The following is a 144179-nucleotide window of genomic DNA, read 5'->3' as shown; positions in this document are numbered from 1 at the left end:
ATGAGCTGTTTGTGCCAAGGTAGTCCTGAGATGTGAAAAGAGCTGGGGATGTTTCACCCAGTAACTGATGGCTGATGGACAGGATTGCTGTTTACAAGATCACCGGACCAAAACATGGGAAGGAGAAAAACTGTTCAGGCTGGAGATAATATTAGCCTAACAACAAGTGGATATAAACCAGCATGAGTTCAATCTGTTCACCAATACAGGAAGAGTCTTTCAGCAGGAGCAGGACACTGTATTTGCTTAAAACCAGATGCTCATCAGGGTTTGGTAGGCAGCATTTGATGTTTTGGCTGTAGAAAGGAACCAGGCTCACTGACCCAGCAGGTCCATTGTAGCCTGCGCTTCTGGAGCTTTAACGTCAGGGACGCAGCTCAAGACACACAACATGCATCTTTAAACTCCTCAGATTGCATTAGATAGCAGCTCCCCATCCAACATAGGGATGTGTGACCAGACTGAGACCTTGCACTACCAGTCCTTGTAGCCAGAGACATTGAATGTTAAACTTCCCAGAGCCCAAAGCTCAGTCACTCTCCTCTACCAGACCATATGTTTTAATGACACTTTTCCATTTCTGCTTTTTAATGCTGAAAGATCAGAGTGGCACAAACACTGACTTGCTCAATGTATTGTAAAGAAGACTTTAGTTCCTAATGATGATTCAACAAATATCAACACCAAATCTTCCTTGCTTAGAAGAGCTGAGCTCTTTCAGCTGAGCATCAGGTTTGTTAAAAGCTGTAGGTGTTTTAGCTACTTCCCTAAGCAAAAGCCAGCTTCATTTAGGCTTCCACTTAAAGAGAAACTAAAAAAGATTAAATGCTACACAACAGTGTTTCCATACCTTTATTTAGTTAGTGCTTCCCCACCACCCATCCCTGTGTTTGCTTGTTTCTGACAGCTTGGTGGAGAAGAGGGTGTGGGACCAGTAAAGGGAGAGGCCAGAGACAGGTTAATGGTGACTTTCTGAAATCTGTGCTGATTTGAGAGAGGTGAGACTTCAACCCGAGAAGGCTGTTAAAGGTCAGTGTGACAGGGTGTTGCAGACACCTCAGGCAACGCTGGACTGATGCTTTCATGGCTTTCATTTACTGAATCAACCCCAAATAAACACGAACAGCAGGCAGGGAAGAGCAGAACAGCATAAGGAAGATTTCCTCTTGCAGCTTCTGAGTGCTTAAAAGCTCTCAGACTCTGAATCTTGTTTATTCACACTATAAGCTTTAATCCAGTCCCTTTAAGTTCCTTGCATATGTCTGCAAAATCTCCTCCGCAGGATGCTGGATGCGTGGCAAGTTGTGCTAATCACAAATCCAAAATTTGCAGCAGGCGCTTGATTTTGACTCTAGGCTTCCCCTTTAGATAGGCCTGAAGTGAAAACCTGACTGTACTCTTTGTGTAATCCTCCCTGGAGGAATGAAGCACCAGTACAGATGAAGGAAGTACCAAAATTTTGAGGAAAGGATGTTATGAACTCCCCTTTGGGCTGATGCTTGAATAGCTGGACATCCTCTGAAATCCTCTCTCAGAAACTCATACTTCTTGAAAGGAGTCAGTGCTTGGTGCTGAAAACTAGCCTGTCTTTTCCTGCCACTCTGATGGAATTCTACAAGACAACTTGAGCACAGAGGGTTCATCTGTGTGAGGCTGCACTTCCTTTCAAACTGTAAGCATCAGCAAGTGAAAACAGTCGGTTTTGGTTCTGGTCATATACCTTGCAGTTCACCGGGGGCCACTTCTACGTTAAAGAATGAATTTCCCCTCTTGGTAGGGAAGGCTTGTACCTCTGCAGGGCTGGTCTTGATTATCCCCATATGAAGATCCTCTTATTCCAGGAGAAGTATCTTAACTGACTTACTAAGGAGCAAGGCTCTACTCTCTGGAGCCTTCTCCATATACATATGGAGTATACATATACATACGGAGTGTATCTCCATATACCACTATATTCATTGAGCAGGCCAGGAAAGCGTCTGGACATTCAGGCTAGCTGGCAGGAGACAATCTGTATCCATGCTACCAGAGTGGGCTGTCAGCCTCCAAAACAAGGCAATTGCTTATTAAGAATGGTGAGAAGGATGAGATGTTGAAATTGCCTGTGCATGGAGGAGCTGTATATGAGCACAGGGCTCAGGATGCGTGCCAGGACTGCTCTGTAGGAACGGTCTCATCCTGTCTCTGCAGCCCCCAGTGCTGATGGAGAATATAGGCTCTTTGTCTTGGTCCATCCCAGCTGCTTTCCTGACTTACTGGCTTTCCAGTCTGGACATATGACACCTTCCCACATGCCTGTCACCCAAACAGAAGGCAGGTGGCAAACCATGTGAACACACTGTGTTTTCACTGCAGCCTGTTTCATGGGCTCATCAGTGCTTGGCAAAGTTATTTATCAGGTGAGAGGAAGGGTGGAGACCATGGTGAAGAAGCCCTGCTCCCACACCAAATCTGATAAGATGCCAGCAGTGATGTGACACAGCTCTCCAGTGAGGTCAAATTGCAGAGTTGCATCCCTTCTATGCCATTTTTTCAGTGTAATCCTCTTCATAAAACATTCCCATGGAATGGACTCTACCAGGGCTTCTTCAAAGCTTTGAAAACACAAGGCCCCGCTTTGGCACAGCTGTCGTGGTGTGAGCCACTGGATGGCATGAGGACTTGTGAGAATTTTGTAAGTTTGACTTATTATACTTTTTCTAATGCAAACCTCTACAGACTTTTGGTGACCTTCAAGAATGTTGACTGACACTGCGTGAGCAAGACTTGTCTAGACTATAATGGATAAGGCTCTGGATGGGAATGGGGAGAGTTGGGGAAGGCTATAACCAATCCCTTATGTAACTTCTGTATCTCTGAAGAAACGCCATAGGGCAGGATTCTCAAAAACCACCTGTGCGACCCAAGGGCACATGTCCCTGTGAAACAAGAGAAGTTCTGCTCTACAACTTTCAAGTGCATTTGCAAATCCCACTCTTCATCTCCTTGAGTGTCTGCCTTGTAGATTATAAACTATGGGGTAACTGTATGCCCTTCTGTTCAGTGCCTAGATGAAGCCCCTAGAATCACTGGACATTGTTGCATTATAAATAATGTTTTTAAAAAGTATCTCAACCTTTTCTCTGCTATGTTGTTCTGTTTTGAATTTTCCTCTGATTCATCTGAAAAGAGCATGTTTCAGAGATGTTTCTACCCGCAGTGTGTAATATTGATCAATTCCTGCAATTAAATAATTTGCCCAGTGATCTTCCCCATTCTCTCTTCCCACCACCCTAAGCCAGGTGGATGGGAATCTCTCAAGAAACACCTGGTTGCTCCTGAAAGCAGTGAAGTCATGGAGTAGGAGATAATCTAATTTCTGAGTCAGCTTTCATCTCATGTCCCAGCCTGGTGCCAGCAAACATTGCACACTCATTGAAGCTGCAGTCTAAGATGGTTGGTTTTTTCTCCACGCATCGGATGAGATTTTTTAAGGTCATTCTGTGACAGCTGAGCATCCACGTTGCTTCAAATCTTGGTGGGAACTGGGAACCAGACTGCCATGGACACCTTCAAATACCCAACCCATAACCAACATGTAGGATATGTGTAAAGCATAAGAAAGATTTGACACTGCTGTTATCCACTGGGAAAAGTCAGGCTGCACCTTCCCTCTTCAGACACCTCCTGTCCCCCCTTTCCCCCTGTTATTCTAAAACCCTCATTCAGGCCCAAGTCTTGACTTGGTTGAGTCAAGATTCTTTCCTGTGGTCCAAACAGTCATGTCACATCCAGGTCCTGCTTTACTCCATAGCACATCCAAACTTCTTCATTGCCTTCAGCCAGCACAGCCAAAACCCAGCCAGGCTCTCGCCAGCTCATGCTTTCACGACTTCTGGCTCTTCCTTGCTGGTTTGCCCGATGATCCCTTTGTTCTTTCTCAGATATCTTTCAAAATTCAACTTTTGGCGCCATTTTCCAGCACCCACTCGTTCTGAGCAAAATAACTCCCACACCCCATTTGTGAAAATATCTTTAAAACAAACAGAGAAACATGTTCAATCATTTATTTTTTTCCTTCCCACATTGCTGAGGATTTAAATGCTAAAACTTGAACAGCAGCATTGTAACATTATACCTGGAAATGTCAACTTGGCGACTGAGGATTTTGAGTGATGATGCCCTAAGCAAAACCGGTCGAGTTCTGCAGAGCCTTGAAAGACAAGCTGCTGGGTAAGGGAGCAGAGAGAGCAACAGGAGGATGTAACCATCCTCTTCGTAAAGAGGCAAAAAAAAATACAGAAACACTTGGGATACACACAGAAACAGTGTGAATGTCCATCCACCAGCCACCTGGTGCCGTCTGAGGCTGCTCTTTTTTCTTTGCTGAGGCACTTGGAGAAAACTCACAGAATGGCTCATGGAAGTGGTTGTCACTTCTGATTTGAGAAATAGCATCACGACAGGCAAATGTCGGGCTGCAGAGAGGAGCAGTCTGACAGAGGAATGAGCCAGGCAGTGACCATGGCTCCCAGGAATGGAGTGAAGCAACTGCTGATCCCAACATTTAAAATGAGCCCACATGAATGGCAAAAAATCTCATGGAGGCAGGTGGAGGCCTAGTGTTGGGACCCAGCACTGTTCAGTGCCCCAGATGAGCCCCAGGTCCCAAAGCACCCTCACCTGTTTGGTCAGTCCCAAAACCTCCCAGGCCATGGCTTCCAGAAGAGACCAGAGCATCCCCCATCTTCCCCTTATCTGTCAGTCGGCAACCTGGGCACACCAGGGTATGGGTGGAAATCTGCAGCCTCCAACCTGTGCTTCCCACTTCCAGGGTCAATGTCCCAATCCCTAGTCCAGTAGCAGGGAGAGGGGGTCCTATACCAGGTCAACAACAGAGATGGGGTCCAGCCCCTCCACCCTGACCCTTCTGGAGGGAATGGACCAGGAGAGGAGCTGCAAGGACCAACAGGGAAGGATGTGTGTGCCTGGAGCAAATTTAGAGGTTCAGGTTTTGCAGTGGACTCCGGCAAGGGAATGTTTAATTTGATGGTCTTAATGAGGTGACAAATTCCTTGATGTCCAACTGAGGCGTGTCCTACATTTGAAGAAAAGTCCTGTGCAAGTCCATGAGTTAATTTATATTTCCTCTTTCGATCTGGCCTTTCATCCTAGATCATTTAAGGATACAGACCACACACCAAGTTGGACATTATCTTCTGGAGAAGGATTAGAAATCCAAATCTAGCCCCTATTTTTCCAAACACGAAGGTTATCTGGGTAAGATCTGCAGTTGCTGTCAGTTGACACAATTCTATTTACTTCATGTTATATCAGCAGAAGATGATAGTCTTCACCTCATGAGGACAAGAACTCTGTATGTAAGAGCATGGGGCGATCCTCCTGCAGGGCCCAGCCAAACCCACTACAAAGGGGTGACTCTCTCCAGCATGCCTGTAGAAATACAAGGACAAGGAAAACCAAAGCACACCCTGTAAAGGCACAGCACTATCAGCCCTAAGACACAATCCAGGTACCATTTCCCTGCACTTCCAAGGCTTTCAGTGTTTAGCACCCAAAGATTTACACTTACAGGGGGGTGATTCTCCTTCCCTTTCCAGATGCCAAGGTTGCTCTCCTAGGCTTTTAGTAAACCTGACTCCCTTATGAGAAGGGGTTCATCTTGATGGAGGTATAGTGAGGCAATGGGCAGACATGTCTTCACAGCCTGATCAGAGCACTCTGAAGTTTGATAAACACTTTAAGTGTTTCATTTTGCATTCTGCTTTTGGCTCAGCTACTGTGTTGGTAAAGTAATTACTGTATTACCTCACCCTTGGCTCCCAGCCTTGTGTTATCATGCTGAGCAAGTCTTTGGGAACATCTTTAGCAGGCTAACTGTTTATAGCTTTGCTAGAGTCACCAGCTGGAGCAGTCTATGAAAGCCCATTTCTCTACTCTGAGAACATCACCTACTTCTATGCTTGTTGCTGTAGAGCCAGAAAGCTCTTACAGACACTTCTTTGGAGGGAGAGGGAAGAAGGTTCCCACTGGCTACAAACTGAAGAGAAAGAGGCATGAGAAGGATGGATGCAAAAGACAAAGTAGTGCTCAGTTGCCTGTAGAAACATGGGAACCATGCAGATAGATACAGACCAGACAGAAGGAAGGTAGCATGTACATATATAAAAATAATTAAATCATTTTAATTATGTTTACTGCTTTTTAGGACACAGTGTACTGGTTTATAAAATTTGGCTTTCCTTATTTAGATTTCTCACTATCTCTTTGTTCAAAAACAACTCTACAACCTGCCTCCTTGTACTCATTCAAGGAACGCTGCCAGGGTGCCTGTTTGCTTTGACCACTGCTGCCCGTAGGGACCTCAGTGCTGGCTCATTGCTCAGTTAGAAGTGCACCTCCAATAGACAGTAGTGTCCCATGAGCCTGCCAGAGAGGGTTTTGCAATGGAGAATAACTCCTGGCTCTCGATCACTTAATATTCTACCATAGTTTTACTGCTTACCAGCAGTATAACATAACAGTCATCTTTCACTTAAGCAGCAATGAGATCATGCTGTCAAAAACAGACAGGCATCTGTAATCAGTACAAAACACAGCACTCACCCATAAATCAGAGTTGCATACTGACCACACATGAAAGCATGCTCCAGGCTCTTGACTGGCTGCCCGGCTCACGAGAGGATGGTATTTCAAGGTGTGGTTGTTAATCTATAAATCTTGAAATGGCTGGAGAGATGGCATCTCTGCATACCACCCTGCTGCAACTTTGACAAACAAGGGTACGTGAGCAAGCACTACCTTACTACAGACACGTGTGAGACCCTGGCAGATGTTTCCCAGGGAGGAGCCAGGGCAAGTTAAGTTTGGTGTTGACTCTATCCCTTCTCTCAAACAGTCCATGTCTGGGATGTATAGGGCATTTTGCAAAACTTATTTCTTTTTCAAGCTTTTGCCTGTGCCACAGACTCCCTAACCATTGTGATGTCTGTTTCTTTTTCTGCAGGTTTTTATTACAAACAGCTGAAAAACAAAGAAAATAAAATGGTGGGGTTTTTATTGTATGTCAGATAGATAGCCAGAAAACGCATCTGAGTCATTGCAGATATACCACCATATGCAGAATAAGTCCATGGCAATCGATACTCGAGTGTAAGTTGAGCATTTCCTTTTCAGTCGTGCCTTTGTAACTTTATTATCAGTGATAATACCGATATCCTCCTATAAGGATTCATCTGGCCGTGCTCTCAGGGGTTTTGTAACAATAACCCATTACATGGGACTTAAAAAAAGAAGTTGGATCCTAATCTCAGAAGCCCAGATAAACTTTTCTCTAGGCTTTGCTTTGACATTACAGTACAGGTCACAGTCTGGCCCCAGCATTGTTTCTGCAAATAAATCAGCCTATAGGTTCTTCTTCATTGATAAGAGGAAAAAAATGTAGGTTGGAAGGGACCCCTGGAGATCTTCTGGTCCCACCTCCTGCCTGAAGCAGAGCTAGCTTTAGAGTTTAGACAGTACCGTGCTCACATGGCAACCACTGAGATGCTTTAGGTGGACTCCAATGAATAGACCACCAATGTTTAAGAGGAACCCAGGGGAAGACAAAATATTGTATTGAGTTCTTTGGACAGTGAGGAGACAGGCTGATGGGAGGGAGCTGCAACTGGGGATAGGTCTCTGTACTTCATGTACAAGTCATTCAAGGAAATGCCTGTGACACCACTAAAACTTTAAGCATCCAAGTGATGTCCAGAGTTGATATAGTCACCCCAGTATCTGGATGTATATTTGTGTCTCTTCCCTGTACATGGGAGGGAGATGTTAAAGCTGAGCATCTCCAAATGAGTGTTGACACACTGAGCAGGGATTCAGGCAAGCAGCACTGCTGAGAAGTGAGGTGTCTCTGAAATCTCACTTTTCTCTCAGGTTCAGTTTTGTTGGTGAGGCTGAGCCTCTTCATTTCCTACAGTCCCTGTGAGGGCATGGAGACAGGCAACTTTCACAGCATGCCCAGGAAGCAGAAGACATCAATTCTAGGCTGCCTGGAGGCTTTGAACCCACAGCTCCCAAACGCTCTGACTACTGGGGAGAGGCAACCCAGGGTTCTGGGGCCAGACTGGGATTAAATAAGAGGGAACCCAAGACTGTGGACCAACCATGGACTGGAGAGAGGTGGGATTTCCCAGGAGAGGAGAGTCCAGGAACTGCTTCTTAGTCTGTATTAAAGAGCCTGTGCATAAGCACTGTCTGGGAGCTGGATGGAGGAGAGTCATGGTGCTCACCATGCTGGTGCTGCTCTGCCTGCCGTAAGGCTGTCTGCAGAGAGTTCTACTGCTAGGGATAAATGAGCAGCATCTCCTGGCACCGCACTGCCTTCTCGGCAGCCGCTTCACCTTGACTAGAGGTGGTTGGGGGTTTCTGCCACATGCCACCTTCTGCTACATACACACACCCTGCAGACTAGCTCTGCATGGGGTCTCTGGAACATGGTAGACTGCATGTAGATAGTGGGGGCATTTTCAGGACATTACAGTAAATAAAGACAAGTGAAACTTTTATTCTACCCATGAAAACCAAGTAGGTAAGCAGAAAAGGTTTATGTGAGTGCTAATAGGACAACTGTTGAGCAAGTGATGAAACATGCTGACAGATATAGAGAATTTATCTGAAACATCTGTGACGAGAGCATCCCAATCCTAGGGCAAGCTGGGTCACCCTTCATGTTATGTTCACTTTTAATGAGCTGTTACAGGTTTTTTTTTACAAAGACTAGCAGATCAATAGGTTACCTACAGTAATGGCTCACATCTATCTATAATACTATCTGTAATATGTGTAACACATTTAACATATCCATACATGTTTATAACAGACATTAATCATCAGATAAGGCTCTATAAACTACCTGTGCACAGAGCCTTAATATAAAGCATGATGGCAACCTATTCAAGCACAGCCTAACTTGGAGTGCCATGATCAATTTAAGTCATGTTCACACTTCTCACGTGTTTCATCCATACTAGGGATCAGGTCTTCAGGGCTTCAGTCCTCATGAGGCAAAAGAAGTGTCTAATTTTTTGGAGGTTTTAAAGATTATGTAAAGATTCACCTTGGCTTCTCTGCAGAGACTGAATCCCATTATTCCTGAGTCTGTTTTTTATTACCTTTCTTGTACTGTAGGGAGGATCTTACACAAAGACTAATAGATTTTTATAAAATGGCTATGCAGTGAAATACAGGTGCGTTTATTGATAATGTTGTAACCTTGATAGTTTAAGGACAAGACACGTTTTATATGTAGAAGCAATATTTTTTATTGGGTTAACTTCCTGATCTTTGCAACTTTTTGTGTAGATGGAAAAGTGGATTAGTCCTCAGGTAGGCAAGCCCTTCCCCAGGTCCCTGTTTCCATTGCTCCTCTGGGGCAGGACACGTGCCAGGACGTGCTGCCAGGTGCCTGGGTGCACGCTGCAGTTGTGCTTGAGCATGGTGTGGTACAGCACTGCTTTTCATCCATACCTGCTCAGCAGTCTCACAAGGAACTGTCCTCGCATTTTAAAAAAGGCTGTGGCAGAGTGTGCCCACCAAGCTGTACCTCCACAGGTGAGGGCAGGCAAGCTGGGGGCTGAGGGTGGCAGCAAGGGACAGGGCAGTGCCTTTCCCAACATGGCACCATCCTGCAGCACCCAGCCAGAAAAGCAGAACAGGGATGGGGATGGTGACCCGCGTCCAACACATCTGAGCAATGTGTGTCCCCAACTGCATGCTGCTGGTGGAAATACGACCACGACTCCTGTTCCTGGTGCCCTGGCAGCCTTGAGAGCATTAGCCCCTCCTGGACTGGGCCTGCACCAGCTCTGCAGGCTCAGCACATGCCAGCAGGATCCAGCACTGTCCAGAGCCCAAGAGAAGGGCCTTCCATTAATATTATTCTGCAACACAGCAGCAGTAAATGGCTCATCTGTATATATGAGTTACAACACACTAAGAGCAGCATTTCACTTAGGCATATGAAAAGACGTGGTCTGCAGTAGACTTTGCAAATGCTGTTCCACTTCTGGGCTTGGCATTTTTGGCAGCAGAGAGAGGCAGTGGCTATTTACCACCCTGGAGAGAATGGGCAAGTAAAAAATAAGTCTCAAGTGTTGCTTGAAGCATCACCACTGTGCACATGGTGTGGTTAGAGTGGCCTCAGCCCAGACCAGGTGTTATTCCAGTGGGGAACTGAGCATCGTCCCTGAAACACCAAGCAGCAGCCCCAACCAGCATCTCTCAGCTGGGATGGAGGGGCTGTACTGGGCATATCTTGTCCCCTGTAGGCCACAGTTTCCACATAGCTCAGGTCACGGTTATCATCGTGTGGGGATCAAAGTTGAAAAGGCTCCAGAAGCACTTCCAATGGTTTACAGATAAGGCATTCTCAGAGAGGACTCGAGACAATTGTGACTTGTGTTATACAAGCCAGGAGCTGACTTAGTTTGAAAAAGTTTGTCAGTGGGTAACTTCCCATGATAGCGTGCTGCCAGCTCGTGTAATGCTGAGTCTGATCATGCAGAGGTGCCTTGACAGGTCTGTGCAATGTTATTTTTCAACTCATTACTCAATACTGCAGCTGAATCCATCAAAACAAAGGTGATTTTACTGCCTTTTGGATAAGCAAGTCAGTGTTTATTTAAAAGGCAAGCTTTTCAGTATGGCTGCTATCAGCCTGTTCACTGAGTCAGACTCAAAAATTAAATGTTTCTTCTCAGCAAATTGAAAAGAGCAGAGTCAGTATTTCCCCTGAGGACGTAGAACTCAGCTCCAGGAGGTTGCTTCATTATGGTATTGCAAGCAACTTCCAAGGCATGCGTGTCCGTGTGTGTGTGCATGCATGCCTGTATGCCCACACACAGAGAGCAAATTTTGCTTTTATTCTTCTAATACGCTTGATAAACAAAATGAGTATTTAGGGAAAAATTCTTCTATACTTTTTGAAAATTTTAGCCTGGATTTACAAAGCAACCAGCAAGTCAAAGTACCTACCTGTTCTCACCTCTTCATTATATTAAGTGTTAAGGGTTCTCTTTGCCAGGCTGTCAGAAGTAGTACTAATAATAATCTGCTGCCCTGTGGTCTGAGATGAGCACAGGTTTTTGTTATATCTGTTTGTAAGAAAATGCCTTGAACAGTTGATGATCTAAAGAGACAAAATAGGAATGAAAGGTCCCCTATTTTCCAGATGATCAACTGTGGTTTAGATACATGGAAAGTGAAATCCTATCAGCTGTGCGGAAGTCAGCGACAAAGTCTCAGTAGGACTGCAGGTTTTATCCTAGTTGCTTAAACAAAACATTAAAAAATCTTAAGGACCTTTAAACTTACCTCCTGCAAAAAGCTTGAACAAAATCTGCACAGAGGCAGACACTGAACATGTTTCTCAGGTCCCACATTTGTATCTTAAACCCCTGAATACCTTTTAGTTGTTAACTCCCACTGCTAAAAAATATAAAGGGCAAAAAAGACTGTCCATGATATTGTGCTGAGCAGTGAAATGAAAAAAGATCAGTTGCTGGTTCTTTGATAAACTGTTCTAAGCAAGTAACAAATGCATGGTCTTTATGAAGGAGAGGAGCACCTCATGCTGTGCTGTGATGAAACGTTTGCAAGCCCTGTGCTGTTCCACTGCTTTCAATACTCTTTCCTATGAATCCATTGCTTTCAGAGTGCTGAGTCTGGTGCCATCTCTCTCCTGTCTCCAGATAGCTGCAGGATAGATGTTTGCATAGGAGTCAGTCGTTTCAGCTTGCTTGAGAGTTGATGCAGAATGATAGGCACTTCTGAGGCACAGTACATCTCATCCTAAGGTTGACAGCTAAAGTGAAGTGATTGCACGGCAGCAAGCAGGAAGAAGAACATAGGGCTGACAGCTTGAAATGAAATAGAAGTAAAGGAGTGACAGGATGAAGATGAAGGGGAAGGACTTGACTAAACCATGACAAGATGCACAAGACACCAACTGGACCTCTTCCAGCTCCTATTCTTTACTCATGAAGAGAGCTATATAAACTATCCCACACACACTTAATGAATGCTCCTTCATATAAGCCAGCTGCAAATTTCTTGCCTGCGTTTGAATTATTTTTTGAGGGCTGATTTAAAGGAAAGCTGTATGTGAAAGAGGATGATTAGAAATGGTTTGACCTTTCCCCAGAGTTCAGCCCCAACACAGTCTGAAAAGACTGTCATTTGATGGCTGTCTAATTGTTTTCAGGAGATATAATGAGACAAAACATGTCAGCAGTAAAAAAAGAGAAAACCAGAGGTGAAGGTGCTTGCCAGCTGGACTAGGGAGAGGCAGTTGTTGGTTGCAAAATGGCTGCTTTGAGTCTGGAAATGCTTCATCTTGCCAAATTTAGAGAGAAATCAAAGGGCATGCACAGAAAAGAGTCTCATACTTCAAATAATAAAGCAAAAAGCACTCTCTGGTTATGATCTTCTTTTAAAGTGTGTTTTCTGAAACTTTACAACCCAGGTATACTCCTTAGAAGTGGAAAAGTAAAATTAAAGCTTTCTCCTAAATGATTAATTAGTTGCTGACTTTCTGGTTGCATTAGCTTCAAAACTGAAGTTAATGTTGTGGGTTGGTACAGGTAAATCCATCGCAGTCCAGCAAGATTATTATTTACCTCAGATAGGCCTATTCTCAATCAATTTCTTCAGTTTCCCAAACACGAGACTGGACTCCCAGTTTTAAGATCTGTTACAGACTGATACCCTACCTCCTGCAAGTTTAATAAAGCTCCAGATGACTCCAGCAGTTACAGCAACGTTCTCAATTCTAACTTCAAGATAAATACAAAAGTCCCACTAAAAACCCAATCAGCAATTTAATTCCCCAAAATCTTAAAAATCCAGTTCAAGTCCTACTGTAGAATGTGTCAAGGCCCTGAATAATACCTTGTTCACAAAATTAATGCAACAAAAAGAATGATCAAGCACAATCTCATTTTTTCATGTGATACTCACTGCTGGAGAAAATTTTTATCAACAAATCTGTAGTAATCTAAATTCATTTTCACCACTCAAGTCCATAGCTTTTTATTGCATATGACATGCTGACTCAAGGCATCTCACTGTTCAACATAAAGCTTGCTCTGTCTTAATAGCTACCCAGCCCATAGGGAAAGCATTCAGTGTGATGGACACCATGTGGCACAGAAATGTCTCGAATGAACAGAAACATCAGGAGGTGCATTCTTCTGCTCAGAATGAGTCTTAACAACAGCTGTTCACAGTTTCATTATAAACTTCTTACAGTTTTGGGCAATTATAACACACCTTCCCCCTACGCACACACACTGTTACCATGTTGTTATCTGTTGCTGTCTGCTCAGAAGCTGAAAGTAGTGATCTTAACAGTTTGTCTTTAAAATATATCTTTGGTGGGAGCATGTACTGAATTAAAAACAATGTGACCTAGTTATTTTTTTGGGTGGGGGGAGGGGAAAGAAAAAAAGCACTTGGCTTAAATACATCTTCTTATCAGCAGATCAACCACGGTCAACCAAATCAAAATTTGACAGAAGTCAGATTGACTATTTCTTTTGATTTTGGACGGAAAAAAAAATTTAAATTTCTGTGCTATGAAATCTGCATTAGAACTTTCGAATGCTGTGTATTCCAGTAGGAAAGAATTCTTTGCAATGAAGTCTTAGTGAAAGCCTCCACCACCATCAGCTCTTGGACCCTCTATTAACACGCTCAGATAAGGTAGCAGTGGTGAAGGCACTTTTGCTCTGGGGGCTGCTACCTGTTACCCCGTTATACACAAGCCAAAATACACTTGTTGACTCAGTGTAGACTCTAGTGAGAAATGCGCTGGGTTTCTTTGTGGCTCTCCACAATGTTATTAATTCTGCTGTCCTTGCATCAGTTCAGTAATATATATATGGATTTGAGATATATGCACTGAATGTGAAAGGAACATTATTTTCATATGAAGTACAGTAGTGGGGATATTTAAACAAGAACAGGCTGCTCTAAACAGAAAACATACTGAAAGAATCAACTCTAAAACCAATATGAGACAGAAAAGTGTATCTTAATATAAAGAGACATTGTTTATAATTTGCATGGCTAAAAAGAGAATGCAGAGCAACATCTGTGTTCTCTTTGCTAATTTTGTTTTACAAATGCACTCCAGCAGCACACACCACAAAAGGGTCTTACGGAATAAGAACTGGTGCAGATTAAATAAAGAATAAACAAACAGCTTTCTATAATTGCAAGGTAAATGGCTATGTTCTTCCCTATAATTATCCCCAAAGTTTTCTGTCATTTCAACAATGCTATTTATTGTTGATGTACAATATCATGTTATTTACATAAAAAAAAAATCTTGTGACATCAAATATATTTTACAGGGGACAGTAACAGCTGACTTGGATCTTACTAACACTGCTTCAGAGCAGCAGTAGCTCCATTCAAATGTGTGGACAGGCATGACACGGTTCAGAAGCTGTCCCTAGGATGGGCAAGGATCAGGATGATGGCATGGGGCCACCTTGTTCGAGTAGCCTGATGGTGGGGACCCAAGTTGCTTAGTGCTAGTTGGCATAAGACTGTGCTTAATATAGTAATAAAGACACATTCTTGAAGACTCTTAGCAGAGTGGATGGGAGGTTTATCTAGTTGAGCTTCCTGACCTTGAGAGCGCTCAGCAGCAAACAGTGAGGGATGTAGGACACTACAGTAGAACTACAGACAAACAGTAGGACACTGAAAGAGTAAAGGTGACCACTGCCTTGGCCAGGATCTCCCCACTCCCGGCACTCAAACCAGGCATGGCCATGGCAAGAAGGGCTCAGGATTATCTTACTTTCCCAGATGGGAGAGCATCACCAAACAAGCAAGGTGAAACCTTCAGGTAAGGATGTACTGCTGGAAACTAGACAATCTCTCATGGCCCTTTTTTGGTGCTAAACAGCCCCCACAGAGCCACTTACATGGGCAGCTGCTGGCAGAGCCAGTATTATACTGGGGGACTTCGGTTCCCTGTTGGGGTTACCCTGGCTGATCCTACTCCTTCATGAAGGTGGCTTGGCATATTAGCAAGGGATAGACAGAAAGGGAAAATTCAGATGAAATGGGGTGACAGCAGAGTCAAGCTGCCCAGCCCCAGTATCCAATTACCTAATCCTAATCAGACACAACTACCCCACAATTAAACAAAAGATGATTCCCATGTCTGACACCAGCCTTCAATTCAGTGCTGTGATGTTGCATGGTTCAACAGTAAAGCTAAACATGGAGTCCCGCACTGTCCCCAATCCTATTCTTTTCTCCCTTTGTTAACTCCAGTCTTCATTACGATCAGTCTTAGTGCTCTTACAAACCTGAAACAAATACTTGCCAGCCTCTACTTTTTCCTTGTGGATCTTGTAAGAGTAAGTAGCAAACAAACTTTTTTGACCCTTTGTCCCAAACCTTCACCCTAACCTGGTACAGAGGACCAGATCTCAACCACAACAGTCAGAGGCAGTTTTTGTTTACCAGCACAAGCTCATTGAGCCTTGAGGAACCCCACTATAAAGGTGGATCTCCACCCTTCCTCTCCCAAACCCTAGCCCTTCTCCCGGCCTCAGCCACACCACCACCACACCTCAGCAGGACCCTGCAGCCACGGTGGACTCCAATAAACCCACCTCTTCAGCTCTGCCAGTGCCATACCTTTACCCTCACCTGTTGACATACTTCAGAAACAAACATCTCCAGTCACCCTAGTCCAGCAGCTCATCTAACCTTCAAGCTGTAACCTTCAAGACAGAGACCTAGCCCAGCATGAAGCCTGAGCCAGCGACTCTGCCACTGACTCTGCTCGGTGGCCTCAGCTGCGCTGCTCTCCTGAGCTGGGCGATGGACAAGTATTGCAGTCTGCACAGAGAAATCTCCTACACTGACTGCATTGTAGGGAAGTTGAGTGCCATGTCTGCCTGTGTGTGCAAGCTCTGTGAGCACAGAAGGGAGATTTGAACACCATGATCCCCTTTATTGGCTTCTCTTTATATTTAAGACACATTAGTAATGTGCTTAATGAGAAGCCAAAGAACTTCTCCCTCCCTCCTCCCCAATATCAACAAATAGCTCATGGAATTGAAGTTAAACAAAAGCTTTGCGTTTGCTTTCTCTATTATTGCAGTAAATCATGCTGTCACGTTGCCATAGAAACGGCAGCTATCACAAACATCACTACATCATGGCATCAGACCAGCTCCAACAGCCAGGTCTTCTTTTCATTCCAGGGCCAGTCCTCCTTTCTGTCACCCAGCCCTTGTTTCCAATTCTTCTACAACACCCTGCAATTTTTGATGAAAAAAAATAGAAATTAAAGTTCTATTCTTGTGAGTGGAAATTTTATCAAAGAGGACTAATTGTAAAAAACACACTTTTGTTAGCTCTGGAATAGCAAGTCACAGTTGGACAACTTACTGTGGAGAGTTGAGACTTCGGTGGTATAAATTGTTAAGTTTAGTCACATTTGAAAAAAGGCAGTGAAGAGCAAACCAATTAATTACAGGTTGGTTTGAAACAATCTATAAACACTTTTGGCAGAGAGAATAGAGTTTTTTCCTCAAATATTTATGAACCTAAAGATACAGATGGGTAGTGGGTGAGATTTTTAAGAGCCATGCTATGCTAATTTATAGTCACCAATGATTTTGCTTGGAATTTTTCTATAGCAGAATTGGAAATCATTACAACCTGCTATAACATCAGTATTTCCCAAATAAAGGGCATAGGAGCAGTGGTTTAACTAAAATGAGCAGACTGCTCTGCTCTAATGTAATGATGAAGGTCTGATGGAATTGACTTGAAATTTTACCAGTTTTCACTTACAAGAAAGATTTGCAGCCACATCAGCATGTTTCATGCAGTGAGTAGAAAAGTTAATTTTAACTTTTTTTCAGGGGCCAGTAACATGAGTTTTCAAAGATGCTGGGTTTTTACTTATGAAAATGCCTGTCTTTTATTTCATTTATTCTGCTTTTGCTAGCCACATGGTTAAAGTTAGGAAAACAAACAGCAGATACTTTCCAGTGAGGAGTATTTACATTAGGTCTAGCTTATCTGTGCAAAGAATAATCTATGAACTCTCTCTGGCCTTTTGGATAAGCAAACGTAAACCTCATTTCCCTTTATTGTCCAGTCTGCGTAATAACTAGCCTTTGCAAAGGTCTTCACAGAGGTTATTCAGTCCAGGATGGCTCCTGGGGATTTCCTTAAATGACTAAAGGGATCACTGCATGCATTATTGAGTAGTAATATTGGAGCCGTGATGGTCTAAGGGTAAAGCAGGCAAGTTTGTAGGGAGAGGTATTAGCTTGTAGCAGACTAATCGATATAGCTGGAAAAAGAGAAGCCTTCAAGCACGAGTCCTTTCTCACATCTCTGAAGGTAAACTGATATGCTCCATGAGTTCACGCATGCAAACACACAGTCCCATCTCCTTCTTGTGAGCATTCACAGAAACCCTCCATGAGCTAATCCAGCTCGGTAAACTAGTAGCAGACTAATCCAACAAAAAACAGGGGATTTTTTTAGGGTGGGTCAACAAGTTGATTTTGCTCCTTGCAGGGTCACACTCAGTACTACAGATGCCAGGAGCTAGGGAGAAGAATAAAAGGAGAGCCAAGCTGCCCTTTTTGGTGACCATAAGATGTATTACTGGTGCAGTTGTCTCATCTCATGGTGGTTAGGCTCTGATTTGGAGATTTCAAAGGGATTCTTTAACTTTGCTCACATGAAATGCTCCAAAAACCAACAATCAGTCTAACCATCATAAGGGTACACTTAAGCTTCCAATAGCAATCAAGAAGCGGACGATGCTGTTAACAAGGGTTTTCATCAGAGGGCTTTGCAGCACTTCCTGGAACCCTTGCTTTTTTTGACAGGTAGGCACTGAGACTGCAACTTTTTCAAGGCTTTCACGTACCTGGTGCCACCCCTAGGTTGAGTAAGATTCCGTGTTACTGATCATGCCCTTATCTCTATAAAGACATAAACAATGAAAGAGCCTGAGCAACATATGCTTTAAGGACCTCTTCCCTAGCACGCTGGAGTTATTGAAATTGCTTATGCTGATTTCAGTGAGATTTGGATCTAGTCTCACACAGCTTGACAATTCAAAGCATGCTGAGGAATCCTGTCCTGCTGTAGAGAACATAGTATTTAAAAGACAAGGTAAAGCTACCAAGTCTGAGCTGCAGGCTAACACATGGCAAAGGGCTTTATCTGTATAGATTGTCATATAAATCTTCACTGAAGTAACTAGATAATTTCTTTTAAGGAAATATATAATTCTGATGCAAAAAGACAAGGATGAAGAATCTGCCACACTTCTTCATATGCAGTTAGTGACCCAAACTGCAAAAAAATGCAACGTAATTTTTGCTTGAGTTTGTGCAGACTAGTAATATATGTTTTGACAAAGCTTGTTAGTAACCATATGCTTTTAAGCATAAATATCTCTGAAGGAAAGATTAAATGATGAGCTGAGAGACTTAGAGCCTATGTGTAGTTCTAAAGGCTCCTGTTTTTTTCATTCCATAAAACCCCACCATATTTTACAGTCTCCCACATGAACATAATATGTGCATGAGCTGACTGGACTGATGTTGCTGACTGGGTTATGAACATGAAATGTCTCACCCTTATCTCATTTTTTGGCTGCTTTCACCTGCTGCAAACTTCATGGTGGTTCCTTTGAAATCTACCCTTTTCCAGTGACTCACTTGGAAATTATGGGTTTTCATGCTAAGTGCTCTGTTATGAACGAGAGAAAAATAAAGATGCTTCACTGTTGTCTCATTCAAGTAGATTTACACAGTTACTATCAGCAGTTGAGACTGTTTTTCAGTAAAGGCATGACTTCAGGGCTTTACCTTCATCTTTCTCCTTCAGAAATCTTCCAGAGAAATCCTTTCCCTAGGAAATATTTTTTTTGTTGTTGTTGTTCACTCAGGTTTTCCATGTGAGCATTGTACTGCAGAGATTGTGCAAGGCGTGCAAGGCATGATCAATATGCTATGTCTCTTCAAAAGCACAGGTTTATTGCATAAAAATCAGGCCAGCCCTACGAAGTGAACCATGCCTCATACTATAGAGTAAGGCAACTCTTCTCTGCCCAGTCACTGCCAATCTGAGGCGAGAGAACATTTCTGATCCCAAATCATAATATTGGGCAATTAGCTAAATGAGCAAAAGCAAGCACCTGAGATACAGCAAAATACCTGCACTGAAACACTGCACCAAACCATCACCAATCTGCAGGGGAGGAAAACCCTGCTCCCTACTCTTCCTGCAGTCAAATTTTGTAATAGGACAGTGAAAATATTCTCCTTGATCCTGTGAATGATAAAGCAGGGGGTATATATGAATTGTTGGGACCTGAGAACACATTGCTGATCATATCAAAGGATGTACAACATTTGTCCAACTGTGAAGACAACATTTTAAGTATGTTCTTCGCTCGGTGCTAATAGGCACTTAATAGTTTTTCTCAAGGTTTGAGCAGTTGGACCATGAAAGTTAGACTTCTATCATCTTCAGTGGGCTTTTTAAATCTCTTGACCTTACCCTTCCTGCCACCACATAGCTACACTCATGAGTACATACATTTTTTCTCCCAAGACACTTTTTGTTTGGAAGAAAGCTCATGTGTTTCTCATGATAATGATTCCACCTTGGGAAACCACAGCAGAATCACAGAAGCATAGAATTGTTTGCGTTGAAAGAGACCTTTAAAGGTCATCTAGTCCAACCTCTCCTGAAATGAGCAGGGACATTTTCAACTAGATCAGGTTGTTTAGAGCCCTGTCCAACCTGACCTTGAATGTTTCCAGGGATGAGGAGGCATCTACCACCTCTCTGAGCAACTTCTTCCAGTGTTTCACCACCCTCATTGTAAAAAATTTCTTCCTTATATCTAGTCTGAATCTACCCTCTTTTAGTTTAAAACCAATGCCCTTCATCCTACCACAACAGGCCCTACTAAGAAGTCTATCCCCATCTTTCTTATAAGCCCCATTTAAGTATTGAAAGGTCACAAAAAGGTCTCCCAAGAGCCTTCTCTTTGCCAGGTTGAACAACACCAACTTTCTCAGCTTGTCCTCACAGGAGAGGTTTCCATCCCTCTGATTGTTTTTGTGTCCCTCCTCTGGACCAGCTCCACAGGTCCATGTCTTTCCTGGGCTGAAGACTCCAGAGCTGGACACAGTACTCCAGGTGGCGTCTCACCAGAGCAGAGAGGTAGAATCACCTCCCTCGACCTTCTTTTCATGCAGCCCAGTCTTGTTTGTGCCAGCATTCATTCTTCCATTCAGATTTCTATCTTATTTATTGAGCAAACTGCTGAGAAACCTAGTTTAGCTTCCAGGGTTCACATCTCAGATTCAACACTTGTAGGACACCTGCAAGAAACCTGATATCCCAAAGATCCTGGCTTATGCCAGATCCTTGCAGTGCAGCAAAGTGCCTCAAAGTCTTGAACACCTCACTTAGAAGAGGGCTTTCATCCTTTCCACTCTTCAATGAGAAACATCTTTTAATATTCCCTGGGTCTTCTACTATTGCCCTCCACATCAGCAGGTGCCTTGAACAGGCCCTTCAGAAAGAGTTCAGAGCCATATTGATCACTAGGAAAAGAAAATATGTTCTCTGGAGGACTTGATCTGCATGAGGGCAAATCTTCACCATAAATGGCAACAACTGGGATGGAGCCTTACAGATGCCCAGAATCAAACCAGGTTAATCAAGGATGCAAATTGGCTAGCTTGCCTTGGCCCCAACTCATTATCATACTCAGCTTTTCAGAGCTCTCAGGTTTCTTCTGATCCAGCCTGGGAGACTGAACCACGTCATGTCTTGGGAAAGATCTGTGTTGGGTCAATGTTTTAGATAGAGATCATAGCACTAGGGTGCTCTGTGCCTCCTAATGAAAAGTATGCACTTTTCCAACTTCAGTGAATCACCACACCACTCTCTGACACAGGCCTCCCCAGCACTCCTAAATTTGAATATCGAGGAGGTTGAATGTCACCTCAGAGGATCTCACAGAATTAGCGCTCTTGTCTTAGAAAATTTAAAAAAATCTCATTTTCCTAGATTGAATGCTAAATCCTGTACCTTTGCTGAATTTTACTATTTAACCTTCCTTTGCACATCTTTTTCACCATTTCTGAGACTGTAAGCAGCTTAGCTACCTCTGTTGCAAGACCTTTTACACCTAATTTCCTCACATTTTCTACAAAAACATAATTTAAAGAACTTTAGGGGAAAGTGATGTTTTCTAGGTAATAGAAATCCAGTGGTTTGTTTTTTCCCCTACAGATTCCCTTTAGGGTCTGCAGGCACTCATAACACCAAGAGACTCATTGCATTGCCTTTCATAAATCGGCTATCAAGTACTGCCACCACTCCTATCACAGTACTACATATTGCTCTAGGTTACCACCACCATGGAAAGTATCTGCTGGGATTTGGAGACTGTGTCATGATGACAGTTCCTTCTTTTTTTCTCCTACATTTAAGGTTTGCGTTTACTTGCCTTAGCTTTTATGCCCAGGGGATTCCTGTTTCAATCTATTATTCTGGGGGAAATTAATATTCTCAGTGACACTGCACTACTTTTCTTCTATTGATTTCTTGCACTGGGGAGAATATTATCTTAGGATGAGCATTTTGCATATGCCATTCATTTAGAGCATCAGTTGTTGGAGCAAAGATCAATGATGAACAAAAATAACTGTGTTCCTCCGCAGAGCACTGAAACACGTAGTCTGAGCTACAGGAATGGTCCTCGGAACAGCTGTGGCACAAGGCTCTTCACAGGGCCACAGTTAATTCTTGCTTCTCCCCTGTCCCACGACCATAGCAAGTAGCAGCCAGTCCAGACCGAAAGCAATTAGAGACCCATTCATTATCGTAGCTTTGTTCTGTGGGCTGATTCACAGGAGCAAAGGCAGGAAGCATCCCCAAGGCTGCTCATGCGGAAGCAAATTTAGTAGGATTGGGGTCCAAGTTGGGATCCAGCTTTTCACTGAGAGCATGATACTCCCATCAGCTTAGCCCCATAGGTAATCCATGCAAAGGAAAAAAGGGAAATCTCATCTCACTTTCTTCCCCTCTGTAAGTGAGCAGATAAATTTCATTTCTCTCTTTCCCTGCAGTCTCACAGGCTCTCTTCTGATTGAAATATTGGCATTCTAAAAATCTTTGCTGGAACAAAATCTGCACTTTAATACAGCTTGGACTGCAAACTTCTAAATAATGTTAGTTGGATTCTCCTTGGTTACACTGGTTTGGCACTGGCTGTACTGATGTCCATCAAAGAGGAAAAGTCATCTCACTTACTATATTATTGCTCCATTCTTGATTCTTTTTCTCTCCAGTTTATCCCTTTGCAATAATAAAGAGATTTTTCACATGATTACTAGCTAGCATAACTAAGCTGCAGAGCCATTCATCACTTAAATGTCCCTGCTAGGAAATTCCATGCACAAAAGAGAAGGCATAGCAAAAGCTTATTTAGAAAAGCAAATATTCTATGTCGGTGTATTCATTAATGACTGTCTCATAGTCAAATTCCTGGCATATTATCATTGTATTTTTTTCCCAGCAAGACACAGAAATCGCTTGGCAAAGCGTTCATCAAAGCACACAAGCATATGTCTTAAATAGATGCTTTAAGTTAGTCATATGGTCAAGTACTTTGTTAAACTGGGACCTGTATGTTACACAGTGGCTGCTTCCAGAGATCTGGCCCACTAAAAAGTGCAGACAGACAGACAGGGAAGTGTAGGCTTGACAAAAGGAAAAGCAAACTTGAAATTTTATGATGATTACCTCTGTTCCAGATAATACACAGTCTTAGTGACATAATGAAGTGCGGATTTAAATAAAAAATAAAATTATTTTACCAGTCATGACTGACCCACAACCTTGTCATCATCAGCCCGTAAGTGTAGAAGGACATCCATGAAAAATAGGCAGAGGCCACATGGATAGAAAGAGTGTAGGGAAAGGCAAAGGCGATTTTGGGGAGATGAGGACGAATGACATATCAAAGCTGATGCCACTGGCAAACCATAAAGGATGGTTGCAGTAAGAAGGTGAGAGGCATAGATGAAGCAGAAGTACAACACTGGAAGAAGGAGAAGTTTTGACTGACACAATGAAATAGTAAAGACCTAAGAACAGTTAACCACACACAACACTTCTGATTTGACCTGCTATAAGCATGGCTTGGCATAAATATGCTCTCATACTAGCAGTGAATGAGAGAAATCTGTCTCTAGCCAATTCCACAGCTCATCACCTCAATATAATAATTGTTTGTGAAACACCTATGGATAGGCATTTTGTTCCATTTCCATGCACACTTATTATTTTTAAATTCTGATTTTCTATCCATTGTTCAAAACTGATTCTTTAGTCTACCAGCCTAGCCTGAAATGCTATTATCACAACAGGTTTTGAAGTGTTTTCCTAATAAAACATAGGCATCTTAAACGACTTTAAGGCCCTAAAACCTTTAAGTCCTAAAACCACTTTAAAGACTGCAATTCCATGAAACCTGAAGTGTCAAGATAACAGAGCAATAAAGAACTGATTGGAAGATTCTTCCACACCTTCTGAAAGGGAGTTTCAGAAAGAAAGAAATTAGCTGTAAATTAGCTTTTAATGTCAATGTTCTTTTCCAAGGAAACAAACATTGTCTTCCACACAAAATTCAGGGTGTGCAGGTTTGTAGTGGAAGCCAACTATTTATTAACATGCAAATAAAGTACTCAGTAAATATCAGCATCTAATCATGCTATTTTACAGTAACAAAGTTCCTGCTATTATGGCTCCCTTGACAGAGACGTGTTATGAGAAAGAAATAAATGTGAGACAAATTATCACTTCTAAAAAAACATAATAGCAAGAGCGAGGACTGCTTTTGTTCAAATGTGTTTTCGGTTTTGGGATGCATGAGTTATTAATCATCACTGTACAGGGAAGTGACTTCTTCCACTCCAAGAAATGAAGAGTAAAGTTAAAACAAGCTGGGCCCAGATTCTTATCCTAAACACATGAACTTAACAGGAGGGTGTCTCCTCTGCCTTCAACACAGTCTTTCTGGATTTAAACAGGTATAAATGAGATCAGCATATGATAACCTTTCAGATACTTACAAGGAGAATACTCAACTAGCAAAACATAATTTCCAGACAGTTCCAGTAAGTGTATTATGCTAGTAATGTAATGACTAATTGCAAAATCTGTTATCGTGGAGATGAAAAGATTTTGGAAGATTTAAGATCAGATTTAAAGTTCAAGAAAAGCAGGAAACAAAAAAGAACAATAAACTAAATGCTGGAAAACACATGCATGACTCAAAGTCCTGCACTAGAAACCACTGTAAACTTTCATACACATTAATATGATTAAAACCAGTTACAAGATATGCAGGAAAATTTGAGCTCTGTATCGAATGTGAATTAGAAACTTTCAGAGAGCCATTGATAATAAAAGGAAAGGACAAAGAAGCATGAACCTTGCTTTGCCAAAACTGAACAACAAATGACTGAGAGGACTGAGAGGCAAGACAGCAACATCAGGACAAGCCTTAGGAACCACCATCTTTAAAGGCCAACCATTATAATTGCCAGTGGTACAAAGTGTCTGAGGCACTGAAATGTCTAAGGCAACTTAGCAGCATACAACTAATGGAGCAGGGAGAACAACAACTTGGAGAGCAAACTATTATGTTAGACCTGAAAGAGCTTATAAATATTGTTACAGGGACCTGGCTGTGCGAGAGACCAATGGTTACTCAGTGATACGAACCACTAGCTCTCACTGGGTAAATTCACCTCTGTAGAAAAGGCGAGTTTTGAAGACTCAAGTGGGACATAAATAATGCAAAAGCCTTATGATGGCTCCTCTCACTGGACTGAATTTAGCCAGCTGTGCTTACCTTAATGACTAGAAGGAGAAAGAGAATATTGGAGGCAAGAAAAACAGGGCTGAGATAACCAAGGGTTGATATGATTTTTCAAATAACCTTCTAGGCCAGAGGTTTCACGCACATTTTGCTAGGTTTCAGATTATTTTCCCTGTCTTTTATCTCAGTATCTGAAATGAAAATAATCTTCAATTTTCCAGAGTATACATAAGAGCTTCAAGTTCCCAGGAGGCATAGAAACACACAAATCCTTGGCGTTTCTAGGAAAAAGAGAGTCCTGAGAGTAGTCACAGAAATGCTGGAAACTATGAGCCACTAATGGTGTTGGAGTAGCTACAGATAATGTAATCTGATAGCACAAACTCAAAGCATTAATATATAAGAAAAATAAACTCTACACACTTGTATGTGCAAGGAAATGTCAAGTAACTGTTTTGCAAAGAAAGGTAAAAAATGGTGCAAAGGAGAAAAGCAAATGATAAACACTTTAAAGGAAAAAAAAGTTGTGAGATAAACCTGTTAGTGCCTTCATTTTCTTCTGACCTTGTTGACGGGCTTCCAGCCACATACCACTGTAAGACACAAAAACACAGCTTATCCCTTGCAATATATAGCTGTGTTAACTTAAATAATACCAGTGATTTGGAATCAAGAAATCAAGGATGACAGCAGATCAGTTATACAATAGTGATAGGCAAATGACAGTTGCATACCAGCTAATTCAAGAAGATCAGAGAGGACTGGCACAAAGAAAGTACATCTGATCTGAAAGGAAGTTAGCATACCCTTCTCCACCAGGATATGAACAAGATTCCTGAACCACTCTTACTTACACCACCACCAGAGGGTGACAAATTTCAATACCAACATTTACACATACGCAGATGATAAGAACAGGAAGGATCTTCTGCACATGCAAATCTTACCTCTATATAATAGACTCCACATTATGATGTTAGCCATCTGTGTAGTAAACTCTAATCACACAGGGCTCTAAATAAACAAGCAGAAAAAGGTGGGCCAAATATGTCTTTTCAGAACATCAAATTGGAAAAGAGAACCATGGACCCAGTCTCTCAACCATTCAGGTCAACTGGAGCCAGTGTGGAAAACAGCGAGAAGGGCAGGAGTGAGGCTCTAGGACAGATGTGCACTGAGAAATCTGTGTGCAGAAAAAGAGAATGGGGGAACTTCAATACACCTCATTCTTCTGAAGTTGCTGACACATGCTGGAACGCACAAGATTCCTTCTGCTTCATCTCTTCTTTCTACCTCAGCCCCTTTGTAACCATCTGATACCTTCCCCAGCCATGATCTCACCTCTATAGGACCCCTCAACTACTACCCTGCTCTCAGTGGCTTCTTCCCACATCCACCCTTGGCGAGGAAGGGACAGACATCCTCCTCTTACTCTTCACAAGGAAAAGGAGAACATGAAAAAAAGTGTGAGCATCTCTAGTCTAAACAGGCAAGGAAGACAACAGGAGCATGAGAGAAAGTAATCTGAATTCCATCTGTAGAAGGGAAACTAAAAGAAGAGGTGAAGTCCAGAGAAGGCTGGCAGAGGAACCAGAAAAGCAATCCATCTCTCTTAAAATTATTGCATTATCATCAAGCTCAAATCTTCCTTCCATTACTTTAGATTTAATACGAAAGAAAATAAGTATGTGTCTAATATCTAGCATTCAGCAGGTAGTTCAGTTAGGTTTTAAGGTAACAAAAACATCTAAAAGCCCCTCTAATTTCCTACCTTTATCAGCAGCAATTAAGGCTAATCAGTACACTCATAATTTAATCTGAGTTTTGAAAATCCTTTCTTTTCTCCAAATACATTGCAGGTGTTAAATGTCAAAGTTGTAGGTTTTCCCCCATTGTAATGAAAAGAGAACAATGTCAGATATTTACTGATATCTATTTCTTTTCCTTCCTATGCTTCTCAGTCCATGTATCTAGCAAGTCTAAGGACCTGTATTTTACTAAAATTGCTGTATTTACTGATTTTTTTTCCCCAGTATCTTCTGTTCTGTCTACCTTATCCATGTGCTTTTCTAGTCTCACTATGTGAAAGTAAAAACAAGTAAAAACAAGTAAAAACCTAGAGGAGGGTAACCAGAAGCTCCCTCTTGTGTTGTCTTGCATGGCATTCATTCCTCCCTTAATGTCTCTTATTCCCTTAGGATTTCTTTGTCCATTGATAACTTCTCAAAACAGCTCATTATTTTAGCCAGCTGATTATACTGTTGCTTTATAAAAAGCATTTATTCTTTGTCATTTTAAGAATTATTCCTACAGCCTCAGTGTAGAGACAAGATGTTTTGCTCTTGTTCTTTCTGAAAGGCTTATATTTTAATCAAGTCACAACATGATGACAGTGTTTTACATAAATATCAACATAAGATCTGGATCTTAACTACAACATTCTAGTACTTCTGTGTTCCTCATTACTTTTGTGTTTGACCATCTCACATTACTTAATGTATTTTCATAGGGCAGAGATATTTGCCTGGATAGAGAACTGAAGCAAGGATGGAGAGTTTGAAGTATGGTTTCATCAAAAGTATAAACAGATCCAGATTTGCACTACTGATGGAGAGGCTGAGGCTGTCTCCCCACATGGCCAGCTGTGCATGCTCTCAGGTTCCCCTATGCAGGCACCAGTTCTGACACAGCAGTGCAGCAGCAAGGCTCACCAGCCGCAGAATTACACAGCTGCTTTGTTTCTGGGCATCAGGACCACGTACTTCTGCCTGATAAAACCTTTTGTTACATAAAAGAGCTTCTAAAAGACTCTTATGAAGTGGTTGTAATTTGATAGGGAGTAATTTTTGTCCATGGAATTTAATTCAACCTGCACACAGTAGCACACAGTAATATTGCTCCTCTAGAAGTACGCAGGGTGCTCCTGAGGAATCCTGCCAACTCTTTTAGGATATTAACAACAAGCTGGACCTTCCTCACAAAGCCAGGATGTGGATCAAACAGGAACAGCAAGCAGTAATAGACTTCCTCTTTTTCATGAACAGGTACTATAAATCCTTAATCAAGCTACTAAACCTTTTTGCATTATTTGACATAAATTGTGGACTTCACTATTTCTTCTTCTTTTGCTAGAAGTGGGAAAGAAGAATGAGATTACACAGCAGTGATTTCATGGAGTTCTCTCAGGACATCCCAGGACAGCAGTCAGTCCTCTGCAAGCTCAACCCTACCATAACAGGACTGGAAGAGTTTATGCAGCAACATAGACTGAAATGCCAGTAATAGTTCAACAGCACTTGCTCCAAAAGCTTTTATTAGACCATTATAAAATGGCATACATTGGAATAATATGGAAGTGATAAAAAAGTAATTTAGGGGGAAAGGAAGTTCTTTTAAAAAGCTCCATGCTATCAAACTGTGAGGGAGAAAAAAATCCTTAAATCCTTAAGATGGTCTGCAACCTGACACTCTTCACTACTCTGGGATTTCCAAATGGCCGTGATTATGGAAAGAATACCTTGGCTATCAGTATCTGGTTCCTCTTCTGGGATCCTGTCTTGGCTAGAAGTGAGTCAAGTTTCCAAGACATGTTCTCCCTCTCCAAATACAACTAATTGTTAGAAGGCTAACATCATCCCCATTTCATTCCTGTTTCAGGATGAAACTGCCCCCACTTGCAAGTGTTGGTTCAGATCCCAGGAAGCCATCTGTTCAGGAGACATAGGGTTCCCAAAGACACCAACCTGGCATTTAGCTCCATCCCACCATGTCCTGAAGGCTGATATTTGGAGGGCGAGGGGACCAGGGAGAGCGTGTTTCCTCTGCTTCAAGGCCCTGGAGATCACTAACCCAAACAACCTCTCCCTAAGTTAACAGTGACTGCCAAAGAATGTTATGCTCTGGCTAACTGATCAAATGCTGGAGTAGGAGGAGGCAGATTTCTTTGGACAGTAGACTCGTCAATAAACTTGAAAAATCATTCCCAGCAGAAATCTGGGTAGTCATGAACCTCATGCCTTCAGAGGCATGCAAACCCTCCCCACAAACATCTGCTTTGGAAAAAAAAGACTTGTAGACAAGATAACAGCAGACAACCAATTTCGGTTCCAGCTGGTGACGGGAGGGGAGGGTCAAGTACACCTTTGAGCACACCATGATTTTGAGAAGTATTAATCTAGCAGTAGCATGAAGGATCATATAAGGCCTGTATTAAAAATATAGGGGAAGTAAAAAAGTTATTAAATTGTTTTGGTTTAGAGTATTTCTGTGATGTTATTTTGGCTCTACCAATAATAAATTCATTAATTTTTTTTCATACTAGCATGTTTTCATTTATTTGGCAAAACTGATGGCAACAACAAAATTTCTATCAAAATGGCACTGGATCACATGAGAAAAGTAAGTGCTTACAATAATGGTTTGGTTAAATTATCTCCTCTGGCCTCCTTGGAGGTAAATCTGGATTACTGGGCTCTAATGTTGTCAAAAGAGGCTTTGTAGAATACCATACAGCTAAAAACATAATGAGCTTTACTAGAGGGGAGCATAATTCTAAAGTTCAGCAGAAGGTGTATGTTTGTATGCAATGACTAAGCATATGCAAGTAGGAGGCAATTACAGATGGCTGGAAATATGCTACTACTGCAAAACACATATGATGTTTTGTATCCCAGAGCAGAAAGCAGAAATGCTCTAAAGCACACAAGCTCGGCTACTAGCTGATACAGTGATGCTGAATTTGTCTTATTTAGGACCACAGGATTACACGCAAGCAGCTGCAGATCAGCAACAAAATGTTGTTCACTTTTTTTTTTTAATTGAAAAAGTTAACATGATCATGGAGAATTTGCAGAGATAAGAGGAATGTACCAAGTGGAAAACAGTTCAGTAAGTTACATCCAGTAAAAGCTCCATTAAAAACAAAGGTATGAGGTAACTATGAGACAGCGTGCTTGGGGCATATAGGAAATGAAATCTCTTAACTATATTTGCCAGAGTAGTTAGTCTGCCTCCTCTGCTCCATATGGGGTTGCCTTATCTATTTTTTGCTATACTACAGTTCTGAGATTGGTTTGGGCTTAATAAATACTGCTGCTGACTGTAAAATATTAATCTGAGGTGTATTAATTCTCTTGGATATATAATTTACATGTGTATTTTTCACTTTTATGTAAGGAGTTGCCGGTGCATTGAGAGATCAGCCCTCACAGCACTTACCAATTTGCATCTTAACTGGGGATGTGTCCTGGGGGAGGCTTATCAAGGGATTGCTTTGGAAGTGTTAAGTGGGAACTGTCATTAATGTGAGGTTTATTGGAGAGGACAGGGAAATAAACGGTCCCAGTCCCTCCCTGCCTATGGGGAGGAACAGAGACCTTGTGTTGGATGACAGGTTTGTATTTGGAAAAGAAGTATTTACAAAAAAACCCCCAACTTCAAAACCAAACTGCCCTCCACTCCCTACTCCATCTATTTAGGTTTTAAACCAAAGAACAATCCTACTGCTGTTTACTGACGGATCACAGGTGAGCTGAGTGAAATGAGCCACCGTGATTTTAAGAGAAAACAAGTCTATAAAGGATAGAATGCATGAATAGCACACACACTACTGATCCCACCAGGTTTGCACTGGGTGAGAGACAAGACAGGTAACCAGATATTTTATATATACAAAAAACTATATATATATTATATATAATATTAGATTGTACAAAATTATAGTATACTATATATAATTGTGTTTTATATAATTTATACATAAATTATATATAATTTATATAAATTAGAGCTACTCATTGCTTTCTTCTTTCTTTTTTTTTTCCCTCTAAGGTCTGTTCGGCAGCCTTATTGCAGGGTCAGCAGGGCACAGAACTCTGTCTTTAAGTCTGGAAATTGCATCAGTGAGTGCAACTGCATCTTGAAAAGACTGGAAAAATGAAAAGAGATGAGGATTTCCTGCAGGAATACAGGAGGTAATATACATTAGCATACTCTGGCCAGAATTTACATGTGCAGCAAAGCTCTAAGAAATAAGTCAAACAGGCCTCTTTTGGAAAAGTTACTAAGAGAATTCACACTTCCTCTGTTAGAAAATTAAGACCCATATACAGTGATGCAAAACAGGCTTATCCAGAGGACAAATGTGAGAATTCATTTTTTTTACTCTAAATTGCTCACTAGAAGAATCTGGTAACTTGATAGGAATCTTAGACTGACTGTCCTCCTAATCTGGACCGTATGAATGGCCCTAAGAGCGTGCTAGACATGTTTAGTCTATTTTGGTAGAACTGGTCATTGAAAACATCTCAACTTGATCTTAAACTAATTAATGAAGACTTAATTTGAACGAAGTCTGCAGACTCCCTCGGGGGTCTACCATCTGCATTGCCTTTTCCTTCTCCAAGGAGCCTCATACATTTGCTCCCTCAAAGCGCCGGACTGCCCATCAGTAGTGGTGGTTGTTAGGTTGACAGCACACCTTTTAACATCCTTTCAAGGGACAAAGTGACTGAGAGAGAAAATCCTCAGCAGGGTAAGTGCCCAGCAATTCTAACTCCCTATCCCATGCTTAAGAAAACAGAGCTCTTTCTGGAGCAGTACTTCCAAATTGTCTGGATTTTGCAGTGCTGTCAATCATTAAGACTGTACACTCCACTCACTAAAAAATGCATAACTGGAAACATGGCAAAAGGCATTACACTTTTGCAGATTAGCTTCAAACTACTTAATTATGACCATGGGGCTCTAGACCTCACGTCAGGAACCACTGCTGTAGAGCATCTTCTCACCACCAAGTAAGCATGGGGACACCAATCTGTTCACCCCTCCTTCATTGCAGCGGGCCCCCTATCCACCCCCCCCACCCCTCTCTCACGCTCCACCATGAAGTAACGTGGTGGTTTGACGTGTACAACCTCTGCTGGCCTCTTGGAGAATGACTGTAGGTGGACATGGGCTGGACCTCAGCCAGTCCAGTGAGTGGGATGAACTGAAGAACAGAGTTACTCCAGGGAGGGCCAGTACAGCTCTTTCAGTAGCTCCAGCACCCAAAACTGGGCATTTTTACTGTTGGTAAAAAATAGTACTAAAACAAAAGTCAAGAAGATGGAAGTTTATTTTACATTAAGGAGCTGATGGTCCTTTTTTTCATATGCACAGTGACTAACCTATTGACTCCTGGAAGAACAAATCTTAATGTGAAAAGGAAAAGTCAATGGTGCTAATTAGCAACAAAGTAGCTTAATTGAACAAAAACGTTAGGAGAATCTCTGAATATGCTGATCCTGGAGGGCAGAGTTACAGCCTTTAAATTCTAAGCCATTAAATGTATTAACTAACAAAGAACCATTACAAAAATTGTGATAAAATTGATTAATTTATGGAACTTTTTGCCACAAAATGCAACTGAGATGACAATGTTAGTAAGATCTAAGAAACAGAAATTAGGCTACAGAAAAACTTCCAATGGGAAGAAAACTTACCCGTCAAGAGGTCATCTTGTATCAACTACCTAAAAAATTCTTTCATGTTCTACTGAAGTAGCGGAGATATTTTTAGACTAGATAAACTACTGTTTTTATAAGCTGTGATACTATTCTGGTAAATAATATATCAGTATCTGTGTTCCTAACTATAGTCCAAGAAAGAAAAACATGTTGTGTTGCCATTTTGTAAAACATACTCATTTTTTGTTTTTATCAGATAAAAAGTGTTTATCAGCCTATGGCAATCTTGACAGTAGAACCAAGTTTGTAAGTGCACTCTGAATCATCATAAAATTTCTATTTACTGCTTTTCAAAATGACCTGATTAATTCTCTTTTTCCACTATCACCTAGTTTAAACAACTTAAAATGTTAAGTATGACAGCATTATAAATGGATTAAGTGCTATCTGATTTTTGCTATGATTTCTGTTTGCCTGTATTCTCAACTCAGGAGTAATATTTTGTGAGTTGTTGCAAAGATAATTTTCAGGAAAAGAAAGCATTTGTTCATGTCACAGCGACAAAATATAGGGAAAATTATATTCCTCATTTAACAGCAGGACTTTATTCTCCTGACACAAGGAAAGAAGTGAGGAACTGCTCTGTACTTTGAGTTTGCTGTTTTAACTGAATGCATAGACTAAAAATACATAATATAAACATTGTGTGTAAATACATAAACCCCAACAGTTCCAAAATACTGTTTTTCTGACTCACATGACTTATGATTCTGATGCATATGCAAAATAAGTTTAAATTAACATGCAAGACCTGATCCAAAACCTCTTTTAAGAAAACAGAAGTTGTTTTAAAATTACAGTGCTTGGGGCTTTACTGGAAACAGGGGATACACACTGAATGTGATATACAACTCTACTTCAACCATACACGTTTACTAAAAGGTAAGACATATGGCTATGGATAAAGGGAAAACACCACAAAATTATACATACTCTTGATGTCCTACACGCTTCATACCAAACTTATTTAGAGTGCTGTTACTAAACATAAAGAAAATAATCCAAAGGTCTTTAAAGATTTGGACAACAAGATAAGTACCCTTGGGAACTTTACTATTTTCAAACAGACTTTTTCTGATTGTGCATAGTATAAGAATTACATCATGCTGGCAACAGATTAACAGGAAAGAAATAGATGGGAAGTTACTGCTCCCTGCTCTGTTTACTTGAAATTTGCTACCAAAAATAGCTTATAGAAATGCTTCTTCATACAAACGTATTTATTTTACAAGCTCAGCAAACTATCTGATTATTATACAGCAATCATCCACATAATTTAAAATGTTTCACTAATGCAGCACTCTGCCTAACAGGTGAACTGCTATTACAAAACCTGTTGGGTTTTTTTCCTTTTCTATTCAAATGAACTGAACACAGTGAGGAAAAAAATGAAAACATCAAAACATTGCTTACCTATTTTTTCCATAATAAAATACTGTATTTTAACACATGAAGGAAAAGATGTTTGCCCTGGTTAGGTTTCAGAGTCACAGAACGGTTGAGGTTGGAAGGAACCTCTGGAGATCATCTGGTCCAACCCCCCTGCTCAAGCAGGGCCACCTGAAGCCAGCTGCCCAGGACCACATCCAGATGGCATTTGAATGTCGTCAGGAATGGAGACTGCACAACCTCCCTGGGCAACCTATGCCCGTGCTCTGTCACCCTCACAGTAAAAAAAGTGTTTCCTGATGTTCTGAGAGAACCTCCCCTGTTTCAGTTAGTGCCCACTGCCTCTGGTCCTGACACTGGACACCACCAAAATGTGTCTGGCTCTGTCCTCTTTGCACCATCCCTTCAGGTATTTGTATACATTGATAAGATCCCCCTGAGCCTTCTCTTCTCCAGGCTGAACAGTCCCAGCTCTCTCAGCCTCTCCGCACAGGAGAGATGCTCCAGACCCTTCACCATCCTTGTGGCACTCCACTGGACTCTGTTCAGTATGTCCATGTCTCTCTTGTACCAAGAAGCTGACCAGTCTGTAGTTCCCTGGGTCTTCCTCCTTGAGATTGCTCATAAAATATATAAATACAATACACAAAATTGCTACAGAGTATACAAATGAAAACATTTTCCCCCCTCTACTACAACTACAGCTGTCAATCCAAGACTTGTTAAAAACAGCCTGATTTTTTAATGGTGGTGAGAACTCTCTCTTTCACTAGAAAGTCACAAGATTTCAAATACATCTACTAACAGAATCAGACTGGGAAAAACTCTGTATCAGAAGCGCACCAGACTCAAAGAAAGAGGAAAACTCTAAGTCTTAAACCTTATTGTTCCAAGTCAAAAGTGTTTTCTTCTTACCTTTGTATTGCTATCCATACTATGAATAAATCAGTTACATTTAATAATGGTTTCTAAGGTTCAGATGCTAAGTCAGCAAACTAATGCTATAGATTTATTACATATCTATGATGACTAAACAACACACTAACTTATCCATAGCAGTGCCTCCAAAGGGAAAAAGATACTCAATCTCCACATTACTTGGGGAGTCCTGGAGTCTATTTTCAATTCTAACAATGCCTTTTGTGTTACAGCAGTCAAGCTGTATTATTCTGTCAATCAGCCTCCTGACCTATAAAATGGTGATTTTTCTTTCTTAAGGTAAAGAAATTAGAGAAAACACAATATAGTCCCAAATAATATTTCAAAAATATTTAACTATATTAAACATGCTTAGTATCGCTATGCTTAGTTTTCCAAAATACATTTCAAATTTTCTAAAATATATGATAAAGTACAACTATTTCAGTATTTAGGATATTCTCATTTTAGCATCAGTGTTGTATTTGAACAGGGACAGCTATCCACTGTGGATGCCAGATGGTGCACAGAAGGAACTTACAACCATATACTTCTGAGAAACTGTGTGGTTTAAGCAGCATCTAGTGGCTAAACTTATGTAGGCAGCCATTCCTATTTAGCTCTATTTTCACTTAACAAATTTAGCATTTAGGAAGTAAGGGAAGAGGTTCATTCCATCACTTTTGGTAAACAAGATCCAAAGGTGTGTTTGCTTTAAAACAAATCTTTACATATCATTACCTTTAATGCAAAACAAGAGGAAAAAGCACCATGGACTACTAATGACACCCTAAAAACTGGAGCAGATTTATTACAGGAGAAAAACTGAAGTATCTTCAACCAAGGAATGCAGGAATTAAGTTTCAATTGCATCTTGCAAGGCAATTTTGTTTTTTTCACCCAAGATAATCTCATGCCTTTCCAGTAAGAAGAATGGAGTGCTCACTTCACTTTTGTGGATGTTATAAAGGTATCTTGCACTATAGATAACTTTAACGAATGCTGCACCCCAGAGTCAGGTAAGTGACCAGCAAGCAAATTCTTGTAGATCCTGAAGGAATGATTGAAATTAGTGTTCCCAGCTGCATTTGGTAACATGCTGTGCAACTACAGCACTGCAACAGGTTGCGTGAGCGCTACTAGACTGCTTCAGTGCAGTCAGCTAGATTAATGCATTAGCCTTTCAGCAGTGATTTAAGTTATTCCAGCAAATACAGCCTTACAACTCTTCCCCTTTTTGAAAGGTTCTTTATGTTCTAATACATCATTTCTGTAAACACACTAATTTAAGTGGTACAGTTCTCCTCCATAAATGAAGGAAAATGCCTCACTTTACATTCACATCCATCAAAAGGAATAATCTCTACCTGAAAAAGACATTTTTCTGTTACTAAATTGGTTCAATACGTTTTTATTAGTTAATAATAAATTTTTGTAAGTTGAATTCTAATCAATACAGTCACAAAATATTTTCAAGAGCAGACCATGGCTGGACAAAAACATTCCAGGGAATAATCCTATCATTTATGCTGCAGTGGAATTTTGATCATACAAACGTAAGGGGAAATTCACACACATGATTCTGCAAAAAGTAAACCACTATGCAAAGAGTTGTCTAAGAAAGTTTAAAAAGTTTCCCAAGGAACATCTATAAATACAACTGACCTTAAAGATTTCCATAAAATGAAAAGGTATGAGTTGATGTACCTGATGAAGGTTAAATTGTGAATGCACTGGATCTTTTATTGAAATAAAGCAAAACACATTTATCTGTTGATTCAAATAAGGGAAAACATCTTCAGTTTTTCAGCATTCAGTTCAAAATAAATTACAGCATGTTACTAAAAAAAAAGGGGGGGGGATACAACTGGAGGCAATTATCAACTTGGGCTGCAAATTTTAATATCTGCAGAAGCCGTAGTAGGAATACATCACATTCCTGTGACCCAACCTGTAATAAGATCCAAAGCAACTCTCACCTATTTGCCAGTCCAATTTATTTTTGTTTGTCCACAAGCCTTCTGCAATCAAAAAAAGTCACTATAAAAGCAGTCCTCTGCTTATGCCTCTAAGACTGACCTTTTGTATGCAAAGATGACACAGGTTTATCTTCAGCTTTTAGTATTCGTCAGAAGCTGGAATGCCTGTTTTCCAACTGACAATTAAAAATAAATGAACTTAGCCAAGTACTGCAAGAGACAGAAGGCCTTAGCAGAAGGAAAATCTACACTCTACAAGCAAATCTCTACTTTCACCTGGCTTGTTTAGCATATCAATGCATCTGTGATACTTAACCCCACTTCTGTCAAAATGCAAAATTGCCTTTATTCACCAGAAGGAGATATACAGAACAGAAATTGCCAAGAGCAAGGTTGGCTAGAACAGTACCAGCATACTATAATGAACATTTTTAAAGGTAAATGGGCAAATCCAGTCTTGTCTTCTGTTTCGGTTAAAGCAAAGAAAAATGTCAATGATTCATGTGCTGGTGAGTGACATATCTTCAAGGACAATTTCTGTCTAATGTGCAAGAACAGATCAACAGAAAGTTCAAGTCATACGTTGAAACTTGCTGTGGCAATGCTATACAGTACTCTGTTATAGTTTTACCTATTTTTTCTAGGCCTAAACAGCACGACTAACTGCTTATAAGATGGATTTTACATTGTATGTCTTTATATTTCAAGTTAAGCTATTTATTCTGTTCATTTCTCAAATTTGGACTCTAGTATCATTAAAAGAAAAACAAACAAAAAACTTCCTTAAGTAATGCTGCATTTTACCTTCAAGAGCTGCCATTTTTGAACATGCACGGATAATACATGCCTTGAAAAAACCCAGCCATGTAATTCAGTACATCACTTAATTGAGTAACATGGTATCTCAGAGGTTTTCTTCCCATTAGCCCTTACACCTCCATTACCCTCCTTCTTTCCCCAGGAGCACCTCAAACATCTCCTCTTTCCACCTCAATAATCTCCTTGTCTGATTTCTCCTACTACTTCTGTGGGATTCAGCAAAAGTCATTTTATATATCAATACCTTTTCCATGGGGAAAGCTAAAGGAATTGCACATAATGTATGAGAAAATGTATCTTCTATTGCAGTATTTTCAGTTGAACCAATGATTCAGTAACTCATCTGAAGGAACAAAAATTACATGAACAGCTTTTACTCCATTTTAAAAAGTTAGTTAAGATTATAGTTTGCAATCATAAACTTCAGTGTTTTCAAAAAAATCAGTGTGTATTCAGAGCTTCTGAAGCTACTGAAGACCATTAAGAACTGCCTAAGTGCCTATACACAGGTTATATCAATTTAAATGTTCTTTAAGGAAATTTACTTCAAATGATGCAAATCTCTTTTATGGAGTCAATCTGTTACATGGCCAATTATACAAGCTTTGCATGCATCACATGGAAGCCATATCTAAACTAGGTACCACACGTGGTTTTTTACTTGCTCTCAGCTTTAGAAATGAATTGCTTCAACAAAGCCATTGCAAATTTGTGTTAAAATAAAGCTAAGAACAATTCAATATTAGAATAGCATATTATTTATTACTATACCTAAGATAAAATCTACACTGTTTTAAAAGCTCTGAAACTCAAAGATTCCCCCCTTGTAGGTAACTGCTTTGACTAGAAAGCTACAGAATCTTACTCTCTTGTCAGTTTGGGTGGGGTTTTTTTGGTTGTGGGGTTTTGGTTTTTTTTTTCATTCTGAACTTTAATTCTTGAATGAGAAGTATTCTGCTGGATTGTGCAAAGATGAAGATTGATTGCTGAGGAAAATATAAAATGAGATCTACAAATTGTAGCACAAGCACTCTGAACACTAGGAGCCACCGTGACCAACAGCCAGCAGCATGTTGGTGTGTGTGCCTAACCCCTCCTGAAACAAGAAAGGGAGTAGACAGAAATTATCAATGTCACTTCAAATCTCAGAATGACCTAACTTGTACACAATGTACGTTCAATGTAATGAACCTTACGGTTAACACACTAAGACTGAAATTCGTGCACTTTTAAACACAAGTGCTGACATTAATCAGAAAATAAAAAGCCTGTTGAAGGCTTTATTAAACGTCACTAGATTTCTACTAAACCTTAAGGTTTTTTTCTTCTTCTCTCCAAGAAAATATTTCTAGATACTATAACCCTGTTGTAGAAAACCAAAATATTTTCTTGAGCAAAATTAATCTGAAGCTCTGTTACAATTTGTAGACAGCCCAAGGTGTCTAATCTTCCCAAACATCTAAATACTACATGCAAATACTAAATTCTGCCTTTTTTGGCCACAGACTTTTAGCGAGTGATGTAGCGTGAAGGATTAATATGAAATATGAATTTCTGAATAATTTTAACAGGACAGATTAATGTTTTGGCAAGATTTTATTGTGAAACATTGGATTTAGAAAAGGTACAAAATGTCAACGGTCAGATGTGTGCCAGTACAGTATTTCAATAGTCTATACATGTGGACAGCTGAATAGCTTCACCGCAGAACGCGTATTTCGACATACTATCTAAAAGGGGGCCGCAATATTCACAGGCTTAAAATACATAAATAACTTGAGCCAAAATGGCCATTACTGGTCAATGCTAATCAACATCTGGAAACAGGCTAAAAAGCACAATACAGTACAACAATCTCCTCGCAGATCCACGTTTAAAGAACATCAGTTTATTATGTCAATAATCTATAGCTCCAGGACACTATTTTCAGGACTGGGATTCAGTTGGCTAGTTTACAACTTTAAAAAATTCATGTTAAAAATGAGATTATGGAAGAAAAGCCACAGGTATTTAATTAGAACTATACACTGTGAAGCCCCTAAAAATTTTTCAGATTGGGATTTATAAGGTCAATTACTTCTAATATAGAACTTCAGTTTGTTCCTTTAAAATGTCCTTACTGCAGCTTGAACAGATATCATTAAGTGATCTTAATTCAAACATTTCAATTTGCTAAGCATTTCTGTGTTTTAAAACTAATTTCACCAAACATGGGTCACCATTCAACTGGAAAAAAAAAAAAATTATCAAAATACTCACTCTGAAGTAATGAAAGTCATAAATTTGTATGTTAAAAAAAAATAACAACATCCCCAAAGGATAGCAGCATTCTCTACCCTACTTTAGCAAGTTTAAAGAAGAGCATTTATAAACATACAAAGTTGATTTTAGGGTATAAAAATACACATATACCATACGAAACAAGATAGTGTGATTTTTTTCAAATTATTCAGTAGTCTGTCACTGATGGAACTCATTTGAACTACTGAAAAGATGTTCACATAGTTCACTACATGGGTGGACAGCCAAGGAACTTTAGATTTTAGTTCTTTAATTAAAAGGTGTGTAGCTTATTCTACACAGTTAAGCTTACTGAAATATGAGCAGTTACCCTGTTACCAGTCAGTACCCAGATCTGAACGAAACCCTTACTTATATAAGTCTACTTCACTTTACGCCAATTCGTAGCTCAGCTTCCTGAACAGAGACCTTGGGGTATACTAAATTATGTTTAATAGAAATTTCTGAATATGACTAATGTCCATTAGGAGCAGAGATAAACTGATGTAATTTAGAATCAAAATCTACCCAAAAAATTAAAACAACCCACACTTTTGACACCATATCCAATCCTTAATTAATTTCAAGAGCATTAGTTTTGGCTACTCTTTTCTGGGGGATGAGAATCTTGCAATTCATTAAGAAGAATCACCATAAATTACAACTAAGTACATTAAATCAAACAATGGGGAATATTTTTTTTAAAAAACTTTGAGTGTATATTACTAATTAAGGATGTAATATTTGGAGTACAATGTCTGCTACGGAATTAAAATTAGCGCTGTGCCAAATGGGAAAAATATATAAACAAACAACTAAACTCCAGTGTGGCAAAAAACATCTTGTTTTTTGTTCAGGAAGTGTTTGGCATGAGCAGCACTAACAAAATTCTACACCTCACAGACACAAGCTACAAAGGTTATCTAAAGCAAATACTCACTGTCCATCAATTAGCTAGCTCTTAATGCTGCTTCAAGCACTGCACTAGCCTCTTTGATCTTTGTTTCAGATTACTCTGTACACACATTTATATTTACATAAAACATTTATTAAACATGATTTTAAAACTTAAAAACCTTATGTACAAAATACCAACATTCCTATAAATAAACAGTTGGAGAAAGGCACTTGCAAGAAAAATCTACAGTAAATCTTACAAAAACCACACTGCCTCTGTTACTGTACAATAGATAATCTTTCAGTAAATCCCTATCACAAGAATGTAAAACACTAATTACTTGTTATAACTAAGAATATAACCGTTACAGTTGTATTTACACATACATATATGCCTTTTTTTAGTTTCACTTGAGAGCACCATGATTTCCATTCTAAATTTATATTTTGATACAAAGTAAAAGAACAGTTGCCAGAAACCAGTGTTCAGTGTCACTGCAGATTCATAAACTTTTGGCTGAAATCAGTGTAGTTTAAAAGACTCAGTTGCTGCTTTGTAAAAAGTACACCTAGTTTGTTATTGCATGTTGTCCTTTTAGAGAGAGCACTGCTATGTTCTCTATGCAATTGTTTAATACTATTGCTGGCAAAAAGTTTCCAATATCAAAAAAATAAAAACATTCTTCAAGCCAGTTGAAGTATTTCATCTGAACAGTAACTAAAAAAAGCTGCATATTAATTATAAAAACGTGTAGGAAACATGCCAACTAATGTGGTGTGCAAAAATATTTTTTCCACTACACAGGATTTTAAGGGCTTCACAGAATTACTCAAATTTACATTGAGTAGCAAACCCCATAAATAACCAGTTCCTCAAGGAGATGTTAGTATGCTCCCACTTTTATCAAACTTTTTACCCTTTGACAATGCTGCAACTTGTTTGAGCAGTTCTCTGTTTTTGGCCTGCAATACAGATAAAAAAAGTTTTATGAATTACTGAAATGTCTCAGATAGTAATGTCATGCACTAATTTCCCATTGCATTTATGAAACATTCTCAAAATGTACATGCTGAGAATCTTGAAAGATTACGATCACTTTTGAAAGATCTGTATATGCTTTTTGATAATCATATGCCATCTTTAACAGAAAAGGTAACCACATTTCCTCTGTTGCAAAATTTAGTGTCTGAGGTACTGCACCGAGGATCTGTTCAGTCTGTGATTTGTAAGGCAACTAATTCAGGCTTTCTTCCTGATAACGTATGCTTTAACAAGAGACATTTAATTGTCAATTGTGTTAATGCTGAGCCCTTAAATCATATTAATAGTGCACTGACAACTGATTAAGTATCAGAGAACAGACAAAAAACTAACATAACCTTTGAGAAAGCATGTGAGGTAAGCCTCTGCCTCTTAAAGTTAGAAAGTAATTCTTTCAGTGAGTTTAATTCACATGGAGATTGTCTGTTGACTGCAGAACTGCTGTACAATGCATTCAAAGTTAAACGTCGTGAGTGGACAGACTGAATACATAATTCCATCTGAAGTATTTCTCAGGTATTGATAAGCAATTACTCACCTGCAACTGTTCCACAGTTTCTTTGTGAGCCTTCTCCATACTGTTCATCTTTGTCCTCAAGTTAGACTCCTGGTACTGGAAGTCAGCCTTCAGTTCTGTCAACTGAAAACAAAAATCCTATGAAGATTCTTTGGACTGCTACAGTGTACATCTTCTAATCAATCTGTGAAACCTTTATGGAAGCCTCAGGAATCACTGTATTTATTTACTATTGTAGTACTGACAGCTCAGCACCTAAGAAGTAGCTCGAAAAGTAGGTATGTCTGGTTTATATTAAGAAAACAACTGTACTTATATAACCATATTTTTTGCTCAGGATTTCGTATAAAGAGGTTGACCCTCAAAAAAAAATCAAATACAAGACTAATGATTTATAACCTTAATGGCTCTTTCAACTGTGAGATACTTACCATAATCTTCAGTTATGTCTCTTCAGTAATATGGTATGGTAACACATGAAAAGTCTTCCATACAAAGACAACAGAAAGGATTCTTTTTTGTCCTTTTATACCACAATTTGTCCTTATCAAAGTGTACATCCCAGAGTTTCACTGCTTCTCGTTCCACAACAATAGTGAATTAAACGAACTGTGTTACTAGAAATGCGTAATTAAAATGAGTTATGATTTAATTCTGAGTGTATGGTATAGTACTGCTGCCACTGGTTCTCTTCCAAGACGGGCAGAGATCCAGATGACATACACCAAGGCAGGTGTTTCTCAATGGTGATATATGCTTCTGCCTGAATGCTTCCTCGGGAAGCACATGCAGCTGGGTGAACTACTAACAGTTTGTTGTATACAGACCCAGAAGTTTTAGGAACAACTTCTTGAAAAAGTTTAGTTCCTCAAAGCATCCCAGATTCACCTGGCTATTTTGAACCTCTCTGTTCAATTTGGATTTATCAGGAAATGAAGCATCTTTGCTAGCAAAGCCCACTACAACAAACCAGGACATACATTCCTAAAACTACTACCAAGACTTCTATTACCAACCTTAGTATGTGTCAAATCACAGGTAGTGAAACAAGGTATTCAAAAGAACTGTCAATCAAATGGTCCTAAATAAAGTGCAAATATCTTGATACATGGATACTGTCGTGGTTTAAACACAGCGGGCAGCCAAACACCACACAGCTGCTTTTTCACCCGCCCCAGCCCAGGGGATGGGGAGAGAATTGAAGGGGTCAAGGTAAGGCACTCGTAGGTTGAGATAAAAACAATTTAATAATTGAAATAAAATTTTAAAAATAATAGTAATAATATACAAACAAGGGATACACAACACGATTGCTCACCACCCGCCAACCGAGGCCCAGCCTGTCCCCTACTAGCAATCCCAAAGAGAAAATCCCAAATACGCCACCCCAGAAGCAAGAACCAGCTTCCCCACCAACCCTCCTCTATATACTGAGCATGACATTACATGATATGGAATATTTCACTGGCCAATTTGGTCCATTGCTCTGGCTCTGCTCCCTCCCAGCTTCTTGTGCACCTGCACACTAGCAGGACGTGGGAAGTTCAAAAGTCCTTGATTTCTTAGCAACAACTAAAAACATCAGTGTATTATCAACATTCTTCTCATACCAAATCCCATACTGAATCCAAAACACAGCACTGTTCTAGCTACTAAGAAGGAAAATTAGCTCTATCCCAGCTGAAACCAAGTCAGATGTATACCTCGCTGTACACAGACTGCTGCTCAAGGTTATGTACTTACAGCTGTTGTAAATTCCAGGGGATCCAGTACAAAACCACATACCACAAACTAAATATCAAAACAACCAGTGGTAGTATTGCACCACAGTAAAGTATGCAACTAGATGAGCAAACACGCTACCTGTGAACATTCAGCAAACTGTGGTCCCTTCCTAATGCTCAAGTCTCAGGGCCCCACAGAAGTGTCATGGTGTCTCACTAACATTTTGTCCAGAAAGCAGAACAAGGCTAGTACTGTAAACAATAAGCACTGGTAATGACGTGGCTGAGATCTTGACTCGTAATGAAAAATGATGAATGAGGATTGTCTGTAAAGCTGGTATACCCAGTTGTTTTTGTTGCCATACGTTATACGTATCAGAGGCTTTTCTTTAGGAGCACTCCCAACTGTTCAAATGCTGTCTCTACGTAAATCTTGGGGCAAGGTCTTAACAGGAATCTTCCACAGGCCTGGCTCAGGCTTTTATCTCAGTACATGTCTTTACATTTACTATCTTGGCGTCAAAAATAATCTACAGTGCACTCATTCGTTGTAAATTTTTCAGCTATGCAAACACTGTACGATAGTGTTCAGCTTTTCTCCCCCGTGCAGCACCTGAAGGAAGTAAGTGACATTCTGAAAGTAATTCATGCCTGAAGGAGTCTTCAAGTTCAAAGAACTCTGAGGTCAAATAAATAGGTTTAGCAGGGGGGATATTAAAATTATTAGATCCTCTCCCTATGGAAACAGCACAAAACAAGTTATTGCAGTGGTTATGCAGAAGTAGGTGACATTTCCTTACCTAACCCTTTTGTTAGTGTTGCCCAATAGATCAAATATAAAAAGAGATAAGTGAATTTCCTACTGACTCATGATCTTCTACTGGCTTTATAGGAGAGAGACCAGGGCCTTAATGTCTGTCCTTTGAAGAAAATACCTAAAGAGAATCCATCGCAGACTGTTTATCTCTTTCACATTAACTACTTAAAGGCTCGAAATAGCAACTACTTCTGACACTAGGTATATTAAAACAGTGGTATAAACAAAAAAGGGTTCAATATCCTTTAAAAACGTGTTTAAATGCAAAAATGAAGATACTGAACTATGGTTTAAAAGTGGAAGCATTTTCCTTTCAGGAACAATAAGCCTTTCTTAACCATCAATGTTCTGATAGGCCACCGTGCATCTATAATCAAAATTTTACTTGAAAATATAGTAAATTTATTTTTAATACAATTCCGTAACCTACTCGCTCCCAATCAGACATTCTAGAGCCACCATTACAGTGTCTTAAAAGCATCTAGTTAATCAGATGGCAGAGAAATAAGCTCTAATAAAGGCAGAGCAAAGTATGTATTTGTAGTTATTTCTCTTTTCTTCTTAGTCATTAGGTTGTTTGAAGGGTGAATCTCTTGTCTCATGCAGCCATTTAGGCCTATTTCACTTAACTTTTGTTGACTGCCAGGCATCTAATCCAAGCTTTTTTTTTTCTTCTAGTCTCTGGACCATCCACAGACTTGATAACCTACACTACGCATATACTACCAATTTTTTAAAATCAAAACATTTAATTTTCATACACTGCACATGTAAATTTGGACACCAACTCATTAATGATGGCTATGATTGCTTTAGTTTAAAAATAACCAGAAACTATGCTAAACTCTGAATGGTTATTACTCTTAATCCTCCTATTTTGTGTGCCCATCAGCCTATACAGGTATCTGGGATCTTTGCTGTGACTCAGTTTAGAGTATGTAAAATGTACAAACCACTGTCTGGCATTTTATCCATCACCTGTGGCAGACAGCCTGATTAGCAGTGAAACAGGTGGCTAGCTTCTAGATGGCTGAAGTGAGGTAAGATGAATTTTTCTGACTTAGAGCCAAAATATATTCAGAATACAAAAGTCCCAAACTTGTTCTTTAAATGGTAAGACCTGATTAGTTACCATATAAAAGAATTGGACTTGATTTTTGTTTTATGTCACCATTTTGACAGTGTTAAGAGTCTACAAAATGGAAAACAAAATTATAAAGTTCTTATTAAGCAGGTGCAACTTTTACCTTTTTATCTTTTTCTAAAATAGTCTGATCTCTTTGCTGCAGAAGTCGTTTAAGTGACATTACTTCTTCTTTCAGCTGACTTATGAGGACAAAGTTGTCCGTTCCTCCACTGTCTGCTGACTGATTTATAGAGCTACTAAAAATAAAAAACAATAGTTACTTATGCCACAAACAGAAAAAAACAGTACTTTTTTTAAAATTTCAAATTGGATAATTAATAATTCCACAAACATCCTTAAGGACTAATGCAAAAAAAAGTATGTACCTGACAGAAATGGATGCAACTGGCAAATTACCTTACTAATGGCACACATTACATACACCTGCAGAAATATAATTAAGTATTAGCTTTGAGGGGGACAAATACTTTTTGACTGAAGCAGCCACTTTTACTTTTATTCCAACTGTTTGGCCAGAGACAGAATAAAGATTCAGTCTCGCACATTAAGGTTTAAAAGACTTCTCTAGATACTAGATAAGCTTAAAGCAGCAGGTTCAACCCTGCATCTAATCAACAAAACACCAATGTCAGGGAATACTGTTTCACTGACAACTGTTGCCTTGTACATAAGTGTTATTTAATTTTGCCCCAAACAGCTTAAAAGCAGGAAAACAGTGCCAGTTTTCTGCTAATAAAGTCATTTAGTTGACTGACAGCACTCAGATGCCACCCAGTAATCTGGCTGGCTGGACAACAGTTTCACCTCCCTCATCTTTCAGACAAAAAAAAAAAAAAAAAAAGAAAAGAAGCAACTGGCCACAAATCGGTGCTCTATTTGGTTGAAATGGCTCAGCTTTACAAAAATATAACTTTACCTATCTCCATTTGATGGCTTGGATTCCAGTTTGGGTTTTTTCTTTGGAGTTTCATTCTGAATAGCTGCAGAGGATTTATGGCTGAAATCAAACAAAATGTAAACCTAAAGCCTCATACTATATAACTCTCTAATATCACCATTTGGTACATGTAAAATAACTAACTCATGCTCCTAGCTGGAATGCTAGAGACTAGCCAGAAATGCAAGAAAAAAAGTCCTTTAAATGAAAACTGCAAGATAAAGTGAAAGGAAATTAATAAATAATATCACATTTACCTCTGTTTCCATAGTCCCTGATCTTGTTCTGGACTCAGACTGCTGATTCTGAAACACATGAAATGTACTTGGTAACTGACCAAACATGCCATTATTTCTGATTTTCTGTGAATGGTATCTGCACTTGAGAAAAATCCACACACACACCCTTTTTTTTAATAAAGTTAACAATTACGAATTTCCAGCTGGACAGTCATATTATCTCTCATATTCGTGACCACCATGTACAGGATGCTATAAAAATATTTCTTGGCAAAATGTTTACGCTATCCTAAGACACAAGGGGTAGGCTTCAAGACTGAAGGCTAAACCTTTTTGCTGGTACCTCCCAATTTTTCTGAACTTTATATTGCTAATCTTGTACTCAGCAAGCTGGTCTAAAGCAGCATTCCTGGGATTCCCATACTGCCATATGAACATTGCCTGAAGTGGTGCTTATGTGGCGGCATAAGAGCAAAGTTAACTTTTGGATCCCTGAAAACAACTGCTTCTCAGCTCTAAACATTTGTTTTCAGTAATTCCAAAAGCAACTAATAAACACCATTGATACAGAAATGGTAGAATGTAGAAGACTGCACCAAATGAAATAGTTCAATGAAACTGTATTTCTACCTCATTGTCTCTATTGTCTCATTTTAACAATAACTGAAATGGACAGGGAAAAAGTTGTATTTATTGGACCAGAAGCAATGGACCCATGGCAGCCTACAGAAAAAAAGATGCCAAACCAGGAATGTTGTAATCTTTATAGAGATATGTTTACTTTTGTAACTCTTGAGTACGCTAGAAGTTCTATTCTGTAGTAAAGAGCTAACTTTTTTTTTATTTAATCCTTACTATATCTCTGCCACATGCATTAAATTAAATTTAGCTTGTTGTAACTCAATTTTCAGCAGAGATTTGAAAGAACAGGAACAGTACAATAACTCTGCATCACAAGAATATTTTTTCTTCAAATTCCTAAAGAAAAAATATCTTATTTTTCTCTTTTTTTAAGTGAAAGTATGTGCATTGCTCTTATCCTCATTCCCAGCATCATTCCACCTTATTTTGCTTCTATGTTTAAGTCACACTTAGGCAAGTTTCAGTCAAAATGGAAAATTACAAGCACTAGAAAAGTGAAGCTTAGAATGAAAGTGTTTGTGTCTGGGGTCACGGTCATTACTATTGCAGCCGTAGTATTTATTATCCAACACAAAAATAAGTAGTTCTAAAGTTATGGTGCCATAAGCCTACCAATGAAAATACAAATCATGACTACAATCATAGTGGCATAAAAACTAAATCATTTCTGGGATTTATGACTAAACAAACTGTGTGTATGTACACTAAGGTTGGTACACTGTGCGTGCCATGGCCAGAGATGGCATGCTGAGAAAAGTTGCAGAAGATGGGACAAAACTGTGTGAAACGTTATCAGAGTGCCAGTAACTGAACTGACAGTGTTATTTCCCTATGTCTGTAACACAGCCACTCACAACCCGCCTATTTCAGCCAGATTTGATTATAAAAACTAGGAGAGATACACAAACTGGTCCTAGACTGAGGATGAACCCACATCGTTGCTTCTGCTTCTCCATTTAACTGCAAGTATGTGCACACAAACAAGTCAGGATGAAGTTAGGGTGGAGATTCTGAGCAAAGTAGCTGTCCTGTGCTCACTGCTAACACACACCTTCTAACCCTTGGTAAATGCATGTAAAATAGCAGTTACCACGCAGCAGTTACTGCTTAGAAAGCCAAATTCATGTTTATCGCTAACTTGTTTCTGTAGCCATTTCATGGGTTTCTTTTCTAAACTTCTTATCGATTTTAACATTGGTTAGTTTGATGATCTCCAAGAATTTCTGCTTTTTGCTGACCTCTCTTCATCCAAACTGTAAGAATACAAGAATTTTGACAGACCATGGAAGAACAAGATTCTGCTACTGCTTTTGATGCCATGTTTTAATCAACATTTCTTATTTCCTTTGATTTGATCTCAGTACTAACAGAACACAGAAGAAGAAGAGGTACCAACAGCTACACTGATTTTTGAAATACTTACTTATGATGACTGCTGCTGTGACGATGATGGTGGTGGTGATGGTGGTGGTGTTTTGAATGATGCTGGTCTTTCTCAGTAAGAGATGAGGATGAGGAGTTAGAATGTGAAGATCCTAGGCTCTTCCTCTGTTCTTTTGTCTTCTGTAGCACTCTCTTGTAGGACAGCGTACAGAGCCAACACAACAACTTTCCATCAACCTTTTGGGAAATAATTCATAGCAGGGTTTTTTTCCAAGTACACTTGCACTAGAAAGATGTACTTCAATATTTGCAAGAAAAATTTGTTTCCCTTCATCTGGTATCTTTGGGAAAAATCCAGACATCTCTTTGGTATGAAGCAGCACTACCATATCCATGTTATCCTTTAGTAACTCCATTTCTTTTTGTCATTTAAAGTTATGACAGAGAGCAGTCTTATCAAATGTTGGACTTGCTCTGTATCACAGAAGTGACAAAACTTTTTAAAAGGACAAATCATTTTTAGTTTAGACACCATGTACCCTCTCTCAACTCATCGTATTCCAGACAGAATCAAGATGTCCAACCAATGTGTTACATGTACCAAGTAAATTCTTCTATAAAACCAGCATTACTCTTGCGTTCAGGCAAGAGACTTTTGAGGTCATTTCCTCAGCACCTTCTGGAATAAGAAAGTGGCACTCACCAAAGCTATTTAAGAAAACAGAACACAGAGGGCTGCTCAGAGCAGTCTACCTCTCTGATGCTGTACTTTGAGGCAAAGTAGGCAAATCAGAAGAGGTAAAGTGACAGATTCAAGTTATGGAGATACATATGAGCCATCAGATAGAAAAATTAAAAAATCCAAAAAAATCAAAGCACCAGGAACTGTTCAGCTGCTTAACCTCTGTTCCCCAGCTACAACTGTCAGCTTACGCTTAAGCTTATTTTTAAAAAGAGTGATTTGATTTAAAGTTAACCCAGCAGCTAACATAACAATTGCAAGTTGGGAAGTTTAATTCAAATATTGTAAAGCACAGCAACTTTAATCTAATATTAGTGAACTTAAGACACATTCCTGTTAACCTTTCTCTTATGAAGGAGGAACACTGTCTGTTTCAGCCTAAGCCATTACAGCTGTGGAACAAAGCCTACCTTCCTTCTTCCCTCCTCTTTTCGATCAAAAGCACACTGCTGTTTGCACTGTTCACATGTCTGAGGTGGGCCATACTTCTTCTCCGAGTTGGTGCAACGCTGACATTTTGTGCCAATAAATGCTGCAATAATGTTACAATACTGACAAGGCTTGGGCTGAAAAACAGGTAAGTTGAACTGAAGTTAATACGTTTACAGTTTCTGTAATGAACACAGGTATTTCAAAATCACACAATGATGCTTCTAAACTACTAGGGCTTCATATAATCTATCTTAAAGAACCTTTTTCCTACCACTTCTATTGACTTTCCATGAAAACCCATAATTCCAATGGCAAAAAACAATGTGATTGCTCATCTCTATGCCTGCCTCTTATTTTTTTAAAAAATGACTTTTCCTTATTTTACTACATTACTAAAGAAATTACTTTAAAAAATTAAAGAGTAATCAAGTAATTTTTTTAGATTGAAAGTTTCTGAAAACATCCCTGTCACTTGTACTACTCAGAGATTTGATAACCCTACAGATCCAAGATTTGTATCCTGATCCCTGCAATCCTGCAGGACCCTTGGAAAAGAAAAAAAAAAACACAACAAAAAACAACAAACCACAACTTCAGATACCATCAGGTCAGGTTATCAACTTTTATATCCTACACTCAACTAGAATAATATGCTGCTGGAAAATAAAATTGCTGCCAGTTTTCATAGGTTAGAAATGTTTGATTATCTTCAATGCAGTTCCATTTTTTGATGAACTACTGATAAAAACCATTGTTGATCTATCTTGCAATTCATTTTGCTACATTTTAAGCTTTTCAAAGAATGTATTTTGTTCAGTTTACATTTACATTCACAAAACACCTGACTACACATGAACAGCTGTTACATTTCTCAAATAACCTGAATTTCATCTAATGTGGTTTATCTCAAGCATATAGAAATGATACACTTTCGTTTCACAAGATTATCTTGATACCTTCTATAAACTAGTATCTGCAGGGTGATCAGATACAATGTGCATATTCATATATTAAAGATTTTCCTAACAGAACTGAATCTGAAATTCAAGATGAGAAGATGTGAAGTCACGTGAATACAGCTAATACTCAAAATCTTTTCTGCTTAATAGCTTAACATGATTAACATGCATTCAAAATTTTTAAGACTTACGTAATAGAAAGTATATGATATTACTAGATTTTCACATTTACCACTCATTAAAAACCACAGACAGCTAACAGTCTTTCTGCCATCAAGTGTCTGTTTATGAGAATATGCAAAGAATAATGTTACATGCAAAAAGTGAAATAATATTGGTTTTGCTATGAATAGCTATAGTGCAGTTATTTGTAACTGTTAAGCTACAATATAACCACAATAAATTTCAATTTGAAAAAAAAGAAACGTTAAGCCATGAAGGAAACCAAGAGCGGCCAGTATTTTTCATCACCTTTCTGAAAGGTAATGTTTTTTCCCCAAAAAGAAAGTAAGATTAGTTGCAAGAGAACTTTTTTTAAATTTAAAACGCGAATGAACTCAACTTGAACGTTTAGAACTAAGAGCCTACTCACCGTTCCAAACTGCTTCACGTTTTGGGCACATTTCTTGCATATCGTATTAGTTTTGCTAAAGATAAAATTGCATAATGTTGAATTCAGCGACAAACACACACCTTGAAATTCTTTGCCATGCAATTACTGGAAAACACACATGCAAACACACGCTGTGGTATGCAGTTAACGATAAGCCAACAAATCTAACATCGTACTGCGTTTATGCGACACGCTCGTGTCGCCAGAGCAGGCAGGCAGGTTATTTTACTGCGGTTCTGCCCTCTTTAGCATCTCCAGCGGTGTGAGTTTCTGCCGTTACAAACGGCTACGCCTGTGGAACAGCCGTCCCTTCTGCAGGTCCACCGACCGCCTGCGGCAGGACTTCAGCAGGTCACGCACAGGGCGAGGCGGGACCCTCCCCTACCTCTCCTGCTGAAACTCCGAGCGGCAGTAAGTGCATTTCACGATGGGGTGGGCGATCCGACACTCCTGAGGGGAGAAGAGCGGCGTTACTGCCCTGTGCCGAGACCCTCAAACCGACCTCACCCGGCGCTCCGCGGCCGGTCCCCCGCCGGGCGCTGCCTGAGGGGCGTCCCGCCGGGCCGGCGGCTGCCTCCCCGCGCCAGGGCCGACGCCACCCTCCTCCTCCTCCTCCTCCTGCTGCTGCTGCTCCCCCCAACCGGGATGCCAGAGCTGCGAGAGCCCCAGCGAGGGGGGGCCTGTCCCGGTGAGCGCTGCCCCACGCCTCAGCCCCCCGCACCTTGCAGAGCTGCTGGCCCTGGGAAAGCTCCTCGAAGGGGTAACGCTGGTTGCACTTGGTGCAGGCATAAAGAGCCGGGGCGGCCGCCGCGGCCGCCGCCGCCATCCGCGCCGCGGCCGGCGGGGCGGACACGGGCGGGCCGAGGGAGGGGAAGAGGGAGGTGCCGGGGCGAGGACCGGAGCGGCCGCCTGGGCCGCCGAGGAGCCGCCGCCGCGCCCCCCCCCCTCCCGCCGCCGCCGCGCCTGGGGAGCGCGCCCCGCCGCCGCCCTAGGCCCCGCGCAGAGCCCGCACCGCCGACCCGCGTCCCCCTTGTGTCGGTGTCGGCATCGGCGTCACCCCGCGCCCCCCGCCCTTCCCTCCGCCCCGGGCTCGGGCTCCGGCGGCAGCCAATCACCGCCTCGCGCCAAACCTGCCTTCAAAACTCGCCGCCCAATCGCCGCCCCCGCCGCCCCCGCCGCCGCCAATCCCGCCGCGGGCGCCCTGCCCTGCGCTGGGCGATGATTGGGTGGCCTCGAGGGCGCGGCGCTGATTGGTCCGCCCTGGGCGACTTCTGCTTTCCGATTGGTTCAAGTGCGGGGGCTCACTTTGACAAAGACCATCCTCTTCCGCCGCCCGCTCTCCGCGCGTGCGCGGCAGGCGCCGTGTGCCGCACACGAATCCCGCGGCCGCTCGCTCCTCCCGCACGCCGCCTCTCCGCGCAGGCGATTGGTCGCAGGAGGCTGCGCCGCTTCGGTTGACTTATCCGCTTCGATTGGCTGAGAAGGGCTCTTCTTATTTTATTGGGTAGCTCACGCGTCACTCAAACCTGAGTCTATGACAGGCTCTCGTACCCCTTTGGGGTGGGGCTTACCTCCGCTTCTCTCTTCCCATTGGTAAACTGGGTGTCAGTCAAGCGGGACTCGATCGGCGCGAAAGACGCCACCGCCCCACGGGTGTCGCGCCTTAAAGGGACAGGCAGCAGCGCGGGGCTCCCCCGGCGGACATGGCGGCAGCGCGCGGTCCCCAGCGCACGGTGAGACTCGGTGGCCGCCTCTGAGGGGGTGGAGGCGGTCCGGGCCCTGCAGTGCTGAGGCCTCCCCGGGGGTGAGGGCCGGTGGGGCCTCCTAAGGCGTGCGGCGCTGCGCCGGCGGTCCCGGCGGCCGGGAAGGGAGGTGGGCCCGGGGCCTCCGTCTGTTGGCAGCCGCGCGGGAGCCGCGGCGAGGGGGAGGCGGGCGAGCGGCCGCCGGGGGCTTGGGCGGGAGCGGGGCCGCAGTGGGCTCCGGGCGCAGCGGGCGGGCAGTGCGGTGCGGGCGGCTTGTCCTCCCCCGGCGTGCCGGCAGCAGCGCGGACGGTGGAAGGTGTCTTGTCTTTTAAATGCAATATAGGTATGTTCAAACCATCCTATAGGCACAGATATTTTATAAAAGTGACAGAAAAGGAGAAAGATACTCTGCTATTTAAGCCAGCCATCTTCCTGTCCCCGTGCCAGTGCCTGGAGAGCATATTTGTAAGCGAATGGGAATAAAATGTGGTAATTCCGTTTGTTTTCAGAAAAAACTTGGGGTCGTGACTTTGAAAGCGCCTATTCCAAAGACAGATGGGGCGCAATTAAACAGGGTAATTGTGCAATTACGGGTCAGCTACGCTGTTACAGCAAGCTGTTGCTTCCCATTGAAGAGCTGGTAATAGATTTAGTCTCTGGTTGTTTCTGTTTGTGGGATGAAAGTGTTACCTTAAACTGACTTTTAACTTTAGTGTATACCTGTATCCTTAGGCGTGAGTGTGACCACCTGGCAGATTTGGAGGCAAAGACGTAGGTGGTTGCACGCAGGGGACCAGAATTTCCTTATTCACGTTCCTCTCAGGGTGCTGAGCGTAGAGAATTAACAGGACCCGTGTCTCTGCTGGTGACGGGTGACATGAAGAAGCGGAGGCTTGGCTGGCGTAAGCACAGCGGGCTGTGCTGAGCTGGGTGGATGGAGGCTGCCTGACAGATCTTCACCTGAAACAGAAGCTTCCAGTTGGGTTTCTTGTGTGACATTTTGGCTTGATGCTTGTAGCTCTCTAAAGTCGGGTGGCTTTTTGGTTGGGTTTTTTGTGAGTAGCTGTGTCTTATGCATGCTTTGGAGGAGTAGAGATGGTGAAAAAGAGGCAGCATGATGGAGTGCAAGATATATCTTTTGAGGATTCATGGTTTGGGGTCTCACTAGCTTCATGGTGAGCACCCAGCTCGGTGTTCTCTGTTGAGTGTCTCCTCTTCTACAGTGTGGTCCCATATTTACACCTGTACCAGCAAGAGTGGTGACAGAGTAATTTGAGGATTCCTATATACTTCCTGACTGGTATTTTTTTTTAGCATGCATAGAGAAGGATCTCAGAAAACTAGTTTTAGTCTTAAGTAGATGAATGTAGGTAGTTTAATTAATTTAGTTAGTAAAACAAAACTTGTAGGAAAAAAATTGCCCACTTAAGACTTTTTGTATGTGTTGAAAAAAAGGAAAAAAGCAAACTTTACACTTTCTGAACTTTGAAAATAGTTGCTTTTAACATGTCTGGCACACTGCAGTAGAAACTTAACAAAAAAAGACTGTATTGTGCCAACATTTTTTTTTCAGTATTTGATGTAATGGCTTGACTAAGCTAACTTTTGGATGTCTGCTTTTAACTAGAGATGTTATTTAAATTTAGAGTGCTCCTGACTCTGTATCAGGAGGCACAGACAGCACTTAAACTTGGTCTCTGGGTGATAGGGGCTGTTCTCCTTCCCTGCTCTCCCAGTAATGCAGTACTGAGGGATGAGGGCAGGCTGCCAACTGAGATTGTCCCTCCAAAATGGCTATTTTGAAAGTTTCAGTAACTGGATACTTGGATGTTTTATGCTTAGTGAACTCAATACCTGGTCATTCTGGGTTTTTTCCCAGTCTCTAGATAATTTTCCCATATTTCAGCTTTTTTTTTTTTTTTTTTTTTTTTTTTTTAGCTGAGCATCAGGACTACTGGCTGTCATTTAAAGCATTACCAAGCTTCATTTTTTTTTCTGTTGTTATTTTTTTTTTCTGTTCTGAGCACCCATATAAGAACTTGCAATGCACCCACTCTAATTTAGTCCCTTTTCCCAGTGCCAAAGTGCTAGTACCAAAGGTGCTGACTTAGTGCCTTCATGCTTTTTTGCTCCAGTTAGTGCCTGAGATATTTTCTTCATTTTTCTGCCTCTTTGGTTCTACAGTTTGTTTATAAATCATTGTTATTTTTGCTGTTTAGGGATTCTAGCCAAATTCTGTATAATGAGAAAAATAGGGTTTTTTTTTCTTACTTGAAAACGTTTGGTATATCACTGAGATTAATAGCACTCTGGAAAGTTTTCTATCGTGTACCTTATTTCTTTACTGCAACAGAGAAGTAACAATGTTATAGTGGGCCATTTTTACCATCTACATGAGTTACTAGGTTTGAAAAGTATCACTGCTCCAAATTGCTAGTTCTTACTTTAAAACTTTCCATATGAGGTTATGTGGGTGTGGTGTGGGGTTTTTTTGTTGTGTTTGTTGTTGTTGTTGTTGTTGTTTTTGTTTTTGTTTTTTTGTTTTTGTTTTTTCCTTTTATCCATGGTGTTTAGCCTTTGGGAGCTTCAGGAGGTCACTGCATGCTACTGATGTGTTAAGTTATCCTCGCTCTGTGTTTTTAATGTTCCCTTTTGCATGCTTGAGCAAGCAATGGTAGTAGCAATGGGTTTTGGAAGGTAGTGTCCTCCAACCTGTGAAGGTTAAATGTGCTCAGCTTGCTACCATGACAAAACGTTGGTGCGCTTAGCTCCTCCTGGGACTGCTAAGCTTCTTCATTTACTATTATGAGGCTTTAGTGTGGCTTAAGGAAGGAAAGACTACAGAATGAGGGGAGAAGATATAGCTAGCAAATGTGGCCTAGCTGAGATTCAGAACAAATATCTAGAGTTCCCTGATTTTCATATGTATTTTTTAAGGTTTTTTGTTTGTTTTTGTTTCAGTATTTTTCTGAGCATCACAGCATGATGCTCCCTGTGAGAATTTCCAAGATATTTTTAATCACTTGAGTGAAATTGAGGAGAAGAGCAGAGAATTGGTGTGATATTTGAGTCTGAGATTTGTGATGGGAAATTCCTTGATGCTGTTTTGTAATCTTTCTCAATTTTTTCACTCAGATTATTTAGAAGTTGCTATTTGTGAAACTGAATATAAATCGGTCTTTTGCTTAAATATATAAGGAAAATATTCTTGGTAGCAAGTGATTATTTATACTGAAGCAAAGAACAGCTGCCTATACAATAGACAGTATTTCAACACAATTTTTTCAGTATTTATTTCAAGAAGATATCTGTACTGACTATTATACTGTTCAAATTAGTGCCTGTACCCCGCATCCAGGAGAAACTTAGAAGACATGCAACTGGTCGAAAGCCTGTATTTGTTTTTCTTTGTGTAACTTGGAGTTCAGGTTTTTGAGTGTGCTAGCTTTTTCTTTAAGTTAGTCTGCTGTTGGCTAGAAAAATGTTACTTATGCCAGTAAAAACAAACAAAAAACCTCCTGTAATTTGGGTTTTTTTATGTAGTTATTTTTAATTCACAGACAAGATTTTACATGTGAAACAAAGACATCTAAAATTGTGATGCTGGCAGCCTTACTTTGATTTCAAACTGATTCCCCTTTTCTTTTGATTGTTTCATGGGATACCTTTGATTTGAATCAATAGCAGATAGTATATTGATTTTTGAATCAATAGTTACTGTCGTTTGGGTTGCTGTGGTTTACATTGATGCTGTTATTCTATTGCCTGCTGCATAAAGTACTGTGTTTTGCTTGGTCCATTTTTACTTCATTATTTGGACTTATTCTGTGTTCATCAATTCAACATCCTGTAACACTGATGGTATTTTTGTATGAGTGAGGTTTAGGTCTTGATGGTAGCACCTAACAGGCTTTCATTTGGTTTTAAATTCACACGTTGTAATTAGACCAGTGTGGCTGCTGAGTATAAAACTGTGTATACGCATGCATTCAAAAACCTGTTTAAAAATATTTTTATTAATATAGTCTTAATTAGGAATTAGTCTTTTAATTGTCTTTCTGTGGTAGCAGAAGTTCTTGTACAAATGCAGTTATTCCAAGAAAAGCAATTATGTTGTATAGGAAATGTTATAAACACAAACTGTAAAGCATTCATAACACTGTGCTTAGAAACGCTGATTGATACATTCAGAGTACTTCGGGTCCTGTTTTCATGACCACAGTGATTCACTTCATTTATAAATTAGCTGTGTATAGGCTTTAAATAACTTACAAATTTTCTTAATTTTTTCCCCTGTATTATTTTTCTTCCTCCTAATGGGTTTTGGCCCGTTGTTTAATTTGCTATGAGATACTTGCATAAATACTGGCTGTATTTTAATTTAGGTCATGATATGCTCCCAATAATTGGTATTTGCAAAAGCTTAAAAAAACCCTGCCAAGATCAGCAATTGCTCAGTTGACATTTTAGTGAAGTAAATGCTTGTAGGAGCATTGCATCTGCCTGCAGCCCACTTCTCTCTTAGGTTATCTTCAAATACTGTTACTGAAATGTTTAGTGGTGGGTACAGTTGAGAGAAATTACTCTTGCATGTTAAAAACAAGCATTCATATTTCATTTAATTAATATACACAAATCAGAAAGTTTAGACTAGGTAGCCAATTTTTGAGTCAAAACCATAAACACAGTATACTATGTGCCGTGGCCCTTTTGCTTAGAAGAATCATGTTAGAAAGCACATGGTTTAATGGTATCTTGAATGCATAGCACGTTCTCACCTAGGTGGTCCCCTCTGGTCATTGCAACATCCAAACCACAGCAAATGTTTGGAAAGTTGATGTAGAGTGCTGGGAAATCCGTGGTCTCTGTGGCTGTGTTTTTGAGAACAGTCTCAAGCTGATCTAACAGCATGCTGCTGCTCAGAGGCAGAGGAACCTTCCTGGCCATGATCTGCTGCTGCTTTTCTTGTGCTGATACCACTAATCAGGTGGAGTGTAAAGTCATCTAGATGGGTCTGCTGGTGAGGTTCAGTCTGTTCATGGAAGGATAGGAAAGATGAATTGAAGCCAGTGGGGAAGGGGTTGGGTCTGTGCAGCTGGGAGGGTGGAGTGAGGAGAGGGTGTGTCCCCCAGCCTCATCTAACAGCTGTAGTGTTACATGAGTGGTCCTGGGTGTGCTTTATCAGGTTTGGCCGCCTTGATAAGGCGTCTCATGTGCCATATGTATAATCAGTAGTTAAGAAAGTGGCTATTTTCCAACAGGTTATGTATTACCCTCTCACAATAAGCAAGAGATGGTATAAGTAAGTAGAAAACAAAAGTGGAAATCAGAAACTAGTATGGGAAAGACATTTTATTTCTGATTCTGTTTTAGTGGAGAGAAGTTGGATGTAAAAATGACACAGCCTAAGGCTGTAGGGAAGGAAATACAGCTTTTGAGGTATTAGTCTCCTGCAGCAGTACTTCTACACCTCATCTAATCAGATTCTACTTTTTTTTTGTTGTGACAGAGAAACAAATGTGCTGAATAACAGCTTTGTTTTGTCTTTAGGATGATCTGCACAAAACTTACAACTCTGCGTCAGCCACAGATGGACTCTCTGCAACTTCATTTATAGAATATCCAAAGTACAAGCCATTTATTAATTCAGATTTGCTGCGTTCCCCACGGAAACCAGTAATTCCATATCCTGAAAGCAACAGCAGAGGTAATAGTTCAACAAAGTTGTTTTCTTACCTGTTTCCAAATCATGTGGTGAAATACTGTATGTCCACGTCTACAAAGGCTGCAGTTTTTTTATCCTTTTATCACTTCCCAGTGATGCGCTAGTCACCTGTTTTGTAGGTTCTTTGCACTTCTCTTTCTGAAGAATACCTGGTGAAAAAAGGTCATCTTACAGCTGGAGAAAGATGCTCCTCTTGAGTAGTAGAGAGCTGTGATATTGGCTGAGTACTTTGTGAAATAGTCCTGACATGTTTTCTTTGTCCCTTCTTCAGTCCTCCTCTCCCTCAATCTTTCCTCTCCTGAGTTCACAGCTGAGTTTGAAATAAGGAGCCTATAGTCCCCAGAATGGTTTGGAGCAAAGGAGAGGTTTGGTTGAAATTAGAAGGCTTATTATGGACAAAGGGTGTGATAAGAGTATCAGTGAAGATTTAGAGGATACACAAAAGAGTTCATTGTAGTGCTGAACTGAATGCTCACACCACCAAAAAGGGAGGTGATTTTACTCCCACTTATTCTTGTTACTAGGCTATTCCTTCTCCCTCCTTTCCCACTCTGGTCCTGGTGTTCATCTCTAGAAAGATTTAGGATGAATCCTAATACTACTTTAAGTAAAAAATTAGCATGATAACCTCAAGTCCCTATTCCAATAATATAATTCATATCTGAATTACTAGAGACTTCTATGTTAATGATCTAGTAGATGAAATCCCAATTCTTGAAGTGCTATTTAAAATGCAGTATATGTTCTTATATGCTCAATGCTATCAGTTTTGAGAGTGCTGTTGACACAAAAGTAAAGGAACCTTGTGACAGATAAAAAATTGTATGTGCAGAAAAGAGCTTAGTTATGAATTACTGATGCAGGCATAATTTTGTAGATTGTGTTGCATTAGTGACAAACTTTTGACTTCCAGGTTTTCACTTGGCAACTTTTTTCAAGCAGGGAATCTGCCAATTCTGAAATAAGTACAGGTAGAGGGAGATGATCTGATAAATTGTATACCTTTTTAAAAAGTATGAAATGTCTCTATTTTCAAAAAAAGTTTAAGTAAATATGAATATGTACTGAAAATTAAATCAAACAGGCAGATGATCCAATATCTTACACTTTTTTTTTTTTTAGCAACCTGATCTAGTGGAAGATGTCCCTGCCTGTGGCAGGGGGGCTGGAACTAGTTGATCTTTAAAGTGCCTTTCAACCCAAACCATTTTATGGTTCTATGATTCTTTTTGCATAGCTTTTAAAAATGCAGAAATGTTCTGGAGTGTATATTTTAGTAAGTTTAAGGATATAGGAATTAGATGGGAAAATAGATCTGATTGTTCTTGAGAGTCCTTACCACCCCTCCCACCCCCCAATTTAAAAAAAATCATATTGAAAAATCCTGAAATTGAGTATAGTAAATTCTGCTTATTTTGGTTGGAGTGTCTTTGCGTTGTGTATGTGTGGGTCTCAGCATACATAGTTGGTTTTAATACTCTAATAAGAATGACTGAACAATACTTGACATTCTGTTGGGTTTCACCTTTATTGCTTCACCTGTTCGTTGCTTGAATTGCTTCACTGCTGTATTTTGTTAGTCCTTATTATAAATATACAGAAACTTCAATTTAGCTCTAAGGATAATAGTAACAAAGCTGTTGATAGTTTCAGCTATGCCTGTTTCAACTGAATCCTGGTAACAGTAACATAAATAGAGAAGAGGGTACAGTTGGTGACTCTGATCTTGCAAACAGGGCTACCTTTCCCCTTAACTGTGACTGCTGTCACCCACTTCTTATTTATGTGACAGGTATTTTAAACCAAGTAGTTTTTATCGATGGTGTACTCTAATGTGCTGTTCTGCATTTCAAGATTTGATGGGTTGTTACGCTGGAAAACTCATTCTGATAATTATTCTTCCTTTCTTTTTTCGTAATCTGATGCTCAAACAAATAAGCAGTCCCAACTTTTCTTGTGCTCGTGCGTTCTGTAATAAAGGTGTGTTCTTTCTCTGGAGTGCATTTAAGCACAAAGGAGTGGGCTGGTGTGACCTTGCAGATTAGTCTGGTATATGAGCTGTCTGTGCAGATGTTCCTGTGTTTTACTTTAACAGGACTGTATAGGGGAAAGGGCTTATGGTTATGGTTCCCTTTGCAGAATTAAACAATACAGCTGAGAGACGTAATACATCAGATTACCAGCAGATGGTCTAATTGCAAGGTGATGTGAGTTCTATGACAGCTGCTTTTCTTTTTGTGGTAGTGAATATATAAAGGTTTTGTTGAGTAATTGCTGAAGCAGGGGGTGGAACAGAAAGAGGGAAGGTTGTTCAGTGCAAAGGAGATGCATGTCTTGCGGGGGGAGGAGGGGAACACAAGTGCAAAACCAGAAGAATTAAAACAGAACTGCCCCCTAGAGAAATAAACACTTTTATAGCCCTTCTGATAGCTAACCTTTATTCCCCTCTGTGACCATTCCTAGCAACATTATGTCTGTGTGTTTCTTGTGCTAGCATGGGCCTGTAGAGGAATAATAATACAGAGAAGTGCCACTGTTTTAACTAGTTGTGACCTTTCATTCCTTTTGATAAAGAGTCAGAAGATGCACTGTTTAGACTTAATCTACAGAATATTTATGTGCCTTTTTCTGGGAAATGGATGCATCTTTCCCAAATGTTTTAGGTGAAGGTGTGCACCAAGGGCATCTATTTGTTTGAGACTAGTTTTAGAATCAGTTGTATTTTAAAGGGAAGCAGGTCTTAATTCCTGGAAGGACTCTTGGATGCTGACAAGGAACACTCTGACTTTCTTACATAACATGCTCTTCTAAAAATGTTTCAAGTTCAATGTTATCTTGAAGTGGCGATTTAATGGTATCTAACACAAGGTACTCGTTCAATTACAGCAATATTTTCTGCTCTGAAGAATCTCCAGGAAAAAATTCATCGACTGGAGTTGGAACGGCTTCAGGCAGAGGAGAATGTAAAACACCTCAGCAGAGAAACAGCAGACTACAAAAAAGTACTAAGTGAACAAATGCAACATAAAGAGCATGACAAGACTGAAGTGTCAAAGAAAAATCAAGGTTGTTTGCAAACTTTATATAGATGCTACAGAACACTGATGTGATGAAACTTGATTTTTAGCAATGCATAAAACTATTTTAATTTACGTCATTCAGCATCTTTAACCTTGCAGTGACACATGGAATTACAAAGAAATAATTTTAAAAACACTTTGTTTTAGGGATTTGAATTGCATACAGAAGTTCATCAGACTTAATCTGTGAGTTTCTTTAGGTTGTCCTTTTCTTGTTTGTTTTGGAACTGTCCTGAAAACATAAAAAAATCCCTGGAACAAGCAGTGCATGATTTCACTTTTCTGCCTTCTGTTATCTTCAGAACTGGCTTCTCAGCTGGCAGCTGCTGAGTCTCGGTGCAGCCTTTTAGAGAAACAGCTGGACTACATGAGAAAAATGATCCAGCATGCAGAAAATGAGAAGTCGCATCTCTTGGAGAAACAGGTGAGTTCTCAAGATTATCTCAAGATTAAATTATAAAAATCATGATCTGTGTCATGATTTCTTGTAGTTACTATAATTTTAATAGCTTTTAAGTGTGGATGTCTATTTTAGCTGGCCTTTATATAATTAAGTGTGGATAATTTCCCTACTTAAATTTCCCAGTCTTGTCAGGTCCCTGGTATTTTCTGCCTTTGTGCACCTGTCTCTAAGGCAATATGAGGCTCTGATATTAATAAGAATTGTTTGCTTCTGCACAGTTGGCTTACCACAGTAGCTCATACTTATCCCTCAGTGTTATACCCATGTGCTGCTGAAAACACCCTCCCTTTTGTGTTTTCACCCCTCAGATCTTGGGAGATTTTCTTTACTAGCACTGCTTTTGCTAAACTGGGGCTGAAATACTGATTGCGTAGAAATAATAGTAAAATTTCTGTCCCACTGTCAGTGACTGAGATTTGCCTTTTATCTAAAATGAGCTTGAATTTTGGTTTATAGGAGTATGGATCACCTAGTGCTCTGTTCATTGGTCTCTGTGGCTGGCCTGTTTCAGTCTGTTAAATAATTACTGAAGAAAAAAAACATAAGAATGAGTAATGAGGTTTTTCTACCATGTTTGGTTCAGAGGGAGGAGAGACTGTAGAATTCTCTCATCTGAATCTGGTTGGTTGAGTGTGAGGTTCCCAACACTGATGGACCAGTGGTGCAGTTGCTCCCTGATCGTAGCACCATCTAAAATTGCATGGAGGAAGTAGTAGTTCCTTTGCGCTGTTCGTGAGCCTCCTTTGTGCTGCAGAGATAAGGCTTACTGTAGATGGTCTTGTTTTATTGTGCTTATAGTTGTTTTTGCTTTTCACTTCTCCCTTCAAGGGTTCGTTGGAGAGAGATCGGCTTCTTGATCAATCACATGTTCAGTCTAAATTGGAAAAGCTGGATATGCTGGAAAAAGAGTACAGCAGACTTACTACGATGCAGTCCATAGCAGAGGTCTGTCATTTGTACTGGATACTATATCAGGTTTATCTTGTTTATTGTAATTAGCACTTTATAGCTCCATGTCAGTAATAGAGCTGAGCAGAACTTTGTGCTGTAGAGAAAGACAGCAACTAAACATCTTTTTACAACACTTCAGCTTTAAAAACTTGAAGTTATTGCTGAAAGTCTACATGACCAGGTAGGCTTTAGCTCACTACACAGTACAAGAGTTGGAGTTTTGTTAAGCCTTAATGGTATGTGTTGGTGTTCCTCTTTTGTGCTTATTTGGTGCATAGGCACGTAGGATTGCAGGCATTCCTAAGCTCTCAACTTCTGAGTTGCCTTGGATGCTACTGAATGCTAGCAGTCATTTTCTGTTATGACCCAGATTTAACTTGACTTGTGTGGGTTTAGTGTGTTTTTTCTTGTCGCCACGTATGCTCCTTCACAAATGCAATTATTATTAATTATTTTGCTTGCAGAATTCTGGAGCCTGACATTGCTAGACCTCTAGCACTGGCCAGCTGTCAGTGGGTTTGAACCAATCTGTCTCTTTGGGATTCATTTTGAGCCTGTAGCTTTTAAAAGTTCAGCATGACCATGTTTGATCATATTCTTTCTGTGTACCATCTGTGGTGTTGGTTTCTGAAATCCAGACCACATTCTACCTCTTTTTGCTGCTGTAGAGAGACCACAAGACTCCCAAGCACTGGAGCTACAGAGGGCTTAACAAGGGAGAGGCTTCCACCTGCAAACTTCCTCCATCCAAAAGGAGCAGATAGTACACGATTAGACTGTGGTATTGAGGGCAGCTCTGGACTCCCATCAAAATTGTAGGCTTGCCACTCTGCACACCAGCCTTTACCAGGTGCTGAAGTAGATGGTATTTTTTCCAGGAGTACATAAGGAGATATTTGATAGTAAATCTTCAGTTGGTTGGTCTGCTGCAGGGCCTTTAGACACTACAGCTATTCTTGGGAGTCCCTGGCCCAAGGCAGCTGTAACAAGCTGTTTAAAGTCTTGACACCCCATTTTGGTAAGCTGCATTTATGGAGTAAAAGTGCCTGCATTGTTTACCTGAGTGAAACTCTTTCAATGAGAGATGAGTGTCACTGAAAGTAGCAGTAGATTTCCTCCAGGATTGAAATAACTGGTTCAGCAAGAGGAGTTCCTTTCTCAAGGGCTTTTACCAAGTTTTTGACTGGTAGCAGCTGGAGTTTGGTGGGGCTGAGTTGTTTGTCTTTTTGTGTCTGGCTAGTGAACATAAAAAAAAAAAACCTGTTATGCTGAAACTTTTTTCCCATGGATCAAACTTCAATGCCTCTGGTTCTTTGAAATCTTTAGGAATAGTCGCTGTCACAATTAAATCTATTTTAGTGGAACTGGGTGTTAAATTCATACAATTTTGAATCAATTCTAGGAACTGAGAGAAATCTGGATTTAGATCTGTCTGAAGTTCATTTTTCTTGGGATCATTTTGCTGTCGTGAGCTGTTTTCTGATCAACAGGTCTACCCGCCTCTGTGCTTGCGGGCTGTTTTTCTATGTGGGCATCCCTGTGCTGTATTACCTTATCCTGAAAGGGTGACTGCACGCTTTGCTCAAAAGAGTTGCATCTGCTGCCTCTTCAGTCTCTGCTTTAGTTGTGGCAAGACCACAGGAACATTTGCAAGTTTAATTTGAAGCAAGAAATAAATAAAAAAGACTATTTCTGTACATGGTGTGCTGAAATGGATGGAAAGTGGTGAGATGACTACTCATGAGCAAGCAATGTTTTAACTGCCTCTTCTTTCAGACACTTCTGGAGCACAAGTTGTACATGGGTCTTACTGAAAGCATTTAGTCTCTGCTGAGCCCCTACATGGCCCTTTAAGTATTGCCTTCAAACAATTTGCCGATGTTAATATTGGTTGTAAAGAAGAAATGCTGAGACTCTCCTTCATGTGAAGTACTTGTAATTGGAGTGCTTGGCTCAGAAGTGTTTTCTGGTGTATGTTTATTGCAATTGTAGTCCTGCAGTGCAGTCTCTGGATAGCTGACTGAGAGGGTCTGAACATGTCTATGTCTGAGGATGGAGTTAGGTGATGGGGCTGTACCCTAAAAGTGCAGTTTGGGCTCTACTGTTGTGTGTGGCCAGATGGCCAAAACCTGAATGTACGTGTAGATGACATGTTTTGAAGAACTGTAGTTTGGTAGTAATCGATCTTTTAATGCTAACAATGAGACTTAATAAAACCTTCTGTTGTGAACAACAGAAGTAATGGATCCTCACATCCTGTTGTGGCTGTACACTACCTACACCTCTAGTTTTCCCTCTAACCTCTAATTGCCAGGTGGTGAGAAGCAACACCTGCCTGGTTCCAGCTGGGTGTACAGCTGACTGCCTAGCTGTCAAGCACCTGCTAATTTTCAAGGTAGTGAAGCGCAGAAGTAAAACCTGTCTTCACACTGGAGACATTTCCTCTCTGGTGGAACTAATTTGGATGTTTATCCCAGCAGCCAATTTTTATGAAATTTAGATGTTCTGTATCTTTGAGGTGTCATACCTTCCTGTCGTCTTTGGTTAAAGTTGTTTGAAATTTATTTCAGTGACAGCCAGAAGGATGAGTGAGGTGATTGCATGAAACCTAATTTCCCTTAGAAAATGAGCACAAATAGACACCGAAATATTTTATTTCTATTTTTTATTGATATTTTTTTTTTTTTTGCAGCGGCAGCTACTGGTGGCTGAGCAGTGGTTTAGACAGCCCAGTGCTGACCTGCAGCTCTCTTTCTGTGCCGTGCTACCTTATGTGATGGGCAGCGTGGCTGGGGAGCATCTGTGTTCACTGTTAGCCAGCCCTTTGGACTTGTTCCCTTTTGCTGATGGACCAGTACTCTGTGAAAAAATTTTGGGAAGTTAACTTGGGTGGATAACTTCCGACAGGGTCTGAAGACACAGTAAGATACTGCTGTGCAGTTTGAGCTGCACACTGCAGCTAAACAGCTGACTGGGTGAATACTCAGTTCATTTCAGTACAGAAACATTGGCCCAGCTTCATGTCCATCTTCAGTTCAAGCAGAAGATTTGCTTTAGCATTTCCATATTAAAAATTCTGTCATACCTGACAGGTTAAACAAAGATCTTTGTGCATCTGACCACTGAAATCAAGAATTGTGCCACAAGCTGTAAAGGGCAGAAGATGATTTTAAGTTACCTGGGATATATCTGATTTTAATGAAGAAAATAAAATTTAGTCAAGAGGGTTCTTTTGTTCAACAGAAAAAGTTGTTTCCTTTATATGCCTTTGTCTTCAATGTTTATCCAGGGTTTTGCCTTGTAACACCTTTGTATAACAGCTGGTTACACAAATCTTGCAGTTCAGTGCTTAGGTAAAGCAGAACTGAAATATTTACTACTTCAGCATAGTGGGTTTATAAGCAAACAAGTGTACAAATATAGATGTTACTTTGATTTGCATGCTTTCCTGATTTTCTGACTTAAGTTTGATTAGTGGCTCTGCAAATAATCTGTCTTTGGGAAGTTGTTTTGTGTCATGGAGCTCTGCATCATTTTTTCACTCTACTGAATAAAGTCAGAAAGCTATTTGGTAACTCTCACATTGGGAGTTTAAGTGTATCCTACTTAAGGTTTTCATCTTGTCAGAGGGTTTACAAAGAAATGTGTGCCTTTCCCCTTAACTCTTTTCCTGGAGAAGGGCTTTCAAAAGAGTTCTTACATGCTTACACCGTGAAAAGATCAAATCACATCAGTTTTGCTTAAAGATCTCAGAGGCATCATAAAAACTTTCCTCCCTCTCCTTTATTAAGAAGGTGGCTAGATGTTCAAAAATTCCTCTCTTCTAAGAGTTTAAGTTACAGATATTAGCAAAAATAGTGGTCTGAATAAAACAAGTCTTCCCTCAGCCTATAATGATACATGATCTACCTTTGCTGGTCCTTTTGTAGTACAAAATCTTTGAGGATAATGTACACAAAACATCCTACTTTCTAGGGTTTTTTTTACAACCAAAGAGAAAGAGCCATGTGTATTTCTCTCCCTGTAGGCTGTAAGTTAAATTCAGATACCAGTTGCAGAAGTAAAGATAGAAAAATCAATTAAGTTTTAAGCATAAGCACTTGTCTGCTGTGTTTATGCCTATACAGACAGAAATGTCAGCCATCATTCTAATGCTGAAGTCTTCACTTGGCTTTAAGTCATAAGTTGAACTGATATACTTTTGCTCAAGCTCTTAGTACTGTAGACTTCAGGAAGAAAAGAATTGTTTCATTAGTAATGCTGTTATTTTTATTCAACTTTGACTAGAAAAAAATGAAAGAGCTGGAACAGAAGCTTCAGGAGGAAGAACACGCAAGGAAGCTTGTTCAGGAAAAAGCAGCTGAGGTAACCAACAGGAAATTTCTTTTGTACTGGTATGCACTGTAATTAGCTCTTCCTTTCCATCAACTTTTCAACTAAACTTGCTGAAAGTGCCTCCCAGACACAGAATAATGAAAAACTTGGTTTAGTCCTTTTTTTTTTTTTTTTCCCCTCCTGTCTGAGGTGTCATATGTTCTGAAGTTCTCTGAGCTTTTTGGAAACCTTCTAACAGCACCTGTGCACTGAAGCTTGATTTCTTCAATAAAAGGAGCTAGTTGGAAAAGAGGAGTAGAAATTCAGACTAATTCATGGTTGAGAAGGATGTATGAAAATATCTGCTTTAAATAGATCAAGGTCAACAAGTGTGCTCCCTTGTTCATAATTGTGACTAGAAATATTATAAGAGGAGACAAAAAAGAGGCAACATACTACTGGTAATGAGCCCGTTAAGGGCACTGGTCTTCCAACCTTGAAGTGTTGTGTTCATTAAATGTTCATTGTATGCTGAAGAAGTATGTAGGTAAGGTGTTATGCTCTAGTGTTAACCTTTGCCATGAGTTTGGGGGCGGGGGGGAGAAGGGTTTCTCACTCATGAATAATTGTTCTGTGAACGGTTAGGAGATGATTTCTAAAGCCATGTCATAGCTTCCTCTTGGAAGGATCAGTGAAGTGTACAGAGCTCACTGCTGACAGTGTGAATCCTTACCTTAACATTTCCAATAGGTGGTTTGGGTTTTTTTTTACTGTCAGATTTAATAGAACAGAAGGAATAGTTGTCTGTTAACTGTATGCCACAGGATCAATTGAGCAGGGTTGGTTGGCTAGACTTTCATAATATTTTGTCAAGTGTAAAGCACAGCTGATGTTTTGGCACTTGCCTGCATGGGAGTAATGCAGTAGGACTAGTTCTCTAATTTACTAGGATTAGTGATGAGTAGTGCTACCAGAGGAAGTATTCTTACTTAATGTTTAAAATGACCTTGGACATTATCAGAAGCATCTTAAAAACTCGCAGCCCTTGCTTTCAGAGAGCCTGTATCTTAAAAATGTTTGTTTTGCAATTCTCAGCTTACTCTGTCTCTGATTATCTATAAATACAATTACAGTAACTCCCCTTATTCCCTCAATTAAAGCTTCAGACAGGCCTGGAAACCAACAGACTACTGATTCAAGCAGCATCACCATTGCTTTCTCCAAAAACAAGAAAACCCAGGAAAAAAACTAAGCAGCCAGAGAAGGTAACATGGGGGGAAAACAAGGGCAATTACTAAGGAGCTAAATAAGGGTGTGTGCATGCAGTCAGGAAGTAAGTTGCCTCTTTTATTACAAAGCAAAGGGAAGATAGGTTTGCTCTAGTGTCATCTTTGATAAACATTCCTCTCTCTCTTTTTCTTTCTTTCTTTCCAGAAATGTTCTACAAGCCATCTCACTACGCAGCCCCATTACAGACTGTGTCTGGGTGATGTACCCTTTGTAGCTGGGAAGGTGAGCTGCTTAATTTCAAAGCTTAATGCTCAATAGCTGCAGCTCCTTAAGTGGCTTTGGCTTGGTGCACTCCTGACACCCAGTGGTCAGATCATTTAATTTTCTTTGACTCTTTGCTTCCAGTTTGTCTTCAAAAGGCTTGTTGAATGTTGGTAATGTGCTGAATGGGCGTTTCCTAAAATGGGTCCTCTCTATGCTGCTTGTCAAGCTGTTCTTGTTCATGCATATTCATTCAAACAAAAAATACATTCTTGGCAGAAAATCAGAAATGTTACTCCATTATTATCAAGTAGGTTGTTGACAATACCATTTAACAGAAGTCTCTCTTACTTTTCCTTCCAGTCTACCAGTCCCAGTCATTCAGTTGGCGCCAACGTGCAACATGTCCTGCACCTGATGAAACAACACACAAAAGCTTTGTGTAACAGTCGTGTGGTAAATGATACTCCACTAGCAAAACCCATTGGTACTGGTCATCCTGCCAGCAAAAGCAGAAAGTCATCTCTACCAAAGGACTCTTCTTCATCCCAGGAAGAGCTCTCAGAAGTGTTGCTGACTTTACAGGATGAATTTGGACAGATGAGTTTGTGAGTTTGGCCTCTTCTGCACTGCAGATCATGAATGTAGATGCTTTATATTTTTGCCTTTTGCTTTAAAGTTGGAAGGTTTTGCCTGACAAAAGAGTTAGTATTAGGAAGTCTTTAGCGCATGTATGCTTTGTTCTACTGGCTGGGGAGGCTGTCATTTCTCATTGCAGTTAAAACAGTCTGGACTCCATATCTGTGTTTATATGCTGCAGTATTGAATTCGTAAGGGGTAAGGAAGAAGTGTGGTAACAGCCCCTGATGTAGTGGACAAACACTCCGTTAAAGGACAGCTTTACTAGGCATTTTGCTTGTCCTGGTTAACAGAACATTAATTGTTATCCTACTGTACAACTGCAGTAGATACAGATATGCAAAACAGTAACTGAATGAGTGCTGAGATCATGCCCTCAGGGGGTTATTTGGTCATTTTGAATGTGTGATTTGAAGTCTGAAGCTACTTATGTTATTGAGACTTAATGTTGCAGCAGCCTAGCACCAGGACGTGCCACTGTAATAATGCTGCTAACCAGCAAAACTGTTCTTACTGCTTTGTTATGGCAACGTTGAACATGTCTGGCTGCTGATGCTACGGTTTACTAGAAGTGTTATTTCTGAACTGGGTGTACAAGCACTAGAAGCCAAGGGAGTTTGATGCAAGCTTTGCTCTGTCTGAATTCTGTGCTAGTGATCACCAGCAGCTGTCAAAGCTTGTCCAGGAAGCCCCAACCATTGCGGTGAGGGAAGATCTGGAGAGGGAACTTGAGGCACTGGTGGGAAAGATGGAAGCAAAGGCAGATCAGATCAGCAAAGTCCGGAGGCACCGGTTGCAGGTGAGTTACTTTTTGACTATATTCATGGTTCTGTAGAGTTACTGTGTTTAAATTTTTTTTAATGTTACATCCTAATCTAGCAGCAATTGAATAAAGCAGAGATTACTGCTGTAGAGCAGTAGTGCCTAGCTCTAGGTTTGATGTCCCAAAGTTAGTCTGCATACCTCCATCTTTCTATGCCAGTATTTCTGCAGAAGTATCCTTTCTGTCTTACCGTGTCACCCTTGTGCCACTCTTCATCCTGTCCGGGGCAGAGCTTTCACATCTTTACACATGGGTCGAGGCAATCCCAATCACAAATCCAGGCTGGGCGATGAGTGGATTGAGAGCAGCCCTGCAGAGAAGGACTTGAGGGTGTTGGTGGATGGAAAACTGACTATGAGCCAGCAATGTGCGCTCACAGCCCAGAAAGCCAACCATGTCCTGGGCTGTATCAAGGAAAGTGTGGCCAGCAGGTGGAGGGGGGGGATTCTTCCCCTCTGCTCTGCTCTGGTGGGACCCCACCTGCAGTGCTGTGTCCAGCTCTGGGACCCCCAGCATAAAAAAGGCATGGACCTGCTTGAGCGGGTCCAGACAAGGGCGATGAGGATCGTCAGGGGACTGGAGCACCTCTGCTGTGAAGACAGACTGAGAGAGTTGGGGTTGTTCAGCCTGGAGAAGAGAAGGCTCCAGGGAGACCTTATAGCAGCCTTCCAGTACCTAAAGGCGGCCTACAGAAAAGATGGGGAGGGACTCTTTATCAGGGAGTATAGGAATAGGATGAGGGGTAGTGGTTTTAAACTGAAAAAGGGTAGGTTTAGATTAGACATAAGGAAGAAATTCTTGCCTGTGAGACACTGGAACAGGTTGCCCAGAGCAGTTGTGGCTGCCCCCTCCCTGGAAGTGTTCAAGGCCAGGTTGGACGGGGCTTTGAGCAACCTGGTCTAGTGGAAGGTGTCCCTGCCCATGGCAGGGGGGTTGGAACTAGATGATCTTTAAGGTCCCTTCCAACCCAAACCCTTCTATGATTCTCTTCTTGCATTGCATTTTACACTCCTCTCATCCCCTGAATCTTTTAATAGTCCTTGCTTAGAGTAAACAACCTATCTATGTTTTGATTTGCATTTTATAAACCCTGAAATATCTGTTTCAGTTTAAAACAACTTTCAAAATGTTCTGAGTAGTGTAGCCTGTTCATTCAAAGCTATAAAACCTATTGATTCCCTATTTTCTCTAATATTCATTCATTCTAGTGAATTTCTTCCAAAGAGCTTAATCCCATGTGTTTAATCTGGTTCAGTTCATATGAACCAAGATTCACCCTCACCTGACATAACTTATACACAAAGTATGCACTGAGGGCACTGCTGCTGACCTCCAAAATGGACACGTGAAATGTTTTGGGTTAGAAGCGTTAGTCACTTTTGATCTCTTATGATCTTCAGAGTAACTGTTGCAGAGAAACAGATATGTAGTAGTTCCCAGTAGTAACAATTCTGCATATACTGAGGGTTTGGACTAGCTGTTGGCAAAAGTTTGAGGAGTCGGGATTTAGGAAAATTGCTGCATGCTATAAACTAGGAGGAGGGAGCACTGCTACCTGAAGAGAGGGGAACTATAAATGCCACCTATTTTGTGGTTTGAGAGTATGAATGTGTCTGTAGCTTAGACTGTCCAGTTCCCCATTCAGGCTTATGCAAGCTCAGTCTTTGTTGCCGAGTACTGAGTCTTACAAGCTGTGATTTATAGTGGCTGTGCGTGGCTACCAGCTCTCCACCTCAGCACAGTTCTGGTATTCTTTCTAAAGCTACATCTCCGACAGTGACTAGCTATTAAAATCACTAGTATGTATGTAGAAAAATTTGTTTTCTGTTTGTTTTTCTTTTAATCACTGGATGGTAACAGTGACAAATCAACTTTGTCACAGGTACCTTTTTCTATTACATTCATAATGGAGATGTTCCCCCATAATGAACTGGTCAGTAGTAGTTCAGACTAAGCTGAACACAGTTCTAAAGATGCAAATATAGCAATGCTGTGTAAGGAAAATAAAATATTTTTTATTCAGGGTGACTTGGAAGCATCTATTTGCTTAGCTGGGTGAGATAAGTGGTGGGATATTTCAGCTGTTTGGAAGAATTGCCCAACATAAACTGAAACAAGGTCACTGCTTAATGTTTTTCTTTGGGCTTCTGTTTCAGCTAGAGAGACTTAAGAGAGAATGCAAGTCCAGAAAGACTTCTGCTAAACAAGTAAAAGACAGCAGGTTCCCTGTTAGTGAGGTGAAAGTGACAACTACTGTAACCACAAAAGGGAAGAATGCTGGTCCCATCAAAGTGAAACCTGGAGAGAAGAGTCGGAAAAACCTTCAGTTGTTGAGAGACATGCAGACCATACAGACTTCACTACAGAAAGATGATGTCAGCTGGGACTACTGACTGTTCTGCAGGAGATGTTCTTGAACCATCCCAGTCACTTTCTCACATTCTGGATATAAAGCAGCTGCCTTTCTTGCTGTGTGAAAGAGACTACTGTATGCTAAGTGCACTTTTGAAATACGGGCCCTTAATTCTCCATCCCTGGGTTTGATTGTATATATTATGGTCTAGCTTAAAACACATTCCATTTTTAAAGGTACCCAGCTGCTGAATGTAACCACAGGCCTCCACCAGTTCCTTTTGTGTTACAGTTCCAGCAGTCCCACCATTTCCCTTCAGCACACCAAGCACTGCACGTTTGTGGGGGTTGGTGTGTGTGAAATGTCAGCGCAATTTCATCCTGTTGTTGAACTGTGCTTTGGGAGGCTTCTCGAGATGCATCCTGTCTGAAAACGATGCTGCAACCCCAAGTCTTAAGGGCTTTTGTCAGTTCTGTTCTGTGTGCAGCTGCAATTACTCAAACTCTGAGAGTGTCTGAGAACAGGTACACCCTTGTAAAGGTGTTCTTTAGAGCTCTCAAAAAGCTTTCCTAATTCTTGTTCTGCTACATTGCATTAGTCAGTGTTAATGGCAATGGATGTTTGAGTACTCAAAGGAGCAAAATAACTTTTCCAAATTATTTTGCTTAATGATTGAATTCTTTTTCAAGTCTGAAGAGCGAAACTTTTCTACAGAAATCCTACTTTATGAAAGAGCTATAGGATAGGGGATAATAGCCTGTCTCATAGTTCACAGCTTTGGGTGGTAAAGCAGTGAAATAAACCACAAATGTTTTAAACTGCAAGTGCCTCAATCATGCCATTCAGTCCTGGCATCTTGCTTTTAACTTGAAATGTGCTTTGATGAGCTATCTACTTTGGTAGTGGTGCAATTCATTTTGCACTCTCACTTGCACAGCTGAGTAAATGTTATTTATTATGTTAATAATGTAAAGAATTTCCTATTAATGGAATATATAGAAGACCCAGATTTATACAGTTGAAAAATAATAAAGCCAGCTTGCCTGTTGAATGATTTGCGGGAAACCTGCACTTCCTCTAAGCTAACTCGGTGTTTGCTGCAGCACTGTGCCCTGTCCAGTGTGCTTTTTTGTGGTGAGGGGACAGCTCCCTGGTCAGGGTGATGAGTGTGAGCTGTGAGCAGGCTGCAGGGAGGTGGGGGTTGGAGTTGTCTACCCTTGCCTGTAGCTGAACAGGCAGGGAATGCTGTAGGGTCAACACAGGCAGAAGGGATTTGAGTTTTCAGTATCTGTAGGTGTTCCACCCTGCCTGCCTCCTGCCATCTGAGGCACAGAATGTTTTAGCTCTGTGGCGAGGCATCAGAAGCTGTTAACCAGGCCTGGAGCCATCCCCCTTGACTCCATTTATGTTAGACAGGGGTTCCAGGTAGCTCGAGTAACCCCTGGGGGAGCGGTTCATCCTGGAGGTTCTGAAAAATCAGGCGTGGTCATTTTGCTCAGGAAGGACCTCTGGGGATGGGTTAATGTCAGCGTTACCTCTGGCTGTCCTCATGCATGCCTTACTGGTGGAGGGCTTTGGAGTATTTTAGGCACCTCATTATGGTAAATGAGGTACCCAAGTCGGAATTAAGTCTTCCGGGGGTGAGAGCATCAAGGAGCAGGCACTGAGTTGATCCCAAATTATCCCAGTGAATTTGGGCTTAACATGAGTTATATAGAAAAATGTGAATCTTCCTTTTACACAGAAGTTACTGTGCTAATGCACTGTAAAGTGCAGAATTTGTTTGAATTTTTGTTGTGAAAGTATTTTTGTAATATTGAGCAGCTAAGCACTGTACCTCTATTCATACTGGTCTGTATAGGATAAGAGAAACTTGTCTGAAGATGAATGTTGTTTTCCTGTCATTCCAAATTTCAGTGTTTGAACACTAGCATCTTGCAAGATCATCTGCAGAAGAATGAGAGAGATTTCGATTTGATATACTAAATTTTCAGTGCTATTTTATTAATGTTTACATGTCCTACAAGTTCTTTGGAGAACCACATAGTTGAAAATAAGAGCACAGGAACTTTACCCATTTATCAATTTTTATTAGTGTTAAGGATACCAAACAGCCTTCATCAAGAAACAAAATATACACACATAGTCAATTTGCTAATATAGAATAATGCTATGAACCATCTTACATAGTGATTGTACGTAAGAGCAGATCTGCCCTTTAACCTTAAAGCAAGTCCAAGTCCTTCAGAAGGTCTTTTGTGTGGATTCTTTGCACTATTGACCCATCACATGTCAGGCCACCCTATACCCAATGCAGTGATGCTTTACAGCCTCTTACTCATTCTGTCAGAAGGTGGCTGTGGATTTCTCTTAAGTACTGAGCCCCTGACTGCAGTAGAGCAGGCAGAAATGGAGACTGCAGAGGGAAATTACTGTTGCTGCCTTGGAAGGAATGTGGCTTTTGAAGGGCAACTTCTTATGTGTATTCTCTCAGAAAATACTTCTCTCTTGCGGAAGAGAGGCTGAGTGAAGCAGTGTGCTGATGGGTGTATTAAAGAGGTGACCACAGTAGGGGATCCTACCATAAAAGCGACACAGGAACCCAGCCCAAGCAGCGCCCCTCACCCTTAGCATGGAGATGAGAAGCAGCCCGGAGTACAGATCCCTGCACATACATAGCTTCCTTCACTGTAAGCCCTGTCTATCTTCTGCAGTCATGGTTTTACCAAGTGTGTTTTTTATCTCCACTTCTACAGTAAAATTCTGTATTAAAATGGAACTAAAATTGAAGTATGCTATGAGGAAAAAGACTATACATAGGGCTCAGAAACTGGCTAAGCTGTTTAGTCTACCAGAATAACTTTAAGTAGCAGTTGCAATGCAGGCAGAAAGGCTTCTTTGGTTGATACACAGTTGCTTCCCTTAGTTAACAGAAAAATGAAATGCCTTAAGTACGCCACTATGATCCTGCACAGAAGCATTAAAATCGCTAACGACGCTTACCCAAGCAAAACGAAATGACTGATCCCAGCAGCTTGCAGGTGCCCCTTGGCATTCCACTACCTTCCCCTGATGAGTATGAGGCACTGGAGGACAGCGGAGCTGCAGAGAGCCCAGGGGAGCCATGCTCTGCTCCCCCCTCAGAAATAAAGGTGCTTCAGTTGCATCCTGGCACACCCAGTGTAAACCATAAGCAAGACTCTAAAGTTGCAGACAGGGAAGTAAACTTTGTCCTACAAAGTCATGTAGGTTGTTCCTCTACCACCATGTGCTATTGGTAGGAGCTGCCCTTTCTTTAAATAAGGCATCATTTACATGGCTTCCTACGATCCACATCGAAGTGAAGGGCAAAGTGAGAACAATGGTGATATGGTTCAGGTGCCATCGCTGGTTGTCTCTACGTATGTTGGCAAACGCTCTCATTAACACTGCTATGCAGACATTAATAGCAGAGGGTTTCATGACTTTACAGCTGAATTCTAGGCCCCTGTACAAAGTCAGGTTTGATATTTCCTTTTAGCAAAGGGGAGATTTTTCAAACTTCCGGGCAGATGTTTTTCCTCCACAGTACTTCATTCTAGTGCACAGTCTCTCTTTAAAGCCAAGTGATTTCCAGCACGTAAATGAACAAAGAAGGAGCTCTAGATTTCTTTTAGGTGGCAAGTGCAATTAGCTTGTATTACAATCTAGCCACTGAGAAGGTTAATTGCATAGGGGGCCTTGTTTGTTTGTGTGGTTTTGCTTAAGCTTCCTCTAGTGCTACAGTACTAATAAATTACCCTGGAGAGAAATAAATAAATACGTTGGCATCTCCCAGACACCACGCTGGAAATCCAGAGGGTTTCAGAAAAGCTGCCCCCATGGTCCTGGGAAGGTACTCGACAAAAAAAGTTCATATTATACAACTGTCTGTACAGGAGCGACGCACTGTGCGGGAGAGCCAGCTCTCTCCGAGGATGAGGTGGAACGGTTGGTGATTTCTCTCTGCAGTTCCTCCACTTTCTTCTGCAGCTCAGCCCGCTTGGCAAGAAGCTCCTTGTAGCGATTGTGGACAGGTTCCTGCAAGAAAATGTGTAGCTGAGTGCTGGGAGGTAAGCATGGAAGTGGAAGCCTGAACCACAAAATGTCGCTGACCTGGCACACAGCTATGAGGGAAGGAGGGGTGTAGGGAGGTAATGTCAGTGTCTCCAGCCCAGGGCTGAGTGAGTAGTTGCTCTGGGATATTCATTTTTATCCAACATGCATACTGCAATGGTACCTAAACAAAACTTTGTGTATATTTTTAAAGATGACAATTACAAAACTCTAATCTCTGACATTTCTGGGGGACGCTGTCCTTGGCATCTCAACCTGGCCATAATTTCAGGTCTTTGGGGAAAAAAATGCAATGCAGATTTATCTAAATATTTTCACATAGTTCTGACTGTTGAAGAGTTAGTACTGCAAAGCATTTGATAGGTTCCTGTATCTAATGGCCCGGGTTTGCAAAACTCCGTTCACTGCAGTTGGACACTGAGGCAATCCAGGAGATTTTGTCCCTTCCTATTGAAAACTATTTCAGCATTTAGGGCCATGTTCAGACTGCTTGTCTCAGGTGCCTGCCCTGGGCAAGCCAGTTTCCTGCTGGCAGGGTTCAGGAGTGTACAGGGTTGCAGTCAGACCCCTGTGCCTCAGGCAGCCAAAGCAAGCAGCACGTTCCTATTGCTGGTCACCTAAATACAGCCCCAAAGCTCAGATCTAGAATCCCACATCCAAAAATGTCTTAGGTTTTTAGGCTCTTTTGTAAAGAAGAGAGAATTCAGATGATTCTCCCCATATTCTAAGTGAGAAATGTTCCACATTGCTGAGAATCTTCAGCTCCTGCAGATTTCACAAGGCAGCAACCTCCAGCTGAGCACCTGCACCAGCCAGCTGCAGGTGCTCTTTCATTGCTTCCATTTGCATTTAGGCTGCTTTTTTTTTACAATATAAGTAGTGGCAGCTTAAGTTTGTACATTACTTCTTGTGCTTCAAAGGTCTTGAACTCCAAATTGACAGTACTAGCAGAGAGGGAAATAAAAGGATCCTTGGAGGAGATGTACCTGCGGTTTCATCCTGGGGTTCCAGCGGATGTAGTAGCCGACCCAGAGCTCGAGGTGGCGCATGCTGGCCACGGGATACAGGACGTGGTTGGAGTAGCTCACGTACAAGGGGTTAGTAAAGTCTTCCAGTTGGCTGTTGATGTAAGACCAAAGTGATACCGTCTTTTTTGGAAGGCTCTGTAAAAGAAGCGGGTGGAGGCGGCTTTATTTCTCATACGAGTCCCAGAATTTATCTACAAAGTACAACAGCACATACATATACCTGTCATTAATACAGAGATGGTTGGCTTTTTGTAGCTTAAACAAAAAAAACCCCACAACATTCTTTTGATGTGGTTATTGTAATCGAAGCACGTGGATGCAGGCAGGCACACCCATCCCCTCTTACCCACCCAGCTGCCAAGACGGACCAGGAATCGCCATCAGCACAGCAAGGGGACACTGGCATGTGAACTCTCAATGTTTTAGTTAAACTTCACCTCTTTAAAGTGCTCCTGGAGGACTTGCTGGAGTATTTAATTGCAAAGAAAAAAAGAAAACATTTGACTTAGGTCCTGATCTAGTGGAATAATTAGGGCTGTGAATAGTCCCAGTGAAACCAGTGTTGAAAGTGCTTTCTAGATTAAGTACTTCGCTAGGCTGAGGCCTTAAAAAAAAAAAAAACCAAAATGCACACGCAAACAGCACGCAGGTTTTTCTTCTCTGGAAATTACAATTATTCAATCACTGTGGACTCTAGAGAAACAGGGGCCCTGATTTCATTACAGCACAATGCTACCACTTCTGTACTACAGTATTTTTTTTTAATTTTTATTTTTTACCTGATGTGCTACCAAATATAATCGCATCAGGTCCACACAGCACTGTCCTCAATGTACCTCTGTGATGTTAGGCTGCAACCTTTTGGTGACAAAATGCTTCATCTTCAGGTAGGTGACTGCCACTGCTTTTCCTTCTGATTCCAGACTGGGTCTGAATGTACATGTCTATATGCTCCTCCCTTGGCAAACAAACCTCCACCAGACTGCAGGGCAGAGCTGGCTTGTGGCAGGACCTAGAGGCATGTCCTTCCTAATACTAGCAGCTCTGTCCTCTCCCAGAAAAATGCAAGCACAGCAAGAACACAAGGTGAGACCAGTTACTTGATGAAACCTATGTGTGCAGAATGACAATGCACACCTGGTAATTAAAAGGAACCTAAAGGGACCACTTCAAGGGAAGGGGAGGACAAAAATGTACCATTTTTGACAGAGAAGGTTACATTAAACTGAAGTTCAAAGAAAAACTGCATTTCGAACAACCTAGGAGACTCCAGGAGCTATTCAGCCACCAGTGAGCAGCTGAAAGCCATGCTGAAAGCAGTGGGGCTGTCCAGAGGGGCATGGCATTGCTCTGAAATGTAAAGTCTCCAACAGACACCAGTTTGCGCAGAGGAAAATACCCCGTGTCCCAGTTGTTAAGAAGGGGCCTTGGCATTACCCACACCTGCATCTACCACTATTTTTGAGTGCTGAAACATTTCTCTAGCAGTATCTGGCCAGCTAAAGCAATCACAGGCCTTCACCTTGTAGAGAAGATGTCTTACCTCCTTCACTCTCTGCTGCTCACTGCTGCACAGGAAGGTCCCAAACAAACAGCTGTACAGGTGATCCAGGATGGTTATCAGGAAGTACTCATTGAACTCAAATGCTGTAGGAAACTTCAGACAGAACCAGGTAATTAGGCTGGGATTTTAGAACAGGAATCGCAAATAAACTTTCTCCCACTTTGTGTTCTTGGTAAAGAGTTGGCCTCTCTTCTTGACTTCTAAACCAGTTCCCTGTTCCCTGCCTAGCTGGACATTCAGGATCATATTTGCTCCTTCCAGAAGCAAGAGTTGCTCTCTTGGAAAGCTGCTTTACATGTGCAGAGAGGAATTTTGAGCAAAAGCCAGAGGTCTGAAAGGTTTGATTGCTGTTTATACACACTCTGTGCTGCTTCAAGTTGAAGCTTGCTCCGCTGTGCCTGCCCCTCGTGACAGATCATACAACGAGACTGCGAACAAAAGGCTGAAACACATGTGAAATAATGCATAAAAAGAAATGAAAGTTTCCCAGGGCCAAATAGAAATAACCTGTGTGTGTAACACAGCACTTCCCAAAGGGAACAGCAGGGAGGCATCCTGCAACACCGGTCAGCAGGAGGAACAGGTGTCTGGGTAGGGGCTGTGTTTGCTGTTGCTGTTCCATGCAGAAACAATCAGACCCAAGACAGGGAGAACTGATGCTCCACAAAGGGTGGACAATACATGCAGTGAACTGCAAAGACATGCTGGGGTGATGGAGAGTGGGAAGCCTTCCTCCCTCACAAACCACTCTTCTTTTCCCTGGCTGCAACATCCTGACCTCACCAGCTGCAGGTCAGGATGTTGCTTGTCAGAGCAATCCAAGGAGAGCATGATGTAAGTGACTTCTGATGATGGTAAAGCCTCCCTCTTTCTCTGCTTGGATCTGGTACAGCTTCATAAATAGTGACACCCTTCTTTTCCATTTCACCTGTTTTAATCCATGATGAGCCTAATTTTTTCAGTGAACTGCCTGTCCATGGCTGACATTTGCCATGTGACACATTTGGTGTCACAACAGAAACAAAAAACCGTCCAGGTTCCAAATACCTGGGAAAAAACTTCCCAAGCATAGGGAATCTCTCCTGAACTGTACCTCTGCCATGCCTGGTCTCAAGTGAGGAACTCAGCTCTGTACATTGTGTATAAATCAGGAGCAGTGTATTTGTCTTCAGAAGAAGTTAAAATGAGCAAATGCATGTCTTGCTGCAGGTTTGGCTACAGGATCACCTTGAGTAGAGGCAACAGGGATCTGCCTGCACCCACCACGCTAGAGACTTACATTAGCAGCTCAAGTCAGTTACGCTTCTGACGGCACAGTGGGCTACTGAGGATGGCTGGGCTGTCTGTTCCTGTCCATGGTAAAAGTGAGGCAGCTGTCCCCTCTTTCAGGGTGAGACAAGCTGCTTCTCACAAGCTCACATCTATTATAGCAGCACGTAGGTAAGCAGCATGCACTAACTAGCTAATCTGATGCAAGCCGACATCGTGGCCTTCCTGGGCACTTGTGCATTCAGGCTCTTTGCTAAACAGACTCCCAGGAAACTTGTTGCCAGAGTGAAAACAAGAGTAGGAACCCAGGAAGGAGAGCCTGTGCAGGTCAGCTTGGAAATTATTCCTGTGGCCAGACACTGTGCCACATCTTGGCACACTGGCTCTGCGGATATGTGTGCCACCTAGAAATTTACCTGTCTTGTCATTTGCCAGACACAGTCGATGAACTGGAGGAAGACAGGAGAGCGATCCGCGTCTGCGTGATTCTTATCTCCATGGCCAACTCTCTGAAACAGAGCAGGACAAAGAACATGAGTCGCACAGGGCTTCGTGGGGAAACTGCTGGGGTCTCCCCTCAGTCACCCAAGCCTTTATCAACAGCTTTAAGAAGGTTCCAATGCATCTTGATTTTGCTTTGTCCCTATCAGTGAGTAAAGAACAGCTACTCCCTTCGTCTTTGAAGTGAAATTTCTTTACGGGGATATTTTCATGCTAAATTAAAACAAGAGTTGTTTGAGTAGAGGCTCCAGATGCTATGCTGGCACTGACTTCAGTTAATAGCTAAAGTTCAGAAGGAAAAAAAATGAGAATGCTTTTTGCTTCAGTTGCAGCTGTTGTCCTGGCTACTTCAGTAGTACAGTGTGATAGATCTAAACACTACCTACAAGCACAGCATGTGGCGATAACCATCACACAACACCTCGCAGCTTCCAAGTGCTGTACAAACACTAACCCAGCTCATCTCCTGCCACCTCAAGAGAGGCAGTGATGAAAGTATCCCCAGAAGTAGGCCTCCAACCCTGACCGTGCTGTGTGGCCAAGACAGGCGAGGCCTGATTCCTTATAATTAGTATAGTATGTTAATGGTTATATATTACCCAGGAACCCTAAGTACCATACAGACAGAACAAGAAACATGTAAGTAACAAGAGATCCCTACCTCTTCTGTAATACTGTTGTCCCCTGACCAAAGGAAATCAGTATAATTATCTTCTTTGTATAGACAGGGAAGCTAAAATACTCGTCGTTCAAACACCAGATAACAGTTTTTTTGCAGCAGAACCTCAGTTGCTTAGTGCCTCAGTTTCCCCACCTTCCTCAGTGCATCTGACTATGCACCATCGCACGTGCTGTGAACAGACCCTGTTCTAGCCCTTACCAAAATTCAACAACCGCAAGAGAACATCTGTGAGCAAAACGCAACAGGAACAAAACCTGAAAGGATACTACTGAAAGGCTCTCTCAATTCCCATCAGTGCAAATGGTAACAAACTGCTGTGTTACGAGTCCACAAAGCTGCCTCTCTGCCAACTCTAGGGACACAACCACGAGCTACTCTTGGTCCAATCTCAAACTGCTGTTCTTTTACCTAAACAATTAAAAGCCTCCCCAAAAATAAAATGCGCCTGAAGAAAATGTGAGGTCAAGGCCATAACCAAATTCTCCAGCCTCTCCAATACCAAGGCATTTGTTAGATGATGGTGTCCAAGCAGTCTCAGAAAATGGACTGAGCTGGAAAGAAAGACAAAAAATACCCCAGTGGTCTCTGCCAACTCCCAGCAGAAATGCCTGTCCCAAACCCAAAGCACACTGTTAGTTTAAGCCTAAGCATGGGAAGACAACCTATCAGTCAGGCAACTGAAAGATTTAATACCACCTGTTCCTTGTATCTGACCAATACTGTCTCCAGGGAGGTTAAGAGATGACTGGAATTATAGGCAGAAAACAATAGCAGCAGCATTCACCTTTCTTCTGCGAGTTCAGCAGGGAGACTTCTCACAGGAAAGGCTAAACTCCTTTGAAATCCTTCAAGGTGGGCAATAACTTTCTGTTCAGTGCCTTCCAAGGGCTAGTGACTCACCAGCTGAAATCTGTGGCCGAAGCTCAGCCACTCCTTCTCCACTAGCACTTCAAAGCCCCTGATAGTTCGGTAGTAGCCATCTAACATGAGCAGAGAGAGAGAGGTGAGCTGGGCTGTCCGGTCCCAGCCATCACTGCAGTGTACCACCACAGATGTCTTCCCCGACTCCACCTTGTCAGCAATTCGAAGGGCTCCAGCGAGAATAAGCTAGGACAAGGAAAAAAAAAAAAAAAGTTACAAAATCTCTTTGGAACAGAAACTATAAATGAAAAATGTCTATTGATAACACAGGACAAACCAAGGGCTCTGTCTGCCACAAGGAGAATGGTAAATCAGTTCCAACTCCTTTATAACTAGGACAGTAAATTGGTGAACACATTTTTTGTTTCAGCAAGATGACAACACACCTAAATTGTGGTGTAAGCACAACTCTAGAAGAACCCTTGCATTAAGCTCAGTCCTTGGACAGTTCAGGATTTAAATGCAAGAGCATTCTGTGTCTGCAACATGAACACAAAATGGCCATTGCCTTGCAACTGCCCCAGGAGCAGATCTACCCCATCTGCGTTAGCAAGTCAACAATGTAACCTGGGCATTTTTAGGAGAGAAAGAGCTTAATTTGAAAATCAACATCTGAAGAATTTTGCCCCACTCATTCTGACTCTGCTTGGATTCCTGAAAGGCTGATAGCATGAACTCCCAACATTTGCTGGTCTGGACCAGGCAGTAGTAATGTCAGGATGTCAAGGATCCCTGAGTCAAGAGATTGGAAACTCTGTGACTCCTGTGCTCTCACCAGGGCTTTCATAGTCACACATTACCCAGGAACACGCTTCACTTCCAAAACACCATCTTTCAGTATTTCAAGCCCCTCTCTTGTCCCTTTTCCCATTGCCTCAAAATTCCCTATTCTGTGAAAGTGTGGTTTCATTTGTTTATAAATTGAAAAAGAAATTGAAAGTCTTTAAATTTCTCATGAATTGAAAAATCCAGCACTGGTGTTAGCTCTGGTGTTAGCTACATTTCCCAGTGAACAGACTGGTACGGACTTGTGGTTACTCAGCCACATCCAGTGGATGTAGACATGCATACCTTAATATGCTCCAGCCAGTGAGTTGACTCTAAATTAGACAGCCAGTGAGTCTCCTCGATATTGGGATACACAATTTCTTTCAGTTTTCTCAGTGACTCTCTCATAACATGAATATTGTGAATGTCCAGGAACACTAATTCTGCATTCTGATAGGCATCCTCACTCTCATAGCCCCCTCCTTTAGCCTGAAGAACAAAATCCACATACAATTCATTAAGCAAAAACATATTTTATACTTTATCCCAATTGTTTGTCCTGAGCAAATATCAGCTGAGAAAATACCACAGTGATTATGCTATCTAAAGCAGGCAGAAAACATTTGATTTATCTTACAATTAGGAACAAACATGTGCACGTACACACTTTGTGTTTCTTTCCTGCAATAGTTAATGAATGCTATCATTTTTACCACAGAATATCGCATTACAAGCCTTCTTTTCCTCTGTAATTATCATTTATTCCCATTCAAGTTGCTAGCTCATTAGATTCACTATTCTGTCATTTACAAATTTACCATACTATACAGAGGAGAATATCCCACACACTAATTGCCTTTCCTAAGTAGTGAGAAAGGCAGATTTAAAAAAAAAGAAAAAAAAAAATCACTTTTAGTGCAACAAAGCAATTTTAACATTAAAGCAGAGCTTAGAGTGATGGCTTGAGACATAATTTTAAAAAGGGTAGAAAGGAGGACTTGGGAATGACCAACCTGTTGGCCTCGCCTCTGTGCCTGGGAAGATCATGGAACAGATACTCCTAGAAGCTATGCTAAGGCACATGGAGACAGGGAGGTGATTTGAGACAGCCTGCATGGCTTCACCAAGGACAAGTCCTGCCTGACCAACCTAGTGGCCTTCTGTGATGGAGTGACTACATCAGTGGACAAGGGAAGAGCTATGGATGTCGTCTATCTGGACTTCTGTAAGGCCTTTGACATAGTACCCCACAACATCCTTCTCTAAATGGGAGAAATACGGATTTGATGGGTGAACTGTTCTGTGGATGAGGAATTGGTTGGATGGTTGCATCCAGAGGGTAGTGGTCAACAGCTCAATGTCCAGATGGAGACTGGTGACAAGCAGTGTCCTTCAGGGTTCTGTATTGGGACCAGTACTGTTTAATATCTTCATTAATGACATGGACAGTGGGATCAAGTGCATCTGCAGCAAGTTTGCAGATGTCACCAAGCTGAGTGGTGCAGTTGACATGCCTGAGGGACAGGATGCCATCCAGAGGGACCTGGACAAGCTCGAGAATTGGGCCCGAGTGAACCTCATGAGCTTCAACAAGGCCAAGTGCAAAGTCCTACACCTGGGTTGAGGCAACCCCAGTAACAATACAGGCTGGGGGATGAAGGGACTGAGAGCAGCCCTACAGAGAAGGACTTGGGGATACTGATGATGAAAAGCTGGATATGAGCCGACAATGAAGCCCAGAAAGCCAACCGTATCCTGGGCTGCATCAAAAGAAGTGTGGCCAGCAGGTCGAGGGAGGTGATTCTGCCCCTTTGCTCTGGTGAGATCCCACCTGGAGTACTGTGTCCAGCTCTGGAGTCTTCAGCCCAGGAAAGACATGGAGCTGCTGGAGTGGGTCCAGAGGAGAGCTACAAAAATGATCAGAGGAATGGAACAGCTCTCCTATGAAGACAGCCTGAGAGCGCCTGGAGAAGAGAAGGCTCCAGGGAGACCTTACTGTTGCCTTTCAGTACTTCAGGGGGACTTATAAGAAAGATGGGGACAGACTTTTTAGTAGGGCTGTTGCAATAGGACAAGGGGTAATGGTTTTAAATTAAAAGAGGGTAGATTCAGACTAAATATAAGGAAGAAATTTTTTGCAATGAGAGTGGTGAAACACTGGTACAGGTTGCCCACAGAGGTGGTAGATGCCTCACCCCTGGAAACATTCAAGGTCACGTTGGACGGGGCTCTGAGCAACCTGATCAAGTTGAAGGTGTTCCTGCTCATTGCAGGGATGTTAGACTAGATGACATTTAAAGGTCCCTTCCAATCCAAACCATTCTATGATTCTGTAACAGCAGGAAGAACACAGCAACATTCCTAGACATTAAAGATACCCATATTATATTTTGAAATTAAATTGTATTTTGAAATTAAAGATCATGATGCCTGATCTTCAGACGTCCTGAGTATCCTCTGCTCCCACCAGGATTAACAGGGAGAGTTCTGACACAGAGGAAGAAGTCTTCCAACTATGTGAAGTGAAAAATGGCCATACACAAGATCCAGAGTTTGCTAGAGTTCAACCTCAGTACTACTTTGATTTCCACCCCCCCTTCCAATCTCATTTCCCATTGTAGATTAATCCAAATGGACCTTTAGTAGTCACACTGATATCTTGTGGATACCAGTGCAGGTGTAAAAGTCTGTCTACAGAATCAGATCATTGCATATGATTCCATTCACAGTGGAAAACCCTTTGTGATCCTCAGAAATAATTTGAAATGGTGGTGGGAAATGTGCTCTAAATTACTACATTCCCAGCTTTAGACAGAGGAAGAAGCACCTGACCTTATTAGCTACGGCATTCACACTAGGCCTTGCATCAAATATGAAGATTTTATGGGACTGAGCATTAGAATCCATGATGGCTTGAAGGTACTTTTCATCTTCCTTGCTTCGCTTGCCACTCACTCCCACCATTGGCTGGCTACAGCGAGTGATCGTTGCTTGACTTTCTGGGTGAATCCACGACAATACCTTTGAAAATAAATGAGAAGAAAATGAAGGAAAAATGGGATTCACTAAACCAGTGAAGTGTTTTACCTGTAATGGCTTGCTCTGGGATCCTGTCATGTATTAGCTGGTTCCAGAAGGCTGGATTCTATTACATCACGACTTATTGAAAGAAAGAACTCTTCTGTCCTTACTCATTCATTCTCGTGTCATTCCCAAAGTTTGAAAAACAAGAGGTGACTGAATAGGTTTAAGTCTTACTTTAAAATATGATGCAGACTGTTTTATTGTTTTTGTGTGAGTCACAAACACACTTTCTTGCTCTGCAGTCATTAGGCTATGTCTTACTCTACGTTACACCATGTAAAAGTTAAACACTGTAGGAACAGATTTAATTTTCTATAGACTTGAGAAGTAAAACAGTACATTCTCAGTTACTGCTGAAATAATCATCATAATGATGTGTTGTGTCTTAATTTCATTTACTAAGCATTTTCATCAAGAGTATCACTAAGTATTTCTCTATCCTGAAAGTCAGAGTAGGCCAGACAATTGTAAACAACCAAACAGGGCTGCTTTGTGTTTCCCAGGAACTCAACTAAGATTCAGTCTGGGTTGTGCTAAGTTATCTTATCTTCTCATTTTGGTTTAGTCTACATCTCTTTCACAACTGCAGTTCCAGCGATAATGTTGCTTTCTAACTCCTCAAACATGTTGCTGTCACTTTTATTATCCATTGACCATTTATTTGCTCCCTGGAATCCACTCAGCCTGATCTTGGTATTATTTATGGCCCAAAGGTATGTAACAGAACCACATCAAAGTGGCTTCTTTTGTCACACTCACTGGTAGGCGTCCTCTTGATCTGAAGGATGCTACTCTCTTTAATTCTTCATCAGGAATGTTTACAGGCACAGCTAGAATGGCAGGGTATGTATCACACAGCTCATAGCGCTCATTAATCTTGGTCAACCTCCAGCTTTCATTGGGAATTCCCTAAAGAGGAAAAAACAGAAGGTTAGCAAATGAGTTGTTCTGGGACCTCAGCACAATCAAATTCCCTGACCTGAAATTCAAGGTAGCTTTTGTTAATGAAGGACATTTAGGGCTGGAGCCTGGGACTGCATTATCTTGGTAACTTGCATTTCAGGCCTCTTCCCAGAGAGGCACATGTTTTGTATCACATCGCTGAAGAACAGGAGAACTAGAAGACTGCAGGCAGGCTCACCTACGGCCAAGGAACTGTGGAAGCTACAGATGTGGCAACACAGGTGATCCCCCTGAGAGCATCTTTAACATACCTCCCAGTCTCATCATGGTGCTTACAGGAGAGCCAGGAGCAGGACAGAACAGGTGACTGACAGTCCTCACTCCTCTCTCAGCACTTAGCTCAAACGTGGTGGGTAGAAACTGGGGATGGAAAGTGGAGTTACCAGACAGGATGGAGGGGAAGACAGAAGGGAGAACAGGCAGTAAAACACCCCAAAAGAATCAATCTGGCTTGGGTCTTGTTCAGTGTTTGTGGCACAGCTGTCCAATCCTCTAAAAACACCAGAAACCTACTAACTGTACGTCTCTGGCTGCGTGACTATATGCTATCTGGACAGTGATGTGCAACTCCCACGTTCCACTCAGACTAAGCTCTCTGGTCCTACTAATCTGACTTGGGCTGGGAGAGCAGGGGATCTACACACACACGTGTATCACCAAGCTCAGCATGCCCTGGTGGGGAAGTAACTCAACAGGTTCCCAGGTGATAGCCTCCAGGTAACACCCGAAGCACAACAGGGATGATCCTGACAACCTGTGGACTTAGTTTGGCTGACACTGGGAGTTAACAAATCAAAACGGTGTGGTTGCTACTGCATGCCTGTAAGGAGAAATTTAAACAGACACTTGCTGCAGCAGGGGTGAGCACCGACACAAACCATCTCTGTGGGGGGGGGAAGACACATCTACTGTGGTGAACATGGCCAGGCTGTTAAGCACAGAGTCTGTTTTAGAGGAGCATCAGCTCTTAAAACAACTCATGCTTCTGTTCTAATAAACAGTACTTCATTTTAAGGAGGGTGGTGGAACACTGATTACCACTGTTGCGGCTCCCACAGGAAATAAATGACAAATCTCACACAAGTCAGACAAGCTGTGGTAATTATGGTTGGCCCACAGACTGCAGCCAGTTGCCGGTCACAGCAGTGAGTCATGCTGTCAAAACAGGTCATGGTTAGAAATCTGAAGAGAGGGCAGATCTTCTGTCTAATACTGGTCACACCCTGCTTGTGAATCACCCCTGGTGCTGTGGCCTTCCCTGGGAAGGAAATGTTACTACAAGGAATCAACAGAGCTGACAGGAATCATGAGTACCCCAAAACCCTAAAGGAAAGCTATTTTTGGCACTGCCTGAAGTCAAAGTGGCAGGAATGGGCATCAAACAGTGTGTATACACAGTCCAAGCTTACTGATAGGTAAAACATGCTCGGAGGTCTACCTGCTGTACACAGCAAGGATGGAATCTCCTGGGTCCACCAGCTCTGCTGTCAACCAGGGAATAGCAAGAGTCTTGCTCTTAAGCTGTTTGTCAAGCTGTGATCAAACTGGTTACTATCTGGAAGTGAACTAATGGCAAATGACTAAATTGTTCTCAGTCCTGTACTGATAAGTACATGACTGCACTGCAATGGATCCACCAGCAACACTTGGAGATTTCACCTCCCCCAAATCTGAATTAAAACTATACTGTTGGCACACTCTTGGCAAGGAAAATGGGAGCTGACAAGCAGTTACAGGGCAGAAACTCTCCTTTTTGTTCTACCCTGCAATTCTATCAGTGCTCCCTGAGAAGATCAAGCAGTCACTGGCACTGCAAAGCACCCTCTTCACAGTGCTGGGCAGAACGGCTTCAGCACACACTGCTCAGTCCAGAACCAACACCTCCAAAGCTATAAGTCTTTCAGCTGTCACCCTGACAAAATTGAATGAAATCTTTCCTGTGCGATAGCCCAGACCAGGAAAATCCCCCCCTGAGAAAGAAAAGAGGCTGTGTGTCAGCATTCAAGTTTCCTTTGAATCATGGGGAATGACTGCTTTCCCCTGGCACAGGGGCCCTGAATCAGCACCACCCTAAGAAGGTTTTGGATTCAGACTGTGACTTTCTCTAAGGACTTGAAGCAAATAGAAATAAGTGGGCTAGAAGAGAAGTTGAATTTGCATCTTCCCAGGAGGTTTGCCGTGATGCAGTGTAGCTTCTGCATTTATTCATGCTCCTTCAGATTTGCACTTTCTCCAGCTGGAATCAATAGAAAAAGCTAAACATGATAAAAAGCACATTGGTATTTCCTCATATAAGATGCATTTCACTGCTTCCTGGTAAGTTGTAAGCACCCAAAAGCCTGCTATCAAACCAACCCAAACTGTTGCAGATGTAACTCAAGAAGCCTCTGCAGGCTCAGGACCGGCTCTGGGAGCCGCTGCTAAGAGCAGCATGATTGTCCTGAAGCTACTAGGGAATGTGGCTGCCGGGTGCCCACATTAGTGACCAAAGCTTGCTGCCCTGACTGGTGTACAAAGTCTGTCTTCTCCAGGTAAACTAACGCTGCTAGTAGATCCTATTAAACTTGTTTATCCTCAAAACAGGGCGGTTTGTCTGAACTGCCTGCTGGAGACCCTTGCCTTGCATCAGCCTCTGAACTGTGCCCGGGTTTGGGAGCAGGTGAGCTGGCCTTGCAGCCCTCCCCCTTCTCTACTCCCCAAGGGCCTGACTGCCTCTTCAAATCCCAGCTCTGATGTGGCCCAGCTGCACCCCTGCAGCTCAGACTGCCAAGGGCACTGCAAAGCCATGCAAAAGAGCTGTGTGAAAATATAGAGAAAGGCAAGAAATGTAAAACTGAAGACAGAGGAAGAGGATTGTTGAGATGGGGATCACTGGCAGCCCAAGGTTTCAAGAGGGAAAACATCATCATGAAATGGTATAAAATCCAAAAGGAAAAACTGCAGGTTTAGTAGGCGAGGTTTGGGTGAGGGTCAACAGCTGGGTCATCTGTGTGCTGATGTTGACATTACTGGTGAAAGATGGCAACAACAACCCAACTGAGGGAGGTGCAGAGGCTAATACTTCTCCTCTCACTGGTGCTGGCCTGGCCAGGAAAGTCTCTTCAGATGCCTGCTCTGAGGTGGTGAGTACTAATGCTCAACCTAGTAGTTAGTTAAATCTCAGCTATCTTTTTTGTGGGTTAGCCAGTAAATAATTGCTTCATACCCTCAATCTGCATACATCTTGCTGGAAGAGTATCTTCATGCATGGCTAAAGATGCTCAAACGCACTCACTCAAAAGAGGGATGGTAACAGCCTGGACTGAAGCTACGCCTGGAGCTTGCGATGAAGGTGTCCCAGCGCTTGGGAAGACTCCTTACAACTGTATCATCTAACCATAGAGATGGAGCCTTTATGTTGTCTCCACACACAAACCAGACTTGTTTCCCTCTGGATAGTCATTGACGTCTTACTTTAATGACCTGTGCTCAGTTACTACTTGCCCTACGCACGTTGCAGAAGATGGAGTTTGTTTGCAGGGAAAAACTGTTGTAGACACACCAGCGTGGCACTGAAACCACCACCGTGCAAAGCACATGTTTAAGCTTAAGCACATGAGGATCTTTCACTGACAGGAAAAAAAAATTTCCTTGCTGGAGTTACACATCTCTATAGGATCCAGAAGACCAACTCCGAGCTTAGCCACACAGGTACACCCTGAGCTGCAGTGGGTAAGGCAGGCAGGGACCTGAGTTACACATCAGCAGTGTGTGTCTCAAACTTGGTTTGAGCCATGAGATACCAAGAGACTGAGCACGTTAGGTCAGGCGCATCCCTACACTGACATAGGATACAGCTGCCAGGGCCAAGCTGGTCCTTCTGCTATGAACTCAGCGCAGGCCATGTCCACTTAGCACAAGAAAGCTGTGATTTGTTTTGCAGTAGAGACATACCTAGCACAAGCAGGACCTCAGTTAAACCATGGGACATTTAACAGTTCAAGTCTCCTTTTACTCCCTTAAGTTACACCCAACAATCCTCCATAGGATGTTGTTCTCATGCTCTACCTTTCCCACCCTGCTTGTATACTAATGCTGGGCACTTCTTTTATCCTCAAAATAGGTCAGCTCCTCTTCTGGATTATTCATTTCTGTATGTTTTCTCTGAAAGCTACAACCACAGCCCTATACTGTGGCTCCCTGGTACATATGACCAGAGCATAGGATTACACAAGCATGACTTCTGTAGGGAGACATCACACACTTCCAGCTTCACAACCCCTTGTAATATTTTCCAAATGCTCCCCACCTTATTAAGGAAAATGAAAGCTTTAAGTTAGTCCAAAGGCATCTCAAGGCCTTTCAGTTTCAACTGAGTCTTATTCACTTTGCAATTCTGTTTTATACTCTGCCAGCCCGCATGTAATAAAAATCAGGGAGCAATTTCAGTTTTAAATTTCATTTGCCACATGTGATTCCATTTACCGACCAAGTCCCAAACCTCTCTGACTTCCTTTTGTTCTCTACAGGTTGTTTATTACTCCCCATAGTTTTACACCATCACAGATTTTTTAATAAGTTACATATTTCCATCTTTCCCAAGAATGCTAACAGAGAAGTCAGGGGTTTATTGAATATCTTTCCTAATTGCTACAGTCTCTATCATATCAACACACTTATATTAATCTGAAAAAAAATTGTAATACATAAATCATACCACACACAAACTTGCCATGTCTACCAGTATAGACACAGATGCTACTATGGATCCAGAAAAGTCTTTTCTGGATGCCTGGTAGTTGACTTCTACTTTTACTTTGCTCCCTCTCTCTGTCCCTGCTCCCACAGGCAAATGACTGACCCCACCTAAGATATATCAAGTTCACGCCTGGCCATACTGCTGGGCTGCTTATGCCCTGGGCCAATGCTTCTCTTACAGTTTTGAAACCAATTCCAAAAGGTCCTGCAGATAGTGCACATGTCCTGCTTGTCTATTTCTGATCACAATTCATACAGTCAGAGACAGGTAATCCCATTATCTGATTTGATGATGCCAGTTTTGTTTCACTGTTAACGAATCCCTGCTGCCATTTCAGGACATAATCCTGATTTACTGTAGTATTTGTTATTGCTTTAACAGAACCTGGTTGGATTAAGAAAAAAGGCTAAGACATACACACAGATAAACTGAACATCTATAGTTATAAATGCTGAAATTAAATAAACAGACCGAAATACCTAAAAGTTTTGGAGGGGACATAAAGCTTCATGCTGCAGGACCTAAATCAATCTAATGAAAGAGATGAAATTCTCCTCCTGGCCAGATCACAACATAAACATCTACTGCAGTATGGTTCACCTCTTCTTCAGCAGCTGGTGTTGGTCACTTTTGGAGATAAGCTACTGGAACAGATGGATTGCGTGATCTGGAATGACTGTGGCCCATCATGGGTAAAATTCAGATAGGCCATGGCTGCAAAATATCCTGGTTTGGATTAATTGTTGCAGATGCTAATGTAAGCAAATGACCAGGGGCTTCAGCATATGAACATCAGTTTGGTTTCTTGACATAAAAGCAGTCAGGCTAAGTTCTTCCTGTCCGTTCAAAAATGATACAGAAGCAGGTCATAACAAAAGTAGTACACGTTGCAGCAATGTCTCATTTGTGACATGCTTTACACACAACAGTGCTACCTCGTGTGACCAGAAACAAAGACACAGAATCACAGAATCAGATCAGAGCCCAGAGTCTCATTTTCTTTACAGAAAGGCCATGAAGAGCTGCAAATCACATGCATGCAAATATTCATATCCTTTCACTGTGTAACCAAGCTCCTGCCAAATTTAAGGTACAGCCAATCACAATATAAAAACTAATATGGACAGAAAAGCTTGTATTCTAAAACCAGACATGACAGGATTAAGAAATTGCAATAATTTACCTCCAAATTCTCAAGGGTCACCCTTCCTTCTTTCCAGGTATTGTAAGAATGTCTTTTGTACTTCATCTGTTTTAACTGAAGCTTGTCTAAGTGAATGCTGTGCTTTTCAATGGAGGTTATTTTGATAGCACAGGTATTCTCTAGTCTTTACTCCAGAGTTCTCAGCCCTATAAAGAAGCATCTTGCCCATAAAGCTTGGGCTGCAGATCCTTCTTTATAAACAGATCTTTCCTTAAAATAACTACCAAGAAGCAAATTCTAAATCAAGCAATAATCGCTGCATTATCCAGTCTTATTAGTCAAAGTCGACCTTAGATACAATGTGTGTCATTGATTACAAATGATCAGGGTTTGTCTCTACTAGGATTTAGACTGTGGTACCTCATTGCAAAACATACACTTTTTTGCAATGGAGACAGCAGAGGTAAGATACATATCACTTTCAATTAGCAGCCTAGAAGCCAGCGATCTATCTTAGATAGCTATTTTAGGAGGGAACAAATCACCCCCAACAGTGAAGCGCTCTCTTCCCATCTGTTAATGACAGGCCTAGATAACCAATTTAGAAGGCTTTTAGAAGACTAGAGCTAGAAAAACGAATCCTTTCCTTAGGTTTTGGTGACCAGAAATCAGATGAACATCTAGGCTAGGACAGAGGTCTGGTTTGGTTTTGTTTTATGGGAAAGACTCAAATAAATCTTTAAATTACATGGCTTAAAATTTCTTAATTTTACAAAGGAACATTGGTTTTATCGTGGCAGATCTGGATGAGACAGAAGTTTACCGTGTCCAGGGCAAACGTATCACCAAACTGTGATGTTTCCTCTACTTGACGATTTTATGACGAGTGATTTCATTATAAAAATCAAAATTCTTCCATCTTTTCCCCAAGGGAGGACCACTCAAGTTTTTACCACAGTATTCGAAACTGACAGCCTACCACGTCACGATCATTAATACCTTTGACCAGTCTACTCTGGACACACTACAACTGTCTGTTCTAAGCTATGGTTAATCACAACACTCTCTAGGTTGATCCTTACGCTGATTCCCCAAGAAAATGAGGGCATTCTACATTTAATTTTTTTCCTTCCAAGTTCCTGTTTGAGACAAAAAAACTGGAAAGAATTAAAATGACACAAGTAAGAGCTGAGGTGTGAAACTTAACAATGGGATGCCTGTACCTGCAAACCGCATCCTTTGTTCCCACTGCCAGCAGTGGCTGATGACTAAGTCAGAGCAATAGTTTTTTCTACCAAGGCCTAAAGTCAGCTCTCTGCAGCCTGAGTAATCTCCATCAGTAGATGCTACTATCTCTAAAGCTGTACTGCTGTCATCAGTCACTGTGGTGTCGAGAACAATGTCCTAACCCAGCCTGCACGACATTTGTCATCAGGATCATTCTCTGTTCCATGAGATTTGTAATTATATTATTGCACAGAGTCTCACTTCTGAAGAGTGGAGAGGATGAGGAAGGACATGGTACAATACCCACCTGTCTCCTGTACTCCCAAGTGGGGTCGTACACCTTCCATCCGTTTTCTGGGAAAACCTCTTTGTATTCGAATGCAAAAAGTGGCTGAAAGAAAGAAAATTTACCATTAAGAGCCCACCCAGAGCCCATTTCCAGGATGTCTGATATCTCAAATAGTAACTCATGACTGGTCCTTCTTTTTTCCCACTGCACTACTTTTCTTTTAGGGCTTTGTGAAAAAGATTAACATGCTCACTGTAGCAGATAATTAGTACAACAATGCACTTCCCTCTATACCCCTGCTCTTGCTTGTCTAGTATCTAGTACTTCATGGACAAAAGGAGTTTATTATTAAAGAGAGAAAGAAAAGATGACTTGGGCAAGAACGGTCTTACATATTAAGAACTAGATACTTTCAACCAGTACTTGAAGCAACAATTGCAGTGCCATAACATGACAGAGCTGACTAATTGCATTCCAGATTTGGGGCAGTGCAGTCACCATTAGCTGTAAACCTCTGATGAATGTCACTGGGCTTTGAGTATTTCTCCTGTTATGAGGATGTATAAGTCGTTCTCCATGCATGAAGGAAGCCAGCCCCACAGTAGTAGACTTTTCCTGTGTTCTATACAACCTAAACTCTTACACAGTTAATTCTAAAACAGATTTAAAAACCAGCATTTCTCCTCCTTCAACAAAATGCACCCCATGTGAACCCTGTACCAAGTAGACGGGACTGAACAAAACAGCTTACTACCACTTGGTGTTTTTTGGTAAAAACTGAAAAGAAAATACTTACCAGATTATTTGAAACCGGGAAAGCGTATTTCATCAGGTTCTCAAATATGGATCGTCTAGTTCTCCCTTCAGGCTTATGAGCAAATCGCAAGTTTCTAATATCCTAGGAAAAACGAGGCAAATCAAATTGCAGATTTCTGAACCGCTTCAAAATCCAAAGAAAATCCAAAAGCCAGCATTCAAAATAGGGTCACATCATGACGCTCTTTCTAGTACTGATCTATTATCATAGTTTGGTCGCTGTTGTATTGCAACTCTGGGTTTGGTTCAGCAGTCGTCTGCAACCTCCAGCAAAGCTTGCCACAACTGCTGAGGAGCCAAGGGAGTGCACAGGTGCACCTGCAGCATCTTGTCTTCACGTGAAGCTCTCTACCTGCCAAAAATCTAGGGGAGAGGCCTGTTCAGGGACAGGCTATCTCTGATTGGCAGGACTTTGTGAGACAGACCTCCTAGCTCTTACTGGGTTCTCATGCTGAGCTGGGCCAGAAGACAGCTGGAAGGGATTGCCTCACAAAGTACCTACTACTGTGCATAGGGAGCTAAAGTCCAGCCAGTTTGGTGCAAAGCAACCAATGTCATCTCCCTTTAAAGCTTCCATCTCTCAGAGCACTCAAGAGGATGTCCTGAAACTGAGAACTCCTCCACTTTGCACAGCTGCGCAGTTTCCACAAAGAGTGGTAACCCAGGACACCCTTTCCGTACTTATCTACAAAATAAAATTCGGGAACTAAATAAAGCATCTCTAAGATGCTAAGATTTTCCAGCCAGGCCTACAACTCAAACACTTGTAGTAAACAGTTTAAAAGCCACCAGCAGGAAATGAGCTATCAAGTTCAGGCATATGAAGATGGTACAGCAAGTCAGAGAATGAGATAAATGGCTAAAGACTTAGCTTTCTCACAGAACTGAGATTAGGTAATTGGTGTCAGACAGAGAACATTTCAGGATGCATAAGCTGTATTGCTTCTACTCTGTTATTGCACTAAACTGCTCTGCATATCCTGGGCCAAGCAGGCTGGCGCATATATATATATATATATATATATATATATATATATATATATATATGCTGTGTAGGGCCAGAATACCCATCACATAGTCTGCGCCTGGGTCTCCCACCCAGGGAAACAATGGAGTTCACTCCAAACTTGACCACGTGTGCAAATCTACATATAGGCAAAATGGCTGAGGACTAGGAATCCAGATCAAAATAGGGAACAAATTAGCTTGCCAGCACAAGCACCCCTACGCTAGCCAGGGAGGATCATGACTGCAACAGGACAAGGGAGCAGCTGGATGATTTGGTATAGATTATATCAATTGCTCTTGACTCAGCACACCCACAGCCTGCGAGTCTGTTTAGCTTCCTGGTGCCTCAAAATCACAGTGGTGACCAGATCAGTTTGGGACTCCTTTTCACTCCTCCATCTGCTCTTATCCAGCAAGTGGCATCCTTTCAGCCTTGAAGGGGCTTTGACAAGAGCTAAGCAGCACAAGACCTACAAGATTCAGAATCCAGCTCTCCACACATGGCCACTAAGGAAAGCAGAGGGGCCATGGCCTGGCTGAACAGCGGAGGTATGGATTTAGGACTGGAGGTGGTGGCTTTATCTACTTTGTGGGTCTATAGTAAGGAGGCACAAGGAGGTGAATTGTTAATTTTTATTGAAGTTTGCATTTCTCTCTCGAGAGGCACATGTGAAATATATACTGCCTTGAAAGAAATGAAAGAACAGCCTCAAGGAGGACTAAAGGCTACTTGCCAGTCCCTCACCACAAAGCACAGCAGCAGGTGGACATAAGCTAACGATTTAGGGGGAAATGTGCCCCTTTGTTGATCTTGAAACGCAAGTGAGTGTAAGGCATCCCATATTCCACAATGACTGGCCTACTTGGAATAGCCTGTGGACAACCCTGAGAACTGCATTAGTGGGATGCAGGTGGGTTTCTACTATGAAGAAAAGACATTACCTAGCACAAAGCCTGAATAAAGGACTGGATCTCATCTCAAATGAGTGTAGCTGGAGAATCCTGAAAATTACTTTTAAAATCAGATGGTTTTTGAAGTGTGTGAAGTCATACTGACTGAAATGTTTTGCAGAACTTCCTACAGTACTACAGAGAAAACCTTTTAAAATGTATGTTCCCCTTCCCCTACTGTGAAACACAAATAGAAGTTTACCTTGCACACAATCTCCAGCCCGTAAGAATTCTCACCACGACTGGAAGCACCTCCAATTTTCTCCACTCTGTTGATTACACCTAAAGATGCATCTAGGACAAAAGGAGGGTCCTGTAGACAGTTGAAATTTGTGAGTTTAAAAAGGGGAGGGGGAAAAATCCCCAGCTCCTGCTTCCTTACGTCTATATTCCCAAACATATAGCTATGATTCACACAGAATTACTCTCAAAGAACACCTAGGTCTAAAGATTGAATAGACAACGAAAGCAGAGAGTTTCAAAAGCTTACCCGTTCCATGCTTTTAAAATACAGTCTATAATTGGTAACAGTAAGGGTTCCTCTGATTGCTCCAGTGAAGGGGCAGATGTAAGTAACATCCTTAGCTTAAAAAAAGAAAAAAAAATTTGTTAATTTCATGGTTATTTTATGGAAGTAAATTATGACAGCAACAATATTTGGGGGCTCTACTTTTCAGGTCATGAAATGAAAACAAGCTTAATCTGGGGTTCTAGCTTAGAACTAACAGGCAATTTTCAGTTCTGTGGAGAAGGTAAGAGTTTGGGTATAAACTGAACTCCAGGCAAGTACCATCACCTAGAATCCTACATTTGCACAGAACTGCCGCCCCTGTAAAAAAACCAGTATTCAGCTGCAACCTGTTTACTCTTACTAAGCAATGCATTGCCAGTAGCTGAGAACCATGCACAAAAAGAACATTTGAAGCTGACAACAAGCTGCATAAAAACCAAGGATCGTCGGCAAGCTGGTTTGTGACACCAAGGACAGGAAAAGGCAGTTCTCCTACATGTGGCTTTTAGGATGCTTGGGTCCTTCTGCACACCCTTGCACACAGAGTCAGCCCTGGATGAAGGCCCTCATGCTAAAAGCCAGCAGAGGTACAGCAATTTCCAGCAGCCACAAATCTGTATAGCACCCAACTGCTCATGATTTTAAGTCTGAAGTCAGCGATCAAGTTACTCTGCAATAACTCAATTATTTTTGAGCCTGAGTGATGGTGACTCAAAACAGTCCCCTTCTTAAAAGACCCCAAACATTTCTCACTTGTTCTAGCAAAAGGTAAGAGTTACTGCTGGTTTTCCACAGCAAACACCTCCCCTAACTGCCCTTCTGTTTTACATCAATTAAAAACGCCAACATTTAAGTCATTCCCTTCCCCCGCCATCGCCCAGCAGTGACCCATCACATCTTCTGCCACTGAAGCAGTTGGCTGGCTGTGCCGTGGCAATAGTTTACGCTATCACCGCCAAGTAATGACACCCCTCAAACACACAGAGATCCTTTCAGCAGACCCACTGACCAGAGCTGCCAGATCCATGAACTCCCTGGACCACCTTAATAACCTTAAGCCTTCAAACCCTACAGGATCCATTTTGCAAGGGCTGTGTGAAGTCAGCTTGTCTCCCATCCAGGTGACAGTCACCACACACATGAGGCATAAGGTTACTGGGGTGTCAAGATGGGGATCTGAATTTCTTCTACCTTTATCCCACGAGATTTAGTGTGGAGGGAGGGAGGAAGAGAGATTGCCTTACTCCAGGGCACTGGCAACTCATATAACTAAATCATCCTCACGTCAGCTCTACTTCTGCATAGTCTTCACTGACTCTCGATATCTGGATATAGAGAAGGATCCTTAAATATCAGGAGTGACTAATTCAGAGCAAAATACGTAGCACAAAACTTTTGGTTAAAAATTAAAAAAATATATATATACACACATGCTAGCAATTCCATTATTTATTTATTTATTTAAATTTACATGCATTTGTTTGAAGGACAATTAAACAGAAAATGCTTCTAGCCAGTTCTAATTAAACCAAGTGTTTCATTATTGGCCAATTATTAATCACTTCTTTTTCAAAGACTAGTTTGACAGAGGTTTGAAAGCAGACTTATGAAGCATAATAAGGGTGAGGGCAGCCTGTCTGATTTTTCCACTAGAGTTCCCATTATTCAAAATGTAATTTCAAAATGTTTAAAAAAAAATAAGAGAAGTGTGCATTTACATCTGAAAAGGAACAAGATTTCTGGGTAAAGAGGGAAGGCACTAGAAAAATGTTTTCCAGGTAAGGAATCCCAGGCACAAACAGTGGCCTTGCCAGCTTGTAAGCCACATCACCTTTCACATTTGCATTTTATTAGCTTGGTTTCCTAAGGAAACAATTTACTTAATTACACTGCACATGTACACATGTACCTATACACATGGCTTGTCTGACCTAACCCTACCATGGTTGTATGATTTCAGCAGTCTTTATCTGATAAATAGGGATCTCCATGCATTAAAATGCTTCACTGTTTGTGAGAACAGATGCCAGGTATAATAGAGAGGCTGTAGGCTGTACTAGTGCTACTACCAAGGGAAAGTCTAATAAGCTCAGTCTTTGGTAGATATAAGAGAACCCATATGGGAGAAAGATACTGGAAACCAGGATTTACTAATTCCCCTGCCTATAGAATTCTGGTCTTTTATAGGGCCAATCTTACCCTAGATTATTGGGTTGGCTGAAATAATTTCTCCTCCTTTCCTGTAAAATACAAAGAGAATTACATTTGCCTTTCTTGACACTTTTAACAGGAAATAATTATTGCTGATGAATAATAAAGATTTCCTTTTTGCTACCTTTAACTTCTTGCTGGACCAGGCAGCTGCTGTCTGGCCTACTCCAAAAGCCACCCAGTCTTACAGACTTACATGGCTCCTCACATCCTTTGCCAACTGATAAAACATTGGTAACTCTGATCTCTTAAACCATTCCCCAGGAACCGTTCAAAACACAGTCTCGCTGTCAGAGCTAACTGTGCCTGTGGAGTGAGTTAGAAGTCAGTCTGCAGTGCGTGGTTGGAGTACAAGTTCAGAGTCCTTAGGAAAGGAGTAGAGAAAAGAGCATTGAGGTGGGGTTTTTTGCTTGGTTTTGGGGGGTTTTGGGGGGGTGGGTTTTATTTGTGAGGTATTTTCAGATTTATTTTTTTGTGGGTTTTTTTTATTCTTAGGACAGAAGTTGCACTCTTCCATATATAATACTTTAAGAACAAGGCAATATGTTAAACTAGCGAATGCAAAATCTTTCACAGAAAACTAATCAAGAGGCTTACTCAGACTTTCAGACTGGAGTGCATCAGCAAACCTGATGCATGTCCGAATGTCTTGATGAAAAAAAAACCAGCTCCATCCTTGTATCACAGCAAGTTTCCTGCAGCAGCACTGTATCCTCTCCTGCAGTCTGTGACAAAGATGCGACACACAATCGTGCTGTGTCAACCTAAGAAGTTACCCTATGGCAAGCACAACTTGAAACAGTCGAGCCACGTCCTCTCAGGAGGCAGCAAATGCAAAGCTCTGCAACCTACCTCATCACTCACACTAAAATACATTGAATTGCCTTGTATTTGCTACATGCTAAGAGGAGACATATCATTACCTTGGCTCATCTGATGCGCAAAAACTTGATTAATGAGACAACCTGATCATGGTTCTCAAACCATCAGCAATTTGCTGTTGTTGGTCAATGACCGCCAAGATATTTTGCTCTATGGATATTTTATTTGGTCAGCAAACAATAAGGAATTTCCTCTTCACGTACCCATGTCTTTAATGGTTTCTCCTGGTAGCAAAGGCGGCTCTTCCATTTCGGCCAATTTATTAGTCTCCCTCAGGACCTAGGCAAAAGATAGAGGTAGAAAAAGAAATTCATTACATTTTCATAAACTAAGAGGTTTACACTTACCTGCAACGGGTCAACTATATCAAAGACAACAAATATTCAAAAATCTTGAGGTACTGCCTAATGTCTCAGCCCCTGAAAGGTCAACACAAAGTATGTGAGACACCTCAGTGCAGTCCTTGAGCATACTACTGGGCCATGCAGAAGTGTTTAAAGCAAGCATTGTCTGTAATGGAGAAGCTGTGCAAAGCAGGCCCTGTGCTTTGGCAGCACACTTCCCAAGTGGCTGCCTTTCATGCATCAACCTTCTCCTCCACAGCCCATCATCACAAGACAAACTCCCTAACACTTACATGCAGAACCAAAGGCATCAGTTCCTTTCCCAGATGAAGTGATCAACTGTTACCATGATGCTATCAACTATTAAGTCAAGCAATTTCTAGTTTACACTGAGAAAAGTTAAAAGGAACACCTTGTCACACCACTGTCTTCAACGAGGGTCCAACAACTGCAAAAATCCTGATTTGGCTCAGCAGCAGTGACCTGTTACAAAGGTTATGTTTTGATAGGCATGTACAGGCAGAACAGTGTGGATTTTTTTTTTTTTTTGGCTGCCATATGACCCCTCCTCCACTTTCCCTTGGGTTAAAGTTATACCACAGGGCATTACTTTTCACAGATATGATTGCATTTACACAGAGGTTTTCACAAGAACAGCCACTATCACAAGCAGATGGACATTTTAGGAAAGCACAGCTGTAACTATGAAAGCATAACATGAGGTCTAAACCTATGGTAAGAACTAGGGGAGAAGATCACATGTAAGTGACCAAGACTAAGGGCTAAGTCTGTGTGGCCAAACACAGATGGATTTAATCATATTGCCCATGCCTCGAACTGGCCAAATGATCACAACCCCAGCAGCACACCGTTTGCTCAACCTGACAACACAGAGACTCATGCTGTAGCAACCACAAGACTTTGGGTTTCAAGTTGATGTGCATCCCACCTGGTGGAGATAGGCAGAGAGAGCTCATGTCTGCTCACAGCTGAATGTGCAGACTCACCTAAAATGCTTTCTTTATCTTAATGTGAGGAAAGAGAAATAATTGTTTTAATTTGATATCAGGAAATCCCTGCAAAGAAAATTCAAAGACATGGCCTAAAGTGGCACTCTAGAACCTGACACATCTGTGGTCAACTTTCATGTAGGATCAAGACAGAGGGAGAGCCTCGGGGAAGAAGAATTCTCTAAACTATGCAAAAAAATGAAAACCAAACCCAAAGAAACCCCATGCCACAATAAGAGCACGTTCCAGCATTTTCACACAACAGACTGATGTATAGATGAAAAGATTAACAAGATCAAAGCCTTCTCGAGAACAAGATGTACATTTTATAAAATGCATTCAAAAGACTCTAAAAAAAAAAGTAATAATAAAGGCAAGTACAGTCCTGGCTTCCTAACAGGAACCTCACAACTGTACCCACTTAGGCCAGCTCTTACCAGGGAGGCTGCCAGAGCAGCCGGACTGGGGTCTACAGGATGGGTAAAGGGAGGTCACCATTGACAGAGCTCACACTGGCAGCAACTTGCAGGAAAGCTTCTCCTCCCTCATGTCAGCAATACCAGTAAAAACAAGGTTTTGCTGGCATAACTAGCAGAAGTCTACGCCGAGGACTTCTTGTCAGCACAGCTGTGTTGGCCAAAGATCACAGATCCCATCAAAGCCCTGACTGACGGCCTCCCTGACAAAAGCCTGTGATGTGGACCTGCTCTCAACTCCTGTGTGTCAATTTTTGTGCTTGAGTAACAGCCTTGAAATTATCAGGATAACATCTGGATTATGCCAAATGAGACAGAGGCTTCTGGCTCATTAGTCCATAAGTGGTGGTCATCTTTGCAGCCTTTTATCTTGGAAGGACATTAGTAAAAATACACTCTGTTCAGGACACAATCACAACTTCTTTGAGAAGATCCGTACCCCAAATGGGCAGCAGCTGCTGCTAGGATCACTTCAGTCAACAGCTGGACTCGCTGCTCTCCTGCAGATGTCAGCAAGAGCACATCCAGTGGTAAACACTTGGGGGATGGGGTTCTGTCTTAAGCCAAAACAACTATGAGGTAAGATACACAGAAAGCATTTGGTATGACAAACAGTTGCTGTGATAACTAGGTGGGCAGTGCTCAGGTGGCTTTTAAACACTGTTCTGCAGGTGGGGGAGAGGAGGGAAGAGGCAAGCAGTATGGAAGGCAAAGACCTCCATGTCAACACCACTGTGTAAAGACAAGGTTGAAAGCTCTTTCAGCTTAAAAACTGGCTAAGACTAATAAAATCCATCTGCTCACTTGCACTCTGAAATGTGGAGTCCCCAGGGTCAGAGGAAAGGGTTAGCGATCCAAACCTGTGCTCACTTCAACACAGGGCAGCAGACAGATAGACTACTGGAAGCACAGCACTTCAAGGTCAACAGTTTCTGCCCCTTCCCTCGCCCCTACTCTCCCCCTTCCTTTTTCTTTTGGTACAGAGTTGAGGACTAAACTCATTTTCACCATCCCTCAACTGACCTCAGCCACATGACCTACCTCAGGTAACACAGCACCGACTGCCTCCATCATAGTTTCAAAGTCGGCGCAAGCACATCCCCCCTGGATAAGAGCCATCCTTCCCAAGAGGCTGAGACAGACATGGTCACAAAGCCCAGGACAAACACTTCTCTGGTGTGCTGATCTTTGCAGCATCTGCCCAGCTCTAAAACCCTGAATGAGCCTCCTGGTTGGAACATGAACACTTGAAACCCATCCTGGCAGAAACCAAGAAATGAACAGTAGGCATTTTCCTGAAATCCACCTCTATCAATGGCTCCTTAAAATTGATTCAGGGAAATACAATCTGTATGCAGCTGACAATGCAAGGCAGGAGGCATAGGAGAAGACATCTGGGGCAGCGCTAAAGGACAGAGGCTGGCAGGAGGGAGGAAAAGTCGGTGGATAAGGAAAAAGGAGTTTTGGAAACAGATCAAGGGGGAAGAATGGGATGGGGCATTGCACATGGAACTCTGGGAGGACACTAGCACCACAGATGGACCTTCTGCTGCTTATATGACTAAGGAGATGACATGAAAAGCCCTTCCATCTTACTGCCACCCTCCCTTTCCAAAATCAAAATATGATTCATTAAACTGTGAGAAAAATCTTTTTTTGTACATTAGCCTATTTTCAAGACTCTAAAAATAACACTCCTGGGCCCATATTTAGCCCTCTGCAGATCTTGCAAAATGAGATTAAGAGCTCCAGTGAGGCAAGGAAGAAAGTAGGGGAGTCAGGGACATGACTGCGGCAGCCCGGCTGCAGGAGAGTGACAGGTGGCTACTGATGCATTAACGCTATTGAGGCAGGTACCATATACATCTATAACTGACATGTTCCACCTCTGTGTGCCTCAAGTTCAAAACAGAGAGTGGTTAGAGATCTGCAATGAAGGTTGCAGCCAGAGGTGGGCAGAATCAGCGTTACTTAGAAATAGGACCATGTTGATATAGAGTCACACATTGGCTGTATCTGTCACAACCATCACTAAGATGTTTTACGTAAGAAACAAATACAACCACCAAAAATCAGTAGACTACTTTGCCATGCTTCTAAAGCCAAAAAGGTCTTCGTTATCTTTTCTGCACAAAAATGTTCTGCTTGGTAACTGAATCTCTGAGGGAATTGAGTTTAGTTACACACCAGAATAACCATTATTTCTGTCTTCTTTTACTGAGTAACACCATCTACCCATTCCACCCATCAGCAGCTCTCTCTCTAGATAAAGCAGCTCTCTGGGATGCTGAGCATGGGAGTACCTTAGCACCTAAACACAAGTCCTGCCTCAGCTCAGAGGGTGTGAGGACTTCATGCTGCCACCTACCTTTGTTCCCTGCTCAAGCAGTGACTTGGAGGAACAAACCCACACTTGCTACATTTAACAACTGCTTCTCTTACTCCAGGATCCAACCTTGTGTTAGCTCCAGCCCACTTACCCATGGCTGAAGGTGCAGAGCTCTCTCATGCCCTCCCACCTATAGCACCCAAGGCAAGGAAACCCTGATGCTGTATGGTTGACACAACCTCCAGATCTCAGCAACAAAACAATCACCTCCTTTGCTTGCATGTATGGGGTCAGAGAAAGAGGTTTAGATCCTGCTAAAGAGGTAAGACTGCTCCTTGCCTTTTCCCTTACCTCTTCACACTGCGATTCAGGGTACTGCAGTTCTGCCAAGCTGCTTCAAGCACGTGTTTACACTGCCTCCTAACAGCAGCCAGCATGCTGCTCCAAAAATCCCTCTCCCAATTGACATCCCCGCGCCACTCATGCACGTAGCTCATCCCAAGCAGCTACAGCCAACTCAGGGTGGTACAGAGTTACAGTGCACCCTAAGTACGGGGTCTCAGAGGTGTGCGCATTGCTGAACACTGCTCCAGAAGGGCCTGAGGGTGCATGAAACTCTATATTCAGGGTTTGCTTTTGCCTGTGAACAAAACAACTGATATAATTTCCTCCTGTATTGTCTGTGAGGCGTTTGCCTACCAGTGGAGCCACACAGCCAGGATGACAACACACGTCCTGCACTGGCTGAGGCCGAGCCAGGATTGCCTCCTCCTACCCAATCTACCAGTGCTGTAATTGCCCCTGTTCTAGTTCAATCAAGATGCCTGGGTTCACTTAATGGGTTTTTTAATGGCTGTTTTTCCATAACCTGGATCATTTTCCCAGGACTGGCTTAGGTTGTGACTACACCAGTGAATGCGTGTAAACCCAGGGCGAGGGAGGGAGAGCAGCCAGGACAGACTAGGGACAGTAACTTTGTCCCTGGACACCGACATCTGCAGCACAAGCCTCCAGATAACAAAGATGCATGAAGAGAGCACCTGTGGTCCCTCCTAGTTATTTTCCAGTTATTCTCTTCTACTTCACCCTGAATATTTAAGTCCTGAAACCCACAGAGAAAGGTCAGGGTTTTTTAGCTTCATGCAACTTAAGGGGAGACTACAGGTTTGTGTTACAAATTGCTGTGTAAGTTTTCCCAAGTCCGCATAGATTCTTCTATCCTGAATGAACAAAAATAATCTTTTCTGGTTTAGACAGAATTAAAATGTACCCTTTCTGAGGGTTTTTTTTCCCCTCTGAGTTAATCTCTCCTTGGTAACCTCCTACACACTACAAACCATTTTGCACATTTTGAACAGATTTGTTATGCATAAAGCCACAGCGCTGGTGCGATATGTCCGACCTGACACCGTGACCACCTTGCTTCCACATTATTCCTTTTCCCAAAACCACATCTGCCTCATCTATTGAAAAGACAAGCTCTCTAGGCTCGGAGCTGCTTTTGTTCCAGCTACATACGGTCCTGTTTGGTGTTTCCTAGTTTCCTACAGCAGGAAGCCGGTCTCTTAACTGGTCCCTTGACATAAACATATATAACCCGTCTCTATAGACAAACATCATACACACACACACACAAAATCCCTTTGCATCTGCAGCCCCTGAACTCACGGGTTTGGCATATCTACCTTGGAGCATGCACTGGTCAGCAGCAACAGGCAGGATATACACTGCAGGGACAAGAATATGTGTGTGTTTGTACATGTGCATGCGCAAGAATATGCACACAGAATTAGTAGATTTTAAGAATGCGTAGCTTTTCAAATTATAGGTGAAATATGGATTTGAAACTCAACAGCCAAGTGAAAGGTTTTATCGCCTACAGGAAAGTATTTGTCTGATACTTCACATTTTAACGGACTACCTGGGAATATTCTGCTTGTAGTTAACATATCTAAACTTTCCTCCCCCACCTTCTTTTTTTTAAATGTCTTTCCCTCAAGGACTGGCACATGATTAAATGCCCTCCTGAATCAGCACTCTTGCCAGTCTGCAGGCAGGGTAGTCAGTAAACTGCAGGAATATCCATTTCATCTAAAACTGGAGATCCACAGCTGAGCTAGTCACCCTAGGCACTCTGTACTGTCAGTGGAAAGCAGGAGACCTAGGCAATTCACCTTCAGGATGAGTGCTTTGCTTCCCACCAAAGGCTGAGAACTAGGATAAATAACTCCAGTGCAGATCTGTTGGGGTGAATCCCATCTCTGGTGCTTCACTGTGGCCAGTGCAGCAATGCCCAATCTCCTGGACATCTCAGTACAACTGAGTAGTCACAACCTGTATTTTGCAGAGAGTTCCAAACTTACTCTGTGCAGAGAGGCAGCAGGAGATGAGCCAGGCCAGATCCAAAAATTGCATGAACTTCATTAAAACAGGCATGACTCCAAAGCTTGTAGGATAGGTCTTATTAGACGAGTTACCAGACACAGCTTTTGGGTCAGAGCCGGCTACTTTCTGCTGTCTCAGAGAACCACATGAGGGAACTCAGCCTTTCTGCAAAGGCTCAGCCATAGGATTATTTTTACATACTTGATTTTTTAAAAAATTTATTTTCTTTGTAAACCAAGAGCAAAACATACGCACTTACGTAACCAATGTTTTCCTCCTTTCAAACGCCTTTTGGTGGTCTCATACCATGTTCACCTATTCCTTCCCCTGAACTGCTCTCCCTCTCCATCCCTCTCCTCTTTCATGGCTGTCACCATAGAGGACAGTGCCACTATGGTAGGTGTATCAAGATTTATCATTACTGCAATGATGGTGTAACAATCTCTGAAACAAAACAGATAGAGAAGTTCTTTCCATTCACCTTAGAAAAAAAAGCCACGGAGGTCTAATTCTGCCCAGCTGATATGTGCAGAATCAAGACCTGCATGCTTGTTTAGGATAATTTTTCATAGGTGCGTTGGTTTCTTCTCTAAATGAAACATTTCTCACAACAGAAAAAAGGGCACCGCTTTTTCTAGCATTTTGCTACTAAGATGTTTCTGTCTTCTCAATGCTCAGTTAGAAGGACCACAAAACAGTAGCCATGCTTACTTGACAAATCCTCCTGTAGACTACAAACACTGTACTACTTTGAGGAGATTTTCAGCTGCCATCTATGGCTATTTCACGTGTACTTTGAGAAGATTTATGTACTATGGATCCTACTGAAAATGCAATAAAACATAAACTGAGCAAGTAAATGGACTTTGTTGATTATTTTTGAATCATTAAGAATACCACAGCAGAATGACTATGGGAAAGAACAGCAGTATCTCTGCATGACTGAGGCATGGGGACTCTTCTGAGGATTATGACCAGATGGGTTGAAAAACTGTTAGAGACATTCAGACCAGCAAGATATTAATTGCAGGGAAATACTTTGTGTCTTATTCTTTTGGGATATTAGAAGTTCAAAGGGGAAAAGACAAAACACCATGGGCCCATGGATCATTTCAGAATAGTACACAGAGAATCAAATATACTGTCCAAAGACCACATGAAGCCCATTCAGCTCCTAAGAGAGTACTCAGCCAAAGCAGGCTTTCTAGCTTGGTTAAAAAACAACACAAGAAGCATTTAAGTTATCAATAAAATGTTCTGAGAACAGGCCATCTATTACACTGCTCTCAAGAAAATAATCACATACAATGTACATTGTAACTGCCTTTCAACTATGCTTTCCTGTCATAACTAAAAAAACAAACTGTGATGATCTCTACCTACCATATATATTTTGAGAAAGTATAAATAGGCTTGAGAAATCACTTGCTTACTTACCACTGTCTTGAAAATCTTTAAAAATAAGCTGAAGATTAGTGTATTTAAAAAAAAAATGCAATTGCCAAGGTAATATAAAGGGACTCCTCTGCACGAGGAAGTAGCCACCATGCGGTGTTTCCCTGGGGTTTTCCGCTTTATTTTTTCCACGATGTCCTTCTCCACTCAGACCTGAGCGTCCAGTGACAAAGAACAGCCTCTCTGGGCTGGTGAATCTCCTGGGCCCTTGCTGCACAAGTACAAGGCAAGACTTAGAAGCTCAAAAGAACTCATTGTTGAAGGCCACTTGTTCAACCATGGCTGGCTTGTCTCTTCAAGTTTGTATGGCTTGGTGCCTCAAGACAATTCTCTCATTACGCTCCGACAGAAAGTCGTCATTGACTCAACACAGCAACGCTCCCTGGCACAGAAGGTTGCAGATATTATCTATTCAAACAAGTCCAACATTTTTTAATACAGAACCTTCTTCAGTGCCAAGGGTTCCACATATGTCTCAAATGACAACAGGTCTGTTCTCCACTGTCTGCTCAAAAACTTTGGACAGCACATTAGCCTGACTCTATCCTTTCTTTACTTTTACTGAATTTTGTTTAGCAAACAACTTATATGGGAAAACAGATTAAAATTTTCAAGAAAGCATTAAACTAGTTAAGTGAAGCTCATATCATCAGTCTCAGTAACAGAAAAACACTCTGACCAAATAGAGTTATAAATTCTTCTGATCAAAATAAGTCGCAAAAAACTGTCTCTGTTACCAAGAATTTCACTTTGGAGTTTAGTGATACATAAGATAAGGATTCAAGACACAAGTAATTATATATTTACAATGAGTAAACAACATACAGAGGTGAATGAAGATGTTTCATTCAGTACAAAAACATCTACAGAAAATCAAATCTTGGCAGGTACTGCATGCAGTCACAAATCCTCATGCTCCTTTTAAATACCGTGCTTGTTTATTCCTGCCTGATTTGTGCTTCAGTCTACAAAACTATAACTACAGGTGGGAAAAAAAAGGAGAAAAAAGTCACCTCTTACCCAGTTTTACTCAGCAAAATGAGCATTCTTGCACTTTGTAGCTAGGAGAAATACGGCAGTCGATTAGGAAGAGCTGAAAATATTTTTGAGGAACATATGAAGGCCATTTGCTTATTTTCCTTAGTTTTCCATGCCTAATAGATGGCAATCATAAACGCTTCCAGAGATTTCTTTCACTGTGCATTACTTCATATTCAAACATTCAGGTACCTCTATACAAGAAATATTAGCAACACTTGCTGTCTTTTCTCTCTTCTAACTAGAGAAGCACTTAGGGAGTATTATTTCCACGTAAAGGAGACAGAAAACTGACTGCATCTGGCTTTTCCCCCCATCTAATTTGCATGAAATCAATATTTTGCAACCCAGAGGCTGGCTACTCTGTGTTTTTGTTTCCTTGAAAGGGGGAGGTGCAGAAAAGGACTTACTGGGGAGAGGTGCAGGGAGGGGACCAAGCTTTTCCATCTCTTAGGACAGTTTAAAAAGAAAGATTGTAATTCTCATGAAATATACAGCATTTACAGTCATGGAAACTGAAGTCCTCGAAAAACATGGCAACAGCAGGGGCTAAATTCCAGTCATTCACAGGGCTGTCCTGGAATGACCACCCTTATGGACAAGAGCATCATTCATTCTCCAGAACCAGCCCTTTGTGCCTTTGCTCATTGACAGCTTAATGCTCCAAAGAAGAAAGTAAGCCCGTTTCCCACAGACAAACACACGCAACTTGTACAGCCAAAATCAGAATTTCGAGATAGTTAAAATATTTTTCTCCATATGATTTTCCTACTTCTCCTCTGCCGCTCTTTAAGTCCCTCTACTTGATATCTTTGGTAATGTGAAGCATCGCCTGTTCTTGGACTTGGCCCTGATTTCATCCCTGTGTGCAGTGAGACCTGTGGAAATACTACATGCAAATCAGGTAAGGACTACTTCTGCCTGCACAGCTTCTACCTTCTGTACACCCACAAAAATGTGAGGTGCACCTCCACGTGAGAATATAACTGAGCCCAAAGTGATGACACAGAGAAACACATATGGTCAAGTCTTCACAAAGTGACAGTAAAAAGATGAACTGTTTATTTAATCTCACTGCTGTATCACCAGTTCACAGCCAGCCAAGTCTTTTGTGACCACAGGTCGATTATCTTCACCATCTGGTGGCTTGTGCAATATGGTCTGTAATTTAATAGCAGTCACAGTCCAGTGCACGGGGAAGGAAAGCTCGCACCACAGAAGACACCTTTGCATTTTCTATGAACTGCTCTTCTTACAGGCAGTCCCAAGCAGAGTTAAAGGCCAGTCCAAAACAGGAATACTTATCCCCATATACCATTAAGTGAGGGATGGAGCCGACTGGCAGGCAGAGAGTCTTCAGCAATGCTGGAGGCGCTTAGGCAGAGGTTTTTTTCCATGATTTAGTGCTTCTAAGCTAGCATCATTCACTAACTGAAAAGTCCCTTAAAAGCAAAACTAAAAAACATTGCTTAAATGAGCGCTTAAGGTTTAAAAGTTATGCCGCTCTCTAAACCCAGCTCTTGTTGAACATGTGTTACACATAAGTGAAGCCTGACACACTTCCTGCGTTGGCAGGGAGATAGCAATGGAAAAGCTCACTGAGGCTAGTTTTAGTGATTTACAGCAAAGGGGCAGTGGGGGGGGGGAAATCACATCTTTCTTCAATATGCTTTTCTGCTAACAATATACATGTTCTACACAAAACTAGTCTAAGCCACTTTGCGCTAAAGCTAGAATAAAGTAACATAAAGGTGGCAAAGTCAGTGACTGGCATTTCAGTTAATCCTTCCCAACATCACCTGAGGGACAACATTTACCTCAATTTTAGAGGTCTACATCTAGAGAAATTACCCTGAACTCTCTCCATAGTCAGAGGAGAAACACAGTAGGTTTTCAAATGAGACAAAACTGCACCTTTATTGGAGCACAGCTGAAGTTGGGATCCCCGCTGAGAAATCAGTTGCTGCCCCTCAAATAACGTTACACAACATCCTGTAGCAAGGACTTCTCTAGCTCAGCTACATGATGTTCTCACCTAGCATGGGCATTTCCTTAAAGCCAAGATAAATCACATCATAAATGACCTATTTCTTTCCATCAACTACAAAGGAATCATGGTTGGCTAGCCTAAATGCAGACTTGCTCAAACAGATTTCATCCAGGAAACCTAAGGAGACAGCAACGGCATCCATTTACTGTCTTGGAAGGGGAGACTCCTTCATATACCTTTTGTCATGCATCAGTTATATATCTTACAAAAGAAACCACATGGGCTTGTCCACAGTCTCCAACCATATACACAATGAATAACAAATTAAGTTTACACAAGCAACTCTGTTTCTTTCCATTTCTAACCTTTGAGTCCTGGGCATGCTACGATAATGTTCTTGCATCTTACATAAACCCACTGCAAATCTACTGATTCCTCATATATTAAAGGAGAAAATCATTATGGAGAATGGGACACATGCTTGTACAACATTCTCAGGGGAACATCAGGAATTGTGGATCTTACTGTTGCCCTCAAAGGGGAGAATGGTTTAGTGGTCACAAACAGCAATGCCAAGAACACAGATTTGAACCACTTTTTTTGAAGGCTGCACAACTAAGCAGGTGACATATGGGTCTGCTGTACTGGTTTCCTCTGTCCACAGAATGGACTAGAAGGAAGAAGCAAGATAAGAAAGCCAACGTATTAGTTTCTATCCTCTGGCTCAGGCTTTCACTGTATACAATCCAAGACCAAGCACAATGTACCTTAACAAATTTTCAAGCAAAGGTACTGTTCTTGAGGGAAGTGGCAGCAGGCTCCACTGGCCGTATCCACTGCTTCCTAACTGCAGATGGAAAGGATCCAACCCTTTCATGAGAGCTACTCCAAAGCTTTGAACACTTCAGGCATTATCCTATAAGTCAACAGCTAACTCAAAATGAAAGTCCCTACTGATAAAAGCTATAGCATTAGCAAGAAGACTTAAGAGAAGTAGTATAAAATGCAGAGACATGTCTGCCCATAGGTGCAGGAGAAAATATCACCTATAGGACTTAGTAGCAAGACTCTCACCTAATAACCACCAAGTTCCCAGATCTGTAAGAGATATTTATGTACCTCAATCCCTCTGGTAATGTTGGCTGTAAGACGTTTTTAAAATCTCATCCCAAATTACAAAGCATCTATGAATTTCCAGTTCATTTTCACTTCCAACTACTTCTATTCAATTCTGTTCTTGCCTGATCTATAACTTATGTTAAAACTTATGGCAGTGTATTTGCTAAAAATTCCCTCAAAAAAATGCATTCCCTAAATCAAGTCTAAACAGCTTCAGATTTGAGATCAGGAAGGGGGTGGAGGGGAGAACCTAAAAGTGCTTTGTTGTTTTTCTGTTGGCGTTTGTTTTTTTTCCCCTATGAAACTAACTGAAGCAGCCAGAAGTTATTTAGAGTTAGTTTATGAAGTGAAAATTCTATAAATTGTAGTGGAAAGGCAATTTAATCTTAGTTCCAGATATTGAAATGCTAAATATACATTAAAAATAAAACCTTCATACAGGTTATTATTAAATACATTGGAGAAAGATTTAGGAAAAATACTGCACATGCATTCAGTAGGAATCCCCAGTGGTTGTCTCATTTACCTCATTACACACATGTGCGCACACACACAGAGTGTTAATTGCACTCCAAAAGAAAACTGCAGGCCCAGACTGCAAGAAATGATGTGGGTCCTTCCCTTGGTTCCCTCCTCCTGATGGACGCCTACTATTCTTCTAAAAATTCCCCACAGAAAAAGAGAGTGCTAATTGTAGTTATCACAAAGTGTTTTTCCGTCGTCACAGAAATTTAATTCCTGAATTTGAGTCAATGCGCATGCAGAGGTAGAGACTGAGTAGAGGTAGGAGTGATGATGGATCCACGTAGCAATTCATTCTAGCAGGGAAAATTTAAATACACATCAAGAGCATAATCCAATAATTGGCAGATCCACTTCAAAATCTTGAAAGCTTATTTTCAGCCTCTTGAAGCTAACTGATGCAACACCTTCCTGTGAGAACACAATGTAGCCTGGGCACTTGTCTCCCATACCAGAGTTACCACAAAATGCATTAGTTCCCACTTCAGGGCTTATTCTCTTACATTTTTCCAGGAACAATGTGGGACTTCTTTTTGTCCTCTGAAGTAACAAGGTGCTTAGCTCAAATCTCAGTATCTGTTAAGACTTGGGAGTTTGTGCTGTCTTGTGCCAAACAAAGCTGCACAAGACGCTCAGGCGTGTAAGGAAAGGGCCAGAACAGAGAACATGCTCATGTCACTGTATCAGTCAATTTATGACCTCATTTGCAATATCAGAGGCAAGGCCACATCTCAGAAAGATCAAAGAAATAGTAAGAACAATGTCTCACAGAACTGACTTCAAAAAAAACTTGTAGAATTGTCACATGACAGAAATGTTCATTCAGAGAAAGTTGGACAAAGAATTACAAGCCCAGAAAGAGGACGTTTATTCTCCTCTCAAGACCTGAAAGAAATCAGTGTTAGCTGATCACCACTCATAATAAATCTTCCATTTAGGAGCTAGCACTAGGCTCCAAGAGCAAGCCCGGAGAGCAAACAGTAACGCACTAGCAGCGATTGATTTAAGAACTGGTTGTTTGACTTGCCCTGGCAATACCAACACAAGAAGCTGTCCACAGGTAGAGGACAGATCTTCATCCCACCTTCCAGGCTTGTTCTCCAGCATCAGACACTCTCAGGAATGAAGAGAGAAATGGTTAATGCATGAGTTCCTCTAGGAGAGATAAAGTCAACCTGAGCTAGCAGAAGGAGTCCCCTCCTCCCTGCACCCTAATACAAGTAGGACCATAGGAATGTATTTTCTCTAGGCCTGCTTACCATTGACAGTCAGTCACTCAAGCATTAGGCAAGAACCAGCTTTATGCCTACACAGAACTGTGTGGCAGCCACTCACACCACCTCTGCCAGAGCAAGCTTCAGGTGAAGCATGGCAGGCTTATGCTGAATTCAGGCTCCACAGAGCTGATGCAGGTTAAGAGCAAGAAGCATTTTACCAGCAGAGGCACATGCTCACACCTGGCCTGAAGTGCTTTTATTCTAATTAAGTAATTCTCTGCTATACCATCTCTCCTCAAACACTATTCTAAAATGAAAGGGGAGCAGCAATTGTTCCAACCATGGCAGAACTTTAGTTTGCTTAGAAATTAAAAAAAAAAAAGAAAAAGAGGGAAGACTGTGAAGAAATCACTCTGCAAATTACAGGAACTGCAGCACAGCAAGGAAGTATGGGCTTCTAATGGCCTCCAGTAAACAATACATACGCATCTTCTGCCTGAAAAATCTATCATGCAGCCAAGCGACATTCCTCTGTGGACACTGGTCTTGACTGCTAGTGCGTACAGAGGCCCTGTTGGATGGGGAACCAGACAAGCCCAGGAGAGCTGGAATCCCCATCCAGACAGCTTACAATTCACACAGATAAGGTGACAAAATGGGGGAAAGAGTCATAAGACCCAATCGGGGTTACAAGGAAAAGATGTTGAGACACCGTACTACCAGGAAGGAAAGACGACCCCGATTCTAGAAAAAAAATGTCGCTTTGTTCTCTACTTCTAAAGGTAATTCCCAAGTGTCACAAAACTGTGAAAAGGCAGTTGAGTTGTGCATCAAAACTGGAAAAAGAAATTTACTTACGCAAACTTCAGTTAAAAAAAAAGTAAAAAAATAGTTTGTGTAATTTTTTTTTATACTATTATACAGTTATAGCTGTAGCAGTATTTACAGTCTTATGTATATTCATATCAATGAATCACTTGGCCTCACCCTAAAAACTATGCTTTCTGCATGCTGGAGTAACTGAAAACACCAACTTCACGAGGAAAAAACTTCAGATATATTACAAACTTCTTTACCCAGGCATGTTACTGTTTGTAGTAGGTAAAAGGTGTAAACTATCATTAGATTACACATAAACTACTGATTCATTTTCAAATCTTAACTTAATATTGGCTAGTAAGCTGCCTTTAGAAAGAAACAGTCGTGTTCCTGACACTTATGAGCAGGTGGACTTTCTGTTATTAATTATGGACTACTGAGACAACACTCAAGGGACAAAAATTATCATCATTGTCAAAGAAATTAGTTTTGCATTTAGAGGTTTTTATGCAATTTCACTGTGTTTAGATTGTACAAAGGTGCTCAACCACAGCTCAGAAATGCTAAGAGTTGTTACTAGAATGTACCAACACCAATAGTTTTATACTCAGGGACATTTTTTTAAAGCAAATGTATATCAGCAAGCACCTTGGTTTCATAAGAGAAATGCATAGATAGCTTTCAAAACTTCTATGACACTGAAATAGAACTCTGAATTTATAATTAACTAATCTAATAACAGACTTAAAAGAGCCTTGTTTGGACCTTTTTATGTCAGAGCAATTTTTTGTGACAAGATTATTTTTATCAGCTTGGAGATAGCAATCTTCCTCTGAAAGAAGATACTTCCAAGGATGCAGTGTTTACAAACAAGCATGACTTCTCAAGGGAGAACATCTCTTATATATACACACAACAGGAAAAAAAGGATATACAACTGGCAGGTTAAGGATTTCACTTACTTAAAGCACTTAAAAGAAAGTGGAGTTCCTTTGAAAATTCATCTCCAAGTGTGGGTTGCAGAGTCAGCTTTCTGAAGATTAAACAACTTTATAAAGAAGGAAATAATATGGTAGAGATTAAACTTCAATTTCACCTGTTTGACTTTGGGTCCTTTCATTCTTTGGCTACATAAAATTTGGCATTAACCTTAAAGCTGACATCATTTTACCATACCCAAACTCAAAAGAGCAAGCAATGTCCTCTGAAGGAGGCCACAATATATATATTTTTTTCTTTTTTAAGACAAAACTTACATACCCTTAAATCTGGAGAGAAGTTGTCTGCTGAGGTGGAGACTGAGTCGGATGATATAGCGGAAGCAGATTTGGTGTGAGTAGAATGGTCCGAGTGAGAAGTGGAAGCACTATAAAGAGAAACACCACAGTGTATCAAAACCATGCTCGAGAATGCTCAAAAGCCAGCAAGCACAGCCACTCGTTTACAGTCATATAAGGCATTTTTCACTATTTCCACCCTTTCCATTCTCAGTTATTCAGCCCTCAGCAGTGGTTTAAGAGAACCTGTTTTACTCGCCCTTGCCACAGATTACCAAAGCGCACACAACTCATTACCAAATCTCAATTCAGACTGAGCCAAGGTTATCATGATCACACACACTTGATCAAATCCTAAATTACAGAAACTAAGGGCCTCCATTTCAGGCTTTCAGATGGGAGATATTAGTGCGCTGCAAGGGGATGAAAACAGACAGACTCCTGAACGCATGCCAGCACAACTCCAACCGCAGCTTTACAGCAGTGGAAGAAACTCAGAATAAAAACTCTTTTCATCACACATAACTTTCCTCCTTCAGGTATAAGTACAACCCTCAGGAGAATTAAAAAGACTCTCTCAGCATACCTCTCTGGTGATACAAAGTGCGATTTGCTAAACAGCAAAGCAAAACAGTTATTTCCTTTTTCTACAGAGTTTTTCTAGTACAGCTGTAAGCAATTAAAATAAGCTTATTTTATAGCATTTTTATGCTGCGACCTCTCCTACAACCATAATTGCTTAAAATTAGCATTTGATAATAATGCTCTTAAAACCCCAGATGACTGTAAAGAAAGTTCCTCCGTGGTACAACATTATTCCCTGAAGCCACAGTACAGCAGCGAACGTACCTGCGCCAATTAATTCCCACACTCTTACCGACCCCAGAAAGGTTTTACCTTGGTATAAAGACACTCTTAAGGATCAGCTCTCAGGCTTGCAAGCCTAGACTTGGCTGAAGCAGAATACCGCCAGGAGTATTACCGTTACTACTTGTATTAATTAGACATGTGACAACCTAGAAACAGCTATATCTAAGCTTCCAAAGGGCCTGGAGATCTGTTAATTGTCTGAAAATTGTTTTGCTGCTGGTAAACAGCCACCAAAAAGCTAAAATGTTCTGGTTTTATTTCTATTCTTCAGAGTTTGGCAAAGTATTGCACAGGCAGTGTTAAAAACATGAAGGACTACAGCAAATTTGGCCTCTTGGGAGGTCAAGTCCTTTCTCTCCAAGGATTAAAGAGTATTGGCAACTCTTTCATCCTATGAAGTAGAAACTTAGAAACGGAACCTTTGGGAACAGTAAAAAATTATTTAAAATAAACGATACTGGTGTGCCAATCGAACAGCACAATTTCACTGAATGCATTTGTTGTACATGGTTCAACAGCTAATCACTCAGCTTTCCTACTTACTCAATCCTTGTGGTGTTGCCAGGTAAACTCCTGTCATTTCAGATGAACGGTGGCACTTGTGCACACAACACTGCTCATGCTGCAGCAGCCCCACAGTCTCCGTCCCACACAGAAAATAATCTTACACTAAAATAACAAGGACTGAATCTGCAAAGCCTCCTGTTCTTACGGATCAAAGGGCCTCACACATACGCTGAATTTGTGTAGTCTCACAACAGAACTGATATAAAGTGTGTGCTGCTGCTGAACGGGCTGCTCACATTCCATTCTCTTCCTCCTCCTCTCAACCTGGGCTGCACACTGCTGCTATCTCCATTGTGCTGGACGAGCATCACAGGATGCATGGTTCAATTTGCTGATCTGCCAGGACAGTAAACTATTAATAAACATGAAGAGAGTCTTCTGTTGGATAACAGGACTGACTGGATTCATTACATGGCTGTATAAATCATCAGATGCAGCACACGGAGAGGGAGGGAATCTGTATCTGGAGATGATGAGGAAGGCTGAGAGCACTTCTGCGCACAGCAGCCTGCAGGCATGCTAAATTAGGCTTAGCACTAAACCACATTTTTATATTACTTTACTTAAACGAGCTCAGACCCCTGGATGTGTTGCCTTGAGATTCCTTTCAGCCTGGTTTCTGCATGGTCAGCCTTCATCTTCCAAGCGTTCACCCTTGTGTTTGCAACTTTAATTAGTTTGACTTTTAAAGGGGGAAGGGGAGAAATCACACTTAATTTAATCTTTGCACAAGGCAGCGCCAGTTTATTGTATAGCAAGTCATAAGGAAATGGTACTTAAAGTTACCAAGGAAGAGTAAGCAGATACTGTAGATGCCTTTATCACCAGGTGACAACTCTGACTCCTGTCCCTGGGTCTCCATCGTGCCTTCTCCCATGCCGGCTCCAGCCGGGGGAGCCAGAGGCTCAAAGTAAGCCTCCAGAAGCCATGCCTTCTATCTCCCTCCCCTTTCAGGGCCCAGAATTTTGTGTATTTAGATGGATTTTACAGGTCAGCAACTTTGCTGAGTTTACAAGTCATTTAGCACAGGTGTAAATAACTAAGCAAGGGGCACACCAGCAGCTAGCCTGGACCCCATGCACCATGCTGGACAGCTTACTCACCCAACGACCATCACTAAATCACTGAGCACAGTAACCTATTAGGAGAAGCATTTGCATCAAGAATTTCATATCCTTTAGTCACAGAAAGGGAGCTGGAAAAGCTGGAAAGGTTTAATGGAGTGTGCTAGTCTCTCTGTCCCTAAACTAGGACAAGCTACACCCAAACAACTCCCTAAACCTGTCCGTCTAACCTGCTCTTAACAGCCAGGGAGGGAGAGGGCTAACAAAAGGATCAAAATTTCACCAGTTTTTCTGCTTACGCAACTTGTCTGCCCTCATACATTCCCAGTGCCTACCTAATACACAAGCAGCAATTATCTAATCATTGTAGATCAAAAATTTTTATGAAATTGTCAATTAATTTTACTTTGGCAGACTAAGGGGCAAACTGCTTTACGCAGGGGAAAAAGTAAAAAAAAAAAAAGAGAACCATAACTCACAGCATGTCTGAGCTGTGAAAGTGTTTTGTGTTTGTTGATCACGCTTGGCTTCAAGTGGGATTTAATGAAGGAAAGCATTTGCATTTTAGAAGTGGATTTTCAAAAGCTCCCTGCACCAGTGTCCCTCTGCTCCCGCAGAAACCACCGGTGAAGCCTCCCTCCAGCAACAGCAGCACGAGCTTTTGGGAAGCGCCGCCTGCACACACAGTGAACAATACCGCTTGGATTATGCAGCTCTGCGCAGTATGCATAGGTTGCATATGCTTGGCTCACTGCCTCTGTTCTCCTCATCCATCATTTATAGTGAGCTGAGATGGAACGAAGGAGCAGACAACCGAAACGCCACTGGCTTGCGGCTCCCTCTTCTTATCGTTGTCAGGCAGTTGCACAATTCCAGCTCTGCTGCTTAGCAAACTAATTAACCTGATGTCCCTGCATGCACATGAGAAGTTTATTAACTTCAGTGGTTTAGTCAATCTCAAGCTCTTCTCTGCCGCCAATGCAAAAGGAAAGATCCTCAAACCACGCAGTTTCACGTGGCTTCAGATGGGGAAGAGCATCCTGGGGCTGACACACAAACTCAGAGTGAGGAGACCAGAGCTCCCTCCACGCTTTGCCACCAGCCCTTCTGCATCATTTTGGGCAAATCATTTACTCTGGTTTCTGTCACAGCTTCTGCTCATTATCCCAGCTTTTGCCAATGTAGTTAAAGCTGTCTTGTACAATGCTTCTGGCAGTATGACGGGGTACTTCTGGTATCATGCCGAGGACCTCGCCGAGGATGCTCTGTTCTCACAGGGACACAGCCCCATCAGCTGTGTTCCACCAGTAAGACAACACAGAGCAAACCTGAGGGATGGTACAGGCACAACGGTCAGATGTAACTGCTGGGTTCAGGGACACCTGACAAACACTTGAGAACACAGGTAGGTTTGGGCAGATTTCAGCAAGGGTTAAAAATCACTGGAGCTGTGCCAATCACTGCTAGCTTAAGGTCTAGTTCAATACACTTAATAAACATGCAAAATAACGATATTATCTCTGAACCTCATTAAGGTTCTAGGAAACAACATATACTCAGGTTCACAAAATACTCCAAGCTCTTCCTACAGGAAAGAAAGAGAGTGCAGATGTTCCTGTGAGGAACCTGTGAAGACCAAGGACCTCCTGGAGCATTTCTCTTCCCATGCTTCAGGCCCAGGCAGCTCCACACTATCCTTGCTGATGGACGTCTGTGTTAAGTGCCAAGAGAGACCCCTACCAACAGTTCAAAAGCACCTTCAGGGAAAGCACCTTATGCCTGTTACTGCCATCCCTGTTTCTCCTCTCCTTCCTCCCTCCCCATGCAGAAGCAGCAAACAGGTTTAGGATGCAATTAACACTGATCTATGTCTTTCACCTTAGTAATTATTTTTATTATTTGAACGTGTTTCTTATGATCAGATTTTGAATGATAAATGACTCCAAATGAGAGCTGTCAGCACAATGGTCTTGTACAGTATCTGCACGCAGTATTAACCCCTTGGCTATATGGAATACATATATGCAACTAATAAGAGAATTACAATGGAAACCAAGCACAATGACTCAACTCCTGATAAAGTGTTCATTGTTATTATTAGGACGATCCCACAACACACCAGGTGGTTTTCAAACATAATTCAGACTCAGACAGATGCCCTCCGGTGATTCTTGTTCAGGCAATTCAAAGGTATTACTGCATCTGTAGCAGAATTGAAGGTATGCCAGTGTGCTTAGCTTAAACTGTCAACAAAGATGTAGAGAAGCTGCAAACAGAAGTGTCTGAGACACGCAAACTTATCCCTTTAAACTATGAAAGTTCAGGGGAAATATTTTGGGGGAAAGCAGTGATAAGGTCTTAAGCCACTTCAAAAAGTATCATTAAATGGCATCTGTCAGAGTCATCCGAGTCAATCTCTAACCTCAGACCCCTGCAACGTAAAAAATGTGATGTATAAGAAAGCCAAAGAAAAGAAATAAAAACTTGTAGTTGCCATTTGCTTTGCCAACTGTTACAGAAAGAGTTTGACTCTGAAGTTACTGCTTTCCTAGTGTAGAGAAGCAACAGTTTTACCTGAAAGGAGAAAGCACAAGTACAGCTTCTGAAGAGAGCAATTTGACCTCATGAGGGTCTGAGCATGACACAGTGAACTCAGGTCAGGTAAAAGATAAACACAAAGATGCAAGGGAAGTGCCAGAATCAAACAGTGAAGCCCCACAGCTCTAACTTGATGCAGACAAATGCACCGTTTATGCAGGACTGAGTCCTCCTCCCTGTATCCTTACCCCTATTGTAGGGAATTTAATACCACATTCTTTGTACTCCAAACCCAGGATATTTTTCCACCCTCCAGAGGAAAGAAAAACTCCTAGGAGATATTTACAAAGAACTTTCTGTGAGCATCAGGCCTAAGGATGACAACGCTACACAACCTCTTCTCTTAGGCCATGGGACCCAAGAAGAAAGTCACGACAATCAATTTCATGTATCACATAAACTTCAAAACTTCTGGCAAAATTTGAGACAAAGGGCATGACATTAATACGAGGGGTGATCGGGATGAGCCATCCCAGCTTGTAATTGCTGAGAATGGTTATTTCCGAGCAGGCTCTTAGAGGTGTGCCTCTTTCTGTTCAGCAAGAACATCAAAAATATACACATATATTCCTTCTACTTCTGTTCATCAAGAACATAAAAAAATATACACATACACACCTTCCCAAAGATAAGAAACAATCCTACGCAGAATGGAACTGGGTACGATGAGGGCAGTGAGACAACAGGACAGGTTGCCCAGAGAAGTTGTGGATGCCACATCTGTGGAAGCATTCAAGGTCAGGTTGGACGGGGCTCTGAGCAACCTGATCTAGTGAAAGATGTCCCTACCCATGGTAGGAGGGTTGGAACTAGATCACCTTTGAAGATGCCTTCCAACCCAAACCATTCTATGATTCCATGCATTGCAACTTCACGAGAAACTACTGTTAATTTTTGAAGACACTTGTTCAGACTTTGAAAACTAAGGAGGAGACCTTTGTCTTGCTTCAGAATAAGATACTTGCTCAACCCCCCCCCCCCGCCCCCCCAAAAAAAACCAACCAAAAAACCCAGAGATGATAAAAAAAAAAAAATCAAGTTCTGATTTCTAAAGCTCCTCTTCGAAATCCCTGAGTGGGAACCTGCATATGAGAACTCTGCAAAAACTCTGCGAAAAACTGATGGCACGGGAGGAAATGCACCTCTAGAAAATATGCCATTTTTATTTACAGCATATGCATAGGGCTTGAGGACACCTATTTTTTTGTACCACTGTCTGGCTCACTCATATAAATAACACAACCAAAATGCAGTCAGTGATGATAAAGTCACTTCTCCAGCACCTTCCTTATGAATATTCCTTCCCTCCCAGTACAAGAAGTAGCTTCTTCATTGCTTGCAAAGGTGTGCCAATTACTCAAGACACTAATTGGCATGAGCTGCTCACACCATTTTTTCTGTATCAAACAATGTTTTGTTTCAATAGTCATTGAACTGACATGGAAAACAGGTGATAAAATGCACCACTGAGCAATAGAGTTTCAGACACAGAGGTCATAAATGAGAAAAACACCGCAGAGGGCAAATTTCCATTTCCTCTCTTCCTGTTTTTTTAAAAGTTTCTCATTATGTACATTCCTAAATCAAGGTGAAAACTGCAAATTAATGATGACTAGTGGCAAATACAATTTAATTTGGAAGCTTCAGATGCCAAGAGAGCAGGATCCAACTGGATCAAACTCACAGCAGGGCCATGAATAGAAGCACCTGCAGCACTTGGGCACTTGTCTTAAAAGTATAATGACACAGAGGTATTGAGCACTCAACTTCCCAAATTCAAATGGTCAACTCTTTCTCCTCAATACTTTCAACACTCCTGTTTCTTTCAGAGAAAGAAAAAGAAGTACTGAAAAACCTTCTGGGTCATATCAGAGCAGATCAAGACAAATGGGTGCTTGTTCCCCAAGAATATGACTTTGTCCTAGCTAGTACTGGCTGAACTGGCCTGGGAAATCCAGCTGCTGCCCACATCAGTCTCTCCCATTTACAGCAGCTCTCTGCTAAGGCTAAGTGGTCCCTATAGTCCTTATCTGTATATAATACCTAAGGGTACTCAGAAGTCCCTTGTATGCCCCTCTTCAGGCAAGCACTTGAAAGCACGGCTGGCATCTGACCGAACCAGGGCCTCGCAGCAGGAGCTGGGCACTCAGCACTGGCTTCCACTCTGCCTCGGGGCTGTAACACGCTCTGCTGCTGTAAATTAAGTTTTAGCATCTTAACACCTCCTGTCCCACAGTGCTCAGCACTGTGCACGCCCATAATAACAGGCAGCCCCTCTCCGGAAGAGCTTACGTGGACAAAGGAGTAGTATCTCCACTGAGCAGTGACTTGACCTTAATTCTTCACAGTGAAATAGAAAATCAAAACAGGCTTATTCTACTTAGACAACAAGTACCAAAGGAAACTACCTACAGCATGAGATACACCCTTACCCTCTGCAAACACCCAGTACCCTCTTTTTAGGCACCTGCAGGACAGACAATTGCTACATTTCAGAAGTACATGGAACTCACAATTTTTCTAAACATTTAAAGATCCCACTCTAACCTCTGCCTGACCTGTAACAATCTCAAGGGGGGAAAAAAAACAAATATGCATTTGAAGGAAAGAAAAGCACCAACTGCCAGGCTTCCTCTGGCATTCAGAGGAGGCAGACAGTTATATAATATAATAATGCACCCTCTCCATTCAAAAGGGCTGGCATGTCAGAGCTTAATGACATCTTAAAAAGAAGCCATTTCAGCAAACAAATCATTGTGCATGTGTGTGTGACAGACCTAAAATAGCCCCCCACACCACTTGCCTGAATGAAAAAGATTCACTTCTGTTGCCAAGCAAAGCCGGGTCTCAGTCCAACTTCAATGTTCCAAGGGAGGAAAATGTCATTTTTTAAAAGTTGATCCTTCTAAGTAGCATCCTGAGCTGAATATATAGTACATGTTTTCCCATGAGCCATAAAGAGAATGTCCTATATTTTGACCGTGAACAAGCTTTTCTAGGAATGCAAATTTTGCTCTCAATAGTTACACAATGGACTACAGTGTCACAAGCACCGTTCGTGCTCCATTAGTCATTCTTTTATTATTTTTTTTAAACAGAAATTCACAAAAGGCCTACAGTGTGTGTAGAGCACTTGCTAAACAATAGGCTGATTGTTTAAAATATTTGCAAGATTCCGAGAATAGAAGGCCAACACCCAAAGACAAACCAATATGCAGCACATAATTAATAACAGCGAGCAGCCCACAGTATCATGCTTTCGTGAGTCAAACAATCCAGAAGGTAAAAAACAGGAAGAATAGAGGCCTGAACCAATATCCTCTGATCAGCACATGGAAGATAACTACAAAGTGATCTGTATTCACAAGAGGAACAATAGGGCAGTTAGGTTTCTAACTAACTAAGCTCCAGGCTGGTATCGGATGGTGCTCAGTTACAAGGAAGAAAACAGAAGGGAAGAAAAAAAGAAATTATTTTTCAAGAAGTTGTTAGATTTCTGCAGGGAACTGACATTTTACCTCTGTTTCACCAAGTGAACTTCAGCCCCTACCTAGAGTCCAAAATTAGTTACTACATCCTGAAAGCAGGCTGATAACCCAGTACTTTGGTCTGATTCCAGTTCCTAATGGAAATGTCTGGCTTGCAAAGTCCACCACTAGCACAAGCGCCTTTGCTTGCAGCATTAGGAGTTTGGGCAGTTAGCGGTGGGCAAGGCAAGCAACCCACCTCCTCCAGGTGAGACACGATGGAAAGGCAGCCCAGTCATTCTGGCTCTGCCCTAGTGCTTGTGAGAAAGGTTTGACAGACTTCCCAGAGACGGTGAGCACAGCTGGGTCTGTGCCTCAGAGGGTTTCCAATCACCAAGACAGACCCTTCCCATTGAAAATAAATTAAGACTACAAGGGGAAGAGGGGTTCAAACCACAACCCTGCTTACCGACAACACAGACTGCTGGAACAGTGCTCCCATCTGACTCATCTCTGTGCCTTCCTACACATTAGGTTATTGCTACATTTTTGGGGATCATTTGTGGTTGTTCAAAAGGAGCTAGAGACTTTGTTTTCAAATATAAGATGCTGCGGAGGGCAGGATGAACTAGAAGTGAAGAAAATTCCCCTCCCCCCCCCCCCAAGAAAACAGTATTTCTAGGTCAAAAAGACATGGCTGAGGGGGAGAAGTTCTAGCACTTCAGGCTTCAGATGGCTGAAGAAGTGCTGCACAGTGACAGAGAGAAAGCCATTCGGGAGATCACTGATTGACAGGATGTCTGTCAAGTGATCTCTTGGGCCATAATGTCCTGACCTGCAGCTCTCTTCCCCCAATGGCCCAGGCAGCAGCCTGGGCAGACCACAGCCAAGGGGCTCTCCATGCAGCATGACTGCCTCCAGCAAAAAGGCAACTCAAGAATCCAAATTCAAGTGTTTCTTGGTGCTCTAAGACCACCCGTGTCTCTTAGCTCTTCCTGTGGTTGAAGCCAATTCAAGGGCTTGGGACATTTTGTGAAAGAGAAGTAAGAGACCTGGGTGGTGCTGCTATCTCCTACATCAGAGCAACCTCAGAATTACCACTGCACACCACAAGAGAAAGAGAGCTGGCAACATCTAATTGTCTCCACAGATACTTTGAAAGCAGACAAATGTCATGATGGAAATCCTATATACAGTTCAAACCCCCTCTTGCAGTTTACCAATATTTATATTTACCATATAAACTTCCACCCCCTTCCTTTGAAATATAATAAGCCAGAGGAGAACATACAAGTAAAAAATTATCAGGACTTTGATGCAAATTCAGGCAGTCTCACGATAAGTTGTAATAACAACTCCCGAGTCTGAGAGCAAGGAGAGGCAGAAAAAACAGAAACCAACACCTGATATAAAATATTTTGTTTGCTTGTTAATTTTTTTTTTTTTTTTTTTTTTTTAGAAAAACCCTATTAACTTGATCAAGGAAAGAAACAGAAATAATACCTACATTAGTAAGTACTCACCTTAGGACAGACAGAACTGGATAAAAAGACAGATAAAACTTCTCTTTTACTATTTGTATTCTGGCAGTTCCTTAATTTCTAGTTACATACTAAGAACCAGTTATGTATAGTTTAATCAAATATATGTATACTTCCCACAGTTCATGCGCTGTCTGAATTTTTCTTTAGATTCCTACCTATTCCCCTATTTAAAAAACACCTTAGAACGTAACACATATTGTTAAATGTTCTGATTCTTTCAAACACACACCACACAACGCCCTCACCCCAATAAGCCAAACACCCACAGGAATTAAAAATACCAGCGATTTACTCATCAATGACATTACTTGTTCCACCCTGGAAAAAAAACAAAAGAAGGAGGAAAGAATATATAAATACAGCCAATCTGGAGAGTCTTGTATCACCTAGCAAAACTGACGTGGTGTAACACCTTGATAAACTTTCACAGACACTACTCAGCTGCGTGCTCTACTAGACTCAGCTCAAAAAAGGATTGAGAACAATTATATTCTACTGGCAGTCCAGCCCCTGCATGAAACTGGTCCCTAGCAGAGTCTCCAGGCTAAAGAAGCCAAGCGTTCAATAATTGGGGTCTTTATTTCCAGAAATTCAAGCTAAGACAAAACAGGAGGGATGTTTTCAGAAACATTGAGCACCTTATCTGTATCTTATTACAACTTCCAGACAGCCCAGCATCTTTGAAGATTGTGGTCCACCAGTCAAAGTCCCCAGGTTCAACACTAATACCTGGGACCCCCATGAACTCAGTCCCATTTATTGTCTAAATACAAAGCCCAGTTTCCAAAGTGCTCAGCAGCCACTGATTTTTATATGGCCCAGATTTGCCAAAGAGCTCTGCACACTCATTCACCCCACTGGCCAGTTGTAAGGTACATGTTGAAAACAAAGGTCTTTCAAACTCTTCCACCTTACAACGAAATGAGGCATACAAAGTTTTCAAGCTCATCCGAAGACTTTCTGTTCATCAGTTCTCATGGATCCAAAATGAGGGCTAATCTTCTAAGACCACCCATAGCCACTTCCTCCTACCACTTCTGCTTCCTCAGGCAGAAATCAGTTTATGTGAAAAACAAAGTAAATCAAAGAGGAGTAGGATCAATGAGGTCTGGATGGTTCAGTTCCCAGTGGCAGATACCACAGGTGCCCACACTCCCACTTAGTCAGTGGAAACCCAGGCAATAGAGTCTAGATGACAATTCAGTATCCCAGAGTGGACACTGACCTTTGGTCAGTTGACTTACTTATGGAGTGTACTGACTCTGCTGAGGGTAGGGAAGTTTTTTTGCCATATCTCACATGGAGATATGACAATCTGAACTAGATCCTGCCCTGGTTTCCAGAAGATGAGTGTCTTGTGGCAGAGAAGTTTGTCTTTGCTTTTTGTTTTCAACTGAACACAGCCTTTTGCAGACACCAGAGAAAGCACAGGGAAAGAAGGAAATGCAAAAATGAGAGAATATAATGTATTTCTCCAACTTGAGAGAAGCCCTGTCCAAGAGAATCTGCACACATTCATGACATCTATCTCATCTAGGTATCCCCTTGGGTTGAAAAAGGAACTGCCTTTTTCTGTAATTGAAAAATGGAAAAAATGGGAAAAATTACATGGCCTCCCTTCCCATCTCCATCTTTGTTTAAATGCAAAACTTGGCATAAGTTATTACTTTCACTCATCTGTCAAACATGGTTAAAGCTGTCCAAATGATACAAAAACTAGTGGACAAACTAGACAGATATACACACATACATGAAGAAACAGGGCTTAGGAAACCAGACTACAAATCTCTGCTCTCTCTCCTCAGTTGCAAACAGATTTAGTTAATATGTAAAAAAGAGGAATGACGTGAGTTAAGAAATAGTTCCTTCCTTTTTTGGACTGGAGAACAACCCAAACTCAACGCACTTTTTGCCACTACCACAACGATGGGGAGGGAGTTCTGTGTAGGTGGTCACATCTGAATTACTCACTGTAGCCCCTCCTTACAGTCACTGGGGAGAAACTGAGATGACTCACTCTTCCCCATTGTCTACAAAAAGAAACCCAGAGATCTGTATCAGTTCAATGAGATGAGACAAATCTCATCCAGGATGTCTGTATTTTTCTTTATGCAAGGTGGAAACAGAAAGTGGAAGCAGAAGGTGGAATCTAGAATCAGAGTATGTTTAAGCAAAAATGATTAAAGATGTCCCTCTGTGGTGCTGGATGCAGCAGTGATCAGCAGCTGTACCCCAGCAGATGGTAACAAGGGCCAAGACTGCTCAGCTGGCACAAGTCCTGAGCACATCCATAAACAGTTCCACCACATTCTTCTCACACCATGGCATTTAATAACCGTTTTGGTAGCATGATTCTTCACCTTTGAGGAAAAAGTCTTGGGAAACACTCTCTCATGAGGTGTGGGGGCTCATTTACAGTGTAGAAGTGGGATGCCCACCCTTAGACTAGAGGACACAGCCTGAATTTTCAAGTACAGACTACTCCAAAACTTGGTTAAATTGTGAGCAGAAGATCCCACATTTTTCATTTCTTTATCAGAGATATTCTACTTACAAATGAGACGCCAAGCAGTTTTGATTTGTTAAAGGTATCCCATCTGCTGGTTAAACCAACCTCTGATGACTGATATTGACAGTCATTCTTCAGTAGCTCATCTCTGGAGCTACAGGTTTCAGTGACCCGCCCCTACCTTCAGCATCTGCTCTCCACAGCAGCCAGACAGCCCCTATAATCTTCCACATGTAACCAATCTGTTCACAGGCTCCAGCTCTTTCATGGGCAGATTTAGCTGAAACAGTTGATGAGGCTCACCCTACTACCTATCTGTGCAATCTTTCTCTTCAAGAAGACCGCCATCTTATAGCAGTGACATCAACTGAAATCAACAACAGGATTTATTAACACAGCAATAAAACCAGCACAAATACTTCATTTTCACTAAAGGCAGGAGGTGTGAATAAGGCTGTGGGTCAGGAGCTCAGTAATTCAAATATTAGTGCTTTTTGTGCCGGGGGGGAAAAAAACCCGACCAAACACTTTGCTGACAAAACACCAAGCAATGGTCAGCTGTATACTCACTCCAACAGCTAAATTTTGTTCAGAAAAATATAGCTGGGTTAACCTTTAGCCCTGTCATTCAGCACTGCCATTGCTCTTCATAGGCCATAAGCTTTGCAGTGAATTTTCAAGTCCTTGGGACAAAGGTTTGTTACTCTTGCTTTGTCTGAACTTTTCTCGGCCTGCTGGCAGCTTTGTTTTACTGGGTTTAGTTGTGACTCAAGTTCTGTAATTGGCCAGGTGTCTGTATCTACTTTATTTTTGTTTGTGTGTGGTACAACCAGTTTTGCACAGACAGCAGTAACAAGCAGTTACTCTGTACAGAATGAGATATTTACCACTAATGTAATGGCTTTGTATAGAGAAATACAACAGCCTGGTATGACAGCAGAGGCCTGGAGAAGTGGAGACACAGGACCTGGCACAGAGGAGTACAGGCACAGGCTGAGAAGAGATGGGGCACAGGCTTGGCACTGGAGACCACGGCTATAAACAACTCACCAATGGTCAGTTAAAGAAATGCATACCTGGAGCTGGACAAAACAGGTTTTAGGGATAACAAAGAACTAGTATCCAATACACATAAACACAACCACATACAGCAAAAATCAGATGCAATGTGGGACTGCAGACCAGTGAAGAAAGAGATAGGTGTAAAGCTGTCTTATCAAACATACTAAAATGATCCCAGGTGGATCCTATAGTAAGGAAAGAAGAAACCATCAACACGAACCTCATACCTCTCTCCCAGCAAAGGACTCCAGATGCTGACAACTCACTCTAACACCCACCACCACCAGAATAAAACCAGCAACCTTAGGACCCAAAGGAGCAGGGGAGGGGTGAGCGTAACACCAGAAAGAAGGGTGGAAACTAAGACAGTTTTAACTGCATTATTCTTCTTTCTTTTTCTGCAATAATTGCATATGGACTAATAATGATTAGACTTTCAAAATTTCAGTTACACTAACAATAAATTCTTTGCTGTATAAAGATGTGCTGCCTTTTTGCCCATGAACAAGATTTTGAGTGTAACACTCTGTATGGGCATGTAGTCTCTTTACATCACAGTAAATAAATCCAGATAAAAATTTTGTTTTATTCTAAACAGGTGTTGCCCATCTTCCCAGAACAAAGGAAAAAACCCCATAAACTCATGTTTTTTCTAACTAGTTCAGCAGAAATATGATCACATACCCACACCTGACCCAGATCAAATTTGAACCATTGGGTGACCTAACATTAGTGATTCTGGAGCCATGGCCAGAAGACTACAAAAAGACCAGATCTGTAAAGTGGGAGCATTTGTACAGAGCTAGCAACATGACTAGAACATCACCTTGAAGGGGTTATGGACTAGAAAACTGCTAACACTTTCTCCTCATCAAATGTATCAGGGTTTAGAAAGCAATGGGAAAGAATTCATGGAGCAGAGAGGTAAGAGAGAAGCAAGGAAAAGAGCTACCTTGAAATCACTGGAAAATTACTGAGTGAGAACATTGTCTGGCAAAAGAAACTACAGATGGTCGGAAAAGGAAAAACAAATACTTGAAAAGTTCCACTGATTTTTTTGTTGTTGTCTTTCACTGATTTTTTTCTTCCATTAGCTCCCAGTTACCGGGGCTATAAAAGAGCCAGATGTTTTTTAGTTAAAATGAAGAGGGGAGTAATTACTGTGACAGTGTCTCTTCTGTATTCTCATTTCCCTGGGTTATCCCAAGCACTTCTACAAACCAAGCACTTCATTACCTTCCTCTCACCCTCTTCTTCATGGTGGAATGGGCTTCCCATGCACAAATAACAAGACCACTTTTTTCACGTCCTGCTTTACAGCTACACCTTTTATATAACACCTTATCAGAGTGACCTCTGGAAGGTTTTCGATGCATTTCTAACGTATGCTTGCTGGTTTTTTCCTCAACTAAGCTTTCTGTTAACATAAGCCCTTTAGTGTGTGGATCAGGTCTTTTTAGACTACCTGATACCCTCAGCACTGAAAAACCAGTAACAGTAAAGCAGGTCATCAGGAAAAGATTCATGAAAAAGAAGCTGTGGACTACTGATTCTGCTGAGCCATTCAAGAGGCATTATGACCTTTCCAAATGCAGTTCTTGCCTTTGTACATGAGCTATAAAACAATTAGCAAAGGAAGGGAGATAATAAAACATCAGAAATAGATAACAAAATCTGTTTGAGACAGGTGTTAACCTGTAACTGAAGTCATAGCAGGAGTACAATCATGTAACAGATAGGAATTGTGCATGTGACATCATCAGGTCATCCTCAATCTTAAAATTCAGGTTCTGTAGTTGTGTCCCTGCTGTAAACAGCCTGTAGTTAAGGAACTTTGTGTACAACTTAAAACTATCTAGCAAATAGACTGTTAGTCAACATAACATTACCATTTCTCTTCAGAAAAGGCAGTGCTTGATGGGACCCAAGAGAGTCGTGTTCTGAGCCTAGCTTTACTCCTCACCAGCTGTCAGATCTTGCCTCATCTCTCCACAGCAGTTTTTCATCTCATCCTTAGACTTCCTCACTCTTCACCCAATCTCTCAGCAAGGAGTCTCAGCACTTGACTGCACGTCCAAGAGCTTACTAAAATTACCCACCAGGCATTAGTAAAAATAGAGTAGTCCTGGCTTGGGCACATTTAAATAGTTGGTCCCTGGCTCTTCAGTGCAGGAATCATCGCCTTCTGTACAGCAGCTAGAACCACGACACCCCAAATTCCTGTGAGGCCTTTAAAGAGCAACAGAACATTAACTGCAATACAAGAAACAGGTGAATGTCAATTGTATTTTATATTCTCAAGTGGAAAATATACTTAAAAAGCAAACACGACACGTACACTTTTATTGAATGGTCAGAGCCTGGACAGAGATGGGTGTGTGCCTGACAGAGGAAAACTTCTAAGACTGAAGGTCTCACGCTCCAAGAGAAGGAGGAATGGTTGCTGCTGAATGCAGGAGAAGAAACGTGCGTGCCAAAGATTGCTACTAAAAACAGTTCCCGAATTCTTCAAAGGTAATGGTTTATCTTTGCAAGTGCAGTGCATAAATTAAAAGCTCTAAAGTCTTTTAGACTTAATGTTATTTTCATTATTTTCTGCCCCAAATCTTCAAACTCTGATAAAAGATGCTCCTTACTTCACAAATGTGCATGCAGGCAAAACTGCTCTTTATGTTCACAATATACAGTACACAAAAAAATTATCTCAGAATGGACTTCAGTTGCAAATAAGTGTTATAAATTATCGCTCACATATTAAAATTAATGATAATGAGCCTGCCTGGAGTCGCTAATTGGTTCTAGGCATAGTGTTAAGTTTTGCAGATGCAAGAAACAGTTCATTATCAACACTCAGCCAGCAATGTACTTGTCTTTAATGGTAACAATTCTTGAGAAATCCTGCTTCACACATATAAGAAATCAAATGCAAGAAGTGCTCTCAGAGCCCATGAGGAAAATGACAGCTACTCACATTTCACTGAACACCAGAACTGGCAAAAATCTTCCCTTTCAAAATCTAACTTCAATGACTCATCACAAAACAACTCAATCAGCAAAGCTCATACATCTGGTAGCAATGTGGTGTTAGCAAGCCCTCCTCAGCCAACAGCTTACAGACCCAATTCCTTCCAGCATCACTCTCATCCTTGGGGAAGGAATTCCTTCAACATAGCCTTAAATCAGATCAGGTATTGACAGGACCTTATTTGAGACGAAGGGGGGAGTTCATACCTCATGGAGCTATTGCTTCAACAGACTTAGCTGCACTGATTTACACAGCGTTTATGTTTTCAGAGTTATCCCTGCAAACATAAAGACAAGGAGCAAGATTACTCTCATATGCTCCAGTAAAAGTGCAATGCATAGGATCCACTGTGTCTGCAGACCTCTGTGGATGATAACCATCAGTAGAGAGGTGGTAACAAGCAACCAGAAAGTGGTAACATCAAACGTTGCTACAGTCTTGCTGGCAGGAAACATCTGCCCACTGCCTTATCTCTTTCTCTCATGTTATACTGAGGTTGAAATATCACTGACATCTACAGCAGTTTCTTTACAGTACAATCACCTCCACACTTCTGCACAGGCAGTACAAATTTACCTTCAGCAGATCTAACACAAAGACTCTTAGGTATCTTATTGGACTGTTGTTCAGACTGGACTGCAATATGCTTTTTCAGATAACATTTCAGCGGAATACAGAGAGATATATGTTCACTCAGAAACTACAGCACATAACCACACAGACTGCATGAACAAAATGCCTAATTGCTTCTAATGAAAAGTAAATATCTGAAGTTTGACATCACCTTTTTCCTGAAGTCACGTGTTCTGCTAAAGTCATACATGGCTCTATCTGGCTTTCCTTTCACAAAAGGAAAGATTATGGCAGAATTTTGTTGGCTGTTACTATGAATTCCAAAAGTCAAAGCGCCCATATGCACCTTCAAGTTTAAAAACAAAAAACCCACCCACAGCTCTACCTACAAATTCATTTTAAGAGTGGTCTTTGAAGAAGTCTGATTAACTAGCACAGCTGAAAGCTGTTTATCACTCACTCACCGAGGATCCCCAGCCATTTCACAGATATAAAAGCAGTCCATAATACTGTGTAAAGCTTGCTCTTCTGGACATAACTGTGCTGTAGCTCGTAAACATCAGAATCAGTGCTTTACCTCACTCCTCCTTCTGTCTCACGAGTTGTTCCTGGCCTGATGCAGCAGACACACAAGTGCTCCTTGTAAGCTGCCAGTTAAATACCACCGCAGCTCTTTATGAGTAGTTGGCTCATGGTCATCTGTCTTCCACGAGGACAGGATGCAAGGGAAAAGTCTGTCCTAAATACTGACCTTTGGAAACCACGGAGAGCTGCAGAACCCAGTGCTGTGCCACTCAAAACTAGCACTGGGTGAGACAGCTAAGACTTGATAAGCAGAATAGCTGTTTCAGCACAACTATGATTAGCTGTGACCTGCTCATTTGAAACTAACTCAGTATTTCCACACAGAGATGGGGATTTTTTACTATGTACAAACAGCTATACTGTGAGTTTCAAAGAGCTTTTCAAATATTTTTCTAGCTGTGACACAAAGTAGATAACGCTTGTTTAGCTATTCCCGTATCTTACTCGGGGAGCACACGTACTCCGCGTTACTAGGGTCTATTAAAATATCAAAGCAACTTTCACTGTCAAATGCCATTATTGCTATATCTCATGTGCATTATTAAAATACAAATAAATGTATATATGTTCTTTAAGGCACTTATTCATGTGCCCAACCATAATTATGTATAAGCAAACTCTATCAAGCATCTCTTCTTGAGGAGTTAGATCTTAAGTATCTCTAGAAACACGAAACTCACTTCTGAGCTGGAGCTGGAAGAATCTGTATATATTTAATACTAGCACCTTTCGCGCATAAAACAATTCAGTTAACTACAACTCAATAAAGCTTTACATTGCTAGGTAGCTGTGAATCTGGGATGAGTGACTTTCTACTCATTTTCTGTTGTTTTTTTGAAATAAAATGGATTACAAAAACTGATGACAGCACCGTCACGATTCACTATGCTCCTCACATCACCCCCAAAGCTAACTTTTCAAACTAAATCACATAGTGAAAATGTGTCACATTTCTATAGTCACAGGTTAACAACTCAAAGTTAGTCTAGCTATTACACCACAATCCCAGAGTTGAAAATAAGTATGTTTCAACATATACAAATAATCCCATTAGCTTCAGAGGGGCTGTTCTGATGCATAAAATCAGACTACAGTGCAGCTTTAATGAAAAAAAAAAATGGATCTACAATCCAATTCATAGGAAAATTATTTACTTGCGCATAAGTATCATTAGATTTCCAGGGGAAGCTGGTGATACACATTCTGAAGGGCACCAGGCATCTCCCATTACAAGAACCTTATTTTACTTTCTTATAATTTTGCCCTAATCTTAACCATTTCAACTAAAAAGTTTCACAGCATACACCAACTTAAGATGAGGGTTTTTTTGTTAACAACTGCAGATGAAAAACATTTATCTATTTCCAACACCTAGCTAGAGAAGAATATATTTTGTTTGGGATACATCCAAAAAATTGTCTATGAGTTCTAGATGTTGGCACAGACACTTGATATTCTGAAAGCTTTTGGATAAGCTTTTTTATATCCCAAGAAATCTGTTCAGGTCTGAGCCTTTTCAGGGACTGCAGGACATAGCCTTGTACATGCTCCACAGAAACAAGACTTATCATCTCCGTTTCCCAATGGTTTTGTGTGTGCAGAGCATGCTGCTGAGAGGCTGAACAGGAGGTTCCTTGCAGCCATTGGCTCTTCTGAGTTAAGCTCTCTTTTCTGTCCACAGGCCTGTGTCTCTCACAGTGACTGACCTCCAGATGGGTCCAAGTTGCAGAAGGAAAAAAAAGAGCATATTGGGTATACTGGGTCAGTGAGGTAAGAGGGAAAGAGACCTGTAGGCATCTGGCAGGGCACAGGTAACCTGCACAAGGAAACTGAAACAAAGAGCAGAGAACAGAACAATTTGATGGAGGGTGAAATGAGAATGAGGAGTCATGAAGGACTCAAGAATGAAGAAACCTGAGTGCAAACTGGGCACTGCCTGTCTGGGGAGCAGCTCTGCGGGAAAGGGGGAAAGGCCTTGGGGGTCCTGCTGGGGAAAAACCAAGCATGGGAGTACAGAGATGCTGTCTGCAAAGAGGCCACCAGCACCCTGGGCTGTAAGAGCAGAGGCAGAGCCAGGAGATCCAGGGAAGGATCCCCCCCTACTTGGCACTCATTAGAGCACTTCTGGAATATTGCACCCAGGTTTTAGCCCCCCAGTGTAGGAAAGACATTGATGAGCTGGAGGGAGTTCATGGAGCGGCTGGGGGAGCCTGGAGCAGAGACTGCTTCAGGGGACCAAAAAGCAGTCCCAATGTCTACGTGGAAAGGATTCAGGAGATGGCGACAGGCTGCCCAGAGGGGTTGTGAAGTCTCCATCTTTGTAGGTTTTCAAGACCAGACTGGGTAAAAGTCACAAGCAGCCTGATCTGATCTCAGAGCTGTCCATGCTGTGAGCAGGAGGCTGGACTGAGGGATGCCGGGATCCCTTCGGCCTGAGCTACCCTGTGATCCTACGACCTGGGCATGGCAAGGGTAGTCAGAACGGGACAGAATAATCTTCAGCTGTCAGGTCATCCTGCTCCCAGGCCCTAACACGAAACCCTGGACCACCCCTGTCCATCTGCCAACATCCTCCCTTGCTACCCTACCACCCTCTCTGGCATCAAACGCATGGCCCAAGCGAGACATGCTTCTGAGTCACAAAATTCAAACTTCACCAATAGCCTGCAGAGGGTGGGACAAACAGGAAAGTCTCCTTTCAGCTTCTGTGGCTTAAAGACCTTGGATTTACCCACGTGGCATTAAATGTCATTCAGACCGCAGTCAAGCTCTCAGAAAAAAGCCATGAGGACAAAACCACAAATACCCCAGTAAATTTGTTACTGAAAAAGCACATGATAAGGCCTAGCTTGGGCACAGCAGTGTGCAGGAACAAACCCGGTGCCTACCCTACGCTTCCAGCAAAAGCTCACCTGTACTGGTGATTTCCTAAATCCATTCACTGCACGTATCAACGGCTGGTGGCACAGCTCTGGTTATTTAGGGAGCTTTTATCGAAAGGCTGGTGGGGGTGGCACCTCCTTCTCTGACTAAACGCCTGTCAAAGGAACCGGCTTGGCCGCAGTCACGTCTGCCAGCGTGCACCGTCACCCCAGAGCTGCCCCAAGCGCCGGGACGCCCCACAGGGACGCCCCACCGGTGGGGAGACGCCCGAGCCTCCTGCCCACGGGGGGAGAAAATGGCACCGGCTCCATCCCCTCAGTTTCCTTTTCCTCGCCGACCCCTGTTCGCCCTTCTCCTCGCCCCCCACGGCCCGCGATGGCTCTTGACTGACGAGCGGCCCCTCAAGCCGCCGAGCCCCGCGGCGGTGCGGCAGCAGCAGCCCGGCCCCGGCCCCCCGCGGGCGGCGGCGGCGGCGCGGGGGGGCGATGGCGCGGCGGCCGTTACCTGGAGAGGGAGTCGCCGCTGGGCGGCCGCGCCGCCGCCGCCGCCCGCCCGGCGCCGAGGCTCTCGCAGCTGGAGCTCTCCTCCATGCCGGGCGGCGGGGCGGCCCCGGGGCGGGCAGCTGTCTGTCAGCCGAGCGGCGGGCGCCCGGCGGGGCGGGAGGCGGCCATGTTGGCCCGGCGTGCCGCGCGGGGAGGGCGGGCTGAGGCGGGGCGGCGAGAGGGGGCAGAGCCTGGCAACGCGGGGCTGCGGGGAAGGGAGCGGCGGCGGCAGGGTCTCCCCCGGGCTGCCTCCGCCTCAGCCCGCAGTCCCGGCGGGCAGGGAGGGGGTAAGGCGGGGGCGCCGTGCGGCCCCTTCCCCTCGCAGGGCTGAGGGACGCGCAGGTAGGGGCCGGGCCGCCGAGCTCGGCGGCCGGAGGGAGGGGAAGGGGGTTGTCCCCGGCCTCCCCTCGCCACACCCCTGCCTCCCTTCCCGCGGGCTGAGCCTGGCCGGGGCCCGGGGGCTCCTCATCCCTCCAGCCTAGGGGCGAGAAGAGGGTGAGAGACAGGGGGAGCCAGCCAGCGGGTGGGGGGGTACAGAATTGGCCAGGATCTCTCTTTGTGGCCTCTTGAAAACCAAGGGAAGGCGGCAGCTCTCAGGTTCCTTCCCTGGGGCACCGTGGTCATTCCTAACAGCAAGGAAACGGTCTCTCTCAAGGGTCCCCTTGAAGTCATCTTCTTATTTGTGTTGGGCTGCCCTGCTAGAGGCTCTGCTGAGACCCCCTCTTGTGTTGGCTTGTACACCCATAACAAAAAACAGTTGTGCTCCTGAAATTTTTAATTGCCCATGTCTGCTCAAGAATCCCCTTTGACTTTATCCCTCAGTTGGATGGGGCACAGGCTGTGGAACATGGCAGGTCAAAATCATGCGAGTCCGCAGGGTGCCAGCACGGATCCTCTGTGTGCTCACAGGGAGAGGAGTTACCTGACTAGCAGCTCACATGCGTACGTGACCATTTGTGCCCAGGAAGCTTTGCACTCACAGCTTGGTATCAAATGATCTGCAGGAAGAGCCATAGCATGTTCATTTCCTTGGAGTAATTCGGTGATCAAGAGAAAAGGTCGTGGCATTGATTGTGAAGACTGGGGAATTGCATCTTAAGGCTCTCATGCCCAGTGTGAAGGTGTCTTCCAAATGCATAGCTGTTTTGGCAAAAATCCCATGAGACAAAGAAACTGAAATGCTAGGGACATGTTAGTAGGCAGGTAGGTTTCCAGTAAGGCTTGCTTGTTGGTAAAGAGCACATGATGTCAGGAGCATCAGTCCAAATGGACCTCCCTGTGTGAAACACTACCTCAAAACAGCATAAACCCTGTATCTTCTAAACATCTGAATACTCTGCAGCTGTAAAATGGTTACTGAAACATCATCCCTCTTTGTGTTCCAAGGACTAAATTAGTTGATGTATCTCTGTTGTTTCCCGTTTTGTTCCTGTCATCAGGGTGTAACTCCGGAGCAGATTAAATCATGCAGAAGCCGGTGAACATGAGCAGGATGCTGAAGCAGGGTTGCAGGAGCCCTGCCAGAGACTGCGTGATGAGCCTGTGAAATCGCCTCCGTCGCTCTTTTCTTTAGTGTCTATTAGCAGCTCTTGAGTAAAGTTGATGTTGGATGGTTTTGAAGCTGGTTTAAACTTGAAAACACAGCTTTGATGAAGCAGGGGGGTTTTTTTCTGTATTTTTTACTTAATCTTCAAGTTTGTCTACTGGTGGTTTTTTTTTTTTTTCAGACTAGAAAATTTAGTTTGTGGAGCCTTTTCTAAAATGAAAACTCTGGTTTCTGGTTGATTTTTGCTTTAAAAAATAAGCTAATTGCTAGTGTTTTATTGCTGTGTTAAAATCCAAACAAACTGCTTTGCCATTATTACAATGAAAAGATCAATAGACCTGTGCTGATTTTGTCCCAGCTGTAAAAATTGTTTAAATGTTGATTTATTTTATTTTTCTCTAGTTAGGGTCAATGAACCTTTCAGAAGTACCATTTATTAATGGCAAATGAGATACCAATGAGATACTCTCCCTCCACCCTTCTCTTTAGCTTTCCATCCCACCTATGTCAGGGCAAGCAGACTGTGTCCTCTTCGGAGACAAGCGGACAGAGGGTGCTGTGGCAGCAGTAGTTTTGCATCTTTGGTACACAGTCACACAGTTCCTGGTAGCCTTTTCCCACTGCTGTGCTCTTTTCCCAGCTTTCCCGAGGATGGAGTTCCTGATGGTAGTAACCCTTGGGAGAGGTCAGCGCTGTAGAACTAGCACAGAGCAGTGCATGTCTTCCTTTCAAATCTTACCAAATAGTGTTGTCATGAGTTGGTATTACCTCTGTTCTCTCCACTAAACTTAGCTTGATAGAGGTGCAGCTGTTTAAAAAAAGTCTAGCAGGAATAAAAACAATATATAAACCTCCTTTGCTGTGTGAAAATATTAGACTGCCTTCCTTTCTTCCTAATTTGCTATTGATGTGGCATCTCTAAGTAGTTTATTGATGAAGTGCTCTATTTGCTTTTCACTGCCCTGTTTTGTTCTTGGCCTTATCCCCAGGGCCTGTGAAACCTTTTAGAAATTCCCACTGGTGCTTTGTAAATGAGAACAAAGCTAATCACCTCCTGGATCTCTCCTCCTGCTGAAAGAAGCTAGCAGTCTGCTTAGTGAGTCTTTCTGCTCAACAATACCACATTTTCAAAGTCAGTCAGAATTTTCTCTGTGAAGTGAGTTACCTCAGGGCTCTTACAAGTGATGGAGAATTAAATAAAGGCTCTGACATAACCAAAACCAATTAAGAACAATTCAGAAGACTGTTTTATAACAGATGCAAAATAAGCATAGTTAACCTACTTTTGCTTGCCACATCCCTTACCATTATCTTACAAATATCATCATTTGTTTTTTTATGAGGGAATGTTCTGCTGTTTTGTGATTTGAAGACAGGAAACAGTAAAATAAAATGGATAAGTAATAAAATTAAAAATAATCATGGATAAGTAATAAAATTACCTGTGTTCATCTTTAATGCTCTATCGCTGACACAGCTGAGATAAATGATATCCTGAAAGAGAGAATGACAAGGAACTTTCTCAAATCAAAGCTGTGAAAGATTATTTCCAAGTAAAGGGCAAGCAGACATCCTGCAGTACTTTCTGAAATTGTACGTGGCTGTAACTTTTGTTTATAGCACATAAGAAGTGTCAAATATGTAGCCTGGCTTTCTCAGGTGTTTAGAGGCTGTCAAAGCTGTGGCAAATACAACACAAAGAAGGTAATTTTATGTACCATATAAAACACGATTAAGCGAGGAGAAGTAAAACTTTTGCCTCGGACCTTCAGGGTGAAAGGGAGAGAGTATTTGTGTCCATTGTATTTAAACTACGTGTCTGTTGAGTAAGGGATTCTAGTTCTGTCTGTATGTGTAGTCCATACATCTGGTATGTGATAGATGAATGTGCTAGATGTTACAAATCCAGATGTTCTTATCCCTGGAACTTGCTGGCTTTGCTGCTTCACAGCCAAACACAGGCCTGTCGTGTGAGCACAGTGCTACCCAAGGCTAGGGACAGTCACACATCCCAGGCATCCTGGCACAACCTGCTCGTAGGGGTCTTGTGGGGATGTTTGGTCATGGCCGGTGACTCCTTGACTAAAGGTACCTGGAGCATCGGGTGCCAGAGCAGAGGAGGAATCGTGCTTCTACAGTGGTCAAAGGGTGAACCATGAAGCAGTACCATGTGCTCAAATGATTCTCTCTAAGAAAGCATGCTCCCCTGCTGCAGTCTTTGTCATAACCTGCCCTACATGGTACAGCTCATCAGACATTCCCCTCCCTCCCCCTCTTCCCCATCTCACAACCCAACACGGTTACTTGAAAGGCCTATAAATAACAAGGGAACGAGAGCCCTAAGCCCTTCTGAAAATGGTTGCCTTCTCCCCTTCACTCCAGCCCCAACATTAAAAACATATCCATCCTAAAACTAGCTCTCCTCACTAGAGCTCTACAGATCTCCCATATTTTCCCCACTATACTCATACATTTCTGTGCCCTGTTAGCCGGCGCACTGAATAATTCATAGCAATGGCAGCTTCAAACACTGTGCCTTCCTCTCTAGTAGTCCACATCAGTGAGTCCAACAAATTTGCAGCATGACTCAGTCCCATAATTGTTCTGAAAACCACACAACCAGAGACACCCTCGTCTCTCCCTTTGATTCACTAAAATGGTTCTCAGATTTATTACGTTTTCTTGTCTCCTTGATGTACAGCTTAAGGGCAGTGGGCAGCCGATAAAAGATTCTCAGCGCCTTGGGAAGGGCGGATTGTCACTGGAGAGATCCCACTGTGATGTACGATCATCAGATCACACTGGAGGTGGCATGTGTTCCTTTTGTCAAGCTCCATCAGCTGATAAAGTATGAGGTCAGAAACAGCAAGAGCTTTGGCACACGCAGAGAGGCTGTTGAAGAACAACGTGCTGTGGCTGTGATTTGGAGCTAGAGCTGCCTGTGGTTGCAAGAACATCTGTTACAAGATGGTCATGGGGCACATGCATGGATTCGGTCCTACTGATGCATGATGCCTGTGCCATCGAAGCTGGAAACTAGTCAAAACCAAGAGAGGGACTTGCAGATACACTTAAATTGTCACCGTGTCTCCAAGATTACTGTACTTGAGGTTAAACTGACCAGAGTGGTCACCTTAGCTCACCCCTGACATGGTTATTTACTGGCTGTGATGGCACCC

General features: G+C 41.9%; 3 protein-coding genes across 20 annotated transcripts; 1 reads left to right on the top strand and 2 right to left on the bottom strand.

Annotated features, from left to right (window-relative positions):
* Window positions 1–36842: 36842 nt before the first annotated feature.
* FAM76B (family with sequence similarity 76 member B) lies at window positions 36843–52880 on the bottom strand. Of its 6 annotated transcripts, XM_074816230.1 has the most exons (11): window positions 52673–52880; window positions 52337–52401; window positions 51931–51985; window positions 50358–50513; window positions 49246–49442; window positions 47199–47246; window positions 46921–47001; window positions 46105–46240; window positions 42338–42439; window positions 41675–41720; window positions 36843–36937 (listed from the first exon to the last, which is right to left on the bottom strand). In XM_074816230.1, exons 1-11 carry the CDS (start codon window positions 52775–52777, stop codon window positions 36894–36896), a joined length of 1035 nt encoding a protein of 344 aa, XP_074672331.1. In that variant the 5' UTR covers window positions 52778–52880; the 3' UTR covers window positions 36843–36893. The 6 variants fall into 6 exon arrangements, with proteins under 6 accessions (XP_074672331.1, XP_074672330.1, XP_074672332.1 ...); XM_074816229.1 differs by lacking the exon at window positions 36843–36937 and having other exon boundaries at window positions 39158–41720; XM_074816231.1 differs by lacking the exon at window positions 36843–36937 and having other exon boundaries at window positions 39158–41720; window positions 46105–46237.
* A 691-nt stretch (window positions 52881–53571) lies between these two features.
* Window positions 53572–74586, top strand: CEP57 (centrosomal protein 57). Of its 7 annotated transcripts, none has more exons than XM_074816220.1 (11): window positions 53572–53684; window positions 59244–59400; window positions 62305–62484; window positions 62801–62922; window positions 63790–63906; window positions 68200–68277; window positions 69387–69491; window positions 69661–69738; window positions 70081–70325; window positions 71011–71155; window positions 73336–74586. In XM_074816220.1, the coding sequence occupies exons 1-11, from the start codon at window positions 53655–53657 to the stop codon at window positions 73570–73572; spliced, it is 1494 nt and encodes a 497-aa protein (XP_074672321.1). In that variant the 5' UTR covers window positions 53572–53654; the 3' UTR covers window positions 73573–74586. The 7 variants fall into 7 exon arrangements, with proteins under 7 accessions (XP_074672321.1, XP_074672325.1, XP_074672324.1 ...); XM_074816224.1 differs by having other exon boundaries at window positions 73340–73645; XM_074816223.1 differs by lacking the exon at window positions 62305–62484.
* Window positions 74587–75601: 1015 nt separating this feature from the next.
* Window positions 75602–139583, bottom strand: MTMR2 (myotubularin related protein 2). 7 transcript variants are annotated; one of them, XM_074816212.1, is made up of 15 exons: window positions 139417–139583; window positions 118149–118254; window positions 102388–102463; window positions 99071–99165; window positions 98783–98893; window positions 96602–96703; window positions 95824–95907; window positions 88204–88353; window positions 87193–87381; window positions 84664–84849; window positions 83572–83778; window positions 81905–81997; window positions 80199–80312; window positions 78614–78790; window positions 75602–77591 (listed from the first exon to the last, which is right to left on the bottom strand). In XM_074816212.1, the coding sequence occupies exons 1-15, from the start codon at window positions 139500–139502 to the stop codon at window positions 77430–77432; spliced, it is 1938 nt and encodes a 645-aa protein (XP_074672313.1). In that variant the 5' UTR covers window positions 139503–139583; the 3' UTR covers window positions 75602–77429. The 7 variants fall into 7 exon arrangements, with proteins under 7 accessions (XP_074672313.1, XP_074672315.1, XP_074672319.1 ...); XM_074816214.1 differs by lacking the exon at window positions 139417–139583 and adding an exon at window positions 138942–138959; XM_074816218.1 differs by lacking the exon at window positions 139417–139583 and adding an exon at window positions 136022–136039.
* Between the last annotated feature and the right edge of the window lie 4596 nt (window positions 139584–144179).

This window comes from Strix aluco, chromosome 2 (genome assembly GCF_031877795.1).
Source record: "Strix aluco isolate bStrAlu1 chromosome 2, bStrAlu1.hap1, whole genome shotgun sequence".
In the NCBI taxonomy this organism is placed as follows: Eukaryota; Metazoa; Chordata; class Aves; order Strigiformes; family Strigidae; genus Strix; species Strix aluco.
This window is presented reverse-complemented; position numbering and strand designations above follow the sequence as displayed.

Excerpts from the sequence above, each read along its gene's own strand:
- MTMR2 (XM_074816212.1), bottom strand. The coding sequence starts at position 139,502 with ATGGAGGAGAGCTCCAGCTGCGAGAGCCTCGGCGCCGGGCGGGCGGCG. Across the intron at positions 98,894-99,070 it reads ATTTTAAAAGCATGGAACGG|GACCCTCCTTTTGTCCTAGA; the intron begins GTAAGCTTTTGA and ends AACTGTCTACAG. Across the intron at positions 88,354-95,823 it reads CTTGGGAGTACAGGAGACAG|GGAATTCCCAATGAAAGCTG; the intron begins GTGGGTATTGTA and ends TTTCCTCTTTAG.
- FAM76B (XM_074816230.1), bottom strand. The coding sequence starts at position 52,777 with ATGGCGGCGGCGGCCGCGGCGGCCGCCCCGGCTCTTTATGCCTGCACC. Across the intron at positions 51,986-52,336 it reads TCGGAGTTTCAGCAGGAGAG|CAAAACTAATACGATATGCA; the intron begins GTAGGGGAGGGT and ends TTTTATCTTTAG. Across the intron at positions 49,443-50,357 it reads AAGAGGAGGGAAGAAGGAAG|GTTGATGGAAAGTTGTTGTG; the intron begins GTAGGCTTTGTT and ends ATTTCCCAAAAG.
- CEP57 (XM_074816220.1), top strand. The coding sequence starts at position 53,655 with ATGGCGGCAGCGCGCGGTCCCCAGCGCACG. Across the intron at positions 62,923-63,789 it reads CGCATCTCTTGGAGAAACAG|GGTTCGTTGGAGAGAGATCG; the intron begins GTGAGTTCTCAA and ends TCTCCCTTCAAG. Across the intron at positions 70,326-71,010 it reads GAATTTGGACAGATGAGTTT|TGATCACCAGCAGCTGTCAA; the intron begins GTGAGTTTGGCC and ends ATTCTGTGCTAG.